The sequence below is a fragment of the Phascolarctos cinereus genome, unplaced genomic scaffold (assembly GCF_003287225.1).
Source record: "Phascolarctos cinereus isolate Bilbo 61053 unplaced genomic scaffold, phaCin_HiC Scaffold_1;HRSCAF=81, whole genome shotgun sequence".
Lineage (NCBI taxonomy): Eukaryota > Metazoa > Chordata > Mammalia > Diprotodontia > Phascolarctidae > Phascolarctos > Phascolarctos cinereus.
In genome coordinates this window covers 160,901,946-161,046,124 of record NW_027555514.1, presented here as the reverse complement: position 1 = coordinate 161,046,124, position 144,179 = coordinate 160,901,946, and the positions used below count along the sequence as shown (strand labels likewise).

Sequence of the window (144,179 nt, the reverse complement as noted above, 5' to 3'; positions counted from 1 at the left end):
CATAAGAGACTTATTAAGATTGAACTGTTTACATTCCTGCATGGAAAGATGATATTTGTAACTCATGAGACCTTTGTCAGTATTAGGGTAGTTGGAGGAAAAAAATTATATGTATGAATACAGATAGATAGATAGATAGATAGATAGATAGATAGATAGATAGATAGATAAAAGGCACAGGGTGAGTTGAAGACTGAAGATTAAGGAGTCATATCTGGAGAATAAAATTGCGGGATGAGGGAGGATTATACTCGGAGAAGAAGAAAGGGAGAGGTAGAATGGGGTAAATAATCTCACAAAGAAAAAAGAAAAGTCTCTTACAGTGGAGGGGAGGCAGGGGAAGGTGAGAGGGAATGAGTACGTCTTATTCTCATAGGATTTGGCTTAAGGAAGGAATAACATACACATTCAATTGGGCATGGAAGTTTGTCTTACCCTACAAGAAAATAGGGGGAGAAGGGGACAAGAGAGCAGGGGGATGATAGAGAGGAGGGCAGATTGGAAAAGGGTGTAATCAGAAGTAAATACTTCTGAGGAGGAACAGGGTCAAAAGAAAGAATAGAATAAATGGGAGGGCAGAATAGGATTAAGGGAAATAGAGTTAGTTTTTCACAACATGTCTACTATGGAAGTGTTTTGCATAACTGCACATGTACAACCTATATTGAGTTGCTTGCCTTTTCAATGAGGGTGGGTGGGAAGGGGAGAAGAGAGAAAATTTGAAACCTAAAGTTTTAAAAGCATACATTTAAAAAAAAAGTTTTCACCTGCTATCGGGAAATAAGAAATACAGGAAATGGGGTACAGAAGTCTATCCTGCCCTGCAGGAAAATAGAAGGGGAAGGGGATAAGAGAAGGGGAGAGAGATAGAAAAGAGGACAGACTAGGGGAAGGGATATTCAGAATGCATGCCATCTTGGAGTGGGGGGAGGGTGAGAGGGGTGAAAATTTGAAACTCAAAAACTTGTGGAAATGAATGTTGAAAACTACAAATAAATAAATTTATATTTAAAAAAAAAGAACTTTGGAATTGATTGTGTGACACGGGAGGCACTGGTGCAGGAACATTTAGTATGGCATGCCCTCATCAGAGAAGGTACTGTGCTCTACGAGCAAGTAGAGTTGAGGTAGCTCAAGAGAAACACAAGATACGCAAACTTAGAGAATCCACCCCAAAGGTTCACAAGGACTATTTGTGCCCAACCTGTGGTAGAACATTCTGAGCTCTTATTGGTCTGATTAGCCACAGTCTATACAAAAACTGGACTCTAGCATAGTGATGTCACTTTGGTCCGCTTTGAAAATGAAGGATAACAACAAGGTGTGTATCTCTCATTTTTAATTGTTTCTTATAAATAACATGTTTTTAGAATCTGATTTGTAATCCATTCTGCTGTCTGTTTCTGTTTTATGGGTAAATGTATCCCATTCACATTGAAAGTTATAATTATTAGTTGTATATCTCCCTCCATCTTATTTTTCCTCACTATTTATCCTTCTCACCCTGTTTACCCTATCCCTTCTCATGTGTCTAATTCAGTTCTAAGGACTACCTTGCCATCCTATTCCTTAATTGACCTGTCCCTGTAAGAGTCCCTCCCTTATCCTCTCTCCCCACCCTCCTAATTCTTAATCCACACAACTTTCCAAAAGGTTCTCCCTTACCCTGTCCCTTCACCCTTTTATTTCTTTATAAATTTAAAAGACTTATCTAGCCTTCTAGATGTTTATGTTCGCTCTTTAACCCAGTTTTAATGAGAATAAGGTTCCAGCGCTACCTGCCCTCCACCCCTGCTTGCTTGTTTTATATCAGTTCTCATTTGCATGAGATAATTATTCCTTGTTACCTCTCCCTACTCAGTTTTATTTTTTAGAATCCGTCATGCTCAGCTCAGCTCAAGCCTTTCTTTCAAATTACCCAAGTATCCACGACAGTCTTAAGAGTACTGATAACATTTTCACATATAAGAAGTAAACAGTTTGGTCTTATTGAGTCCCTTATAATTGTCTTTAATGTTTACCTTGTGTTTCTCCTGAATCTTATATGGCAAACTTTCCATTAAGTTCTGGTCTTTTTGTCACACGTAATTGAATGTCTTTCAATTCATTGAATATCCTTCTTGTTTTTGTTCAAGATTGTACTCAACTTTTTTTCCCCTAACTTTTTCTCAGTCTCTCTTATTTGATTTTTAAAGTCCTTTTAAAGTTCTTCCCAGAACTCTTTTTGGGCTTGTGACCATTTGCCATATCTCACTGAATTAGGAGTGGTGTTTATAACTTCACTATCTTCCTCTGAATATGAACTCAGATCTACTTTATCTCCATAGTAGCTGTCTATGGTTGGGTTTTTTCTCCTTTGCTTACTCATTTTTATTTTTGTTTTATCTTATTTTTAGAAACTTATTGTTGTAATTGGTTCTAGTCTCAGTGTGTGAGGAATGATGCCCTAGTACTCAGGTCCTTGCTTTTATTTTCTGAGCTCTGTCCAGGGCCCAACCTTGGGCACTCCTCTCTATCCTTAGTGTCCCCAGCCATGCTGTCAAGCAAAGGCTCTTGCAGATGCAAACTTCAGCTCTCTCATCTGCCCTAGACAGCAGGGACTCTGCTCTCCTACAAGTGCCCACAGCCAGCGATATCCCCCACCCTTCTGCTGCCTCACTCACTCGGCATGTACTCACTCCTCCTTGCTCACAGCCACAGCTGGGGACCTTGTCTGGTCAGCACACCTGTGCCTAGCCTCCAGTGACAGCAGAGAGTCCTTCAGTCTTCCCACACTTGGCTGTCTAACCCCCACATTGTACATGAGGTGAAAGTTCCTGAAGTGGAGGCTGCCTCTGAAGCCAGCTACCCCCAGGGCTTATTGTTTGCTGATTCTTTGGAGTCTACCTAGAGGCATTTGTACTTTACTAGAGCAGAACCTTTCCCCTTGGAGGTTCTCTCAAGTTGTCTTATTAGGACAACTACTTATTAGGATGACTACTTTTATTTATTTCTACTGCTTTACATTCACTTTGAGGCAATGTTCTGTCTTTTTTTGTGGGTGAAATTTGGAGAGCCTGGAATTTTCTAACCTATTCCACCATTTTCCCAGAATCCTCTCAGTACACTCCATTTTCAACCACACTTCTCTAGCAACATATTACAGAAATAATTCCTGAAAGCACTGATATAACACCCCTTGTGAGGTCTTTAAAGAGTGGATATTATTTCCATTTAATAGATAAGCAATCTGTTTTTTAATCCATTCAACCAAAGTAATAAGTGGTTCTATGACATTAGAGATGAAATTGAGAAAGAAGCCAGTTCACCTATCAGCCCAGTATAGTAGCTAATTGATCATACTGCTTACCAAAAACCAAACAAACAAAAAGCACCCCACGCCCCCATATAACCTGCAAGCACACACCATTGTTATCAAAGAGTAAATTTAGCCTGATTTATCCCAAGAAAACCCCCCAAATGGGGTCACAAAGAGTTGGACACAGCTGAAACAACAACAAATAATCTAATAGGCTTACATGCCTATTTCTGCCTTTAATTTGGGCAGAATTTTCAAAATTAAAAAGGAATTCATTGAAGGTGGCATGTGTGTTCATGTAACAAGAACCAACAATATGATTGGTCTTCTTCAATAATGAAGGACAAACAATAATCTGTGAGTAGTAGTAGCTGCCCCCACTGGTGACCCAACTAGCCAGTTCCAGGTGGGCAATGCTGCTCCTCCCTCCCTTCCTTCCTTCTTTCCTTTCTTCTTTCCTTCCTCCCTCCTTCCCTCCCTCTGTTCCTCCTTCCCTCCCTCCTCTTCCTCCACCCATACAGGGAATCATACCCTTACCTGTGGGTGCTCTGCCCAAACAAATATAAATTTTGATCGCTGAAACCTCACAAGATATCTTGAGGTTTACAGGCTAGATTATTTTTTTCTTCCCTACTTATTTATTCTATCTTTTTTTTTAAACTGGGACAGTTAACTCTTTTGTCCCACATAGTCTCATTTAGGATTTCTTGAAATATAGCACTCAAAACCCAGGCTTTGATAAAGGCCAATGGGATTCAAATGGACCTACTTGACCAGGGGTGGGAAAACTGTGGCCTTAAGGTCAAATGTAGCCCTCTAGGTCCTCAAGTGCAACCCTTTGATCGAATCCAACTTCACAGAATAAATCCCCTCAATAAAAGGATTTGTTCTGTGAAGTTTGGATTCAGCCAAAGACCCAGGATTTGTTCTGTGGGAAAAGAACACAAAAAGTGAAATGAGGGATACCATGGAAAAAGAGCTCACAAAGAAAATCTCATCTTGGTAGGCTGCCAGTCAAATGATTACAGTAGGCAAGAGCAGGATTACTGTATGTCTGAATAGTCAGTAAAACAAATGAGAAGCTTTTTAGGAAATAAACCCTTTCCTTGACAGCTGGCCAAATTAATTCTTCAAGGAAGCACTCTGGGGCTATCGAATTCTTAAAGTTTAAAGTTCCTGACCACAAAAAAAAAAAAGAAAAAATCTTTTGGAATTGGAACTTCCTACAATAATTACCTATATACTCTCCCAAGTAGGCATGTATTCAGGAAGCTTATATTAAAGAGAGGTTCAGAAATAGTTTTGGTGTACATAAAAATATAACCAAATGGGAAAAGAAACTTTCAGTTTGAAAGCTGGGAACTCCACATGAAACAGTGCTATCACACCCTTGGAGAAAGATAGGATACCACATGACACATCTGTAACAGCATTTTATCAACTGAATTCGGGGGGTGGGGTGGGGAGAATGACAGATCTAAGATTTCATTGATATAAGGAACTACCAACAAGGAAACTTCCTCTACCAGTGCTTTCTGGATCATGCTCTGTCAGTTTCCGTCTCAGGGAGTTGCCTGAGCACTGAGATGTTAAGGGACTTACTTGTCCAGGGTCATGGAAAGAAGAAAGGGAGGGAGGGAGGAAGAAAGGATGAAAGAAAGGTAACAAACATTTATGAAGTGCCTACTCTGTGCCAGGCACTGTGCTAAGTGCTTTACAAATATTATCTCATTTGATCCTCATAACAACCCTGGTGGTAGATGCTATTATAATCCCCATTTTACAGTTGAGGAAATTAAAGCAGACAGAGGTTAAGTTAGGGCCAGCAAGCATATAGCTCACCAAATAAAATAATCTTGCAGTCACATTTGTAAGGATCATTCAGTCAAGAAAACATTTATAAGTGCCTACCATATGTTAATCATACCTTTAACTTGAAAATAGAGGTTGACAGAATTACTTTCAGAACAAAATTCTACACCTCCCCCACAAATTTCCCAAGATGTGAATTAGAGCCAATAAGCACACAGCACACCAAATAAAATTATTCTTGCAGACTTTAAGGGTAGGTCAATCAATAAGTGCCTCCTATGTGCCAGGCATTGATTTAAGAGCTGTGGGTACAAAGAAAGGTAAAAGACAGTCCCTACTCTCAAGAAGCTCATAGTTGCATGGTTAGTACTATTCAGAAACAGTAATACTAGCTCATGCCCTTACTAGAACACATTTATTTATTAATATATTTTAGCATATAAACAAATATATTTATAACAAATATGCATTATAAAAATGAAAGTAGGGCAGCTAGGTGGCACAGTGAATACAGCATCAGCCCTGGATTCAGGAGGACCTGAGTTCAAATCCAGCCCCAGACACATAACACTTACTAGCTGTGTGACCCTGGGCAAGTCACTTAACCCCATTGCCTAGCCAAAAAAAAAAATGAAAGTACTATTTAAAAGAAGAAAGCATTGAAGTATACTTCTTTGACATCCATACTTTTGGAAACTTTGTTGTCTTTTGAAATAAGACTTTTAAAGCATATGTTTCCCCTTGGAAACAGAGGTCACTGCCTTAAATACAAACACCAAGCTGTTTGCATTTTACTTTAACTTCCAAACCATAAGGCACATGCCAAGTCAATATTTCTAGACTAAATTCTGCTATTCAAATGACTACAGAAGAACAGGACATGGATGTGCATTTCTGTTTTAGACACCCTCAACAAAATTTCAGAAAGGATTCTTTTTTAATAACAGAGGAGAGTCCCCTCATTTTGTGCAATATAGGAAGTGCTTGAACAGAACTCTCATACTTTTTGATACCACATTCAGATGTTAGAATGCAACATTGTTTTGTTCTAAAGTAATTGTCCTGCCCATTATGCCTAACATAATATGCCCATTACTAGCTGATCCTAAGCCAAGTGAGTTTTATTCTATCTTGAGGTACAAGGTATCTTTTTGTTGTAATAGGTACAAAACAATGGGGGAAATTGTCCAAATTCTAAAAAAAAAAACCTTCAATACAAATGTGGTTATCAAAGAGAAAGTATGGCTAATATCCTTATTTTCAATAGTCCTGAGTAATTCAGAACTTCCATTTTGGTTGCAAATGTTCTTTATTCAGCCATTGACATTTGTGTAATCTATGAACATGTCTTCAGTATTGACATAGATCTAAATTTCATTGACATGGCTATTCCTTCCACTAGTGCAGACTGCAATCTACATATTCCTTCTCCCTCCTGCGTAATTCTTATCCATGTTCTCATACAGATACTCCACAAAGGATCTACCCAAATGCACTAAAGGCTTCCCTCCAGGCTTGTTGCATTTCATAGATGCCACTGAAGCCCTTTAGCAATTCATTTTTTTCCCTCTCTTTTGTTTGACAGCTGGTATACCTCCTTTTCTAATTGCACACGTCCTTGGTTGTATCCCTCATTCCACTTTTTGCAAGTAGCTCATCATTAGGAATATGCTATAACCTACATAAGCCCATCAAAGACATGTCAAATCAACAAGTATTTGTTAAATGCGGACTATATCCCAGGAACAAATAATTAAGCATATGTACCTCATCAATGTTCTTTGAGTCACCCACAGATTTGACTCTTCAGAGATTACGGATGTTCCAGTAGTCAAAACTATTCAACATCACTGGGAAGATATTTGTGTAACAACTGTGGGGCTTTGTGGCAGGTAAAAACTTGGGATCATTGAAAGCAATTAGCGTTTCCCTAAAGCAATCTAACCACAGGGCCTTCTCATTGAAATAAATGATTGCTAAAAAAAAATTTTTTTTGAAAGATCAATCTAAAATCCACTTAGGAAAAACTAAATGAATGAAAAATGTCTCTGTCCATATTCTGACATGCAGCTGGATGGCTAGTACATTAAACCGGTACTCAGACACAAAAGTCAGACAGTGAATTGTTCCAAGGATTGAACAGGCCAATTCAACTTAACTATGACTGTTTGAACAATTGAGATTACTCTGTTTATCCTGGTTTACTAAATAACTGAGGGAAAGCTAAGGAAATGGTACAAATTATCTAGAATAACTGTAACCTCTGCTGAATTTATCATATAATTCCAATCCCTTTTTTTATATAAAAGCCTGTGTTTTTCCAGCAGAAACTCACAGGTTCCCTACAAAGGGTCAAATCAGATAGTGAGGGCATCAAGGAAACAGAAAGGATCATGTTTTAGGGACCAAGAGAAGCCCTTGCCAGTTCCAAAGATGTCCCTCTGCTTCCAAATTCAGAGGACTCTGAACTTTCTCAAACCCTGAAACAGAATTCTTTTACAGCAGAGCCATATCATTTATGGTAAGACAGACTTCCTTGGGTACTCCCACTTTATACTGTATAGAACTGAGAAATTCAGCATAGTGATTATCATCTCCCCCACCCCTGCAAAAACCCTCCTAAACCCCAGGAATTCACTTTGCATGCAACCATAGATCATTCAGTACTTGAGCTTTTCTAGGTATAGAAGAGAAATACTGCTCTAACACCCTGTGCTTCTTAAAGAATGTATGTTTATAAAGGTCACTAAGGTTCATAGGTTTTTCAAAAATGTTATGTATTTTTCTACTGCTTTCTTCTTGTTAGCATTTCCTCAAAAAGCTCTGTGTGTGTGTGTGTGTGTGTGTGTGTGTGTGTGTGTGTGTGTGGAAGGGGGGATGGCAGGGGAGTGAAAAGGAGAGAGGGAGAGAGAGAGAGAGAGAGAGAGAGAGAGAGAGAGAGAGAGAGAGAGAGAAAGAGAGAGAGAGAGAATAATAGCTATTCTGTTAAAGGAATCTGAGAACGTTGGGTTTAGGACAAAACTGTATGGTGTATTAAGTCTGTATATGGTGTGAAGGAGAGATACAGAGGGAGGGAAGAAGGACTTTTATGCAAATCCAGAAGCTTTGAATGAGTGTAGCTAAAGGTGAAACCTCAGTCCCACTTTGTTTAATTTGCTTGGAATGGGTTTTCGTTAGCTCGCTGGAATAGGTTAAAAGAGAATGATGCGGCACAAACCCACCAATGGTCCCAACATTCTGGAAAGCAATTATGGAATTATACAAGAAGAGTCACTGAACTGTTCATACCCTTTGGTCTAGATCAGGGGTTCTTAACCCCTGGTAGGTAAACTCGTTGGGTTGGCTTATTTGTCTTTAACTATTTTGATAGCTGTATTTAAATGTAATTGATTTCCTTCGTAATCATATGTATTATTTTATGCATTTAAAAATATTATTCTGGGAAGGGGTCCATAGACTTTGACAGAATGTCCATGGAGTCCGTTGACATAAAGAACCCCTGACCTAAAGATCTCATTTTTGAACACATACTCCAAGAGTTTCAAAGGCTAATTGCAAGGTCCATGGAGACACAGCCCAGGCCAAAAGGATTATTATCTATGGAACAGACAAAAGACAAAGTCCAAAACCAAGTGAGAATGACTTTAGTTACTAGGCAACAGGAATTTTTAAAGGTGTGGTATAATTGGGTGTGTCAGAAACCAGCAAAAGTGATAGTACAAGGAAGCAGAGAAAGGCAAGATCCAATCTGGATGAACAAAATGCTAGTTAATGCTATGTCTGAGTTGACAGCATAACCCTAAGTAGAACAGGTTGCTTGTACAGCAGCAACCCTGACAGTTCAATAATTTAAAGGTAGAGCTGAATGCGGAGATAGCCTTCTCTATCCTGGAAATGAACAAGTACCCAGAACCCTATCTCTTTGAGGATTTCTAGGAATGCCAGAGCATCAAAAATTAGAGGAATGTTTTAACCCTCAACAGGGGTCCACAAACCCCTGCTACATTATGTCTCCTGCCTTTTCAAGATTCTTATCTGATTCCTCCTTTTTTAAAAAAAGGGCTAAAAATTCAATATCTAGCGGTAGCTAGGTTACCATTATAAGGGGGTGTTGGAGAGGAAGCTGGTGAACAGGTGCAATATTCTTGTTTGGCTGTGGTAATCCCCATATGGAAGACGCTGGGGACCCTGTGATGACTTGTAACGGAAGAGACCTCCTCCCCGATTTGGAACATGCACAGATATTTTGTAACAGGTTTTGTTCCACATGGTTAAAAGGAGCCTGTTTTGACAGGCTGTGGAATCAGAGCTGGATTACATTCAAAAGGCTATCCAAGATGACCCCCTACTTTGATGATTTCCTGAAAGAAGTTTTTCATAACTGGAAAGGGTATGTACAAATACTGGATGCCAAAAGTGGAGGAAGAGATGAAGCAGCTGAGAAAAACAGCGTATAATAGGTTGTTGAATCCTCTAAAAGCAACAGGCAGTGTGATAGAGTGGGAAAAAAAATTAATTTGAGAGAAGGAACACAGTGGACTTTGTCCCAAATCTGCCATTAACTTACCACATAACCTCAGGTCATTTTTAACCTTCCTAGGCCTCAATTTCCATATCTGTGAAATAGACTAGAACAAAGGTCTCCCAAGTTTGTTGGTCACATATCCCTATCAGTAAAAAGTGTTTAAGCATACATCCCAAATACAATGTATATTTATTTATTTATTTATTTATTATTAAATTTATATACTTGCTACTATACTACTGTTTTATGTATGTAGCCCATATAAGCTCTGTGGATCACAAGCCCCAAACCCGTTCTTATATATGACTCTAGGGAGCCAAAGAAAGACTACACCTTCCCCTCAGGTTTCTAGGGGGTATGCCTGAGGAGTTGTGGGTGAGTATCCACTGCCCTCAGCTTGAGCCTCCATCAGTTTGATTTCCCTCAAGATTATCAGTTGAGTATAATTTTCATCAACCAGCCTTAAGTAGCTTTTAGAAAAGGGTATTTGCTAAGAAGATAAGAACAGTTAGTAAAAAAAAAATACCTCCCCCCAAATCTGTATCACACTCTCTCCCACAAGTACATAAAGAATCCAGGGGAAGGTGGCTGCAAATTTAGAGAGCATATGAGGTAAAGCTTTAACTTACAGTTCCTTATTGCTGAAGTCTTTTTATCCCATTCATTTAATTCACAAGAAATTCCCCTTGGTCATGGCATTATTTCTTTTCTGGGCTCCTTATGGAGTCATAAATCCATGTTCATTCTATCCTTAACTCGAAAAATATAAACTGCTATCAATTAAGCCAGGGATGCTTCTACAACATTGGTAGTAAGATAGGAAATCCAACATCTTCCAGTATCTTTGAAACTGACATGGTTTCCTCAAGCCTTTGGCTCGAGGCCAAGGGTGAAGTTGAGGTCTTTCCTCTCCTTGCCCGTACCACCCTCACCAAGGTGGTTCCTCTTAGGGGTTTTCTGGTCGTTTCTTTCTCCTAGCTCATCACTGGCTGGAACTCCCTAGTTTTGGTTAATTCTTTTTATAACTTTTAAATTTATTTTTTAAAATTTTTGTTTATTTTATTTTTAATTTGTGAAATAAAACAGGCATTTCTATAACATGGTACACTAATAAAAAGATTATTGCACATGAAACTGCAAATCTATTATGTATGTGTTATTCCTTTTAAATATATACATTGTTATGTAAATTTCTTTTTTTCCCTTTTTTTTCTTCCCTTCCCCAGAGATGGCTACCACTAGACACAAGTATATATGTATGTGTGTGTGTGTGTGTGTGTGTGTGTGTGTGAGTGAGTGGGTGGGTGGGTGTGGGAGGTCATATGTGTGTAAAATCATTCTACATATTTTCAGTTTCTACATAGCTCTATATAGAACTATATATATTCTATACAGAACTATATAGTTTCAGTTCATTGAATGCCTTTTTACAGGACTCAGAGGGTATGATTAAATCCTTCAGACAATAGAAACAGGCATCATTTCATTTCATTCAATGACTTTCAAAGACTTCATATTGTATCTAAAATCTATGATTGACATTGATTGAACATCTTATCATTTCTCTAAGTGATAAAGAGACTTTCTTTATTGGTTTATTCAATCATTCCATACCTACACACACATTAGAAAACAGGCAGAAAGAAAAAAAGAAAGAATAAACATAAAAAGCATTGAGCTGAGGACAAAATTAAAAATTTTTTAAATAATTTTGAAATGAATGATACAAAAAACCCTTTAATTAATTAATTAATTCATTGGCTTCATTCCCACTCCCCCTCCCCCAGGAAATCATGGTTTAACACTTTGAGATACAATGATTGAAAGGTCTAGTTTTAAGTTCAATTTATTATGATTTTTTTATTTAAATGACTATCATAGCTAGAAAAGATATCTCAAAAAGATGTGTAGGGAGAAGTGCATTGCTGGCTATAGTTACTAAATCATGCTTCTCATTTTTCCATCCTTTCCACCAATTACACAAAGGTTTGAGTCTTTAAAGTTAACTAGTAAATTTCCAACTTCCCTTGAGTTAATTCTTCTTGCAAACTAATCAGAAGGTATTACATTCATACATTTTTAACAGATTAATTAAAAACCTACTAACACCAATTTGGAAGATTTTTAAACAGGTAAGAAAAGCTTTTCTCCAAATTTCTAAGTGGTCATATATGAAAGTTATTACAGGTAACCACAATAAATACTTGGTTTTTACATGTCCTACTAATCATGATGACTTCACACTATCATTAGCTAATATCCCAATGCAAAACATACATTTAAGGTGAGGATCATCATTAACAATAGTGGATGAACCATTCTGGGCAACAATTTGGAACTATGCTATAAAACTGGGCATACCCTTTTATTCAGCAATACCACTACTAGGTCTATACCCCAAAGCGATCAAACAAAAAGAAAAAGGACCTATATTTATAGCAGCTCTTTTTGGGATGGTAAAAAACTGGAAACTGAGAAGGTACTTGTCAATTAAGGAATGACTGAGTAAGTTGTGGTACATGATTGTGATGGAATACTATCAAGCTGTAAGAAACGACAAAGAAGATAGTTTCAGAAATACTTGGAAAGACTTACATGAACTCATGCAAAGTGAAATGAGCAGAGCCAGGAGACCATTGTACACGGGAATAAAGGCATGGTAATGATAATCAGCTATGAAAGACATAGCTACTCTGATCAGTACAATGACCACAACAATGCCAAAGGATTCATGATGAAAAAATGTTATCCACGGCTAGAGAAAGAACTGATGAACTCTGAGTACAAACTGAAGCATATTTTTTCATCTTCATTTTTCTTGCTTTTCTTTTTTACAACATAGGTAATATAGAAATATGTTTGATATGACTTCATGTGTATTTCTTGTCTTCTCAGTAGGTTGAGGAGGGGTGAGAGAGAGGGAAAGAATCTGGAACTAAAAATAAAAATTTGATATAAATTTTTTAAAAGATGGAAGAAAACCAAAAAAAAAATCAATGATGGCTATAAAACTGTATTTCAAATTATCTTCCTGATAATTTTTTTTTAAATTTTGGTTAACTTCTTGTCATGTCTGATTAGATTATCCCTGCTTTTACTTCATATTGTGGCTGATAAAGAGTTTGCATTGAGTAGGAGAAATGTCCACTCTGCCATTTTCTTAATGTTCACTTGTTTCTTGCATTATTGATACCTTCCATCTGAGGTTTCTCTGCAGGAATCTTTGTAACTTTTTCATTTTGTGAATGTTAGTTTAGTTAAAACTAGATATTATGATCCATAACCACTTTACCAGACACATATAACCTGCAATATGTAGCAATATACTGAAAACAAATGAATAAGTGAAGACACCATTGACAGGCCCTCTTCATTGTGTAATTTCCACTCTTTCTTCAAGAGGAGGGCACCAGTGTCAAACCACATATTAAATGTTAGTAATTAACAATAATTAATTCCTAATGATTAACAATGAGTACTTTTCTTATTTTTAGATGAAAAATAAATGTTAATAAAAGTTCTAATATTTTCTTCCTTTATGCCAGTGGATGCTCTTGTCCACTTTAAATTGGGAACCCTACATCCAATTTTGGAGACCACTGGACTCAATGATTTCCAAGGTCCCTTCGAACTCTAAAATTAGGATTAAAAGATCACAAATCAAGAGTTGGAAGAGACTTCAAAAACCATCTAATCCAACTCCTTCATTTTACATCTGAGGAAAATGAAGCCTAATGAAGTTAAGTGAAATGTCCACATTTACATAGGTAGTGTTAGAGGTGACATTTGAACCTAGGTCCTCTGGCTCTAAAGTCAGTATTCTTTCTACACTATGGTTTTAACAAACTTTACTATTTACCTAAAACCTTACCCTTATGGTAAGGAAACAGGTATAATTTTTTTTTAAAAAACACAACTGAATAAAACAAGCACATGTGTACAGGAATATTACTCAGTACTGTAGTTGAAGAATCAAGTAGATACATGCATCGAAGTGCCACACAAAAGTAAGACAATTTTCTAAAGTGACTGCAGAGGCTCTTTTCTAGTTTTAGTAATAAAATGGGGCTTCCCCCCCTTTCCTTTCTTTCTTTTTTAAATTAAATTAAATTTAACTTTTTTGAGACTGGTCTTCTATCTTGTCTAGGCTAAAAATGTCAGCATCATTTACAGGCCTAATCCCATTGCTAATCATAACAGAAACTTTGAGCTGGATTCCTGACTTGAATCAGTTCATAGAGTCAGCTGAGTGGTCCTCCAAATCCTGAGGCTCACCAAATTGGTACCAGATTTAGTAAGAATATCTGTTCAGCTTTAGCTGAACCACAGCTCAGAACTCCTAAGTTCAAGCAATCCACCGTAAGGTACTGTATACTAAACTCTAGAGACACAAATATAAGCAAAAAGACAACCCCTGCCCTTAAGAAACTTACATTCTAATAGAGGAAAACAACACTAAAAAGTTAAAAAGAAGGCAGAGGAAGGAGCTACCTGGGTGGGAGCATGGTGGCTGGCTTGAGAATCATGGATAACTGACATGGAGACCTGTGCCAAAGTGGAGGTCCCAGGAAGAACTCATCAATGGGAAAGCGGTCTATAAGAGCAGAGTTAAGGAGGTAACTGAAGCATGGTAGTCAAGCCCACGGAATCAGGGCTGATTGGTCTCCAATGAAGGTTCAAGGAAGACCTCACTAGCCTCAGCCTCCCCAGTAGCAATAAGTATAGGCACATGCCACAAGCCAGAATGGAGTTCTCTGCCAGAATTAATACAAGATAAAAATGAAAAAAAAACCCTCTTATGTGAGATCAGCTTTTAAAGCTTTTGAAATTACCATAGTGGGAAATACTTAGTAAGAAATTCCGATTTCACAAATAGATCTTCCTCTTGGAGCCCTTACAGTCAACTCTTTAAAAAAAACCTGGCCACTATTTCAATAATTTTTTTTATGAATAGCCAATTATCTCAGCAAGAATTGGAAAGCTGGTTTTTCCCCTTTTTCCCCAAAGTAAGATCAGGTTAACTACTAGTGAATACCTTCACAATCCATGTATTCTAAACCATTTCTCTGATTTTCCAGTAGAATCAGACAGAGGAACAAATGAGGTCAGAAAAAAAAAATGAGTAATTGATTGCATTATACTTAAAGAAGCTTCAGATGGAGAACGAAACAGTGACTCTTAAAGACAGATGGGAGTTGTAAGTGGAAAAACACACAGCTAGCATCTAACTGTGATTCCATGAGGGTTCGATCATGTTTTTTGGCCATGTTCGCTCCTGTCAAGTCCTCTTCAGTTCTAGGTGTAGGGAGTGAAGTCCTGACCCTGGGAGTTTGAACCATGGGAACCTTGAAGCCCAGGATTCCAGGTCAGATGTTGCAGCTAGAGTTCCAGGACCCAAGTCTTGGTGGGGCACTCTGAACTTAGAACTTGATAAGACTGATGCTATATAGGAACTCAGTTAAGCTGTGAACCTAATTCCAGTCCCCTTCCCAGAGACTGCTGGGGTGAAAAAGGATATTATGCTCCCAAGGTGTTTGGGAGTGGGTGGAAGGGGCAGTGTGTATATTTGCTTTTGTTATACCTTTGAAGCAAATGTTCCTTTGTAAAAGCTAATCTGACTGCTAATTGGTTAAACAGAACTGGGATACTCAGACCTCTAAAACTGAGGGAACATAATTGTGAGGGCTAGAGCCAACCTCAGAGACAAGAGACCCACTGAAAGTCCCACAAGTATCAGAGAATCCTGGGGGAGGAGTTAAATGTACTTACCTGGACTTCAGGCAAAGGGGGGTAAAGCTTTTACACAAATTTGATAAGAAAACATTAAATACTCCACTAAAGTCCTTTTATGATGTCTCATTAGGGCCCTGGGTCCAGATGACAAGTCTGCCGAGTGTGTGTGTGTGTGTGTGAGTGTGTGTGTGTGTGTGTGTGTGTGTGTTTGTGTGTGTATGTGTTCAGATCTGGGATTTCATGAGTTCATAAAGTTCCTGGGTAAGGAAATTCCCTCTACCAGCATAGATCAGCAACTTCTCTGAAATTTCTAGTCTTAGAAAGTTGCCTGGGGCACTGAGATCAAATGATTTGCTTACATTCACCCAGACAGTAAGTATGAGAGGCAGAATGACCAGATCTTCCCACTCTATCTATGGTCCCAGATTGCCTCTTGTCTGGAAATCATAGAATCAAAATTAAAATTACAGGTAACCCAAAAAGTAGTTGAAAGACACAAAGTAGACATAAGCAGGCAATAGCATTTTACCAGCTAAAAACATGGATTCAAGAATTGACATAAAAGCCATCATCAAAGACATTTATGTCTGGAAAAGGAGATTATACACACATATACATATATATATATATAATATATGCATACATACACACACATATAGTAACATATAGTGATAATAAGAGACAAAAGATGGGTAGCTAATGTGCTACATTGGTATCTATTTAAAAAAATAATGACAACAGAAGGCCTTTTAGAACATTGCTTAGTTCCTCTAAGACAGTGCTTTCCATTTGATGGTTCATATATCCCCAAGGGGTTTGCAACGATGGTTCAAGGTATCCAAACTAAAAATTCTTTAGTGACATCTTAAGTTGTAAATAATTGCAAAATATCACGAATAGTATATGAAATTACCCTAGGGGTCCACAACACATTTTATTTATTGAAAGGAGTTCACAGAACAAAAAACATTAGGAACCATTGCTTTAAGGGGACTTATAAAAAGATATGAACAAAAGGTGGGTTTTAATCATTCATACCAATTAAATCACATATCCATCAAATTATCTAAGTAAGAAACAAATGAAATTGATTTAGAAACTGCCAAAAATAGATCAAGTTAGAATCATAGAATGATAGAGCTGGAAAGAACATTAGAAATCATCTCATCTTATCCTCTCATTTCACACACGAGAAAATTGAGAGAAAAAACTGAAGTGACTTGTTAAAAGTAATATTTAGTTAACGTCAGATCTAAGACTGGAACTCAGGTCTTCTGACTTTCATTTCAGGCCTCTTTCTATTACAACACATCATCCTTGTTGAAAGACTGAAACTTCCCTCATTTTGGAAAGATTTAAAAAAAATTTTTTTTAATGTTTAGGTAATTGGGGTTAAGTGACTTGCCTAGGATCACACAGCTAATACATGTCAAGTGTCTGAGGCCAGATTTGAACTCAGGTCCTCCTGACTCCAGGGCCAGTGCTCTATCCCCTTTGCCACCTAGCTGCTCCCATGTTGGAAAGAATTGAAGTGAGATAGAAGATAATCCCCATGAACCCCAACAGTACAAATAGATCAATTATTTATATAAAGTGAAGAAACCAAGACTATAATTAATTAGATACTAAGATGGTTTTCACTCAGATATAGAATGAAGATAATCCATTATTCTCAGACCATGAAGAAGAAACATGGGTTAGTTATATATTATTTTTCCTGATAACCAGGTATGGTTAAAAATTTAATTCTTGTGACTTCTGTCTCAAATTGAAATGAGGCTATAAGAACTCATGTTTATCCTAGCTCTGTTCTGACTTGCCAGGAAGAAGTTGTAGGAATCAAGTTAACTAATTCCTATAGAGTAATTAATAATGATGATTATTCCTATCATGTATAGATTTCATATTTACAGAAGACCAATCATGAGCTAGAACATGAATAATTGTTTTCTTCTCTGTGGGCTGGTCATTCACATCATATGTACATATGTAAACATGAGAAGAGAAAGGTAGATAAAATGTAGTTTAAGTTCATGTAGTTTAAGATTCCATCAAACACATCTTCATTGACTGCATTTTTTCACCAAATATGGAAAAGAGAACGTAGCTAATGATATTGAGTCTTGTAGACTTTGTGCACCAGGCTGGGACTTGCTAAAAGTCAGGCTATCTTGGGGAAATAGAGCTGGATCTGAATTATTCAGAAAGTTATACTTCGATCAAATTGACCTTCTGTTCAATTCTGGGCCTAATTCATCGGCCACCTTCAGCATCTGTTCCAATATACGTACTCTACTGAACAGGAAGAAAGATCAAGCCTCATAGATTCGCCCTGCCATTTCTGGAAATTTGTCATACTCCATGTTGTACTTATTTGGCTTAGCCAGATCTTCTTTGCTGATACCTAGTGTGAGGCTGAAGAAGAAAAACTAACCCAACGTACCTGATCAGAAACTTGTTCCCTCTCTATAAAAACCGTGACCTTTGCCTGACTCAATGAGCTATTCTGGTTTGAAGATTGTCATGGCGGTTAAGTTGGCCCACACGGGCCATTCCAGGGACTTGGCACTCAGTATTCCCATGTAAACTTCTGAGGATTCCAAGGACATGGTGACTCATCATTTGGGCTCACGGCCATATCCACATGGCAGCCTACTGCACGGAAATTCAATTGATTGACCTTGAGCCTGGCCCCTGGCTGCCTTTTCCATTTTTTGTGCTTATTCTTTCCTAATCTTAAGCTAACAAGTATCTCTCCTGAAATGGACATATCCAGAATTGGAGGTGACTTTGTGAATATGAAAGACCATCAGGTTGGAACCAGATGATAGCAAGAGAAGTCCCTACTGCTCTTATTATGACAGCTTTAGCATACTTGGAGAGACTGGCCACCAAACAAGGGGATTAGCCTGAGTCTGGATATTTTACCAGCAGACATGTAGCATACATTTTTTGGACAGAGCAGAGCCATGGTAAAATGTAAAATGCTTAATTAACTGTCCTGCAAAGTTGCTTTTCTGTTCTAATGAGGTTTGTCTCTTCCTCCCAGCAGATTTTAGCAGTAATTATAGTTTAATTTACTGAAACTGTGTGCATGTCAAATGTATGCTTATGAAAGTTCTGTGCTTAGTATTCCTTTGTGTATGGGAAATAAATAAATGTCCTATACACGATTCATATTGTACATGGAGTATATTTTTAACTCTCCTCATTTGCAGAAATCCTAGACATAAGGGGAAAGCCAAGACTTAAGCCTAAACCTAAGCTTTCAACAATTAGTCCCCAGGTCACCAGGATGGGGATTTAATGAGTCAAAGAATGTAAGGAAATGCAGCTTAACCCCTTTCATTAGTGCAGCTCCCTGCCAAGATGAGCCTAGAACAAACTACATTTGTGGGTTGAGAGTAGAGGGGGCCTCTTAATGGAAAAGTACAACATGAAGCATGACAAATTTCTAAAAATGGCAGGGTGAATACATGAGGCTTGATTTTTCTTCCTTTTCAGTACAATACATATATTGGGATAGAAGCTGAAGGTGGCCAATGAATTAGGCCCAGAATTGAACAGAAGGTCAATTTGATCAAAGTACAACTTTCCAAATCCAGCTCTATTTCCTCAAGATACCCTTTTAACAAGCTCCCCTTAGTGGAAAAGTGGCAGAGTACCCCAGAGAACTCTAGTCCCCCATGCCCTATGGGTTTTTTAGAATTAGAAGGCAAAATAGGTAGTGGGAGGAGTGATAAAGAATCGGGGTGAATGGAAGTGCAAAGTCTGAAGGAACTATCACTTCCACCACCTCCTACCATCATAGCCAAAAGACCCAGTCACATTGTTCACTCATTTCCCCTGCACTCCCAAGTTCCTGCCCTTAGGATGTTTTGTGTCTTGAGCTTTCCTTTGTGTAAGATGAAATGGGTCAAAATTAAGAAGCTCAATTAATTTTCATGCACTGTTCAGTTATTTCAGTTGTGTCTGACTCTTTGCGACCCCATCTGGGGTTTTCTTGGCAGAGATACTGGAGTGGTTTGCCATTTCCTTCTCCAGCTCATTTTACAGATGAGGAAACTGAGGCAAACACAGTTAAGTGACTTGCCCAGGGTCACACAGCTAGTAAGTGTCTGAGGCTAGATTTGAACTCAGGAAGATGAGTCATCCTGACTTCAGGCCTGGCACCCTACCCACTGCACCACCTAGCTGCCCTCTTCATGCAGTACTGGTCTATCCAATTCTTTTTGAAATCCCACTCTACCCCCAAGTCTCATAACTGATGTTAAGGAGTGGATAGGTCTGGAAAAAATGAAAACATCTTTCACTCCTCTCAACCCTTTAATCTTCACATCTGATCACTTCCCAAATCCCATCAATCTATCCATTCTATAATTGAGAACTCTCCCTCATCCAGCCCACTCCTTGCCACATCCAGCCCAGAGACATTGCACTAGGCAAAGTCTTCCTTCTCCCTCACCTGGGATATACAGTCATATCAATACTTCTGCCATTGTTTACAAGATTTTTGAAAGGAATTTTAGAGTAGGTATGTGAGCTACATAATGAAAATCAGTTACATTACCTTACACTTGGGTAACAGTGAATGATGAAGAAACTTTGTCGTCTGACTTGACACTAGTTTATCAGAAATGTTCCTTTAATACTTCAATTTTCATATTGTATTCATCCTATTCATCAGTAAAATACAATAGCACCTCATTAGAACACTGGTGTCAGGAGGACAAGGACATCTGGGAGCTTTCTGGGAGACAACAGAAGAGAAGCACTACATATCACTATGATCTGAACTGAAGGGTAACTAAATCTGTAGTCTGCTGAGTTGCTTTATAATAAGGTTTGATTTTTTTCTTTTCACCGTGAACTAAATAATCAACAAACATTTCAATATGCAAAGAACAAGAAAGGATTGCAAGAGAAAATGAACTTTTGTTTCACTTTTTGTTTTTAAAGAAACATACAACCCCATTAGGTTGTGAGCTCCTGGTAGGGAGTATCTTTTTACGTCTTCTTGTATCCCATGTGTTTAGCTTAGCACAATGCCTGGCACATAGGAGGTGCTAACTGATTGATATATGCTAACTGATTGATCTCTATATTAAATTTAACAATATGTAAGAAAATTGCTCTATTTGTTCCCTTCAGATGAGATAATATTTTTAAAGTGGTTAGCACAGTGCTTGGACCATATTAGATGCTTAATAAATGCTTATTCCTTTTCCTTCTCTCCTTCTCTTTTGTATGTCCTTTTTTTGTTCTATACATTTTAAAACTATTTTTGGAAGTCTTTTTTGCATATCTATCACTATCCACTAACTTGTCCACCAGCAAATACATAATAACAATAACAATAATAGTAGCTAACATTTATATAGTGCTTAAAGATTCAATCCTCAATAACAGCCCTAGGAGATAGGTCTATTATTATTTTCCAGAAGAGGAAATTGAGGTAAACAGATGTTAAGTGACTTGCCCATATTCCCACAGCTAATAAAGTTTCTGTGGCCAAATTTGAACTCAGGTCTTCCTGGCTTCAGGCCACTTGCCACTTTGCTGCCCCAAACAAAATAAATCAATACAATGGTGAAGCCTGAGAATGCATGTCTTATACTACCCTTCTAGTCTACCATTCCCCTGTCAAAAAGTGTGATGAATGTTTCATTATTACCAAGCACATGTCTTCCAACGTCATCTTCCTTCATGTTCTTTTTGTATTTATCACATAAATGGTTCTGCTTTTGCTTATTGAATTCTATGTCAGTTCACCTGCAAGCACACATCTTCCCATGCTTCTCTGAAAGCCATTCCTCGAGGACTAGCCACATCATTATTTAGTCCAACTCTCTGATTTTAAATGCAAAGGATCTTCATAATAAATAGAACCAAGAGGTATAGATCTAACAATACACTACCATACAATGAAGTTTTGTAATGGGTAGGAAGGAAAATGAAACAAGATAAAACTCTAGTGGGCTATGAGGTAGCAATACTAGATGGCATTTCCCACTTTTAAACAACTGTGTGTGGCAAAGTTTACTAAAGGGGATACTGGGAAAAGAACACATAATAAAGCCTACTAGTTTTCCTAGGCCAAGAGAGAGCTGGTGAACTCTTCCAATCTGCTTCAATGCAAGTGCCTTCCCTCTGAGATGATCTCTAGCTACATTTTGTCTGTACAAAGATATTTGCTTGTCTCTCCATTAGAGTGTGGGTTCCTTGATTGCAATAACTATTTTTGCCTTTTTTTTTTATCTCTGGCACTTAGCAGAGTGTTTGGCACATAGCAGGTACTTAAAATGACTTGGTTTATTTTCTGGCTTGGGATTCCAAGTGTTCTATTCCTCTTTGCCCTCACTTCCTCACCTCCTGCTCACTTCTTGAGCCTTTGCAATCTGGCTTCCATCCCCATAACTCAAGTGAAAAGGTTCTCCCCAAAGGCACCAGTGGTTTCATTAATGCCTGATTCTATATTGTTAGAAGCAACCCTAACACCAGCACTCTCTTAGTTCAGATTCAATGTCAGGACAAAGTGAAGTACTCACAAGTCACTGAATGATTAACAAAAAGAGGTTTACTTTGCCCTAATAAAATAGGAATATGCAATGAGGGTACAGTGACACTTAGTTTCTCTGGAGACAGCTCTTCCTAGTCTCCATATGGAAACGTGTCAACAGGGTAGGTAGCAGGATAGGATGGTAACTCTCTTGGTCTTCAGAAATCCACCAAGTCAGAGGAGCCCCAACTGCATGTAAGTGGGACTTTTTATGCCCTTACATAACCAGAGAGCTGAGGTCCCAGAACCTCTTTGTCTTCTTTTAGGGAAAATGAATACCTGTTGCAGAAGAGAAGGAGGAAAAATGGGCTTAACCCATGTTGTAGGGAAATGCTAATAGATTAGTCCTGTCATAAATAGCCTTTTACGGTCCTCATCTTTCTTGAATTCTTGGTAGCATTTGACAGTAAACAAACCCCTCTTTTAAAATACTTTCTTCTTTCTGGGTTTTTGTTATGCTGCTCTGTCATAATTCTGTTTCTACCTGATGGACCAATCCTTTGGGTTTCTTTGAAGGTTCATCACTATGACTCTCCCCTCATGCATAAGAATACCCCAGGGCTCTGTCCTGGGCCCTTACCTCTTCTCTCTAAAAATGCTTTCTCTTGGTGACCTCAACAGTTTCCACAGATTTAACTATAATTTCTATGCAGATAATTCTTGTATCTACATCTGCATCTACTCTCTTCTGAGTTTCAGACTCATGTCTCCAACTGTCTACTACACATCTCCACCTGGGTGTCACAAAGACATCTCAAACTCAACATGTCCCTCCCCCCCAAAAAAATCATTCTTTCTCCCTCTACAATTCATCTTCCACATGGTTGCCAAAATCAATCTATCAATTGATCAATCAATAACAATAAGCATCTACTATGTGCCAGGCACAAGTCAAACCATGTCACTCTCCTGCTAAAAATCTTTAGTGATTCATCATTTTAATAGATTATATTAATAAATAATCATTTTTATTTTAAGATAGCACTAAAACTAATCAAAAGTTGTTTAATTCTACATTAGTTTGGGAAAAAAATTCACCAGCAACTTGACACCTACATTTTTTCCACTCTGCCCCTCATAGAATAATGGATTTCGAGCTGGAAAGGACCTCAAAGGATCAAAGGACCTTAACATCTGATTTTTACAGATAAGGAAACTAAGGCCCTGACCCTGACTTGCTCAAGGTTATCGAAAGTAAGTTTAAAAACCTAGAATTAAAATTCAGTTCCTCTGATTCTAGATTTTGTGTCTATTAATTTCTGAAGTTTCTGTTTATCTCTCTTTAGTATTTACAATGTTATTTTATACTTCCTCTCACACAACTAATTGTTGAGCAACTAAAAAACATTTTACCAAAAAAAGAGATTCATTTGACCTTAATAAGATCTTAGAATATGTTTGCTCAAAAATCATATAGAGAGTTGGGGTAACCATCTGGGTTATTCAGGTTAAAATGCAGAGCCAACTCTACAACATAGGAGCCAAGATGGCAGAGTAGAGCATTCATCTGAGTTCTTTCACAATCCCCTCCAAACAACTCCAAACAACGCCTCAAATCAAATTTTGGGGCAGCAGAACCAATAAAAGATTGGATGAAATAATTTTCCAGTCAAGGCAACTTAGGAGGTCAGCAGGAATGGTCTCTCATCCAGGTGGTGGTGAAGCCCAGAGCCCAGCAAAGACTTTGCATCACAGACCTGGTAGTGGGGCCAGCAGTGGGCCTTGGAGGTGGTTGCATTGACAACAGCAGCAGTTTTCAGAGCTCTCAGCCCACAAATTGTGGGGGGGGGAGGCGGAGTGTCAGACAACTGGCAGGAAGGAGATTGCAGGGGACCCTTTGCTGGCACTGGGTTCAAGACCCTGTTGCATTGCCCATACACAATTCCAGGTGACAGTCCCAGGGACAAAGGACCCATAGCACTTGTAGCTGCAGGGGATCATGGGCCCTGGTCATGGTTCCATTGGGGAGAGGAATGCTTATGGTCGCTTATGTGGTAGTAGGGACCCTGATTTCAATTCCAACACAGAGGGAAGCACTAGCAATTGTGGCTGTAGGAGAGCAGGGGACCTGGTCACAGTCCCAGGGCTGGGAGCAGTGCTAGTGCAAGTGGCTATAGTGGAATAAGGTCCCTTCCCGGGTAAAGACGAGAGTACAGGCTAGGAGAGTAGTAAGCACACTTCTCCCTAGATCATACAACCTTGGAAGCACCAAAAACCTACAGACCCCTAGAACTAGCTCTGAAAACAGCAGCAAGAAAAGCTTGAAGCTAGTGACAGTGCCCCCTCCACCCCAGGAAGAGAGCCCAACTTTAACACAATGTTAAAAGTCAAGAAATAGGTTGGAAAATGAGCAAAAATCCCCCAAAAAACAACAACAAAAACCAAACCTAACCTGCATAACAAGTTACTATGGTGACAGGGGAAGATCAAGACACAAATTCAGAAGAAGACAACAATGTCAAAGCAGGTACAAGCAAAGCCTCAAAAAAATGTAAATTGGATATAAGCTGAACAAGAACTCATGGAAGAGCTCAAAAATGATTTAAAAAATCAAATAAGAGAGATAGAGGAAAAAGTGGAAGAAGAAATGAGAATAATGGAAGAAAATTACAAAAGAGAGTCAATAGCTTGGTAAAAGAGTCACCAAAATAATACTTAAAATAACACCTTAAAAAACAGAATTGGCCAAATAGTAAAAAGTGACATAAAAATCCACTGAAAAGAACTCCTTAAAAAGCAGAATTTAAATATAAGACTTAAGAAAGGCATATAAAGGTAAATATGAAAGAGAAATTATAAGGGATGCAATAAGGTTAAACTGTTTACATTCCTACATAAGAAGATGATACCCTTAACACCTAAGAACTTTATCAATATTAGGGCAGTTAGGAGTATACATAGACAGAGGGCACTAGTGTGAGTTGAATATGATGGGATGGTATCTAAAAAAATAAAATTAAGGGGTGAGGAGGAATGTACTTGGAGAAAGGCGAAGGGAGAGGTAGAATTGGGTAAATTATCTCATATAAAAAAGGCATAAATGAGCTTTTACAGTGGCGGGGAAGATGGAGGAGGTAAAGGAAAGTGCTTGAACTTACTCTCATCAAAACTGGCTCAAAGAGGGAATAACATACACACTTAGTTGGGTATAGAAATCTATCTTACCCTATAGGAAAGTAGGAAGGAAGGGGATAGAGAAGGGGGGAGGGGCTTATAGAAGAGAAGGAGGATTAGGAGAGGTGGTAGTAAAAGGAAAATACTTTTGAGGACACGCAGGGTACAAGGAGAGAGAGAGTAAGATAAATGAGGAAAAATAGGACGGAAGGAAATAGACAGTAATCATAACTTTGAAAAAAATTTATAAGTTTCTCTGAGAAAGGTCTCATTTTTCAAATACATAGAGAACTAAGTCAAATATATAAAAATAAAAGCCAGTCTGCAACTGGTAAATGGTCAAAGGATATGAACATTCGTTTTTCAGACAAAGAAATCAAAGCTATTTATAGTCATATGAAAAAATGCTCTGACTCACTATTGATTAGAGAAATGCAAATTAAAACAACTCTGAGGTATCATTCCACTCCTATCAGATTGGCTATTGGTTGGTGGAGTTGTGAACTGATTTGATCATTCTGGAGAGGAACCTGGATGTCCAAAGGGCTATAAAACCAAGAGCTATAAAATCCTTTGACCCAGCAATACCACTACTAGGTTTGTGTCCAAAGACACACACACACACACACACACACACACAAAAAAAACCCACAAAGGGAAAGAACTTATTTGTACAAAAATATTTATAGCAGCTCTTTTAGTGGTGCCAAAAAAAATAAAAATTTAGGGGATCACCATCAACTGGGGGAATAGCTGAATAAGCCATGGTATATGATTGTGGTGCAATACTATCGTAGTATAAGAGATGATGAACAGAATGTTCTCAGAAAAATCTGGAAAATTTTACATCAATTGATGCAAAATGAAATGAGCAGAACCAGAACATTGTACATAATAACAGCAAGATTATATGATGATAAACTGTGAATAACTTAGCTATTCTCAACAATACAATGTTGACAATTCCAAAGGACTTTTGATGAAAAATGCTATCTACCTCCAAAGAAAGAACAGATAGAGACTGAATGGAGAACAAGGAACATTTTAAAATTTTTTTTTTTATTTTTCTTGGGGTTTTTTTTAGTTTGTCTTTTCTTTCACAACGTGATTAATATGGAAATATGTTTTGCATGACTGCACATGTATAACCTATGAATCTGAAACTTAAATTTTTTCATTTTTATTTATTTATTTATTTATTTTGTGAGGCAGTTGGGGTTAAGGGACTTGCCTGGAGTCACATAGCTAGGAAGTATTATTTGTCTGAGGCTGGATTTGAACTCAAGTTCTCCTGACTCCAGGGCCAGTGCTCTATCCACTGCACCACCTAGCTGCCCCTGAAACTCAAATTTTTTAAAAAATGAATGTTAAAAATTGTTGTTGGTTTTTTTAATTTTATTTATTTATTTTCTTGGCTAGGCAATGGGGTTAAGTGACTTGCTCAGAGTCACACAGCTAGTAAGTGTTATGTGTCTGAGGCCGGATTTGAATTCAGGTCCTCCTGAATCCAGGGCCAGTGCTCTATCCACTGTGCCACCTAGCTGCCCCTAAAAATTGTTTTTACATGTAATTGGGAGAAAATAAAATATTAAGTAAAATTTTAAAAAATTAACAACTTTTAGCAAAGTTTCAGGATATAAAATAAACCCACATAGATCATCAGAATTTCTATATATTACCATCAAAGTCCAGCAGAAGGAGATATAAAGAGAAATTCCATTTAAAATAATTGCAGACAGTATAAAATACTTGGGAATCTACCTGCCAAGATAAACCCAGGAACTATATGAACACAATTACAAAATAGTTTTATACAAATATGGTCAGATCTAACAATGGGAAAAATATTAATTGCTCATGAGTAGACTAAGCCAATATAATAAAAAAAATGACAATTCTACCTAATTAATTTAATTATTCAGTGCTTGCCAATAGAGTTAACCAAAAAATTATTTTGTAGAGCTAGAAAAAATAACAACTAAACAGGTCAAGAATATCAAGGTGATCAATGAAAACAAAATGTGAAGGAAGACGGCCTAGCCATATTAGATCTCGAACTGGATTACAAAGTGGTAATCATCATGGGGCAACTGGGTTGTGCAGTGGATAGAGCACTGGCCCTGGATTCAGGAGGACCTGAGTTCAAATCTGGCCTCAGACACATAACACTTACTAGCTGTGTGACCCTGGGCAAGTCACTTAACTCCCATTGCCCAACCAAAAAAATAAAATTTAAATAAAATTTAAAAAACAAAGTGGTAATCATTAAAACAATCTAGTATTGGTTAAGAAGTAGAGTGGTGGTTCTGTGGAATAGATTAGGTACACAGTTTATAGTAGTAAATGACCATAGTAATCTAATGTTTGAGAAACCCAAAGATTCAAGATTTGAGGACAAGAACTCACTATCTGACAAAAATTGTTAGGAAAACTGAAAAGCAGTTTGGCAGAAACTAGGTACAGACAAACATCTCACATCATATACTCAGATAATGTCAAAATGGGCATATGATTTAGATATCAAGGGTGACATAAGCAAATTAGGGAAGCATGGAATATCTTGTCAGATCTATAGATAAGAGAAGAATTTCTGACAAAAGATAGAGAGCATTATGAGATATAAAATGGATAATTTTGATTATATTAAATTAAAAAGGGTTTGCATAAACAAAACCAATGTGGCCAAGATTAGAAAGAAAGTAGGGAACTTGGAAAAAAAATTTACAGTAAGTTTCTCTGATAAAGGCCTCATTTCTCAAATATATAGAGAATGAGTCAAATTTATAAGAATACAAGTAATTTCCCAATTGATAAATGGTTAAAGGGTATAAACAGGCAGTTTTCAGACAAAGAAATCAAAGCTAGCTATAGTCATATGAAATGCTCTAAATCATTATTGATTAGAGAAATGTAAATTAAAACAAGTCTGAGGTACCACCCCACTCCTATCAGATTGACTGATATGACAGCAAAGGCAAATAAAAAATATTGGAGGGGATGTGGAAAAACTGGATCACTAATGCGCTGTTGGTAGATTTGTAAACTGATTCAACTATTCTGGAGAGCAATTTGAAATGACATCCAAAGGACTATAAAATTGTAAAAGCCTTTTGACCACTACTAGGTCTATATCCAAAATAGATTTTTAAAAAAGAGAGAGAGAAAAGGACCTATATGTACAAAAATTTTTATAATAGTTTTTTTTTGTGGTAGCAAAGAATTGGAAGTTAAAGGGATGCCCATCAATTGGGGAATGGCTAAACAAGTTGTGGTACATCATTATGACGGAATACTATTGGGCTATAAGAAATGACAATCAGGATGCTGTCAGAAAAATCTGGGGAGACTTACATGAACTGATGCAAAGTGAAGTGAGCAGAACCAAGAGAATATTGTATGCAGTAACAGCAATATTACAGAAGGATCAACTGTGAATGACTTAGCTATTCTCAGCAATTCAATGATCTGAAGTACCTACAATGAAAAATTCTATCCACTTCCAGAGAAAGAAATGACGGCATCCAAAGGCAGATTGAAGCATGCGCTTTTTTAACTTTCTTTATTATTCTTGTTTTTTTTCAGTCTGTTTTCTTTTGCAGCATAGCTAAATATGGAAATATGTTTTGCTTGACTACACACGTATAATTTATATCAAATTGCTTGCCTTCTCAAGAAGGGGATAAAGGGAGGAGAGAATTTCTCAAAATTTAAAAAAATGAATCTTAAAATTTTTATTTATATGTGATTGAGAAAAAAAATTAAAATAAACAACATTAAAATACACTAAATCAGGCTCCAGCCAAGCTATGACAGTTGGGGTGGAGGAGGAGTCATCAACAGACATTTATTAAGCACCTATTATGTGCTAGGCACTGTGCTAAGCTGAGGACAGGAGAGGTAAAAAATGCTCCCTGCTCTCAAAGAGCTTACAGCCCAATGGTGAAGGCAAATTGCAAACAGCTATGTACAAACAAGATATGCGCAGGCTAAATTAGAGATAATCTTAGAGGAATGGCCCGAAGATTAAGGTGAATTGTAAAAGTCTTCTTGCAGAAGGTGGGACTTTAGCTGAGACTTGAAGGAAATCATAGAACCCATGAGACAGAGATGAAAAGAGAGAGAATACCAGGCATGGCATATATAGCTAGCTAATCAACATGCCTGGAGTCAGGAAGAGTTAGTTCAGCCAGCTGGTGTTAAAAAGATGGCAGAACTATGTAATCAGTTTATAACTAACCCACCCCATCACTAAATCAAAGGTAATGTCCCCATCACTTAGGCTTCGTATTTTGTGAATTTTTACCCCTTTAATGGCTTTCCCCTCCCTTATAAGCTTCCATTCATGTTTAATTTACCTGATAGCATCTGTAAAAAAAAAAAAATTGAGACTGGAAGTAGCAAAGTATAAAGCATGAATTTCTCATAGCCCTACGGTGATCCCTGCTAGAAGTCACTTTCACCTGAAATATCCAGATAATTGAAGCCAAAATGCAAAGGGATTGTTATTGTTGTTGTTTTTTTCATTGGAATGCTATATTTTCTTACAGTCTCAGAAATTACACTAGTTCTGCATTGCAGTAAAAAATGAAACTTATCATTAGGGTTTCCTGCTCCCAGCTGAGTCTCTGACTCTGTAGACTTTGGCACTATGACAACCTGTCTTCTCACTCCGGTACTTTCCTACGTGCCTGCAGCCTTCTATCCCTGGAATATTCCTTCCCTATTTCTTCTCCCTTTCTGCTGTTCTAGAGGCCTTCATTTTGGAGAAAGGCTTAGGGCCCTAGGCCCTGTGACCTTGCTTCATTCCCCTCCTGGCTGTACTTCTGACTCTTAGGACTTTAGCACTAGGTCCAAGCTCTCCCAACTACGTCCAGGCTCCAGTATTTTCCTCTACCTTCACCACCTTTTAAACTCCCTTTTGTTGTTCTTGTTTTTTTTTTCCTTATTAGAATGTATTTGCAGGGACTGTCCTTTTTTTCTCCATGCATTTGTACACCTACAGCTTAGCCTGATGCCGGCACATAAGAGCTTATTAAATTATTTTGCTTTGTTATCTTGCCTTTCCTGGGTCCTATCCTTCAGGAACTTTCTTTTTCCACCTTACCAATTTAAATATCAGGAGCTTGACAATGGCTTTATGGTTTGCCAGATTAAATTTAATTCACTGCAAACTAGGTAAGTAAATTGTCCAACTGCCAGACTAGCTACAACATCCAGAAGTTAATTAGAATTCGTGTATGATCTGCTTTCTCTTAATAAAATGTCAGGGATAGTGCCAGGACCTGTGATTTCATTGGTATAGAGCACTCTCAAGTGAGGAAACTCCCTCTGCCAAGGAAGAGCTGGGCCTTCTCAAGTCAACAAGCATTTGTTAAATGGCCTTTATGTGCCAGTGCTCTGCTAAGTGCTAGGCAAAAAAAAAATAGATTTAGAGTGTTTTCTAGAGTCTGGAGTATTGAGAGGTTAAATTCCTCACTAGCTCAGGATCACACACAGCCAGTACATGTCAGAGATCTTCCAGGCTTCAAGGATGGCTCGCTAGCCATTACACAGTAATTTATTTTTAAAAATCCCCATCTTACACATTTGGACATGGGCAATATGGGAATTTTTTGACTATGTATATTCGTTACTAGACTCTTGTTTTGCCGGGGTGAGGAAGAAACGGCGGGGAGGTGGGAAAAAAATAAATGCTTGATAAATGGGGGGGGGAATTAAAAACAAAAATACCAGACTATTACGAGCAAAATTCAGTGGAAAGGAGAAAGAAGAGGACTCTTTTAGGCTTCTTGTAGAGTGAGGTTTACACAATCATTATGAATGATGAGGTCAGAAAATCACGCAAGTAGGGCCCCAAAGCAGGAGTCCTGTATGTACGTGTGTAAGTGCGTGCATGTTTGCGTGAACAAGGTCAGTTTTGTAGGGGGATCCTCCTTGGGGAAAGGAGGTCTAGGAGGGTTTCTAGTTTTTAGGTTCCCTCTGGCTTTTGCCCTGCAGGAGCTAGCTCTTTTTGCGGCATACAGCGACTCCCGCCGGCTTTTCCGGCCAGGCGAGATCCGAGGAATTCCAGAACCAGCATCAGGAAACCCAGAATGATTCGGCAGTAGGGGGAAGGGAGGAGGGAAATGACGCAAGAGAAGGGGCGTGGCCATCCGCGCGGCGGTGCGGAGAGCCTGGAGACCCCGCCCTCTTTGCTTACCACAACTTCCGCGGTGCCTCCGCCCGGCGCAGCTGCTGGGGAGGCAATGGGAGCCAAGGACGAGGAGGAGGGAGGAAGAAGAGACCCGAGACGCGCATGTGGGAGGAGCCGGGGAAATTCCCCCGGCGGGGCGGGGCGGGGGCGGGGGCGGGCTCTGGCCGTCAGCTGAGCCGCTCGGGGCGGGGCCAGGGGCTTCACAACAAACGCTGCCCCGCCGGCTCACCGGGTCTTCCAGCGCTCCCTCGCCAGCTCGCGTGCCCGGTGGGCGGTGTTTCTGGTCGGCCCCCACTCCTGGCCTCCCGGGATGCAGCCGAGAAAGCCGTGACCCAGCCGATCTGCACGACTGACCGCGACCGCGCCGGTAAGCCGGGCGAGGGGAAGGGCCACCTGTCCACGCCCAAAAGGAGGACCCGGCTGGGGCTGTCGCCGTCCGGGCGCTGCGGATACGGAGGGCCCCGGAGGGGCGGGGGGAGGCAAGGAGTTGCAGAAAGAGCGCAGGTCCAAGGTCTAGGGTTCAAATTCCTGTCTGCCGCTTCCTACGGCGTAACCTTGGCCTCGTCATTTCACCTGCCGGGGGTCAGGGTCCTCCCGTGTACTGGAGGGGTGACCCTGGGTGACAGGTGCGTTTCAATGCCCCTTAATGTCAGGAAATCGAAAGTTCCTCTGGCCGAGGGGCGGGGCAGGTACCGGCTCCCCAAGGGAGGACCCTCCCGGAGCCGGAGGCTCCCGGCCCCTGCCTGCCACCCTCGAGGTTCCCGAAACGCCCGAGCCGGACTGTGCCTGGCCAGAGAGGGGCTCCTTCGCCCGCGCTCCGTGGTCGGGGATTGATTGGCCACTCGGTGCCGGGGACCAATCCCGGCGGGCCAGGCCGTGGAAAGGGACCAGGGCCCCGCCCGAGATCGTGCTGGTGGCCTCCTTGGCAGCCCCCCAGGGCTGTGCCCACGTTTTGGCCAGATCCAAGAAATGATGCTCCCCGTGGAAGCCCCCGGGGACAAAGACGTGGCTCTGGAAGAGGGAGCTCCTGTGAGCAAGGGACCCAGCGATGGGATCTGACTGCCTAAGGAAAGGAGTCTTAGGGGACTGTCACCGAGGGGCTCTAGGAGGGATGCAGTGGGAAGGGCATTCACTTCCCCTGCAGTCTAAAGAGCCGACTTTTCTACCAGTTGTCTGTAAAGCGGGGTTCATAAAACCTGCCTTACTAAAAATGCCATTAGGATCAGAGTAATAAGCTGTTGAAAGGTAAAGTGCTGCTTATTTTAGTGAATAAAAGGGCACCCTTCAGAGCCAGAGACCCTGGGGTTGAGAATGAGAAAATATAAAGCTTGAAAGCTGTGCCTGTCTGAAAATCACTGTCCAGTGTGGATTGTACTAGAAAGTTCTGACTGGGATGGTCAAGACCAGACTATTGTCATAAGCCTGAATAAACAAATGAACTTTAAAAAAAGTATGCAGCTCAGAAAACAATAGTGGCATTCATTTGTCCTGTGAAGATTCTTTGGTATTTTTCTGCTACTGCTTTTGGTAAAATCAAAATAAAAGCCAAAATAAAAGAATTTCCTTTTCAGCCATAAGTCTAAAGAATTTATCACCAACTAAATTAATCCAATTAAATACAAAAATGAACAACTCATGCACTTATTAATGTGGTAGGCACTGTGATATATGCTGAGAATACTAAGGACAAAAATTGAAACCAGCTTATATTCTATCCAGTGAGACAACATGCACGTGCATATTTTTATGTGTGTGTATACACACACACATATATATATAGATACATATGGAGAGAATGTACTTTGTGTGTGGGGGGGAGGGTAATACTTTTGCTAGACATAAAAAGCAATGCTCCTCTGGAACTCTTAGAGATTAAGGAAATACCTCATGTCACTTAGAGACTATACGTCCATCTTTCTATCAATCTATTTGTCCATTCATTTATCTCTCTGAATGTATATAGATTACATACATATATGTATGCATGTATACACATATACACACAAGATATCCCAAAAGTCTTAGTACATTAAGCTTTTATAGCTTAAAACCTGCACTAAGCTTTTGGAATACCTGATATGTGACATATTCTGCACATATATGCAAAATTAATATATGCAACTTAAATATAAGTTAATTTTTTTGGGGGGGAGAGTGCAGGGAGGAAAGATACTAGCAGTGAAACTAATGCCTTGCCATAGAACTTTAGTGAAACTAGAGAAAGGCCTTGTGTAGGAGATAGCACATGGTAAGATGGAAAGACAGTTTAATTTGGAGTCAGGGAACCCTAGTTGGAATCCTGGCTGTTATCATGTGATCTTGGGCAAATCTCTTAATCTCTTTGGACCTGAGTTTCCAAATCTATAAAATGAGAGAGTTAGATTAAATAGTCTCTAAGGTCCCATCTAGCTCTAAATATGTGATCATTGGGGGTGTGCCTATGCTGAGATTTGAAAGAAATTATTTTGAGGCGAAGGTGAAGAGTTAGTACATTCCAGGGATGGAGGTCAACCTGTACAAAGGTCTTAAAGTGGGAGATGGAAAGTCCTGGGTGAGGAAGAGCAAGAAAGCCAGTTTGGCTGGACCATAGAGTTTGTAAAAGGAAGTCATATATATAAGCCTGGAAAGGTAGGTTGGATCTGGAGAAACTTATATTTGGTCCTAGAGGTGACAGGGAGTCACTCAAGTTTCTTGAGCAGATAACATTTTTCCTTTCTGAGCAGAGGAGGGACATGGGTGTCCTAGGCTGGGTCTGACTCAAGCCAATCCCCTGATAGTTTAGGTTCAATAGTGGAACCAAATGAACACTTGCAGGTGATTCAGCAGTTAACACAAAATTGGTTGAGCATTGCTCCCATGTCTAAGTTGTGCTTTGTGGTCAGCCAAGCTTTAGAGACCTTCTGGAGCTCTTCCTGGCTGCTTTGTACTAAAGTGATCAGGAGTGATGTCATCTTGACCCAACCAGGCATCCAAGATGGTCTCAGTATATTTTAAGGAAAAATGAAATTCATGGAGGCAAGGGTTAGTGTGGAAGTTGATAAGTGGAGTGGAAAAAGGAAAAACTTGAGGTAGGGAGGAAAATGATGAGATTGTTTCATTTTTCCAGCCAGCATGTGATAAAGGCTAAACTGGTAGAGGCCACTCTAGATAAAAAGGGGATGGATATAAGAGATGTGGTGGTAGAATAGATGAGACTTGGCAACTGATTTATTGGATAAATTCAAGACAAGTTGCTAGGTGCTGTGGACAAAAAGAAAAACAAAACAGTTTGGTTTTGCCCTCAAGGAACTTACTTTTTAGTGGGAACAGCATCTCTGCAGATAACTTATTACCAAGTAATTTTTTTGAGAGCGAAGCAATAACAACTTGATTCCTTGAAAGATGTTTGTATGTCATGCCCCTATACCTCCCCCCATTAAGAGAGTATTTCTACCAATGGAATATTAGTTACCTCTTCTCTTCCCTCCCCCCTCAAAAAAAAAAACCCTTTCTGACTTGTGGCCTTAAGCACCCAATAGTTTCTTTGAAACTAATAAAGTAATAGTATGAATTTCTTCTTGCATCTTAGTGGAAATAAGAATATATATAAATATATGTATATATGACTTTTAAAAAAATTCTGGGAATGTTTACCATATAGTAGCCAGAAGAAAAACTGATAATGATAGTCCTGATTTCTCTTTAATAATAGCCCCTTAATTGGGGTCCCTGGCTCCAGCTTGCCCCATTCCAACCCATCTTCTATCCAAGTGATATTCCTAAAACCCAGGTGTGACTGGGTGGCTGCTCTGCTCAGAGATCTCCAGTGGTTCCCTACTGGCTCTAGAATAAAATACAAACTCCTGTTTTTTCCCAGTCAGGATCCAGTCTGCCTTTCCATACTTGTTCCATATTGCCTTGGGAGAACTGCATCCCAGTCAAACTGAGCTGCTTGCTTTTACGCATGATATTCCATCTCCTACCTCCACACCCTTGTTCCTTTATGCCTAGCATATTCTATCTCACCTCAATCTCTTAGAATCTCTGGCTACCTTCAGTTCTCAGCTTCAGGGCCATCTTTTGCATCAGGCCCGTTACCCCTTAGATGCTGTTCCTCCCATAAGTTTGTTTTTACTGTATTTTTTTTATCTAGTTATCTATCTCTTTCCCTCCTCCCCAATATGTAGGCCCCTTGAGCAGGACTGTTTCAGTATTGTCTTTGTATACTCTGTCTGGCAGAGTGCCTGACGGTAGTAGAAGATGCTTAATAAATTCTTTTAAGAATCTCAAAATAACTGACAAAATGCTAATTAAGCTTCTTCATGGGTTATCAAAGAGATAATCTGCCACTGTGGCTAGAAAACTTGCCTCAGAGCCAGGAAGATGTTAAAGTACTTGTTAAGGCACTTAACCTCTCAGTGCTCTGAACCAGTGTCAAACTCATAGTCTACAAAACTCCCAATTAAAATGTGATTGGGAAATGTTTTTAAAAAATACAATAGAACACAGATAACACTAATTTGTGGTTTTCTAAGTCAATATGTGGCCTCAGGGAGCTTATTTCTGGTAGAATTTGTCACCACTGGTCTAGACAACTCTCTAAGACTAAATGACAGAGAGGGAGCTGACTTCATTGGTAGAGGAAGTTTTCTATCCAGGAAATTCCTAGTCCAGTCCTTGTCCCTATCCTGATGCTTCAATATATTGTTTAGCCATTCATTATATGCATCCACTATAGAAAAAAATAACAGACCAGATCAAAATGGATTAGAGGATTGCCCTTAGAATCAGGAAGACCTGGGTTCAAGTCCTGCCTCAGGCAGGCTTGCTGTATGATCATAGAGAAATAACCTAAACTTTGAGGCAGCTTTGTAAAGCTGTTAAGTTACAGACAAGGATTTGCATCAGTGGAAGGAGTTTCCACATATTAGAGTTCTCTACTGAGATGAATTCACAGATTTATACCAAAATAATATTAAATAAAAAATAAGTGATCCCTCTCCTAAATGAAGACCACTGCTTGACCTCCTAACTTGCCTTGAGCTGTTTTTCTAAGAGTGGTGATGGATTCAGTTAAATTTAACAAACATTTAAGTGCCTGTGTTCTTTAACATTGTCCCCCTACCAAGGTCCTGCAGTTTGTAAGATGGTTGATTAGGCCTAAAGATGCTTTTTGGTTATGGATTTAGCTTTTTTACAATTTTTTATTATAATCACTTAGTTTTTAAACATAATATTATCTATGTTTTACTACATTTTTATTTTGTTAAATATTTCCCAGTTACATTTTAATCTGGTTCCACAGGCACTGGGGGAGTGTTGTGGCCTCATGCAGCTTCAGGGGTTTGACACTTATGTTTTAAAGGAGGAAAATAGGAATACTATGTAGAAGCAAAAAGTTGGATTTCATCTCAGTATGAAGATCTTGCTGACAGGTAGAACTGTCCAGCAGTGGAGCCAGTATCTGCTTCAAGAGGTGGTGAGCTCATAATCACTAGAGGTATTTAAACACAGTCTAGATGACAATTTCTCAGGATACTGTAGAAGGTAGTTTTGGATTAGGTAGGAATTTGGACTCTGTACTTTAAAAACTTTATATGTTTTGTTTGAATATCTCTAGGAATTATTCCTACCAGGTAGCTCTAATTAACTCTGCATTAGTGAAATTTTACAAAATTATGTACTTAAATAAATTAACTTTTAAATGCTGTTTTGCTGAAGACTGTTAAATTAAAGTTGAATTAGTATCAAAATTAGACCACTATCCTGTTATAGTGAAGAAAGTGTTGTGTGAACTTGAAGGCAAGATACCTGGGTTCATTTTTAGGCACTGACGTATAAATGACCTCTGTCTGTGACCTCTGGGAAGTCACTTCTCTCTGTGCCGCAGCTTCCTGATTTATAAAATAGGGATAATATTTCACTACCTACTTCAAAAAGTTGTAAAGAAAACAACTTTATAAACCTTGAAACAGTATGTAAATATGAACTGTCGCTATTAGAGCTATAGATGAATTGGTACTCTTGTGTCTGTAAGGATTTATTTTTCTATCATCAGTTGCCCAAATGAAAGCAGTCCTTTAGCACTTGCCAAGTATTCATATTTTAAGTTCTCTATTAGCTAGTATTCTACTAACGAATACTACCATATTGCTATAGATTGGTAGTAGATACGTATTATGATGAACTTTAAATATTGCAAAAACCTAAAAGTCTTTGTTTAGTCAATATAGTGTTGGTGCTAAGTATTCAAATTCTTTGAAAATTAGCTTGTAAATCACTGTCCCTTCTTTGTCTTTAAGATGAGGGAATTGGTCTAGATCTAGGGCTCTTAAGCTGTGGTGCTTGAGCTTGTTTAAATATTTTAATAGCTGTATTTTCTAAATGGTTTTCTTTGTAATCTGTTGTATTTTAGCTTATGCATTTTAAAAACATTCTTCTGAGAAGGGTCCATAAGCTCTATCAGAGGCCTAAGGGGCCCAGGACACCAAAAAGATTGAGTCTCTGCACTAGGTGGTGATTTCTAAGGTCCTTTTCAGCTCTAAATCCTACTAACTGTGAATTAACACTCCATTAACCAGAATATTTGATTATGTAAAACCTCATTCCTTGAGTTTCATTAAGAAGGTTACTGTGTTCCTTTAGGGAAATAAAGCAAAGGGCAAGGTCTCTATAGTGGATCACAGTAGAGGAGACACTGAACTTGGAGTCAGGAATACCCCAGTTTAGCGTCTGTCTCCTTGATAGCTCTGTAACCCTAGGAAAATCCCTTGACCTCTGTGGTCCTGTTTCCTCATTGGAACATAATAATAGCGCTTGCCTCCGAAGGTTTTTCCAAGTGTCTAATGAGATAATATATATGAAACAGTTAGCAAATATTAAAGTACCATAAACGTTACTTATCTTAGGAATGCCTGTCATAGAATTTTAGTGCCAAAATGAACTTCTGTCTAGTTCAACCCCTTCATTTTACAGATGAAGCAGGTAAGGCCCCAGATTACTTTAGATGGTCATAGGAAATTAGCCAGTGGTAGAGCTAAGACCCAAAATTGGTTCCCCAGTTTTCTAACTTACCAACCAGTGTACTTTTCACTAGGCCATGTTGTGTCCCTAAATAAAACTACTATACCTTATTTTGGACTCTAGACTAAACTGGAAGAGCCTGGAATAGATGAAAGCACAGACTTTTAAAAAGAATTTAAGCTTTAACCTAGTTGTACCCAGGAGGACTGTGTACAGATTGAGCAGAATCATGAGTGAGGGGAAGGTTTTTTTCCTAAATATTCTTCCCTTTTTCCTGGGGTAGTAGTGGGGAACTGGAAGCTCATGAAGGGAGGGGAGAATTGATTTTCTGTATGCAGAGTTTTAGTCAGTAAGACAGCCTCCAAAGAAGAAGTCTGAGAAAACACTGTCTCTTTACTGGCTCCTCCAGTCTTAGAACCAGACTTTCATGTGTTTTTATGCCATTATCCCAGCACCTTTCCTACTTTTATTCTTTAGAAGTTGTTTGCTTAACTTTCATGAATATTAAAACCCTCTGCAGAGTCACTGTTCTGAATATCTTGAATCTGTTCAGCCCTTTGACACTGAAAGGGGGAGGACATGGAAGTAGTTATCATGAAGCTGAAAAAGTGGACGGGTGCCCTCTCAGAAAGGGGTGGGTGGCATGGGGCAGGAGTGCTAGGTCCACATTTAAATGTCCACAGTAATCCAGCAGATTTACACATCCACATATTACCAAATGCTAAAGTTCTTGATCATTTTCCACTTAGCTGTTTGCTTGCTTTATTAATAGTCACTCAACCTTGGTCCCCAAAGTAAACTAAAATAATCTGTTTCTTAAAGAGAGAGAAACCTGAAGACTAAGCAAATGGTTCATAAAAAGGCAGGGAATGTTTCTGGGAGGAAGTTGCATCTGAGTTGGGTCTCAGTAGAAAAAAACTTTAATGAAAAGAGATATGTTTATTATTTCTAGCCTAAGATACAGAAACTGAGTTATAGATGGTTTAAATTATTTGCTCCACAATTTACTATTAAGACTTGTAAGGAGGTGGAGCCAAGATGGTGGAGTGAAAGTAGTGACTTACTTGAGCTCTCCCCCAAATACCTATAAAAAAATGGCTGTAAACAAATTCTAAAGCAGCAGAACCCATAAAAAGACAGAATGAAACAAATTTCTAGTCCAAGGCAACCTGGATGGTTGGTCAGAAAGGTATATCTCAGCAGGCTGGGAGAGGAACCCAGTTCGGCATGGGCACACAGGCCACAGTGAACCTGGAGCAGGCCTCAGACGACTGAATTGCAGGCAGCTGTGGTGGTTTCCAGACCTCTCAACCCACGAACACCAAAAACAACTTAGAAGGTCAGTGGGAAAAGTCTGTTTCTGTGGTAAGAGAGAAGCTAGGTCTTAGCCCCAGTTCCTGGGCATGTCCCAGGGTGGCAGCTACCTCCTGAGCTTCAGGCCCACAGACTGAGGGAGAATTGGGTGGCTGATCAGAGGGGGATTGTAGGGATCTCTTTGCCAGTGCTGAGGCAAGAATCTCTTGCTTTGCCCCATGGTTAAATCTGGGTCACAGTTCTGAGCGGCGGTCCTGGGCGAGGAAGAGTGCTGGTGGAGCTTGAATACCACCTTGGAAGAACTGAAAATTTACAGGTCCCTAGAAGTAGCTCTGAAAACAGCTGTCCAAACCCCCAAAGCTTGGGACAGTACATTCTCCACATTGGAAGCAGACCTCTACCTTAATAAAGAGTTTATAGCTCAAGTAATTGGCTGGGATCATGCACAAACCTCATAAGGAGTGTCAGACCATAGAATCTTTTTTTTGGTAACTAAGAAGATCAAAACATACAACCAGAAGAAGACAACAAAGTCGAAGCTCCTACATCCAAAGCCTCAAAAAAAAATATGAATCAGTCCCAGGCCTTGGAAAAGCTCAAAAAGGATTTTGAGAAGCAAGTAAGAGAAGTAGAGGAGAAACTGGGAAGAGAAATGAGAGTGATGCAAGAAAATCATGAAAAATAAGTCAACAGTTTGCTAAAGGACACCCAAAAAAATACTGAAGAAAATAACACCTTAAAAAATAGCCTAACCCAAATGGCAAAAGAGGTCCAAAAAGCCAATGAGGAGAAGAATGCCCTAAAAAGAAAAACTGGCCAAATGGAAAAAAGAAGTCCAAAAGACTACTGAAGAAAATACTTCCTTAAAAATTAGAATAGAGCAATTGGAAGCTAGTGACTTTATGAGAAATCAAGACACTGTAAAACAAATCCAAAAGAATAAAAAATTAGAAAACAATGTGAAATATCTCATTGGAAAAACAACTGACCCAGAAAATAGATCCAGGAGAGAGAATTTAAAAATTACTGGACTTTTGAAAGCCATGATCAAAAAAAGAACCTAGACATCATCTTTCAAGAAATTATCAAGGAAAACTGCCCTGATATTTTAGAACCAGAGGGCAAAATAGAAATTGAAAGAATCCACAGATCTCCTCCTGAAAGAGATCCCCAAAGGAAAACTCCTAGGAATATTGTAGCCAAATTCCAGAGTTCCCAGGTCAAGGAGAAAATATTACAGCCAGAAAGAAACAATTCAAGTATTTGGAAACACAATCAGGATAACACAAGATTTAGCAGCTTCTACATTAAGGGACCGGAGGGCATGGAATATAATATTCTGGAGGGCAAAGAAGATAGGATTACAACCAAGAATCACCTACCCAGCAAAACTGAGTATAATCCTTTAGGGGGAAAAAATGGTCATTCAGTGAAATAGAGGACTTTCAAGCATTCTTGATGAAAAGACCAGAGCTGAATAGAAAATTTGACTTTCAAATACAAGATTCAAGTGGAACATGAAGAGGTAAACAGGAAAGAGAAATCATAAGAGACTTATTAAGGTTGAACTATTTACATTCCAGCATGGAAAGATGATATTTATAACTTATGAGACCTTTATCAGTATTAGGGTAGTTGGAGGGAAAAAATTATATGTATGTATGTATGTATGTATGTATGTATGTATATAGATATATAGATAAAGGGCACAGGGTGAGTTGAAGATGAAGGGGTCATATCTGGAGAATAAAATTAAGGGGTGAGAGAGGATTATACTGGGAGAAGGAGAAAGGGAGAGGTAGAACAGGGTAAATTATGTCACAAAAAAACAGAAAAGAAAAGGCTCTTACAGTGGAGGGGAAACAGGGGAAGGTGAGAGGGAATGAATGAATCTTATTCTCATAGGATTTGGCTTAAGGAGGGAATAACACACACTCAATGGGTATGGAAATCTGGTCTTACCCTACAGGAAAATATGGGGAGAAGGAGACAAGAGAGCAGGGGAATGATAGAGAGGAGGGCAGATTGGGAAAGGGGTAATCAGAAGCAAACACTTCTGAGGAGGGACAGGGTCAAAAGAAAGAATAAAATAAGTGGGGGGCAAAATAGGATAAAGGGAAATATACTTAGTTTTTCAGATTACTACTATGGAAGTGTTTTACATAGCTGCACATGTATAACCTATATTGAGTTGCTTGCACTTTCAATGAGGGTGGGTGGGGAGGGAGGAAGAGAGAAAATTTGGAACCCAAAGTTTTAAAAACACGTTTTAAAAAAAATGTTTTGACATGCAACTGGGAAATAAGAAATACAGGAAATGGGGTACAGAAATCTGTCCTGCCCTATAGGAAAATAGAAGGGAAGGGGATAAGAGAAGCGGGGGAGAGATAGAAGGGAGGGCAGACTAGGGGAAGGGATATTCAGAATGCATGCCATCTTGGGGTGGGGGGAGGGGGAAGATGGGGTGAAAATTTGGAACTCAATATCTTGTGGAAGTAACTGTTGAAAACTAAAACTTTCAAGTTAGTGAAATTCCATTCAGACTTCTGTATCTTGTCCTTGAGAATTTTTTTCATCTTTTAAATCTGTTTTTCTGTCCTATTTTGTAACTTGTTGAAGGCTTAGGCATGCAATGTTATCTTTAGAGAAGGAAAACAGAATGTAAACCAAAGAAGCTAAAACGTCCCAAGAAGGTGTAAGATGGGGGCATATTAATTTAGAGATCTGGATGGTAAAATTTGGTTTGGTAATGTTTGCTAAGATCCGGATATGAGCATTTAAAATTGTATGATGCATACATCATACAATTGTTGGAGACTGTACTGATTCACTAATTATGGTTGCTCATATTTGTTACCTCTTGCTTCCTAATGCTGTTTCTACCCTAGTGGTTCCTGTTTCTTTTCCCTGCCCCACTGTACAAAGTATGGAACTTCATTTAACTTGTTAAAAGGAAGATTTAAAAGACCATTAGCATATAAACATGGCTTTCTCCCTGATCTCAGAAGAAGTGAAAATACCTTGAAAAAAGGAGAGTTTTAAAAGAAAAATTAACTACTGGCTAAAGCATTTTATGTTAGGGAAAAAATATTGAGTTTTTTCCGTATTTTTGGGGCGTTTTAGAATTTATCCCTTGAGTATGGGAAGAAGAATCTTTATTTTTTTTAACATGATTATCTTATAGGAGCTGCTACAATGTCCCGCCAACCAATGAGTGACACAGCTGAAAATGGGGATTGTTCTAAGGAAAGCACAGGAAATGGACCTCAGAATTTGGCTCATCCAGACCTGGAAACATTCACTCCAGAGGAGATGCTGAAACAGATGAAGGAGCTCCTTATTGAGAACCACCAGTTAAAAGGTGAAAGATAACTGGCCTCTAAATTTATCTTTATTTCTCATGTTTCCCTGTGCCTTTGTGAACTATAATCTCATTGTAAAGGCCTAGGAACTGTATTTTCTTATAGTCCATTTTTTTCTGTTTCCCTGGGGAGAATTGTCTGTAGAATTTGGCTTTTGACAAGGCTGGACCCCTCTCTGTTGTTTAGCATTTGCACATAGTATAGCACATTTGAAAAAAAATTTAAAGCAAAAGACATTCTAAATAAATGCTGTCTTTTTAAGGGAAAAAAAAAAGCTCTGTATTATCTCTATTCCAGAAGGGTCCAGGGATGCAGTCTAGGACTCCTGAACCAATTCTTAATCTCCTGTAGAATATCTTGTATTCATAGTGGGGTTCCATCATTTAGTGTTCTTGAAGCTCTGAAGACTGAAATAGACCTGTTCCACCCTTTTCACCATGTCATTAAGCTCTTTTCTCGCTTTCCTTTGAGCCTAAGTTGAGCTTTTCTATCCAAGTAACAGAGTTATCTATGGAGAAATTTAATTGGGTGACTTTATCCTTCAAATTACTGTTTGGTCCACTTCTCTGGTCAACTGATACCCTCATTATATACAGAGGCCATGAAGCAAAATAACCAAACTATGAAGGGACGGTTTGAAGAGCTTTCAGCCTGGACAGAAAAACAAAAGGAAGAACGTCAGTGTTTTGAGTTGAAGTTCAAAGAAGTCAAGGAGAACTTGTTATCTTTGAGTAATGAAAATGAAAATTTGAGGGCAGAAATTGAAAACCTTAAAGGAAAAAAGGAAAAGTCTTTTGAGGTAAGCAAATTGTATTCATATTTTTTTTAAAAAATTCACTGTAATAGAATATGATCTGTACTCTAATGGACTAAAATCTTTGTTCATTCTGGTTGTGCTGGAGTTAACTTTTGTATTGTTTATGCAGAAGAGTTTTCCTGAGGAAATGATGACATAAATGAGATAATGGGGAGCATATTTAACCTCTTTTAGGGAATGTTGCTTCTATACAAGTATTATTTACAAATGACAAGCCAGGCCTCCAGGCCTCTGGTCCTTGTAGCCTCCCCAGGAGGCCGGTCCATGGCTTGAAGTCGGGAGTTCTGAGCTGTAGTAAGGCTAAAGGAGATCACAAAGGGCATTCTCACAGAGTTTCACATGCCTGAGGAGGGTTGAAGAAGTCCAGGTCAGAAATGGAGCTGTTCAGAGCTTCCTGCAGATCAGCAGTTGAGGTCAGGCCTGTGGGTGGCCATTATATATCCAGACTAGGAGAGCTAGGGAAGACCCAGTCTCTCACAAATGAACAAAAAAAACCCCCAAAACATTTTTCTATTCCATCACTCCCACTCTTCGGCAATAGAAGCATGTCCTTAAAAGTCACATGACAGCATTTTTAAAAATTAGGGTTTTTTGTTTATTTTTATTGCCCTTTCTACATAATCCAAAACTTGAAGGTTGTTTTCTTAGTTTTCAAAAAATAGTTTGAAAACTTTTTAAAAATGCCATTGAATATCCATTAGTTAACCTCAATAAGCTAACCTTACTAAAGCACAAATAGCCCAAAGAACCTGAAGGAAAAAATGTATTACCCATGCTTGTAGCCATGTATAGATTAAGTACTGGACGCAGCACCTCCTCAGGGTTATAAGACAGTACCTCACTATGACGCCATTAAGTTGGGGCTGAAAATGGATTTCTCTCCTGAAGTCCTCGCCCTTTATTTCAAAGAACCATGAATGGGATTTTATTGACTTAAGTGTATGATCCTATGATTATTCTCCTTTCTGAGGTTTGTCCAAAATCTAGAATAGAAATTCTGTAAACATTAAAAAGAAAATGGATAACTATATTTTAGTATAACTGGTTTCCTTGGTAATCCTATATGTTTAATTTTATGCATTTTAAAGCATGATTCTGAGGAGTCCATAGAATTCATCACGCTGCCAAAGGAGTCCATGACACAAAACATAGATTTTTCTCCCAATAAAGATTAAAGTACTAGGTTGGGGTAAAGCACCAGTTAAGTGGGTGAAGTGAGTTCATATTTATATTTATGCTTTTACCATGAACTTGATCAACTACTAATTTTTGGACAGATGGAGAAGAAGCAGCAAATGACTGAATGAGAGAGACTTAAGAAAAGGGAATGTTGAGAGAGCAGTAGAAGGGATGGAAGCTTGAGTGTTATATGTGTTGACAATCATCACAGGATCATACACTCAGTGCTGGAAGGGACTTCAGAAACCACTGAGGTCCAATGGTCTCTAGGATGGAGGTGGGGATGGGGGGTGGGGGATGAGAGGTTGAGGAGGGAGGAAGGAAAAAATAGCAAGTTGTGCCTAGTAGATTTGCAGTTTCATGTACGGTCATCTTTTTATCGTACAATGTTATGGAAATGATTGTTTTATTCCATGATTAAATAAAGTAAAATAAAAATTAAAAAAAGAAGTCACTAAGGCCAACACCTCACTTTATAGAGGAGGTAAAGAGGACCCATAGAAGTTACCTGACATGCTCAGAGATCACACAGACATTTTGTTGAAAAGCTGATGGTTAAATGGCCTGCCCACAGACTAAGGAAAAGTCCAGGTGTAGTATCTTCCAGAAGCAGACCTGTCAGTGACTCAGCAGAGATCACGTTTGCTGCATCTGATAATTCAACCCTTATGTTTCAAAGGATATTAACTTTCTACTCTGGAATTTGTCACTAGTTAAATTTGTGGAAGGTCAAGATAAAATGGTAATTTTCACTTGGAAAATATGAATAATACAATAGTATATCACTTTAGAAGAATAAAATAAATTTTATCTCTCTCCTCCTTTAGCCTTAAGGGAGCTGACAGTTGGCTTTAGCGTGCTGTGAGCCAATCACATTGTAGTTTGAGAGGAAAGATTCCAGAAACAGTCTGTTTGGGCAGTTGCCCACAAGTTTCAAGAGAGTTGAGGGATATTGAGATCAGAAGCTAGGGCCTGGATGGCTTCTTCCAAAACTGGAAGCAGACTGAAATGAGCTGCAAGGAGGACCCAGTAGTGAGGTGGTAGTTTCGGGAGCCCAACATTCTCTGGAGAGTAACTGCTAGTATCACCCTTGTTTCTACTTTGTCATCTTTTTCTTCCTCCAAACTTTGCTTTCTAGCTCCATTTTCTCCATGCTTTGGCCTAAATTTCCCTTTCACAAAGTAGTTCCCTTAAAGTATTAATAACTTAGGCTTATCCTCTCCACCTGCCCTTTGCTTCAACCTTTTTTCCTCAATTAAAGCTTTTGGGCGTAGCTTGAGCTTTTGATTGCCCTGTGAAGTTTCACTGAATAACATTAAAATTATCAGAAAGCATTAACATCCATAATTGAATATTCCCTGGCCTAGGTTAGGCAGTGTACAAAAGGGATTATATAGAATTGTTCCTCCCTTATATAGCCTTTTAAGGTTTTCAAAGGATTTGTCTTTAAGAACTCAAAATTCCAAGATGAAAACACATGAATGAGACATAAAATATGCAAAAGAAATATTATATCAATACGTGATGTGTCAAGACAACTACAAAGTTTTGAAATACCCAGACATTCCTTGGTGCAGTATCTTGGCATGCAAAGGTCTACTTTGGTTAAGTTTAGATATTTTTTTTTACTGGCTGTCAAATAATCTTGTGTTTTACCATTTTGCCTTGCATTTACCTAACAGGGATATCACTAATTGATTTTGAAGGTGGGGAGGGAACTGACATAGTAAACTATGGCACTTTCTGATTGTATGGTCTTCTCAATGTGATGAATTAGTGCTTGCAGAATGATAGCTTCTGCCTTTATTTTCTGGAACTAGATTTATAAATTTTTGGAAGGCAAGGATTATATCATTTTTCATCTTTGTATCACCAATGACACAATGCCTTGCATATAGTAAGTACTTAATAGACATTTGTTTTGGAATTAAAATTTGAATTAAAATTCAAGAACATTCCATAGGTCCAATTTCCAGCACAACTTCTCTCCAGTTATTTCCAGGGTCATAGATTTAAAGCTGAAAGGGACTTTGGGGTCATTAAGCTCAACACACTCACTTTACAAATAAAAAAACTGAAGCTCAGAGAGATTAAATGAATTGCCCTGGTTACAAAGCTAATAAGTGGCAGAGCCAGGATTTGAACCTAGCTTCTCCTGACTCTAGATACAGCATTCTTTCTTTTCTGCCACTCTAGACTGTCAACCTTTTCTTTCTGAGCATAAAATAGTTTCCATCTTCCTGTATTTCAAAACAATATTTATATGACTATCATATAGTAATTTTTTAAATTGCCAAATGAAAGTCAACATTTCTAGTCAAGAGAGGGATGGCCTGGGAAATGAATTTAATACTTGGAATGCGTCAAATTTAGTGGCTTATTTTTTGTTGTATTTGCTAATCTGCTTAGTATATAACTTGCCATTTTCAGGGCATTACTGGTGACTCCAGGATTCCCAGGACCGTGACAGACCAAGAAATGGAACAACTAAAGACACAAGTTATTCGTCTTCAAGCTGAGAAGGCGGATTTACTCGGCATTGTATCAGAATTACAGCTCAAGCTGAACACAGGCTCCTCTGAAGACTCATTTGTTGAAATTAGAATGGCTGTAAGTTATAAAATACTGCCAGTAAAAGACGGAAGAACCATCTTTTGTCGCTTTTTCTTTCTGATGCAGGAAAGATAAATGATGCCTCTTTCTGGTGGCATGAGAAATTTAAGTACAGCCTACTTGATGTGGGGAATTCATTTCCCTTTTTAAAAACTACTCTAAAATACTTGAGATGAGATACTGGTTGATTTTCAAAACAAGAAATGTTGGTTTGTTTTTAAATTATGAGCAAACAAACATTCTATAACTGAATTAAAAGGAATACATTAAATTAAGAACTATTGTGATTTGGTCATTAGTCTGGGCCAGGAGAATGGCATCAGATGTTTAATAGATGATCTTTATCTAGTTCTGTCAAACTAGGATTTACATGGTGTCAGAAAATTAAATATACTAACAGATATTACATGTCTGACACTTTTTTTCCTTGAAATTTTCCTGGGGAACATGTATCACTATAGTATCTAAATAATCAGCAAACTTGTTAGGCAGCAAAAAATGAAGATAAACTCTGTGGGAGCCTCTGCTCTATGCATCTATGGCTAGATGAGATTGGATGGTGGGTTTGAAAGATCCTCAGGAGGATGGATTCATTATCATCTTTCCTGTTTTCTAGGACAGTGTTTCCAGTTTTCTAAGACAGTGCTAATTTCTTTTGAAGGAAAGAGAGAAAACATTTGTCTTGCTAAAAAGCTAAAGAATGTGGGTATATGTGTAAAAAAAAGAAAGAAAGAAAAACAACCTGTGTTTCAAAGAACCAGTAATTTTGGTGGCAACCAAAAATGACAGTATAGTGCCTGGCAAATTGGTGCTTAATAATACTTGTTGATTTTTTTTTTATGATCAGCTTAAAAGAGTCTCTAAGGTATGACTTTAGTATAGTAAACTAAACAGGCAGCAAATAAAGCACAGTAAGTACTATTTGAAAATGACTTTCATTAATCAATACATCTAAACCACCCTAATTCAGATGATTTGTAACCATAAAATTAAAGAGATTTTATAACTCTCAATTTGAAAACTGAGTTAAATTTTGTACCTATTCCCTTTCTGCAAGTTACTGAAGGTTGCTAAAAGCTAATGGATTTTTCTAAAGAGCTTTGTTTGCTGCAAATAAATTGATAAATTCATAAAAACCACCCGCTACATCAGAAGTTCTCAAATGAAATTCCCTCTTTTGAAGCTCTCTATTACTAAGACACTCTTATTCACAGGTGAATAATAATCATATTGTAATTGTCATTCAAAGCTAGGATAAAAAACATTTTTCTTGCTTCAGTGAATTGTAAATATTGCTTAATCTGAAAGACCTCACACAATAAAAATAATTTATAGCCATTTTAATCTTTTTTGGAAGATTTTTTCCTTTGGACATATTGTAATGTAAATATATTTTGTGTCAGTGTCGAGTCTTAGTCTTCCCTGTGCCCTAAAGATCATGTAGCCCATACTATGTATTTAACAAGAACTGTCTTGGAAAAGACATACTACTCTGTTAACCTTACAGGGTGAAAAATCTGTTTCTTCCCCTTTGGTTACAGTAACTTTCATCCATCTCTTTTCCAAAAATGTAAAAGACACTAGGGAGGTGGGAGGACATGGCACTAGCATGTGTGCCATATTTGCTTGAAGGGAAAGAGGGACTTACTAGAGAAGGAGGCAAGAGTTTCTCTTTTACAAGGCCAAATTAATATCTTTACCTTCTGAGTAACTCTGCAAAAAGGACCCTAATTCATTGTAATATTGAATAAAAAGGGGGAAGTTAACTTCCATTCACTTTGAATGAATCAAATTTTTAAATACTAAGAATTTTTCATAGGTTCCTTGAATTGAGTGTCTTTAAAATTCTTGCCTTATCTGTTCAGTTGCCTTCATTTGATTGTAAAGATAAAGCATATGTCTTTGATGTCTATTAATTATTAAGACTACCTTTTTTTTTTTAATTTCACAGGAAGGAGATGAGACTGGAGCTCTAAAAGAAATCAAGAATGGTCCTGGGTTGATAACACCTGACCTCATTGACAAGTAGGTAGAATAAAGACTAGTTACTTTAAAATATATCAAAAAAGCATTATAGTGAGAAACCTTTTAATTATCTTGACTTCATCCTCTGGTGGGCAGAAATGGAACTTTTCGTGCATTCATACTAGTAACTCTTGGAGAATTTTCTGTTTAAATGTGATTTACTGTAACTATAAAAATGAATAAAAAAACATAATGGTATTTAGTATTGCCTTAAAGACCATCTAATGTATGTAAAAGAGAGAGGACCAGTTATTTTATGTTCCCCAGACAAGAGGAGAAAGGATAAAAAGGTGAAACAGCTCGCTTTCAATCAAGTCTTTGGTAGAAATTGGAGTAGAATCCATGTCTCCTAATATCTACATCAATGAATTCAATATCTGAAAAGATTGCATCTTGAACATTTGCCTCTTGCCCTCCTTTGTTTATTCTGCTCACACAGTAGGATGACTAAGGACTTTATAATCTTGCACATGAATGAGTTGTATTACTTTTAATGTATATTGGGTGAGGAGAGTGGTCTGTATAACCTGAGAAGCATCTTGGTTAGTGAAAAGAATGATGGATCTGGAGGTGGGAGACCTTGCATTTGAATCCTGCTGATAACATTTAACAGCTGTATGACCATGGGGAAGTCACTTTACCTAAGTTTTCTTGTCTGTAAAACAGAGGGAATGGTATTTAACATCATAGGATTATCCTGACAGAAGTATTTTTTAAACGTTGAAGTGCCACATAAACATGAGTTTATTATCTGTCCCAACTAAAGATTAGATGGGTGATGTGGGGACATGTTGGACAGCAAGGTGGTACAACACCTAGAGTGCTGGGCGTGGAGTCAGGAAGACTCATCATCCCGAGTGCATATCTGGCCTCAGACACTTACTAGCTGGGCGACTTTGGGTAAGTCACTTAACCCTGTTTGCCTCAGTTTCCTCATCTGTAAAATGAGCTGGCAAAGGAAATGGCAAACCACTCCAGTATCCTTGCCAAGAAAACCTCCAAATTGGGTCACAAAGCATCAGACACAACTAAAAATGACTGAAGTAGGAACACAGAAATATGAGAGAGCCAGGGTGGGGGTCAGGAGAGGGGCTTAATTAAAAGAGGAAATATAGAATGGAAACTCTGTTTTTCTCAAAATGTTTGAGTAGTGATATAGTGAACTAGTAGACCTCTTACTGTCAACCCTAAGTTAAACTACTCTCAATAATTCTTAGTGTTTACATCTTTCTACTAAATAAAGGGTGTCAGAAAAGTTTGGTATTTTATTTTAGTGTGTACATTGAATTATCTTAATATTTTAATGTAACTTGACAAATGCATAGCTTCAAAATGTGGTATTTTTACATTTTTAATATTCACGAAATATTTTATTTCTTGTATTATGCACCCATATAAGGGGAGATACAGTTCAAAAAGCTAGGTGCTAGTGATACAAAGACAAACAAAAGTGACCTAGGAACTTACATTCTACTGAGAGGAAAGTACACACATAGATAAGTAAATACAAGATTAGTACAAGGTAAATACAAAATAATTTTGGTGCAGGGTCTATTAATATCTGGGGAGAGGCCTCTTGAAAGTAGTACTTGAGCTGAACCTTGAAGGAGCTGTGTGCCACAGATCTAGGAGTTCCAAAACATAGAATTGAGAAGGAAGACCATTAAAGGCATGGAGGCAAAAGATAGTCTTCTGTGTACTGAAAACAGCAAGTTGACCCATTTGGTAGGAATGCAGAAGTAGTTTGTATTTTATTCTAGAGGGAATGGAGTGATTGATAGTGCACTTAATAAATGCTTCTTGATAACTATATTTTACCAAAGTATTCTGGATTAGATTAAAAAGGGCAGACTAGGAAATATAGTACTTTTGGATTTGGCTTAGGATGAATGGCTAAACTCGAAGAATAGTCACTAATTCCTTGTCTTTTTGAAAGATGTTCTCTACTGAAGTGCTACAGGGGTCTGTCATTGGCTCTGTGCTATATAATAGTTTGTTTTTTGGAATGAATTATAAAAATCTGCAAATGACATAAGGCTGCAACGCATAGGAATAGCTAACACTTGGATTACAATATCAGCATTTTAAAAAGATCCTGATAAGCCAGAACATTGTCTTAGAAGAAAATATTCAAGAGAGATAAATAAATGTAAACTGTTACATTTGTGAAGTTGATTTTTTTGAACACAGTATAAAATGAGAAAAGTAATACTAGATAGACAGTACTTTAATTTGAAGGTTAGAGTTAGTGTAGTACAAGCTTCATATTAGTCAACAGTGATGGCAGCCAAAAAAGTGAAGGAAATCTTAGGCTGTATTAAGAAAACAGTGTCCAGGACTAGGCAGGTAATAATTCCACTGTAGTCGGTCTTGTTCATATCACTTCTGGAGTATTGTGTCCATTTAGTTCTGAGTGACACATTTAATAGGATAGAGGGCAACCAGAGTAATGAAGTGGCTTGCAATCATGTCATATGAGGGTAGATTGAAAAAACTGGTGATATTTAACTTGAAGAATAGAAGACTTAGTAGGAGATATGACTTTCTTAAAATACTTGAAGGGTGGATTGTGGGAAGTGTGGACAAAGGACTTTTCTAGCACAGAAAAGAGGAGGAAAGAAGGCAATTTTTGATTTAAATTTTTGAGTAAATTTTCCTTCCTAGCTACATTTATTCTAAGGCACTTTATTCAACTTTTCAGTGACTACAAATTCCTTTGCTCTATTTATTGTCTTCTTAGGAACTTAATTGTTATCATTATCATTAAAACTGACAAGAAGAAAACATTTTACTCAGACTAAAATCAAACATTGTAATTAGAAAATTTTTTTAATTCCAGTGCTTTCCCTCTGTTAATTATTCCGTTTATCCTGTATATAGCTTGTGTTTTTATATATTTGTTTGCATCTTATCTCCCCTGTTAGAATGTAAGCTCCTTGAGGACCGGGACTGTCTCCTGACTCTTTCTATCCTCAGCATTTACCACAGTGTGTAACACATAGTGGGCACTTAATAAATGCTGATTGATTGACAGGCAATTATCCACATCCCATTTTGCTATTCTGTTAATTCACTATTGCCTAACAAAGATCCAGATTTAGCTTCTTACTGTCTTTATCTACTATAAAGGATCCATCCCTGGGGCCTTACTGTTCTTAGACAGCTTACTATAGGATTCCAGTTCCTTCTCTGGATATATTTTGCTTTTGATATGCCCTCACCTTTTCGAGGGATTTAACTTGTTACAGCTTCCTAAATCTTCACCTGTCTCTTGAAACCTAACCTGATATGTTAAGCCTACAGAACCTTTCTGGGTCCTGACTTGAGTTTATTAGCCAATTATATAATTACCAGAACTCACCCTTAGTTTAACCAGAAAGCCTTCTCTTTGCACAACAGATTCGAGAGAACAAAAATAGTGAAGACATAGTTCCAGCCCTCAAGAAACTTCATGTAGTAGGGGAGATAAGACACGTAACAAAAACTAGACTACAAAATGGAACTTTAAGTGCATAAGAGAAGTGCTGGTGAAGTGCTGTGAAAAAAGGGAAACACCTCCTTTGGCTGAGTGATCCCAGCTTGGCTGTTATAAGAGCATTGTTTTGTATTCACTTTGCTATTTCATTTAAAAACAGCAGAAGAGATTGGTATGTGATTAAAACTATCAATGAGTATGAGCTGATGAATGCTCAGTAGGATAGTCTGTTTAAAACAGACCATGTTTAAATGAAATAAGTCTATTTTAAACTATAACACTTTTACTTCCTGATCCAAATGTTTTAACTTTTTGTTCTTTAATTGTACTAAAAAGCAACACTTTTTCTCTGCATAGGAACAAATCAGTGGATGGGGCAAAGAATCTTTTGGAATCTGAGGAATTAACTGTTAGTCAGCTTCTACTATGCCTCAGGGAAGGAAATCAGAAGGTGGAAAGACTTGAAACTGCACTCCGGGCAGCTAAAGACAGGTATAAAACACATATACATTATATTTAGAACACTTTCAGGACCTCTTAATTTTTACAAAAGAATTTTTTTAAATATGAAGTACAAAAGTCTGTTTTCCTGTAGTAAGAATTGTTTTCTTTGCCTGATAGCATCATTGTGAGATTCCAAAGTTATACGAATGTGTGATTGTGATATGAAATAATTTTACTTTTCGATAGTTATATCTGTTAGCATATGACTTAATTGCATGAAAGTGAGACTAATACTATCACTTAAATATAATTTTAAAATTCAGTTTACCCAAAATTACTTCAAATGGAAGAAGTTTAATTTAGCTATTTCAACTTTAATCTGCTAATGACAGTCAGGGTTGGGGTGTTTCAGGGCTTTTTGATATTTTCCCTGTAGCCTTCCTATTAATCATTTTAAGATATAATAGGGACACTGATGACTAGCTACTAAAGGCTATCAATGTCCCATGCTTGAATAGCATGACACTTTTTGCGTGGCCCTCATAGGACAGAAGTAGGAACTTGTTAGAAGCTGTGGAGAGGAAGATTTATTCTCCATATAATAAAATACTTTCTAACATTTAGAGCTAAATGGAAGTATAATGGTCTTCAAGCAAAGGCTGGATGATACATTTGTTGGGGGAGTTAGAGAAGGATTTCTGCTATACGTACATGTTGGACAGGAGGGCCTCTGAGGTCCTCTCTGATTTGGGCCCCTATCACAAGACTCTAAAATGCACTTCCTTAAGAGCTCTACTTGGTATCTTCATATTGTATGATTGGTTATATCATCTCTAACTAGTGGTGAAACCAATGACATATTAGCAAAGCTGGAGAAAAAATGAGAAAAATGCACCTCCTTCCTTTACTTGGAGAGGCAGGAAGTTGTGGGAATGGAACATTGCCTATGCAGTCAGTATGCCAATTAGTTTCATTTAACTGGTTTGTTTGTTTTTTTTCTTTGTTGGGAAAGGCTCACTGAAAGATAGGGCAAGGAAGGAAAGTTATATCTTAAAATGATTGATTTAGAAACAAAAGAGCATCAGCAAATCTCTTTAAAATAAAATAAAAATGTTTAAAGTCAGAAAAGAAGCAAATTAATAATGATTTTTTTTTTTACATTTCTATTACTAAGGCTAATAATTATTGTTTGGTGGTGGTATTTGTTTTTCAAGAGATTGAAAGGTAGTTTGGCCTATGGATAGAGAGGCAGACTTGGGATCAGAAAGATCTGGGTTTACTGATAACTTGGCAGCTTTGTAACCACCTGCAAGTCATGTAACCTCTCTGACCCTCAGACAGCTGTACTTAAGGCTCAAAGTTATGCAGTGGTCAGAGGGAGTTCTCATACTGGCAAAACTGCCAATCCTTGATAGGGGATGTTTCTAGTGTTTCTTGGCTCCTTAGGTTTTTATTGGCCATGAGTAATCAAAGTGTATTTTAATTAAGTAGATCCATAACACATAAATTTACTAATTGTATTCTTTTAGCATGATCGGTATACAGAAGCTCTCTTACACAGATGTTATCTTCAAATGAAGTATTACCCTGTGTTGTAGCATGAAAAAAGTGGGGTTCAGTCCTTCAGATTATAGCCAGTAATCTAGAGCTACCCTTTAGGGTGGATAACTTACTGTCTCACCAAGGGCACCATGAGAAAGAGTCACCAAATCATCCTTGAATTCCACTTCCACAAAGTCTGTCTTTTTCTTGTCCCCAATTCAGCTCTGCATTTAAGAGTCAGAGTGGTTTTTAAAGATTTTTGTGGGCATTTTTCTGTCCTTTTCTCTACTCCCCTACTGCATCACAGCCACAGACAAATTGGGACTGAGAAGCTCCCAAACTCTAAGTATAGAGAGTGATTTTGATTGAGACTGGCTCTGGATTTAATATTAAATATATAATATTTATTATATACTTAGATAATTATAATATATTGTTGTGAGGATTAAATGAGAGAATATTTGTAAAGTACTTACTTAGCACAGTGCCTGTGACATAGTAGGGATTATATAAATGCTTATTCCCTTCCCCCCTTCCTGTTATACATTACATACCTAATATTAACACTAAGTAATAGCATTTATCTCTTCTTATATAGAATATATTTTATACTTCTTGACTATCACTATTTTTTTCTTTTTTCTTTTGGTGGAGTTTATCTAGAGCAAGGGTTCTTAATATTTTTTGTATACTAGACTCCTTTGGAGTCTGCTGAAGCTTACGAACTGCTTCTCCAGATAATATTTTTAAAGGCATAAAATAAAATACACAGGATTAAATTTATACTGAAATACAATTAGCAAAATATTTTTAGCTTCCCAGACTCCAGGTTAAGAACCCCTGAGCTAGAGAACCATGAAGGGTACGTTGTCCTCAGTCCTCTGTATGTGAAAATACCCCCTTGGTTTGTTGCTTCAAGTTTGATGTTCAAGTCAGAACATTATGTTACCTTGTGATAACTATTTCATCAAATTAAATGAACATTTGTTATCTCTGTAATACAACTGTTATATTTGTCTAAAATGTAATCACACACAGTCAGTTTGTTGAAATGGTATAAAAGCATTTTCAATAACATTAAGTTTCTGTTCTAAGAAAGAAGTGAGCCAGCTTTCATTCAGTATCTTATCAACTAAAAAAGCCTTAGTACAAAGTTAGAAGTAACAGTACTGTTTTTTATGCTTCTTAGGAAACATTAAGAATGAATGGGTCAAACAACAAATCATAAAAACAATCAATAACTTCATTAATTATTAGCAGTCCTTAGGGGAAGCTTTATATTTCTAAATGCTTACATGAATAAAATAGAGAAAAAAGAGATCAATGAATTAGGAATGCAACTAAAAAAGCTAGAAAAAGAACAAATTTAAAATCCCCAATTAAATACCAAAGGAGAGATTAATAAAATTGAAATTAAGAAAACTGTTGAACTAATAAATAAAACTAAGAGCTGGTTTTGTGAAAAAAACAATAAAATAGATAAACCTTTGGTTAATTTGATTAAAAAAAAGAAGAAAACAAAATTACCAGCATCAAAAATGAAAAGGGTGAATTCACCATCAACGAAGAGGAAATCAAAACAATAATTAGGAGCTATTTTGCCCAACTGTATGCTAATAAATTTGACAATCTTAGTAAAATGGATGAATATTTACAAAAACATAAATTGCCCAGATTAATGGAAGAGGAAATAAAATGCTTAACTCCATTTCAGAAAAAGAAATTGAACAAGCCATCAATGAACTCCCTAAGAAAAATTCTCCAGGGCCAGAGGGATTTACAAGTGAATTCTATCAAACATTTAAAGAACAACTAATTCCAATACTATATAAAATATTTGGGAAAATAGGTGAAGAAGGAGCCCTACCAAATTCTTTTTATGATACAAATGTGGTACTGATACCTAAACCAAGAAGAGCCAAAACAGACAAAGAAAATTATAGACCAATCTCTCCCAAATGAATATAGATGCAAAATTCTTAAATAAGATATTAGCAAAGAGATTACAAAACTTACCTCAAGGATAATATGCTATGACGAGGTAGGATTTATACCAAGGATGCAGGGCTGGTTCAGTATTTGGGAAACTATCAGCATAATTGACCCTGTCAACAACAAAATTAACAGAAATCTTATGATTACCTCAATAGATGCAGAAAAAGCTTCTGACAAAAGATAGCACCCATTCCCATTAAAAACACTAGAGAGCATAGGAATAAATGGAGTCTTCCTTAAAATGATAGATAGCATCTATCAAAAACCATCAGCAAGCATTATATGTAATGGGGATAAGCTAGAAGCATTTCCAATAAGCTCAGGAGTAAAACAAGGATGTCCATTATCACCACTGTTATTCAATATTGTGCTAGAAATGTTAGCAGTAGCAATCAGAGAAGAAACAGAAATTGAAGGAATTAGAATAGGCAAAGAAGAAACAAAGCTATCACTCTTTGTAGATGATATACTTAGGGAGTCCTAGAGAATCAAGTAAAGAATTACTTGAAATAATAAACAAGTTTAGCAAAATTGCAGGCTGTAAAATAAACCCACATAAATCATCAGCATTTCTATATATTACTAACAAAGCCCAACAGCAAGAGCTAGAAAGAGAAATTCCTTTTAAAATTACTGTAGACATTATAAAATATTTGAGAGTCTACCTGCCAAACAAAACCAGGAACTATATGAACACAATTACAAAAACACTTCACACAAATAAAGTCAGATATAAATAATTGGAAAAATATCAGTTGTTCATGGGTAGCCCAAGCTAATATAATAAAAATGATAATTCTACCTAAATTAATTTACTTATTCAGCCTCATGCCAATCAAACTACAAAAAATTATTTTGTAGAGCTAGAAAAACCATAACAAAATTCATCTGGAAGAACAAAAAGTCCAGAATATCAAAGGAACTAATGAAAAGAAATGCAAGGGAAAGTGGCCTAGCTGTACCAGATCTTAAATTGTATTATAAAGCACCTAGCATTTATTAAATGCTTTCTATGTACCAAGCACTGTGCTAAACACTGGGGATACATACAGAGGTAAAAACCATTCTTTGCCCTCAAAAAGCTTACATTTTTCTGGGGGAGACATGTAAATAAATAGGTACACATCAGACATGTAGAGAGTAGTTAGAAGATAACCTTAGGAGGGGAAGGCCACAACAGCTACAGGGACCAGGAAAGACCTCCTGCAAAAGGTGTTATTTAAGCTAAATCCTAGGGGGATTTAGGGATTCTAAGAAGTAGTATTAAGAAGGGAAAGTAAGTATTTTTAACTTCCAGGGCAAAGGCACAGAGACCAGTCTCATGTTGGAGGTACAGCAAGAAGGACAGGATGGCTAGATTGTAGAGTGTATAGAGGGGAACGAATTATAGGAAGACTGAAAATGTAGGAAGTGACCTGGTTTTGTCATTTGAAATTCCAAACAGTTTTACATTGGATCATGAATATAGGAAAAGTAGGAAGGGATGTGATTACAAAGAACTTTAAATGTCAAATAAAGGACTTTATATTTGATCCAGGGAGCCAATGGAATTTATGGAAGAGGAAAATGACATGGTCAAACTTATGCTTTAGGAAAATCCCTTTAGCAGCTGTGTGGAGGAAGGATTGGAATATGAAGAAATTTGTGTTAGGGAGACCAATTAGAAGACAATTCTAATAGTCCAAGTAAAAAGCAATGAGGTTCTGTCCCAGGGCTTGGCAAATTAATCTCCTCCAGGAAGGAAGAGCCTTACTGAGTGTGAGGAAGAGCCACATTTCAGGAAAGGCCAGATGTACATACAGAGAGATTAAAATAAATCCCTGAATATTACAGTTACTTGAGGACAGACAAGGCATATATTCTAGATTAGTTTAGGACAATCCTTGTTTTTTGTATTAGTTCTTTTTGGGGGGGGGTGATGAGGGTTAAGTGACTTGCCCAGGGTCACACAGCTAATAAGTGTCAAGTGTCTGGTCTGAGACTGAATTTGAACTCAGGTCCTCCTGCCTCCATGGCTGGTGCTCTATCCACTGCGCCACCTAGCTGCCCCCTGTATTAGTTCTTAAGCTTATTATATCTTAAATCTGTCAGCCAACTTTGTCCTAAAAGAGCAAGTCCATAGTTAGTCTTTAAACATGGTATAACCATATTCCAGTTAGCACTTTTGCAATTGTCATTTGTCTTTAGACCTCAATGAAAGTAACACTGAAATTTCTCAGACTTGCAGATTTAGAAAAGAAGGCAAGAGATCATTCTGAGAATGGCACCCAGACTGAGGAGGGCCCTGAAGAAGAAAAAGAAAAGGAACAAAGCATAGAGACTGTGGGTAACAGAATTCAAAGACTGTTTCTCTAACATATTTTATAGATTTGCTATAAGATGAATACTGCATTATGTTACTGATTTCATTCCTAGGATATATCATCTGCTTTGGGATCACAGACATTCTATTTTCTCTAAATATTTATCATCACTCTCAAGTTTTCTTTTCTTGATTTGAATTTCATTCTGTGTAAAATTCATTGAGCCAGATCTTCATTCTTGTAAATGTAGGAAATCTTGGCCCAGGTATTACAGCTGTCGGGCCTATGCTGAGAGATTCCCTGAATCTCTTAAGGGACTAGGAAAATTACAAAGGCAGGTCTTGTGAAAATGGGAGTTTTTCTTGAGAATTTAATATTTTAATTAATTAATATTTAATATTTTAACCTAATATTTGGATCAGTTGGGAGCCAGACACAAGTGAAATATCAGAAAATAGAGATAGTCCAGAAAATTTCTGGAGACTTTCTCCTTCTTGATTGCTACAAGGTAGAAGATTTAGGTAAGGTGGATATGTTTTATAAAGGTTTCCAAGTCAACCTAAAAGAGCCTACAAGCCAAAACAAGGAAGTTTTTGTAGCCACAGAAGTTTCTGTGGGATACAATAAAATACAACATTTAAATAAAAACCTCATTTCTGCTTAACCATCTAACCATGAAAAAGGAAGCCGAAACCCAAAGGCTTACCAGGAAGTCACAGAAGCTTCCACTTCTGCTAATTCAGTAATTAGCTCATTGTAAAAAATGATTGACTCCTCTTAGACTTCATAAAAGACATTATTTCCCTGTATGGAGAAGAGTCTTAACATTAATAGAGTCACAAAATAAGATCCAGATAAATAAGGGCTGGTTAAACAGAGTTATATTTCTGGAAATTTAAGGCTGAACCACAATCATGGTTAAAGTTGTGATGTAGTCATTTATTCTGATGGTAGAGGATGTGAAGGAAGGAGAGCTATTTCCAAAAACTACCTTTAATAAGTTATTTTAAAAGTACATGAACAAGTATTTATGAGGTATTGACATTGAAAACAGTTCCATGACTATTAATATCTTTATTTTCAAATTTACAAAAAACTGGTAGCAGAATAATTAAACAAATGAATTTTGTTTTATTTTGTTTTTTTGAGAAAAGCAAATCTGTAGTAATCACTTTTGTGTGTTTGAATTTTCTGTTGGACAGGTTGGAAGTGAAGTGGAAACACTGAACCTCCAGGTAACAGCTTTATTTAAAGAGCTTCAAGAAGCTCACACTAAACTCAGTGAAGCTGAGCTAATGAAGAAGAGGCTTCAAGAAAAGTAAGAATAAAGGATAAAGCTAATCTGCATTTGGAAAATAAAAAGAAACATGTAGAGTTAATACAGACCTATTCTTAGTTTTAAAGTCAGAAAAACCTCATGTCATAATGGTTTCAGGCATATATGTGAAAAGCTGTTATAATTTTTGATAACCTTTTATTTTTTGTGTGTGTGTATGTGTGTGTGTGTGTGTGTGTGTGTGTGTGTGTGTGTGTGTGTGTGTGTAAAAAATTCCTCTATGTGAGGTATTTTACAAAGTAAGGTAAACTTTCCAAGAAGATTATGTTAGCAATAACATTCAACTAAAGGAGAAGAGAAGAGGAAGAAGTTGTAGCTTTTTAATTGGAAAAATCTTTTCATTATGGATCAGTTATCAAGGCTAATGAGTGGTAGTGAGAAATTTAAAATGCCTTTATTTCTTTTTAAGTGCATCTTCTTGTTCTTTTGCATAGTGTTAAAGCTAGTGTTGAAGCTGATTATACTTTGTATGTTCTTCTTGGATTAGAGAAGTTTTCACATGTTTCAACAGCATTTTGTTTTCTAAACAATTAAATAAATCTCTATACATTACATATATGACATACTTTACATTTCCTATATAAGCTTAGAGTTTTAAATGTGTTAAAGTCACATGTCAAAAGTTTGAATGATATTTTATATATGGCGACAAGTTGGGTTCCATTCTGACCTGGGTGGCTTAGAAGTGAAAGAACTGTCTCCATTCCAGTTAAATCTCTGCTCTGCCCTTTTCAGGTGTCATGCCCTTGAAAGGAGAAATTCTGCAACCCCATCAGAGTTGGATGAAAAGCAAGAATTAGTATATATCAACAAAAAGTTAGAGTTACAAGTGGAGAGTATGCAGTCAGAAATAAAAATGGAACAAGCCAAAACTGATGATGAAAAGTGAGTCTGTCATAAATGAAAGCACTGACAAAAATGGAATGATAATAGAGTGGAATTTGGGGAATGATCAATGTGTACAAATTCCTCTTTTAACTACTGTACATGAGTAACAGGGAACTCTTCTGATGGGGTAGCATCGTTCATTAGGAAAGAAGCATTGGGATAGAGTGGAGGAAGAATTGAGTCCTACATCTTAATTTGCTGGGTGGAGCTATTTTTCCTGATACTTAGGAAGTTGAGGGAGAAAGGAGGCGAGAAATACTAACATGCATTTATATCACAGGGGAGGCATTTTGCCTATTTAGGGGAGAAGGAGGAGAGAATGTAATAAAATCACTGATTTTTTTCCAGTCTTCCAATTAATTCTTTTATTTGTTGAAATAGGTCCAAATTTGCCATTTTACAGACTACACACAAAAAGCTTCTTCTTGAACATAGTAATGCACTGAAAACAATTGAAGAACTAAAAAGAAAAGAGGTATTTAAAGAAAAAAAGTTTAATTACACAGAGAGTAGAAAGGAATATAATTTTCTGTGTTGATTGTGCATGTCAAATAGCTCAGTTGTTATAACCTCAGCAAAGACATGTAAGTTTTGCATCAAAAGTTATTTTAAGTTTATAATTTTTAGTGACTTAGTATTGTTTTTTGTCATCTGTTTCATATGTATGTAATATGCTATTGTATACAAAAATGATACTTCTGACCTACTCTTGATGATATTTTAATGTTTCTGACATTGGTGATAGATTTGTGTGATCCATCCACATAGGCCTTTTGTGATCAATATTATGCACAGTGAGAGAGTTGGCTGGAATTAGAAGTATTTTTATCTATACAGAAACTGACCTACACTTGATTGCCCAAATTGATATGGTACTTTAACCAAGCAAATGCCTGTCAGAGTGGTTTAGATTATGACAACTTTAATTTCAGAAGGGTTTTTTGTTATCATTCTCACCAAATTATAATTTTAGTGATTCTCATTAGCCCAGTAGAGTTATAGTTTATTTTTTGAAATGCCCTTTCACTTGTGCTTGTCACCTTTTAACTTAATGTATTCCTTTCCTTTTCTATAGATTACACAAAGAAATTACATTTTAAAATAATATGAATCAGTTACATCCTCAGTCAACTTAAAGGGATTTAGCTGTTGTGATTTGGTTTTGTTTATCGTTTTTAGCCTGAGATTAAGTATTAAATCCCACCAGGAAGCCAACGGTCCTAAATTGGTATTCACTGATATTTCTAAGAAACTGTGAAAAAAAATTGGCAGCTTTTGTTATTAAGAGACAGAATAAATGGAAACCAATAATTTATCCATATATATTTTGTTTGTTATTTGACTAAAAGGTATTTTATGGTTTCAATATTTTCTCTTCAATGAATCTTTTATAACAGGCAGAAAAAGTTGACAGGTCAGTGATGAAGGAATTAAATGAAAAGCTTGATTTAGCAGAGAGAGCCCTGGCTTCCAAACAATTGCAAATGGATGAGATGAAGCAGACTATTGCTAAGCAGGAAGAAGACCTGGAGACCATGGCTGTCCTCCGGGCTCAGGTACAAATAATACTTTACACTTGGTAAATTAAGCATCACCTAAACTAATGTTGATTTCATTGTGAAGTAAAACCATAATAACATTAGCAGTAATTAGTAACATATAGTACTTTCGTATGTCTGTCATCAATGTACTTTAAAATCAAATATCCATATTGTCAGTCTTTAAAACTTAACTGGAATGATTTCTCTCCATACATTACTGAGGAGAGGTGAAGATCATGTATTTCCGTGGTGACAAACTATTCCTCTCTGGCCTTTTACTGTTCCCTTAGCACATACGGTATTGAAAAGAGTCCTTAACTTTTCAGTGTGTTAGAATATGCACTATTCTGTTTATGATTCCTTTCCTCAATAATAAAAAAAATCTAATATCTAAAAAAAAAGCATATCCAATCAGGGGTATACTGTTATACAATTAACCTGGGAATCCCCAGGAGAACAAATATATTATCAGAATTAGGCCTTTTTGCAATCTGTTGGGATAGGTGATCATTTACTGCTGAAACTAAAGGTCTTCATTAGATCTCTTTGATCCCATTAGCAAGAACATGCTATAGAAAGGGAATTGTAACCAGAAATTTTTTAAAGATGTGTTTTTTAGCATGGTTTAAACTCCCAGGTCTGGCTTCAGCTTTGGAAATCATAACATCATGGTGAACTAAAATTCTGTGGCAGGCAACATTTGCCTAAAAGACTATCAGTTATAAGTGATAGGTGGCAAATTGCAAAGTCTCTGTAAGGGCATTCTTCACATTATTGACTACATTTTACTGCCCTCATACGTTTAGGCCATTAGAACCTTCTGCTTTATTATTTTAGAAATTTTCTTTTAATATTAATTAAGTTACATTCTGTAATATAGCTTCATAGTTAGCTACAGATCATGATTTATTATCCTTTTCCATGTGAAAAGGATAAGAAAAAAGTAAAGGCCACTTGATATCTGATTATTGGTAAAATGCAAGGTGATTAGTATAGATATACTGCTTAAGTATTGAAAATCTAAGTGAAATCTTATATCATTCAATTTTTATATTTTATATTTCATGTCTTTTCATACAATCTAGAATTTTAAGAGCTTCATCTTATTGTCATTCTTTTAGACACATCAGCCTTGTTTCATATATTTTCTTTTTTTCTCCTCTTTTTGAATATTTTATTTATTTTAGTTGGCCAAAATCTGCCTTCTCATTCCTCTCTCCCTCCCTCCCTCTTTCCCAAATGAGAACACAAGAAAAACGTAATCCATTACAAACATGTAATAGTCAATCAAAACAAGTTTCTACACTGGCCATATCCAAAAAAAATTTGTCTCATTCTGTATTGAGTCCTTCTCTTCTGTGTCATGTTGTGGATAGTGTATTTCATCATTAGTCTTCTGGAATTGTGATTGATCATGATGCTGATTAAAAATAATCACAAAAGTATTCTATCACATACCATAATTTATTCAGCCATTCCCCAATTTATAAACATCCCCTCAGATTCCCATTCTTTGCCACCTCAAAGAGCTATAAATAGTTTTGTGCATCCTTAGGTTTTTTTTGCTTAGAATTAATCCTTCCCTTAAATACTGTCCCTCAAATTCTCCTTCCTTATCTTTTCCCTTTTCCCTCATATTTCCTTGTTGACTGAAAGGTATTTCTGTACCCACTTTGTGTGTTCTTACTTCTTTTGACCAGTTCAGATGAAAGTGAGGTTCAAATATCAACCAGTTCCTTCTACTTTATCTCTTTATTTGTGTTGATGTCTACTTGTGTAGCTTAATTATATGAGATAATTTTCCCTAACCTTCTTTCCCTTCCCCCTCCCTCCAGTGTATTCTTCTTCCCTCTTTCCATTTTTTTCTTAAGATCATCAAGATGTAACAGAACCATTCTCTAAATCCTTTGTTATTGTTCATTCTTGATTACCTTTTTTGTGCTTCTCTTTACTCCTGCATTTGCACTTCAAAGTTTCTATGCAATTCTGGTCTTTTAATCAGGAATGTTTGGAAGACCTCTGTTTCATTAATGGTCCATTTCCCCCTCTACAGTGTTATACTCAGTTTTGCATTCTTGGTAGGAAGCCCATATTCTTTGCCTTCTGTAATATATCCAAGTTCTTCGCTGCTTTGAGTGGGGAAAGTTGTCAGTGTCTTAAACTCCAAAGAGGTCAAGTAGAATGAGAGCTGAGAAGAAACTATAAGATCTAACATTTCACATCACTTTGTTTAAGTCATGGGATCAGAACCTGGATTTTAAGAGGTTGAGAAGTGAATGAAAAGTGAGGAAGTAGAAGCTCTTTCTAGGAGTTTGATAGTGAAAGAGCAAAGAGATATAGGCTAATATCTTGAAAAGAGATGGCATAATCGACAGAAGGACTCACAGGGCTTGTGGAGATCTGGGGTTAGAGATATCAGAGAAGTAGCCAGAAAAAAGCAGAAATTAAAGTTATGTATGGGGTTGGGTAGAGAGAAAAACACAAATGAGATAATGGAAGCAAGGACACAAATACTGGTTTTATACTAGACAAAAGATCCATCTCTTCATCATAGACAAGCATAGCGGGGGGTGAGGGGGAGGATGAAGGGGAGCAAGGTATAGTAAGTGATTTCAAAGTATAAAGTAAGAAGACAGAGGAAGCTCATGGTAGGTGGCTTCATTTCTTCAGCAAAATAAATAAAATCCCTTGCTGTGATAGGACAGGAGAGGAATGGTGTAAAAGGCCTGAGAAGAAAGGTTTTGAAAGAACTGCTCCAAGTAGTATGATAAAGAATTTCTTATAAACTGCCTGTTCTCATCCTCTGATCATTTACCTTGTGGGGAGGGGCTGTCATATATTTGAAACAGTTTCTTATATAAATTGGATAGAGAAACTTGCTACAAAGATTTTTTTTTCCAGTTAACTCCTTCCCTTCTAATTTTAACTATATTGGTTTGTGCAAAAACTTTTCAATTTTATATAATCAAAATTGTTCATTTTATCTTTTCTGATCATCTTTCTTCTTTATCATAGACTCTTTCTCTATCCATAGGTGCAAAAGATATTTTCTTCCTTGATTCTCTAATTTGTTTGTGAGGTAACCTTTTTAGATCATTTATCCATTTGAGGTTTATTATATGTGGTATTAGGTCTTTGTCTAAACCTAATTTCTGCCATAGTGCTTTCCAGTTTCTCAGCAGTTTTTGTCAAATAATGAGTCTTTACCCTGGTAGTCTGAGTTTTGGGTTTATCAAACACTGTGCTTCTATTCCATGGACGATCCTTTATTTTTTAAAATCAGTTTTATAAAAAAAAGTTTTATAGTATAGAGATCTGGTACTGTGAGGCTTACTCCTGTCTTACTTTTTTCATTATTTCCCTTGAAATGCTTTACTTGTTAGTCCTCCTGATACATTTTGTTATCTTTTTCTAGCTCTATAAAGTAATCATTTGGCAATTTGATTGGTATGGTAGTGAATAAGTAAATTTAAGTACTTGTGTCATTTTTACTGTATTGGCATGGTCTAACTAAAGTGTAGTTTATATTTTTCCAATTATTTAGGTCTGTATTTCTGTAAAGAGTATTTTGTACTTGTATTTATATATTTCTTGTATGTTCATTGGTGGGTAGGCTCCTAAATATTTTTTTACATTGTTATTATTTTGAATAAAATTTCTTTCTATCTTTTCCTGCTAAGTTTTGCTGGCATTTTATAGAAAGGCTGATGATTTGTTAGGATTTTATTTAATATACTGCTGTTTTGTTAAAGTGATAATTTTTTTCTCCTTGTTTCTGTTTATTTCCCTGATTTTTTTTCTTATTGCCTCTATTTCAAGCATTCCTAGCATTATATTAAATAATACTGGTGATAATGGACATCTTTGCTTTACTCCTGATGATATTGGGAAAGCCTCTAGTCTATCCCTCTTATATATAATACTAGATTTTGCTTATGATACTATTTACCATGTTAAGAAAATGCCCATTTGTTTATATGTATTCTAGTGTATTTTGTCAGAAGCTGTTTCTCTATTTGATATAATGATGTGATTTAATTTTTTATTAATATAGATTCTTAATATAGAATAATAATATAATATGTTTATAGTTTTTCTAATACTGAACCAAGCCTGCATTTCTGGTATAAATCCTATCAGGTATTAATGTATAATCTTTTTGATGTATTACTGTAGCCTCTTTGCTAATATGGTCTTTAATTTTCTTTCTCTGATTTGTCTCTCCCTGGCTTTGGAATCAAGACCAAATATGTGTCATAGAAGGAACTTAGTAATAATCTTCTTCCTATATTGGCTAATGGTTTTTGTAATATTATAAATAATTATTTTGATATTTGATAGAATTCACTGTAAATCCATATATTTTTTCTTTAGAGTTCATTTATTGCTTATTCAGTTTCTTTTTCTAGGACTGGATTTTTAAAAAACCTTTATTTCTGGTTCTCTTAATCTGGATATTGCTTATCATTATAATTATTCACCCATTTCATTTAAGTTATCACTACTGTTAGCATATAAATAGATAATAGTTTCTTTTTTAAATGTTTATTTTTAGCATTCTTTTCTTTTTAAATTTTGAGTTCCAAATTTTCTCCCTCTCACCTATTCTCCACTCACTGAGAAGGCAAGCAAAATGATTATTAGTCATACATGTGAAGTCATACAAAACATATTTCTGTATTAGCCATATTGCAAAAAAAAAAAGCAACAAAAAAATAAAGAAAGCTAAAAAGTTATACTTCAGTTTAAACTCAGAGTTTATCAGTTCTCTCTCTGGAGTTGGACAGCAATTTGCCATCACGAGTCCTATGGAATTGTCTTGGATCATTATGTCGATAAAAGTAGCCATATCTTTCACGGCTGATCATCATTACACCATTGCTGTTACTGTGCACAATGATCTCCTGGTTCTTCTCACTTCCTGTTGAATCGGTTCATATAGCTCTTCCCATGTTTTTCCTGAAACCACACCACTTGTCATTTTTTACAGTACAATAGTACCCCCTCACAATCATTATGTTGCAACTCGTTCAGCCATTCCCCAATTCCTGAGCAATCCCTCAATTTCCAATTTTTTATTACCACAAAAAAAGAGCCAATATAAATATTTTTGTATACATAGGTCCTTTTCCTTTGATCTCTTTGGGTTACATTAGTGGTATTGCTGGGTCAAAGGGTATGCACAGTTTCATAGCAATTTGGGCATAGAGATAGCTCTTGCTTTACATAAATTCGTATTACACAAATATAACTCCCCAGGGCTGGTGGCAGGACCTTGTGCCAGGCCTGGCAGTGACTTGCTGCAGCCCTCTGTGCACTGCAGCAGCTCTGTGGATGTCTCTTTCTGTTTGAAGTGTGTCTCTTGTAAAAACATATTTTTGGATTCTGTTTCTAATCTATTCTGCTAGCTACTTCTGTTTTATAGGTGAGCTTATCCCAGTCATATTCATGGTTATGATTCCTAACTGGGTATTTCTCTCGATTCCATTTACTTCTGTTGAACCTTCTCTCTTTTTATCCTGTCCCTCCACAGAAGTCTGTTTTGCTTCTGCCACTGCTTCCCTTAATCCACCCTTCCTTTTATCACCCTCCCCATATATCTTATCTTCTTCTCCTCCTACTTCCCTGCTGAGTCACATAGAATTCTGTACCCAACTGAGTGTGTATATGTATGTGTGTTATACATATACATATATATATATATATATATATATATATATATATATGTATATATATTTTCCCTTTTTGAACCAATTCCAGTGAGAGGAGGATTCAAGTATTGCCCACCCCACACCCATGTCCTCTTCCATGTAAAAGCTCTTTCTTGCATGCCCTTTTTATGTAAGAAAAATCTCCCCATTTTACCTTCCCTTCTCCCATTCTCACTCTTTCTCATTTTTTTGGGGGGGGGAATTATCCCAACATAATCAAGTCACACTCATGCCCTCTATGTAAATCCCTAATAAAAATATAATAATAAACTCAGAATATTTATTATTTCTTATACTATTTATTATTAAAATTGATTTGTAACATAATAAAATGTTGTGATAAAGTTCTTAGGAGTCATCATCAAGTGTCATCTTCTCATATAGAAATGTAAACAGTTTAAACATATTGTCTCTTATGATTTCTCCTTGATGTTACCTTTTTATGCTTCTTTTGAGTCTTGTGTTTGCATGTCAGATTTTCTATTCAGGTCTGGTCTTTTCACCAGGAATGTCTGAAAGTCATTTGTTTCATTAACTATCCATTTTTCCCCCTGAAAGTTTATACTCAGTTTTGCTGAGTAGGTTATTCTTGGTTGTAATCCTTGCTCCTTTGGCTTCTCGAATATCATATTCCAAGCCCTCTGCTCCTTTAATGTCGAAGCTGCTAAATCTTGTGTGATCTTAACTGTGGCTCCATGATATTTGAATTGCTTCTTTTTTTTGGCTGCTTGCAATATTTTTTCCTTGACCTTGAGTTCCAGAACTCTGGAACTTGGCTATAATAGTCCTGGAATTTTCATTTTGGGATCTCTTTCAAGGAATGATTGGTGGAGTCTTTCCATTTCTAGTTTGCCCTGAGAACCTAAGATATCAGGGCAGTTTTCCTTGATGATCTCTTGAAATATGATATCTAGGCTCTTTTTTTGACCATGGCTTTCAGGTAGTCCAATAATTCTTAAATGATCTCTCCTTGATCTTTTTTCCAGGCCAGTTGTTTTTCCAATGAGATAGTTCACATTTTTTCATTTTTTGACTTTGTTTTATTGCTTCTTGATGTTTCATGAAGTCATTTGCTTTGACTTGCCCAATTATAATTTTTAAGGAATTATTTTCTTCAATGAGCTTTTGTACCTCTTTCTTGTATTTGGCCATGGGGCAGGTAAGTGGCACAGTGGCCAGGAAGATATGAATTCAAATTTAGCCTCAGATGCTAGCTACAAGACCCTAGGCAAGTTACCTTATTCTATTTGCCTTAGTCTTCTCATCTGTAAAATGAGCTAGAGAAGGAAATGGCAACCACTGTAGTATCTTGGCCAAGAAAATCCCAAATGGGGTCACAAAGAGTCAGACATGACTGGGAAACAACAATTCTATTTGGCCAATTCTGCTTTTTAGAAAAGGAGTTCTTTATTCTAGTCAATTTTTGTGCCTCTTTTACCATTAGGCCAATTTTGTTTTTCAAGGTGTTATTTTCTTCAGTATTTTTTTGTGTCTCTTTTACTAAGACATTAATTCTCTTCATAATTTTCTTCCATCACTCTCATTTCTTTCCTCAATTTTTTCTCTACTACTCTTATTGCTGTCTCTGACTCTTCCAGGAATTCTTGTTGGGTTTGGGTCCAATTAGCATTTTTCTTTGAGGCTTTGCTTGTAGCTCTTCTCACATTATTATCTTCTTCTGAGTTTGTGTCTTGGTCTTCTCTGCCACCTTCTTAGCTTTTTATGGTCAAGTCCTTCTATTTATTTATTTATATTTATTTTTTGCTGTTTGCTCATTTTTCCAGCCTATTTCTTGACTTTGAACTTTATGTTAAGGTTGGGCTCTGCTTACCCAAGGGTAGGGAGGCCTTGTCCCAAGCTTCAGGCTTTTTCTGCTGCTATTTTCAGAGCCAGTTCTGGGAGTTTGAAAATTTTCAGTACTTCCAAAGTGTTGTGTTCTAGGTAGAGGTGTGGTCACTGCTCTCCCAGTCTCTGTTCTAGTCTTTATCCAGGAAAGGGTATCCACAAGTATGAGTCTTGACTCATACATGACTCTTGGCCCTAGAACTGTAACCAAGTCATCAAGCCTCCCACAGTTACAAGTGCTAGTCTCTTCTCTGCCTTTAAACTGAGACCAGGCCTCTGCTGCCTTGATTGACCACGAGTGCTTCTCTCTACCTTGGAACTGTGACCCAGAACTGCTTATGGGCAATAAAGTTGCCAGTCAGTACCAGCTGTACCCAATGCTTGCAAAAGGTTGCCTGTAATCGCTTTCTCACCAGTTTTCCAACCCCCTTACCATCTGTGGGCTGAGACCTCCTGAAGCTGCTGCTGCTGCCACTGCCTCTAAGGCCTTCCACTAGTGCTGCTACAGTGTACATGCACTTGACAGGCCTCTACCCTGGTGTCACAGACTTCTCCTGTCAAACTCCTGAGTTGTCTTAGAATAGAAAAACATCTCACTCCAACCTTTTGTTGGCTCTGCTGCCCCAAAACTTGATTTAGGGTATTGTTTTAAAGTGGTTTTGGAGGGAAACATTGGGTGAGTTCAGCTGGGTTGCTGTTTGTACTCCACCATCTTGGCCTAGATCTGACAATATTGTTTCTAATAATTTCCTTTATTTTTCATTTGTTGTGAATAATTTTTTAAATATTTGATGCTGGTGATTTGATTTTCCTTCTTTTAAAAAAATCAGACCAGATAATAGTTTGGTTTTTTTTTGTTTTGTTCTTTGTTTTTTTGTTTTTGTGAGGCAGTCGGGGTTAAGTAACTTACCCAGGGGCACACAGCTAATGAGCATCATGTGTCTGAAGCCAAATTTGAACTCAAGTCTTCCTGATTCAGGGCTGCTGCTCTATCCACTACGCCCCCTAATAGTTTTTAAAATTGTTTTATCTTAAACAGCTTCTAGTTTTAAATTGTCATTGCATCTTTTTTTAACTTCCAGTTTTGTTCATCTCTTCTTTGGTTTTCAGAATTTCTATTTTGGTAGTTATGTTTTTTTCTTAATTTGTTGATTTTCTAGGTTGTTTCTTTTTTTTAGTGGCACACCCAGTTCACTGGGTTGTTCTTTTTTTTTTTAATAAAAATTATATAACATATATTTCTAAACAATTTTTAATTGGCTTAGCCTATGGAAAAGGAGGGGGAGAAATCCTTGTTTGCTTGGCATTGTAAAGGGAAAGCTAAGTGGACTGCCCAAGGTCACCTTGGTGTAGTATTCATCAGAGGTAGAATTTGAATTTCCTCTGACTCTAGAATCAGTGACCCTTTCCAGTGTGCCATTTTCTTCTGTGTTGTTTTCTAGAAGTTCAGTGTCACAGAACAAAGTAATTAGGTTTGGTGGCAAAGAGGGCCCCAAATCCATTTCTTTTTTTTTTTAAATTAATTTATTTTGATTCATCAACAATCACTTCCATATGCTTTTGAGTTTAAAATTTTTCTTCCCCTTCCTCCCCACCACCCTCCCCAAGATGGCGCACAATCTGATATAGGCTCTACATATACATTCCTATTAAACATATTTTTACATTAGTGATGTTGTAAGTAAGAATTAGAACCAATAGGAGGAACCACCATAAAGAGGAAAAGAAACTCAACAGAAGAAAAAAAATAGCAAATAGTATGTTTCGATCTTCATTCAAACTCCATAGTTCTTTCTTTGGATGTGGATAGCACAAAATCCATTTCTAGAGAGGGACTAGGGTAGCCACTCTTGACAGCTGTGTGATAGTGACACAATGCACACTTCTCTACCCCTTCCATACATTCATTAGCCATCATTCTATATATTTGTTTTCAGAAAAACTAACTTGCTAAGTTAATAAAGGTTTAGTATCAGAAGGTCACTGGGGGTTATTGGTGAACTTTGGCCACAGAAGGGATTGTGAGTTGTATTGGTAGAAAGAGGATGATAGCAGGGGTAGAAGAGTTAAAGCATTTCAGTTCAGTAGTGAAATTAATAATTGATACTTTTATCCCAGTGCTTTGTGCTAATATAGCTGAAAAGAGCTCATAATGGGCAGTGGTTATTATACTGATCTTTCTCAGTTATCCTGCAGATGGCAGCAAGAGCTATATGTTAGTGTTTGCAGTGCACAGAAAGGCATAGTGGGTTGAATTCAAATTTTTTTTTCTTTGTAACCAGATGGAGGTTTATTGTTCTGACTTCCATGCTGAGAGAGCAGCAAGAGAGAAGATTCATGAAGAAAAGGAACAGCTGGCATTGCAGCTGGCATTTTTGTTGAAAGAAAACAATGTTTTTGAAGATGGGAGCAGGTAAGATAAAGTGAAAGGCAGACTTGAAATAGATGGCAATACAGACTTGGAGCTTGATTCTGTATTCAGCAGAACCATCTTTGTTCCCCTATAAGAAGAAACTGCTTATAAATTTTAAAAAGTCCAAGGGTGGTTTTTTTGTTTGTGTGTTCAAGTTCTGGAGAGACAGAATAGCATAATCGTATTAGTCTAGACTTGGAGTGCCTAGGCCTGGGTTTGATTCCTTCCTCAAGCACTTACTTTGTGATGATGGATAAGCCCTTTAACCTTCCTAGCCTCAGTTTCTGTAACATGGGGCTGATACTACTTTACAGGTGGTGCAGTGGATAGAGTGCCAGGCCTGGAGTCAGAAAGATTCTTCTTCCTGAGTTCAAATGTGGCCTCAGACACTTACTAACTGTGTGACCCTGGGCAAGTAATTTAACCCTGTTTGCCTCAGTTTCTTAATCTATAAAATGAGTTGGAGAAGGAAATGGCAAACCACTCCAGTATCTTTGCCAAGAAAACCCCAAATGGGGTCTCAAAAGAGTTGGACAAGACTGAAAAATTACTGAACAACAATAACAAATACTTTTACTACTCACCTCACAGGGTTATTGTGAAGAAGGTGCTTTATGAACATGGAAGTCCTAGGTAAATGGGAGACATCAGTTATTTCACTTTTGGGCTATGGCACTGGTTTATTTGGTTTCACTGTAGTTCCCCTTTTTTCTGGTTTTGTTGTTTTTAAAGATTGGGTCTTTCTCTACCTCTCCAACGCTGACAGTGCTTGAACTTCTCCCACGTTTGGTGCCACTCTGATTGGCACTGGAACTTTGACCTGCTTTGTTCTGTGGAGCAAGTTTGCTCCACCATCAACACTGCACTGACCCCCTGTTCCCAGAGTTCCCCAAGTCAATGGTGAACTTAGTGCAGGCACCCAGCCAGTTTAACCCAGTGTAGCTCAGAACTCCTGGGCTCCAGAAGCTCCAGCCTCCCCACCAGCAGGGATTGCAAGTGTATTACACAACTCCTGGCTCTCTTTATTTTTAAAAAAGAACAGAAACTGAATTAGATGAATGGATATATGACTCGTTTACCTTATATGTTAATATAGTAGCTTTCAACTGCTGACCCCTACATTTCAGATCATCTCATTGTATCTGTGAAATTTGAAATGATTCCATTAAATGCAAAGAAGATTATGCTATGTCTTGTGCCTGGGGTTTTGGTTGTTTTGGGGCCATCCCCAATACCTACAGCTGTTAAGGAAAGCTTTCATTATACTGGGGAGAAGCAGCATGTACACAGATAAGCAAACAGAAAATAGATACAAGGTAATTTGGGGGAGATATATGGGAACAATAACACCTGAGGGAATTAGCAAAGTCCTTTCTGAAACAGCACTTGAGCTGAGCCTTGGGATTCCAAGAATTACAGGTGAGGAGGGAGAAAATTCTAAGAATTATGTGGCAAAACAGTTTCAGTCCAGTTTCTCTAGATATAAACTCAGTACTTCTTCTACTGTACTATGGCATACTCACTACTTATAATCTGCTGTTTATTCTCCTGGCCAAATGCTAATTTACAATAGCTGAATTATGCCCATTTCACTGGCGCTTCTCTTACCAGCCCAGTGCAAACAGGTTTGATTAGTACTGGGATGTTGAGACTTAGTGTGCTAAAAGAAGTATTAGAGGGGCTACAGTAGAGAAATTATTTTGATAAGACTCCAATCTCTTTTGAACCAGCTGCTGGATTCCATGCACTGTTGGCCATTCCTACCACTCAGGCTTTTAGAAACGCAGCTCCCTTGGTGATGCTTTTATTATGTGGATATATAATTTACTCATTGAGAAATTTTGCCTCTCTGTGGTGCCTTCTTTCAGAGATATAAAACACATCATTGTGGATTTGGGGGTCATATTTTGTAATGTAAATGGATTAAAACTTGCACAAAATTAAAATAGAGATGTTAAATAAAAATTTTAATTCTGTATATGAATTAAAAAAACACTTCAACTATTTAGTTATGAAAGAAAACTCATTACCAAATGTCTGATTTTATACTTCAAGTTAATTTATTGAGGCAATGTCATGTTTAAGTAATGTTATTTAATACTTCTATAAGTATATAATTTTTTTTTCTCTGCCTTTGGCTTCATTTTGGAGGTGAGAAGGGATCTTGAGGGTGGGATGGACAAAACACAGGTGTGATTTCATCAGTGTAGAGAATGCCCATTTGACAACTACTTCTAATGATGTAGACTGGCAGCTTGTCTGTTACTTACAGTCTCAGAAAATTGCTTGGAGCACTTTAGAGAGACTTGGTAAGGCTCACACAGCCAGTAGAGTGGCTAGCATTCACATAGTGCTTTAATGTTATCTCATTTGATAACATTAAAATTTATATTACTTTCATCGTTCAAAATGATAGAAAATTAGTGTGTGCTAATCTTTATTCTTAGCAGACAGTCTTTGATGGAACTGCAAAGCCGTCATGGGGCCAGATCAACAAATGAACAAGACCAGCAACCCTACCTTGTTCAGAGAGGTAAATTATTAAGCCCATTACTTTGCTTACGTAACACACAGCATAATAGCCTCTGGAGCCTTAGAAAGACAAAACCTTATCTAATCAAATTTTTATACTCCTGGAAACTTTCAGAATGCTTCCTTATATGTTTTTGAAAATATGAGTTACTATCATAGGCTTGAGAATTTGGTGTTTTGGGGGTTTTTTTTAACTTTTTTTTTTAGCTAATTCTAAAAATAAGCAAACCTCACTTAAGTCCTACTGCTGGGCACGGGAAGTGGTGTAGGCTTCTTAAAGAATGTCAGCAGGTCCTGGCAGGTGCTTTCAAATTAGAGTATGGTCTTGTCTAGGAATTGTATTTGTTAACCCAGCTAAGATAAACCACATCTCTTATTCTGTCCCACCTTCAATATTTAAAATTTGGTAAAATGAAGTCAAAATGAATTCAAAGGCATCTCAGAGAGAATCATCACTAGAAGGTTGTCTACCAGATAATGAACAGTGTTTTCATTTTTATCTTTTAAATCATAGCAACTCATGAAGATGATCCCCTAATGCACAGAGGGGTTGCAGTCTCAGTCAGTAGAAGGAATACCCCAATTAATTAAATTACAGATAATTCGAAGTATCAACTCCAGAAATCATTAAGTTTCTGAGTCTGGGGTTAGATTTAGGGGAGAGAAAGGTATCATCCCTGTTTTGTAGATTCTGTTAAACATTTGCTGAAAGTCTATCATGTGTAATGCCTTGGGGAAGTACAAAGACAAGTCTCCCTTGCTCTTATAGAACATGCATTTTACTGAGATAAGTAGAAGAGAAATGAAATCCAGAAGATAACCAAATGATAGCTGAAAGGCAATTTTAATGATGATTGTTAAGAATCCAGAAATCCCATTTTTAAATTGCATATCAGCTTTTAAACTTTTTTTTTTGGGCAATGCTGGATCAGTTTCAAGTCATCACTTAATAACTCAAACATTTCAAGCACTATGCCAAAAAAGAATAAATAGTGCCTCTTATTTTGTTGACAAATTTTCATTCAGCAAAGATTTAATGAATACCTCCTATTAGAATACAGAAACTTCTTGGGGCAGATCTAGGACAAATCCTACTAGTATGCTTCATACCCTATTGCCTCCACCAAGTGTTTTTACTTACATAAAATAAGATTAAAATTAATTTCAAAGGCAGCTTTAAAGGGGAAAATTAATCACAAAAATACAGTCTGACGTATATTCATAGAAGGTGGTAAGGGAATGGGTGTGTGTGAGTTCGTGTATGTGAGTTCATGTATGCACACCTGTGATTGTCTAAAGTTATTAGCCCTTTTTTAAAACATTATAAGATTAATAACACAAAGATAAATATATAAAACAAGAAATAAAACCATTATGTTATCTAATAATAATTTTAACAAAAGAGTCAAACATGTAGTTGAAAGAATTCTTGTTCAAGTACAAGTTGGATTAAATGATCTCTGTGGTCCCTTGTAACTCTAAAGGTCTATGAAAATGACAAAGGATGCAGTTGCTGTGTGTCCCCTTCCAAGTCCATCCAAAGTGATATTCCTTTTGACTGTGCTTCCTTTTGTGGGTGTGGGAGCAGGAAGGAATGGTAAAGTCTGGCACTTCAGATGTGTGGGTTTTTCAAGTGTGGAAACTCCTTCCCCAGAGAAAGAGGTCTTTATCTGATAGTAGTGGGGTGTGCCTGGGAAACTGAGAGATTAAATGAACTTGCTCATGGCCTCACAGCTAACATGTGCTCAGCATGTGAACCCAAGCCTCCCTATCACTAAAGCCAGCCCTCTGACACATGTAAAATATAAAATGTCCACATCAATGTAGTCAGTTTGTATGCTGTTCCAATACTACTGATCTCACTTTGCATCATTCATGGCTTTCTACATTTCCTGGTATTCATTTCTTTTAGAGTGCCATATTTTTCCACTGTAATGTCATAATTTACTTAGCAATCTTCTAATCATTACACGTTTAAGTTATATCCATTTTCTAGCCAGAACTCAAGTTCCAATAGAAATAGAGAAGCAGAATATTATGCTGCTTTGTAAAATAGTGAGTTCCTTGTCACCAGAAGTGTTTGAGTAGAGGCTAGGTGGCTCTTACGAAGGTTATGGGAGATACTTCATGTACTAGATTGGAGGCTGGGCTACATGGTCTCTAGTGTCCCCATCAACTTTTAGAGTTTATGATTTTTCCTTTAATTTGTGTGTCTGTTGTAATAACTGCAGCTATAAATCAACGAACTGGTAAAAACCTTTTTTAAAACCACATTATTGTCAAACCCACTAAAAATTGTTATTAGTAGAAGTTTAGTTACATATGCTGGTGACTACTTAATTCTAAACTTAAGCTTATCAAAATGAGTATGTTAAAAAAAAAACAAAAACCTCTACTTACAACAAATGACTCATAGGATGGATGAGTTTTTTATGCTTTGTTCCCAGGAGCTGATGACAGAAGCTGGCGGCAGCAACAACAGCAAAGGAGTATTCCAATCCATTCATGTCCCAAGTGTGGAGAAATTCTGCCAGACATAGATACATTGCAGATTCATGTTATGGACTGTATTATATAAATGTTGATGTCAAAACAAAACAAAAAAAAACACCCTTTCTGGTAAATGTTGACTTCATCCTCCAAGAGCTGTACCTTTGTGCGTTTTTCCTCAAATATTTTGGCCCATTACATTTGTTTTAGAAGAAAGAAAGACTTCTGCGTGTTAAGAGTCACTGATTGTCCATAAAGGACTCCATTTAAATGAGCTTCATTTTTTGTGTTCAGTTTGTGCCAGCTTTGCACCTTAATATCTGGATAAATTAATGTTAACAGAAGATAAACTTCACTGATAAATTTAAGGCACTGTAAGTGGGCAGAAAAGATGATATAGGTTTAATCAAGAAACAGACTTTCCTTTTCAAAGTATTCTAACATTATACAGTTCTTTTTATTCCTCACCCATTTAAAATGAATCCTGTTGGATTTTTTTTTTTTGCATTGTAGTTTATTTACTGTAGCTAGTGTAAGCATACTAGATTTTTTTTTTGTATGCTTTTTATCTGGGCACCATGCGCTTTAACTTGACATAAGGAAAATGAAAAATTGTGGGCATATGTGAAGTAGGTAAGTGTTAGGTTTATTTGATTTTATGAAATAGTTTACAGTGTAAAGAAGTTAACTGGTTTTTTTTTCATTATTAAGCACAAGTAGGTTTGTACAGTAGATGCTTATTCACTTGTTGACAAGAGAACAGATGTTTATTCATTTTCTTAAATGATCAAGTTACATCTTAAGAGTCATAAAAACAAAATGATTGCAAAATAAAACTGCTTATAAATATTTTAGGTTTTTTCTTATATGTATATTGACTAATTTCTTAACATGCATTTTTCTGTATTAAATTATATACATATAACTAGCTATATGTATTTGTTTGCTTAATTCTCTGGACATGACAAAATCTCACTCCTGGAAGCCAGTTCTCATGCTTAGATTGCCAGTAGCTACATCCTGGCATGTAGGTTTAGCTATCCTTTAGTAAGCTTAGTTCCAACTAGCCAGCAAATTTTGAACCAGCCATGAAAATAAGCCCAAGCCTACAACCCCACAGACTAAAAAAAAATTAAGACAGCAAAATCAACATCTTCTATCTCTCTATATTATCTTTGGGTGATAGAAATACTGTTTACTTTAGTACAAGTTGGCCATGTCTGTTCTATGACTGTGGTCACATTGAGGAGCAGGTGAGAGAGTAGGCCCAGATTCAGGAGATGGCGTGTCTTGCTTAAGGAACATCAAGAGGCCACTCTCTCTGTGCTGTAAAGTGTAAGAAAGTGGAAAGGTAGGAAAGTGCCAGGTTGTGAAGGGTTTTATATCCTGGACAGAAGAATTTGTATTTGATCTTAGGTAATAGGGAGCCACTGAAACTTTTGAAGAGAGGAGTGACATGCTCAGACTTTTCCTCTAAGAATGCCACTTTGGCAACTGTGTGGAACATGGATAGAAGGAAGATATCTGAGACAGGGCGACCAATTAAGAGGCTATTGTAATAGTCCAGATGGAAGATGATAAAGACTTGAACTAAGATGGTACCTGTGTAAGTGAAGAAATGGGGACAGATACAAGGGATGATATAGAGGTTGAATCAATAAGACTTAGGAACTGATGTGGTAAGGAAAAGTGAGGAGTCAAGAATTACTACAAGGTTGTATGTTTGAGTAAAGAAAGAAGGGGACCCAGGACAGAACCTTCAGGTATTCCCAAATATAGAGCCTTATGCTGAAGGAGAAGGATCCAACACAATAGATCAATCGGGTAGGAAGAGAAAGAAAAAAGCAATTTGAAGAAAACCTAAGGAGGAGAGTTTGTTCAGTAGTACTGGATGGTACAGAGAGGTCAAGCAGGATGAGGACAGAGACAAAGGCATCAGATTTGGCAATTAATAGAACATAGCTAACATTGGAGAGGGCAAGACAGAAGCCATATTGTAAGGGGTTTATAAATAAATGGAAAGTGACACTGATAGGCAGCTTTGGCTAGAAGTGTGGCTGTGAAGGGGAAAAGAAATATAGTTTGTTAGGATGGTACAATTAAATGACAATTGTTGTTGTTGTTCAAGGATGAAGATCTGGAGATGTTTTTAGGCATCAGGCAAGGTAAGATGCCTGTGAATAAGGAGAGGCTGAAAATTTTGAGAGAAGAAATGTTCCCAGAAAAAGCAGGAGGGAATAAGGGCACAAGGAGTGGTTGGTGAACAGACAACTTCCTCAGAGACCACAACAAAAGAGAGAGGGAGATGCTGAGGTACTTTGGAATGTAGAGTTGGAGAGATGAGGGAACTCACAATGGAAGGCTCCAATTTTCTCAGTTAAATATTTGGCAAAGCCCTTGGCTTAGGCAGAGGGAATGATTTAGATGGCTTCAGGAAAAAAGAGAAGATTTGGAGTAGATGCAGAAAGGAACAGAATAGAATCAATCAGGGATTAGCAAAGGACTGGTGTATAGCTGTGACGGCCCAGATAAGAATGGGTAACAACTCTAGTGAACTATGGGAAAACTCTAGTGAACTCAGCACAGTTTGTGACTTCCTCCATTTGCTTTCAGTAGGATGCATGTAGGGGAGAAGGCAGAGTAATCCAGGGATAGGATTTGGAAATGAGCATGATAGGACAAAGGAGTAGATTTAAGGGTAGATAACAGTGTAAAAGTTCAACTGGTTACCCCTAGGATCTTGAAGGAAGGAAAGAGGCCAGAGCCAGGGTGAGGGCCGAGAAAGCAACTAGAGGATGAAGTGAGAACAATAACAACAAAAAAAAATAAGCATGTCATAGAGGTACGGCACAGGCACAGAAGATGTAGAATTCTTTTTCAGGTAAGGAACTAAACGCTCTCTTTAAGAACCTTCCAACTTTGTGATTCTGTGATTTCCCCCTGTAGCTGGGGGAATTGGTTCATAGCTGTAAGAATATGTGGTGTGCATTGTCAATGTATTTATAATTGACTATTGGCTTCTGGCCACCTTCCCCGGTGCTGCTATTCAGCTCAACTAAAGACATGTACCAAAAGCGCATCTTAATGCTCTGTGTCCAACACTTTGCACTCACAGATCTTTTTTTTTCTTCCTTACTCTTATATTAAAGGGCTAGTTTCTGTTGATAGCTATTCCGATTATTTTTCATTTTCTGTCTGAGGCATCCGAACCTAGACCTAAGGCCTGAATGTTGTCTACTAAGAATTTCTCCTTATCTATATAAATCAAGGCCACCTAGAATGCCTTACTTGCAGCAAATAGGATATTAGGTGGACCCTCTTTCCAGACTGTTTTGACTCAAGGCTCTAGCTATAATCGTCTTAGCTTAGATGCTTTCCTACCCTCTGCCTCATAGAATCCTGTACTTCCTTTAAGACTCAGCTCAATTACCAACTACATGAAGCCATTTCTAATCCTCTCCCTAGCTACTAATGCTGTCCTTCCACAAACTACCTCCTGTTTATTTGTATTTTTCTGTCTATAAGTTTTCTCTCCCCTGATAGCATATAAGTCCCCTTGAGAGCAAACTATTCCATTTTTGTCTATGTATTTCCAGCATAGCGCATGGTACGCAGTTGGCATTTAATAAAATATCTCTTGTCCAACCAATCAAGATTGGGAAGCGTTGAAGGCTCGCCCTTGTAAGCCACGTTCAACTTAGGTACATTGACCTGGTCTCCAGAAAAGGGAGGGGTTGTATTACCTGAACCATTGCAGCCTGAAAACTACTCTATGGCCATGCTGACTGTCCCCAAAGCTATCTAGCCTATTCTTATCCATCCCCATTTGCCACTAAACCTCTTGTCATCAGTCTCCCTTTGGTAGTGATAACTCATTCCAAGATAGTCTTCTTCTAGAGTGGCATACCCTTGCATCAACGCTGAGCTATAGGTCCAGTAACTCACCAAGGTTTTAGAATTACTCAGGATTTAAGCAGACAAATTTTCAATCAAGCATGACCAGAGGAGATGCCTTTGCCATACCCTTGGACTTCTTTTCCTTGCACTGATGGGCCTCTGCTACTATATACAAGCATGTGACCAGAATCCCAGCATAGAAAGCATCTCATGGGATCCCCAAAAAGCTTCTATCCAGCTAGTCTATGCCCAGATTCAGGCCTTTTGTGTCCGTGTCCTAATGATTCCTCCTATATTCCTAATCCCAGGCCCAATGACATCATTAGGCTTATCAAGAATGCCACAACAGAAGCACAACCTATGGTGAACTAGGTACTGTCTCCATTTAGGCAAGCAGTCTCTGGCTAACCTTGAGCTACATAGGCTCAGAGATATCCGCCACTCCAGGGATGTCTCTTTAGTCTTGTTTGTCCTAAGTATGCCCCTTGCTTTTGTCTTCTAGGCACTTGTTCTGCTATAGAGTCATATCAGTTAAGGCCACTATATCCAAAACTACTGAATGTCCTACTATATTGTCCTTTAAATTCTCATTAAGCGCTTTAGATATACTTCTATTAGCCCTGCCTCTTGCCAGCCCAAGATTGCTCTCAGGTAACAGAAATCTCTTACATAGCCTATCAAAGACCATTGTCCCTATTGGAATTCCAGCAGGGTACCACAGTAGTCACATCCTGTTTGAAAGGGGAATATCCCCATAAATAAAGAGGAACCTCACCTTAAACAGCTGATATATTAAAGTTGCTGCCCACTTCAAGGTGCACTCCCCCAATCAGACAGCATTAACTTACTGTGAGCCAGTCAGTATTCTAAGTGCTGAGAATATAAAGAAAGGCAAAAACATGGCCCCCTACTCTCAAGAAAATCACATTCTACTGAGGGAGACAAGAAGCAAACAGTTACAAGAAATTTCAGGGTTAAGGCACTAGCACCAGACGTGGCCTCCTGAAGAAGGTAGAATTTGAGCTGAGTCTTAAAAGCTCCTTAAGGAAGACAGGAAGTGGCAGTAAGGGGAGCATTACAAATGTGGGAGACAGCTCCTGAAAAAGCACCAAGTTAGGAGATAGAGCACTAGGTTCAAGGAATAGCAAGGCCAATGTTGCTGGATCATAAAGGTCTGCTGAAGGGGTCCATAGCTAGGTCTCAAAAGACTACCTAAAAAGACCTGTGTCTTCTCCTTTTGCCCCTGCGTCAGTGGGTGGGGAAATAAGAGAAGCAGTAGCAGTGTTTCCCTGGGAAACACTGGTACACATGCTATGGTCACCTATAGTGGATACTCTTCTTATGCCATAAGCTGAGCAACCAGGTCCTGTTGTTCCTGCAACAGCTCACCAAGCTAGTATGTAACTTTGATCAAACGCTCAAGAGGTGGGTGCAAAGTTGGAGCTATAGTCTTCATAGAAGACTGAGATTACTGTTACGCTCCCATGACCTTTTCAATCAGTTGGTGTTCATTCCACTGCACCACACCGCCTCAGTGAACTGACAAGTATAAATAAAATGTTATGGGAATTCAGAGGCAGGACAAATCATCACATCATAGATTCGGAGCTGAAAGTAATATTAGAAGTCATCTCGTCTAACCTACTCAGTTTACAAATCCAAAAACTGAGGTCCAAATCAATTCTGGGTAGAGAATTGGGGAAGATTTCACAAAGGAGATGACATTTGAGCTAGGTCTTGATGGAAGGATCTATATAGGATTTATATAGGCATATATTTAGAAAGCAAGAAAAGACATTCCATGGATGAACAAAGATACAGAGGTGAGAAAACCTTGGAAAAGTATTCCAGAAACGTCACAGAACCAGCCTTGCTTGAGTGGTCAGGGTAAATGAGTGTGATTAAAAAGCTGAAAAGGGAGGATCAGGGGCTTTAAAGGCCATATCAAACTCCCCAATTTTATAGATGAGAAAATTAGGCCAAAAGAGATTAAGGGACTTGCCCAGTGTCACAAAAGGTAAAAAGCAACAAAGATAGAATTCAAATCCATGTCCTCTTGACTCTAGATTCAATGTTCTTTCAGAATCTAGTGCCCTTATAGGAGTAAGATTAGACTGGTGGCCAGAAACTGGAAGCTTTTGAAAGCACCATCAACTGGTAAGGTGGAGGACAGTGTTTGCTCTCCTCTCTCTTCTTTCTCTTCATTGATTTTTCTTGATACCACCTAGACCACGTACACACACACATCCCTATCCCATTATCTAACCCACATCTGAGGGTATGAAAAGGAGTTTCTGGAAATGGTTGGGCAGATGTTTCAGGGAGGCAGATAGGCTTGGTCTATTTCTTTTCCATTTTTTAAATATAGCCAATAAATTCAGTGTATGTGTTCTATGAATATTTGTTGTTCAATCATTTTTCAGTTGTGTCTGACTCTTCATGTCCCCATTTGAAGTTTTTTCGGGTGAAGATACTGGAGTGGTTTGTTATTTCTTTCTCATTTTATAGATGAGGAAACTGGGGTTAAGTGATTTGCCCAGGGTCACATAGCTAATAAGTGTCTGAGGCCCCACTTGAACTCAGGTTCTCCTAACTCCAAGGTCAGTGCTTTATGCACTGCGCCACCTAGCTCTCCTGTTCTATGAATATAGGGAGTTAAAATTGAGAGGAAATCCGGAGCAAGGTACTAAGGGTGAGGGGCTGAATCATGAATTTATACAGACTATCCTCAAAAGTTTTAACCTACTAAAGCTTAGACTAGGACTTTTGGAACACACTATATATTTTACTTTTTGAGTCATATTTAAAAATTTTTCCCTTAAACTGAGAATCTAGTCAGCATTGCCCTGAGAAGCCAGGCCAGGCGGGGAATATGAGAGGGGGAATGCTCTGAGCATTTGCAGGCTGAACTCCCTCTGGTGGTCAATGGCATACTGCAATTGTTTTAGGAAGGCTGGCGCTAGAAAAAGCAGTGCCTGTACTTAACTGGGGATTCAAGTCTAGCACCTGAAGGCAGACAAACAGATTCTGCACTCCCTCTTTCAATGATATTGCGCACTGTTTTTCTGTAGACTTAAGGAACACAGGAACTAGTGTGGAATGTCCCTCATGTCGCATGGAGCCTGTAGCTGTAGCATATGCAGGTTTCAGTGGTTTCCCTGCCCTTAGCCCTAATTTAGTAATGAGAATTCCTTTTCTGGTTTGTCTGAAGCAAACCATAGTCAGTTACTGATAGGCAATGGAACTAATGGAGATATTTGAACAGAAGTGTAATAAGATTAGATATATATACATGAGGAAGATTAGTGTGGCAGTAATATAAATGATGACTTGGAGGAGGGAAGAGGGTTGAGTCAGGAAGACTGGTAGAAGGCTACTGGAATAGTTCTAATAATGGTGGTGGCAATGGAAACAAAAGAAATGAATGTTGCATAGGTAGAATTAATAGGATTTGGTAACTGATTTCATGTGAAAAGTAAGGGAGAGAGAATAGCAAGAAATAAAAAACAATATTTCAAATATATATTTCTCCCAAGGTTCTGTCCTTCTTTTCTCTATCTGTACTTTCTCCCTTGATAGTCTCATCTTCTCCCATGGTTTTATCATCTCTGTATAGCTGTCTTGCAAATCTATCCACAGGCGGTCTGGCACAGTGGATCGAATGTGCACTGGCTTTGGAGTTAGAAGACGTAGGTTCAAATCATGTCTGCCACATTAGTCAGTCAATAAGCATTTATTATCAAGCTTCCAAAAGATTGCTTTATAGAAATAGAAAAAATGACATTCATCTAGAGAAACAAAAGATCTAGAATCTCAAGGAAATAATGAAAAAATTGGGAAGGAAGAGTACCAGAACTCGAACTATACGACAAAGTAGTAATTGTTAAAAACAATTTAGTCTCGGTAAAGGAAGTCAATCAATGGAGCAGATTAGTTAAAAAGCATACATAAGCAAATGAACCTAGTACCTAGTGCTTGATAAACCCCAAAACTGCAGCTACTAGATAAAGACTATTTGACAAAATGTTGGGAAAACTGAAAGGCAATCTGGCAGAAATTAGATTTTGACCAGCATCTCACACTATATAGCAAATGTAGGTATATACCATATACCTCAGCTCCAAATGGATATATTGCTTATGTATAAAAAGTCACATGATAAATGAATAAGAGGAAGGGAAGAAATTTTAGTTCTATCCCTAAGGGAAGAGTTCCTAAAAGAGGATCACAGAAGCTAAAAAGGGCAATTTTGATCATAGTTGAAAAGTTTTGTACCAACAAAACCAATGCAGCTAAAATTAAAAGGGAAAGAATTAACTGGGAGAAAAATCTTTGTAGAAAATTCGCCTGATAATGGTTTCATTTCCAAGATATAAAAGGAATTGATTCAAATTTATAGGAATGAAAGTCATTCTCTAACAAAATCAATTGGATCTGAGTAGGTAGTTCCAAGCTATCAACAGCCAAATTTTTTTTAAAATGCTCCAAATCACTGATAATTACAGAAATACAAATTAAAGCAACTCTGAGGTTCTACTTCATAGTCATCATAAAGATGACAAAAAGGGAAAATGACGAATTTTGGAGGGGCTATAGGAAAAACAGGCACATTAATGTACTGCGGTGGATCTGGGAATAGCCAAGCCATTCTGGAAAGTAGTTTAATGACCTGCCCCATTAAATTGTAACCCTCTGATTCAATGACCTCTTCTAGACCTATACCTCAAAAAGATCAGAGAAAAGAAAAAGACATTTAACTATAAAATATTTATAGCATCTCCTTCTTTTGTAGTGGCAAAAAAAACCCCTGGAAACTTTTTTGAATTGGAGAATGGCTGATCAATACAATGACCAACCATAATTCCAGAGGACCAATGATGAAACATGTTTCTCACCTCTTGATAAAGAGATGATAGATTCGAGATATAGAATGAGACATACATATGTAGACATGGACAATCTGGGGATTTGTTCTTCCTTGATGAAGCACATTTGTTACAAGGAGTTTTATTTGTGATTGAGGTACAACACAGAGAAAATACTTCTTAAATGAAAAATTTAAAAAAACAAGAACAAGCATTTATTAAGCACTTAATATATGCCAGTCACTATGTAAGTGCTGGGGACACAGTGGAAAAACAAAAATTTCCCCTGCCCTCAAGGAATTTCTACTGGAGAAATAACATATAAATTTTTTAAAATACCATATTTCACCTCATAATCATCACCACCACAATTGTTGCACCCTGTTTTTTTAGTCCAAAAATTGGTTCATAACCTTTCATTGCATAATCATCTCATGGTATAATTCTGTTCATTACACCACTTAAAAAAGGTAAACAGAGCAGCAATATATTCACCAGTGGCATGTGGATAAGCATTTATCTCTCATGCATTGCAAGGCACAAGCCTAGAATTCTCAGCACACATGCATTGTCAGTATATTTCTGAAAACCGATATGCATGGTTTGTTTAGAGTGCTGCAGTACTAATGGCATTGTCACTCAACCCAGTGAAAAGCATTGTGAAGGAGACAGGCCAGCAAAGCTGCCATGAGTAAGTCATGTGATATAGTAAGACTTACATCTTCCCTTGCTAGCTAAACTGTACAGTTTGTCTGCCAGTGACACATTAACATGTAAAGGATTTCTTTCTGATTATGGTAAATATAAAAACTATTCTACAGGCTTCAAGCTGAAAGTTCCATTCAAAAACACCTAAATAGATGCAAAGAAACCATATGGTAGGGTTATAACATGGTACTGGAGTTCAGTGGTAGGACAGAAAAGCAAGCAACTCAAGAATAGAAGACAGTGTAGAACTGAACTAGTTCTACAGGGGAGTAGTGGGAAACACAGGTAATATCTTGGGATAGTACTGAGAGATGGAGGGACTGGAGGTCATATGATGGGGATAAAGTTTAGGAGAAATGAGGCATAAGGAGAAATAAGAGGTTAAAGATGATGATCAGATAAAGCAAATTCATAGTTCTTGAACATGGAATCAGAATCTCTGTGGGTGATTATGGCCAGATTGGGGGTATAAACATCTCTATGTGAAGCTGAAGTGGAAAGGAAGAGGAGTAGATTATAGGAAGTAAATTGAAGAACTGGTAAGTTAGGGCATTTGAGGCAACGTCTACATGAATGTTGATCAGAGGAGAAAATATTCCAAGCATTTAAGAGAGCCTATACAAATATATGGGGGTGGGAGATGGAATGCTCTGTGAGGAAGGCAATATAATCCATTGGGCTGAAGCATGGAGTCCATGAAGGTATTATGTAATAAGACTGGAAAAGTAGGTTGGGAGACTGCAGAATTGGAAAACTAGGTGAAGTATCACTAACAGAACTAGATGTTACTAACAGAATCAGAAAAAGGAACAGGACACATTCAATTTGAGACAGTAGTTAGACATACACTTGAGAGATCTCCTATAGCTACAGAGGTTGGTCATAAGGTCTGGAGCTTAGAAGAGAGATCTAAACTGGAGACATATATGTGGTATTTCTACAGTTACGTTCACAGACCTGGTATTTGAAAAGCAGTATGATGTAGTCACTAGGACACTGGGCATTGGACATGGGAGTCAGAAAAACCTGGATTCAAATTCTGTCTTCCATATATGCTCCCCTTGTGACCTTGGACAAATCACTTAATCAATCTATTTCCTCATCTGTAAAATAAGGGGGTTGGAGACTTGGTGATAACAAACTTGGCTCTCAATAGAGCACTGGGCTTAGCAGTCAAATTCTGACTCACTATCTGTGTGCCTCTGGACAGATAGTGAAACCGACTGCCTCAATTTCCTCACCTATAAAATGGGGATAATAATAGCACCTACCACTCAGGGATCAAATGAGATATTTACAAAGCACTTAGCAAATCTTAAAATGCTACATAAATGCTAGCTATCATTATTGTTATAACCATCTTTGGAAATTCTGGGGAAGTGATTTACAACTGCCAAGGAAGAAAGTTATAGAGATGACAAGAGTGACAAGGACAGGCCCTTCAGAGAAGTGGTAGGAGGAGTAGGGGGCAGAGGAAGTTGCAAAAAAAGAAGACACAGGGGTCAGAGGATCTAATCCAGGGTCAGCGTCTACCTAGTTGTTACCTGGGGCATGTCATTGCCCTCTCTGGACTCGAGTGTCCTCTAATCTTTCTAAACCTTTTTTTTCTGGTGTGCTGGCCTCCACCCTTTCTGCAAGTCTGGTGAAGCCCCTCTCTGGGCCCATTCCCAGTCATGTTTTGTTGTTGTTTTTTTCTTCTTTTTAGGCAATTGGGGTTAAGTGACTTGCCCAGGGTCACACAGCTAGTAAGTGTCAAGTGTTTGGTCTGAGGCTGAATTTGAACTCAGGTCCTCCTGACTTCAGGGCCGGTGCTCTACCCACTGCGCCACCTAGCAGCCCCACCAGTCAAGTTTTTAAATACACAAAATAAAATACGTAGGATTACAAAGGAAACCAACTATAGCTAAAGTCATTAAATAAAAAAAAAATTCAGGGACCCCCGGGCCAAGCACCCCTGACCTAGCTCCGGTCTCCCCAGGCGCCTCGGCCTCTAGACCCCACGACCACACTAGTAGCTTTCAAATGCAACTGCCAGCCGAAAGACAAACCTGCAGCCCCATAGTCCAGAAGGAGAAACTGAGGCAAAACACTAGCCTAGGGTGACGCATCTATTGGGTCGGAGAGTGGGAGGGGAGGGAGCGGGTGGGGCGGGAAGAATCCAAGAAGCGCTAACCAGCTTCCGCTCGCCCCGAGGAATAAAGACCACATGCCACGGACAGAGACCGAAAAGGAAACCCTGCTCTTCCGTCACACGGAGGCGAAGGTAGGGACCCGCCCGGAAGTCCCGCCCTTCACCAGGAGACAGTCCTATCGCAGCTCTCCCTACCGGGCGTGGGGGCGGGGAAAAGGATGGCCTACATCTCCTTCCGTTAACGTCAACACGCACAACGACACCTCAGCCAATCAGTTCAACCCACAGAGCGACCGCAAGCCCGCCAAGTGCCTTGGCGTCAAATCAGGGGCGGGGCCAAATTAAAGTTTTGGCGGGGAACCGAGCTAGCTCGTTAGTTGAGAGGTTGGCTGCGCGGAGCGGATCTCGGTGAGTGCAGGGGAAGGGGTCAGGGGCCCGGGGCGGAGCTGAAGAGGCTCCCACGCCCGGAGGGATCGGCTGGTTTGAGGGGTTCAGGAGGACGTCCAGCCTTGGCGGGCAGCGGCCTGGGGTTCCAGGGTGGGAGGCGTTAGGGAGCAGGGGTGTCCTCGTTAACGTCTCCAAGGCGTCATTATCTGGTAGGAGCAGGAATCAGGGATTTAAAACTCCTCAGTTTTACAGATGAGGAAACTGAGTCCCTGGGAGATGGTTTTAGGTCACACAGCAAGTCAGTGGCAGAGAATGGATTTGAACCTGTGACCTTTGACTACAAATCCATGCACTGCAGTTTCTGAGTCTGATACTGTATCTAAATCCCGATAAGGCTAAAGCATCAGTTTATGAAGCTAACCTTTTCTGCTGAATGAATGAACTGGAATGTCAGCCAGCTTGTAACTAGATATGTTTCAGCACAGTAGTGAATAAAATGAGGTCATGTTCTTGTACAGGTAGTCTGGTCAGCTGCTTTTCCTTTTAAAAAGAAACTTTTCACGTATACCAAACTCCTCCTGATCTGATATAATTTGACTGTAAAATGCCAAGGGACCGAGTGATAGAAAATTGCACATGTTGAGTCATATACCTTTAGGGGTAGGAGTAGATATAACAAACTAAGATATTAGAATTAATAAAATAAACAAAAGTAGCTACTTGCCAGGGAAGACCATCTGGATCATGGTTAAAATAAAATCTCAAAGTCAGAGGAAAGTACATGTAATAATGGGGTTATCTGTACCAATCCTGACTTTTCCTAAGCTTTTCCTCAAATACCTTTCCTCTCACTTTCTTCTTAACTCTATATCTGGCTTCCAAGCTCATCATTCAACTTAAACTAACTCTTCCAAGTTACTAATGATATTTTTATTGCCAAACGAAATAGGTTTTTCTCAGTCCTCATCCTTCTTAACCTCTTTGAATTCACAAACACTGTAGATCACCCTGTTCTCCTTGATACTTTGTCTAGGTTTTCATGACAACTACTCTCTCTGGGTTTCCCTTGAGTACTCTTCAGTCTCTTTTGCTGGATCTTCATCCACATCACTCCCATTAACAGTAGTTGTTCCACAAGGCTATACTCTGGACCCCCTTTTCTTCTCCCTCTGTACTATTTCATTTGATGATCTCACTAGCTCTGTTTGATTGATTCAGTTATCATCTCTATGCTGATCATTCTCAGATCTACTTATCCAGCCCCAACCTCTCTCCTGACCTCCAATCTTGTATCTTTCCAAGTTTCTAGTGAACATCTCAAATTGGATTTCCTATAGACATCTTAAACCCAACTTATCCAAAATGAAACTTGTTATCTTCTTACTCCACTACCACCCTTTCCCTTCTTCTTAATTTTCTTATTACTGTTGAGGATACCACCATCTCTCCAGTCATCCAGGCTTGCAACCTATTTGTCATCCTGGAGTCCTCACTCTCACCTCTTCATCACTGATACCCATTCTGTTGCCAAAGCTTGTCAATTTTACCTTCATAACAACTCTCATATCTCCCCCCCCCCCACTTTGACACTGCCACCAACCCAGTGCGAGCCCCCATCTCCTCACACCTACATTGTTGAAATAGCTTACTGGTTGGTCTCCTTACCTTAAGTCTATTCCCCACTCCAATCCATCTACTCAAATGTCAGATTGACCTTCCTTTAAAGCACAAGCCTCGTCATGTCACCCTCCACCCCTGCCTCTCTACTCAGTAAATTCCAATGGATCCTATTGTCTCTAGGATGGGGAAGAAAATTCACTATTTGGCCTTTAAAGCCCTTGAGAACCTCTCTCTCTCTCTGTCTCTCTCTCGTTCTCTCTCTGTCTCTGTCTCTGTCTCTCTCTCTCTCTCTCTCTCTCTCTCTCTCACACACACACACACACACACACCCACCAACTTTCCAGGACTTTATTTTCTTTCCGAGTATCCTGGAATCCAGTGTCACTGGGCTTCCTTTATGTTCTTCACATATAACACTTCAAGCATTCTCATTGGCTGAAAATGGAATCTTCCTTCATCTCTAGCTCCAGGCTTCCCTGCCTTCCTTCAAGATTCAGCTGAAGTCTCACCTTCTGCAGGAAGCCTTTCCCAGGGTTCCTTAATCTTAATGCCTTTCTACTAAGATTAATCTCCAATTTGTTCTGTTTATATTTTGTTTGTACATAGTTGTTTGCATGTTTTCTCTTCCATTAGTCTGAGCTCCTTGAGAGCTGGGACTGGTTTTTGCCTTTCTTTGTGTCCACAGCATTTAGCACAGTGCCTGGAATGTAATAGGTGCTTAATAAATGCTTGTTTATTAACTGACTTTGTTCATTAATGTACAATGTCAAAGTCCAGAAATACTTAGAGAGTATTGAATTGAGATTGTAAAATGCTGAGAGTAATGCACGTGCCCCATAAACCTATTCTGTTTCAGTATTGTGACCAAAATGAGTTAATGGTGCTGTAGAGGCTGATAAGCTATTAAGGGCCAATGTATTTTAATATAGATTATAAGGGCCCATTAAGTGATCCTGAGCTATTTAACATTTACAAAAATTCTCTTTGCTTGAATCCCAATATTAATAAAACATAGTACTTACCCTCAAGGAGTAGAGAGGAATGGAGGAGGAGGAGGAGGGAGGTACTAAGGTTATACAAATAAGCATAATACTTGGAAGGGTTATGATTGTGGCAAAAGAGATCCAGACAAAATGTACTAGGAAGATTTGAAGAGAGCAGAATACTCAGCTGCACCTAAGCTAAGCCTAAAGAAAGAAACGAATTCTAAAAGTAAGGGATGAGAAGAGAGTGCTTTTATGTGCCTATTTGCCAAGCACTGTGCTAAATGTTATGGATACAAAAAAAAAAAGCAAAAACCAGTCCCTATTCTTTAGGAATTTACAACATACAAACAACTATGTGCAAACAAGTTAAATGCAGGATAAATTGGAAATAATTCACAGAGGGAAGATTTTAGATTGTAAGAATAGTGGACGGGGTAGGGTTGTAAAAGGCATTGGATTCCTGAGGATTTTACATTTTGTCCTGGAGGTAATAGGGAACCACTAGAGTTGATTAAGTATGGTCAAACTTGTATTTTAGGAAGATCAGTTTTATTGCTGAGTGGAGGACGGACGGGTGTGAGACCCACCAGTAGGCTATTGTAATAATCCTGGTGTGAAGTGATAAGGGCCTGTACTGAGGGGGTGTCCTATCAGATAAGAGGAGACTTAAAAAAGAGATGTTATGAAGTTAGAATCACTAGAATTTGGCCACAGATTTGGATATAGGTGGGGAGATGAGAGAGGGTGAGGATTCTAGGATGACAAGTAGGTTGCAAGCCTGGGTGACGGGGAGGAAGAAGGTTCCCTCAGTAGTAATGGGGAGGTCAGAAAGAGGAAGAGCCTGGCTGTGGGGGAAGAAATAAGTCCCGTTTTGAACAGGATTAAGTTTAAGATGTCTACAGCACATCCAGTTTGATATACCTACTTGGCACTTGGAGATACAGGACTGGAGGTCTGGAGAAAGGTTAGGGCTGGACAAATAGATCTGAGAATGATCAGCATAGAGATGATAATTAAATCAGTGGGAGCTAGTCAGATCATCAAATGAAATAATATAGAGGTAGATAGGGGTTCAGGATAGAGCGTTGTGGGACACCCACAGTTAATGGGAGTGACATGGATGAAGATCCAGCAGAAGAGACCAAGAATTAGTCAGATAGATAGGAGGAAAACCAGGAGAGAATAGTGTCAATAGTGTCCCACAAACCTAGAGAGGAGAGAAGATCTGAGAAGAGGGTGATCTTGGGGTCAAAGCTTACCTAGGTCAAGAAGGGTGAGAAGAAAACTGAGAAAAGCCATTGGATTTGGCAATAAAAAGATCATTAGTAACTTGGAAGAGAATGGTTGCAGTTGATTGATGAGGTTGGAAGACCTATTATATAGAATTACGAGAGTAAGAGGAAAGGAAAATTGTGAATTGCTTTCTCAAGTTCAGCTACCCATAGAAAGCCAGAGAGATTTGGGAAGATAATTATTGGGGAGGATGGGATGACTTATGCAAACATAGTAGTGGAGGTAGTTTTTCTTTGGGGAGAAAAACTCATATGACTGAAACATATAGTACATAAAGAGAAATAATGTGAAATCTTCTCATCTTTAGAGCTCCCTCCCTCCCTGTGACCTAGACATCTTAATTGGTGACTCAGCATGTGTGAACCTAACTAGCCCTCCATATCTATTTGGCCCCAGGTTCCTGACCATAGTTACCCTTTATGTACCATCTTGTCCTTTGCTTCCTCATCTATACATACATTTTAAGTCAGATTACCACTGAATCTGGAAAGGGCATGTCAGTGTACTGCCCAATGGATCAAGTCACTATCCTAGTGTTTTCCCAGAGCAAAGTTCCCTTACCAGGCTACCACTCACCTCTGTGGGTTGTCTTCTATTAGCATGTTATCTCTTTGAGGACAATAACTGTTATCTATTAACTGTGCAATAAATGATTTTTTTATTCACCTATTCTGGGTAGGCCAGAAAAATTGCTTAGAGTCAAGTACTCTGTTTAGTTTTTGAAAGAATGAATGAATGAATGTCCTTACTCTGGAAGGACAAAGCTCTAAAAGCTTGCAAAACAATCCTTGAGCTTTGAGGAGTTTACTTATACTCATATGCTGGTAGTCTAAACATTTTGGGGAACTTGGAAGGGGCAAGAGAGAAACATATATGATTTGGGAGTGGCTTTGTGACCTCGGTCATTCTCATCCAGATAATGCTTCACCTTTCTGAGACTAGGATCCCAGCAATAGAATAGCAGTTCCTGCTACCATCAAACCTATCTAATACTTATGTTTTTGTCACAGGATTTCTCTTGTGGTCGTATTTGATTCCTCCTTTGAGGTTCCATATCAGCTGTGCTTTTGACATGGATGGTAAGTCCAACCAATGTTCTCTTGTTTCACTCTTTTACAAGAAAAACTATCTCCTAGTTTGTAAAATCTGTTGAGTTTCTGTTGCTAATTGCTAGATATTGAAATACCATCTTAGTAATCTTTTCAATAAAGATATAACTTTAATAGTCTGAACATCACCTTTTAAAAACCAGGTGTATATTCTCCATCTAACTGTATAAGTTTGTCTTCTCATAGGTGTATTCGATGTTGGATTAGTGTGACATTTTTATTCTAGTTCTGACTTATATCACTATATTCCTTTTCTTGATTACTTTGAAGAGGATAGATGTGAAGTAATGAAACAAATGTTTAAACAAATTTTTGAACACCTTGTGTTAAATGAATAATGAAGTGATTAATTAGGAAGACTTGGCAACAAAAAATGCTAACAAATTTTTTCTGCAATTAGAATTGATCTTATAGTCTGAATGCTGGCAAAACTGTCACTCAAATCCCCAAATGCACATCAATCAAAAAGCATTTCTTAGGCACCTACTGTGTATTAGGAGCAGCTAGGTGTTACAGTGGCTAGAGTACCAGGCCTGAAGTCAGGAAGACTCATCTTCCTGAGTTCAAATCTGGCCTCCGACACTTACTAGCTGTGTGACCCCAGGAAAGTCTCTTAACTTCATTTCTCCCACTGTAAAATGAGGGTCATAATAGCGCCTACCTCCCAGGGTTGTTACATGGATTAAATGAGGTAATATTTGTAAAGCAGTCAGCGCAGTGCCTGGCACATAACAGGTGCTACATAAGTGCTTAGTCCCTTCCCACATGCAGCTTATATTCTGTCATATTATAAAGAAATTGTATTTTTATTATATTTTATATGTTTAATAAATTCTGGGGTTTTTTTTTCATTGCTATTTAGTTTTCATGGCAGTCTTTTGCAGGGTACTGAATATAGTGATCTCAGTTAAATGCTTTCATCCTCTTAGTTTGTAGCTAAAGTAGTAACAGGGGGATGAGTAATAATAACAGCCAGCCTCAACAGAGCGCGCACTATGTGCTATTCACTATGCTAAGTGCTTTATAAATATAATCTCATTTTGTCCTCACAGCATCCTTGAGTGGCAGGTGCTAAGGGGCAGATAATGTCCCAATGTGGGTAAAATTGTAAAGGTCATCATTTCAAAAAAATTCTCAAGACTGACATTAACATTGTGATTGCTTTGCCAGTCTCTTCTGAAGAACCATTTTCCTCAAATTTGCCCCTTGTTTGCTTCTCTTCTTTTCTAGAAGACGCGTGTGACCTGGCTCTACTTACTGAGCTGCTGGAGGAAAACGAATCCGCTTTAGAATGTAACTCAGGGCAGAGTGGCTTCTTGACAGAGAAAGCCAGAGAACCCGATGAATTTGATGACCTCTTTGATGCCGATAGTGACAGTGCATCTTACAAAGAAGAGATTGATGAGCTTGTGGAGGAGGAATATGAAGACCAAAAAGAAAATGTGGCCACTCTCTTTGGAGATGTCAATGACCTGACAGATGAGGAGAATGAAGAAGCCCAGGATGCAGCCCAATCACTACAATTAAGTCCTGTCCCTCCCCCAGCTCCCAGTCAAGAGAAAATTCAACAGGAGTTGCAAGGTGCTCAGAACTAATTCTTAGCATTTACTGTTATGCAACAAATTAATTATTAAGTTAAAGACAAATTTAAATGAAGGCCATTAAGTTTGGCATTTTTCATCAAACTCTAACCTCTTACATAGTTGTGGTTGAGTTTAAAAAGCAATCATTTGGACTAAAACAATAATAACAGTATTAATAATAATAATAATTAACAACAGTATTAATAATAATAACAGTACACAGAGACATACTAATACTCATTGTCAGCAAAAATGTCCTAGAATGAATTGAATGTTCATAGCACTTTTCATTCTTTAGCATTTATTTTTCCCCCAATACCCACCACTCTTCTCAATTTCCCTATTTCTGTCGAAGGCATCACCATTTCTCTTGTCACACAGATCCACAATCTTGGAGCCATGCTCAGCTTTTCATATCACCTCACCCCCTGTATGCAATAAATTGCTAAGTTTTGTTGATTCTATCTACAATATCTTTCTCATCTTCTGCTTGTCTACCCTCTTTTCTACTCCAACAGCTACCACCCTAGTTTAGGCCCTCAGCCACTTCTCCATTGGATTTAGTAAAATAATTGTAATCAGTTTCCTGCTTCTAGTCATTCCCCTCTCCAATCCATCTTCCATATAGCTGCCAAAGTGACTCTCCTAAAGTACAGCTCATGTTTCTGTCCTCCTCAGTACACTTCACTGGCTCCCTTTTGCCTTGTTAGAGTCAAAGAGCTCATCTGTTTAGATTTCAAAATTCTGTACAGCCTGGTTCCATCCTATACTTCCAATCTTATAAAACATTATTCTTCTTACTAAACTCTACAGTTCAGCCAAATCATCCTCTTTACTGGCACTCATGCATGCCACTTGATCTCCTTGCACTCATTTTTAACATAGGCTGCCCCTCCATATCTGGAATGCACCTGTCCTCAGCCCTATCCCTTAGAACCTGTTATTTCCTTCAAAATTCAACTCAAGCAGCATCCACATGAAGCTTCTTCTGTTCATCCCAGCTGCTTGTTCTCAGCACCCTCTCCTCCAGAAAACAGACCTTGTACTTGTTTTGTACAGGCTTAGGTCATCTCCTCTGGGATAACATGAGTCTTGATGTCAGGGACTGTTGCATTTTTTCCTTTGGTCACCTAGTGATTGGCAGTTAGTAGAGTGGGGTACTTAATAAATGCTTGCTGTTTGAATCATAATTTAATATAGTGTGAGAAACATCGGGGCTCACCAGTAGAGCAGCGGCTCTAAGTCCATATCAGCTTTTGTGTAAGGATCAGTTTTGAGAAAGAACACTGAAGAGTATGTCCATCCAATTTTGGAAATTTCTTTGATCATACATTTGTGCTTATATCATCATCTTGGTTTGCTGTTTCTATACTACAGGAGTTGGCATTTACTATATTATATATAAGGCATCAAGTTTTTGAAATGAATATTTCATCAGTATTTAAATTCTTTGATACTTGCAAAAGATGCTAATAGTGCTGTTAACTACAGATACTTATCTGTAATTGTTTTTTAGCACAAATTCCCATCTGTGTCTAGCCCCAGGTATGAGGTTTTTGATTTTTTTTTTTCCAAAAAAGAAAAATCTGGCCCACTACAGCAGAGCTGTTAAACACAGGGCCACTGTGGAACCAGATTAAAATTTAATTGGGGAATATTTAACAAAACAAATAAAAATGCAATAGAATATATGTAGTTTTTTTAATGTAAATATTTTATTTGCAATTACATGTAAAGATAATTTTGAACATTCATTTTTTTATTAAGATTTTGAGTTACAAATTTTTCTTCCTCCCTCCTAACCCGCTCCTCAAGATGTCAAGCAATCTGATATAGGTTATGAAAATAGGTAATGTTAATATATGGTTTTTTAAGTCAGTACATGTGGCCTGCAGGGATCCTTTTATGTGGTTTAGTGACCTCCAGTTTCTATCTGAGTTTGACACCACTCCCCTACAGGGCTTTGAATGGCCAGTATTCACTGTGATTTCTAGGCATCTAATTCTATGTTGAAATTCTTAGAATTTAGTAGAATTATTCAGTGAAATTTTTCTACTAGTATATCTTCATGTTTTATCTTGTCTTCCAGCCTGATTCTGAAACAAGTGTATTTTCTGTCCTAGATGAATTAAAGAAATTACAAGAGCAGATGAAGACATTACAGGAACGGCTAAAAATGACTACAATTGGGAAGTCTACAAGCCCAGAGCCTTCACAAAAATCCTCTGGTAATAAGACTGATGCTTTCTTAGGTCTGTGAATATCCGTATCCGTAGACACATGGCAGAACAGACTTTGATGACTTTTCTAATGCTTTATTATTTCCCTCTATTTTTCATCAACTAGGTAAGCTTTCACTCCTCCCCCTTAAGGAGAGGAAAGTTCAGAAGATTCAGGAGTCATCTTTTTTTTCTGCCCAGCTTGACATCCCTACTGTACCAAAACCCAAGCAAGTAGCCCAGAAGTCAAAGGTTTTACCTGCAGGTATCGTGCTCCAGGCCACATGGATTTCTTTTCCCCTGACCTCTGATTGCTTTATTCTTTCTAACACAAACTTTGGTACTTATCTATATCCTTTCTTTATCATTCTCCCCTTATTTTATGTAAATAGGCTTCCTGGTTCTTCAAGTGATACAGTAGGGTCTCTGAATAGAGGGACCATGGGTTATGTTAATTTTCATCTTCCACAGCTTTAGGCAGGAATGAGGTGTTAAGTTAAATAATGGTCTAGAAGCCAACTCTTCTGAATAAGCTGTGTATTAGGTTTGGGGTTTAGTACATTTGTGAATATTTTAATGAAATTTATAAAACTAAAGCACAAATTATTACAGTAGTCAAGAGTTTTGAATGAAGTAAGATAGTCCAAGTTGATCTTGTAGCAGCTTCAGGTGGAAAGAGCAGTAGACCCAAGGTTCAAGTTCTGACTTCTTTATTTGCCAGCTGACTCACCTTGACACTTCTCTGAGCCTCAGTAAGATTGACTGGAGAGAGTGCTGGGCTTAGTGATATCACCTGGGTTCGAATCTTGCCTACCATACTTACTAGCAGTATGACCATGGGCAAGTTACTTAGCATTTCTAAGATTTAGTTTCCTTACCTGTAAAATAAAGGATCATGACATTTGTGCTGCCTACCTCAGAATTATTGAGAAGGTGGCACACTTTAAACCTTAAAGCCCTAGATAAATGTGAATTATTGCTGCTATAAAATTGCTCTTTACAGAAGAACATTCATTGGCATACTGATCAAAACCCATTAAGGAATACAGAATCAGCTGAAATTTCTACTTAATTCAAGCAACATTTAATACAACTAAGTCCCATAACTACGTAATTTGGCCAGCCCTTTTAATAGAATTTGACTTGTGGATTCTAACGAATCTCCAATTAGTTATTTCTAAAGAAGAATTGTATCTCCTCCATGGTACTTTATCCAATGCTTTGTCCTCGATAGCATCTTAGTAAATGTAATCTCAATAAGATTCTAGAGATGAGAGTGGGAATGACCTTGTAGATCTCTTCTGTTTTGAGACTTGTTGATTAATTAATTGGACACAATTTGATCTTTTCTATTTTGAATAGAATTTATCGGTGTGATTTTAAAAATCATATTTTTTATTGTTAAATTCTTTAGAGCACAAGAGTCCTCTTTCAGGATCATTACCAAATTCATATTCCCAGCCCCTCAGATCTACTCCTGGAAACAAGCCTAGTGGAAGGACTGGAACCTCGAATTTAGGGACATCTGGAACTTCACATGGAACTGCTCAGACTGTTTCAGTGGAAAAATTTACTGGACTCCGGTTAAGGTTAGTAATTCTGTAATGGTCCCTCTTATTCTCAGTTCATATTGATACCACTAGATGTCTCCTCCTGCTTTATAGGACATGCTGGCTCTTAGTTCAAAATAGTGTATTTTTTAAAACAGATTTTCACAGAAACTTTTAAGGTGATCAAAGTTGAAAATAAATATAATTGTAGCTCTAGGTTTAACTTAATTCTATCTAGAATTATAGCAAAAAGAGAATGTTTCTTAACTAAGTTATAGTCAAAAGATTGTCCACAAAGCTACCTAAATGATTTTCCTTCAGCACAAATTTAACCATATCACTCCTCTACTCATTGAACTCCAGTGGCTCTGTATTACCTCTAGGATAAGATAAAAATGCTTTTGTTTGGCTTTTAAAGCCATTCACAGATTAGTTCATAACTTTGTGTTATGGACACTTTTTCAGAATAATGCTATTTATTGTTTTTTTAATTAATAATTGAAGGAAATGCTGAATTCCAGTTAAAGATTAGTGGAAATAAAGGAGTAAATTTCTTCCCCATCCAAGTTCATGGACCTTCTGAAATCTATCCATGGACCCCAGGATAAGAACCCCTGAATTAAACATTTTTTATTCCCCTTCCTTCACTCTCCAGTCTAGCCAAACTGGCCTCCTGACTGTCCTTTCAATACACGCCATCCCATCCATGTGCCTTTTCACTAGCCATTTATTCTCCATGTCTGGGACATTCTCCTTTACATCCCTCGAGTCTACACACAGCCTTTCCTGATTGCTCCAGCTGCTAATGTCCTTCCTACTTAAACTACCTTGTATTCTGTATATATTTATACATTCATATGTTTTCCCCCGGGAGAGCATAAGCTCCTTGACAGCAGGGACTATTTGTTTTTGTCTTTTTTTCCTCAGTGCTTAGACTAGTAGGTGCTTAATGAATGCTTATCAATTGATTCTTAGGTAACAGTGGTAGAGATTATAGCTATATGTATAAAATGGTCCAAGTAAGCAAATATGAAATTTATAACACTATCTATCTTATTATAATTGCTATGGTTTTGTTTTTTAGAGTTTAATACATGTGTTTCATAGATATAACTATTGAATTCTCATGTTGCTTTGAGATCATTAGTATTATTTCTCCATTCTATGAGGAGAAACCCAACCCCTTCAGTGTTTCATTATTTCTTCTACTGAAGGCCCAAGCAACTGGATGATTCACACTCTTGAGATTAAAGTATTTTCAGTTCTGTAGAAACAACCTATCTCCATCTCCAAAATATCTAGCTCTTTCTTCTCTGAATGCCAACCAATCTTTGGGAATGTTAGCCAGCATCTGAGTTTACTGAGCACAGCAGGGAAAGAAAATAATTCCAAATATGGATCACTGGGGTTTGAATATTAAACTAACTGTAGTATCTAAATGGTTGCTGATTCAGGAGACTGAAATTATTTAGTTGTGTAATATGGACAGGCCTTATTGAAGTGTTAAGTCATAAAAATGAAGAAAAGAAAATAATCTGCCCAAGAAAAGAAGATACTCTGCCCACTGACAGATTTGTTTTGCCTTTAACTCACTTCAAACTTAGCTTTGGGTCCATTTTATTCAAAGCACCCTGGATTTTATGCAGAGGGAAGTGACGAGGATTATGAGGAATCTGAAGACCCTGTAAGGAGCATCTGAAGGAATGGGGATGTTTGGACTGAAGAGTAAAAAACTTAAAGAAGCCATGAGAGCTGTGTTGTCTTCAAGTATTTGTCAGGCTGTCATGTTTCTTTTGTCCTTCTTACCTCCTCCCCTTCACTGAAGATGTTCATGTAGGGATTAGATGGTGTGGCTGTTGGGGGTGCTATAGGGAGCATCTGTTTTTGTGCATATGTTGGAGTAGATAACATCTGAGGTTCCTCCCAGTTTTGTGATCCTCCGAAAGAAAGTATTGGATTATCATTCAATCAACAAATGTTTATTTAGTATGTATTTAATGTGAAGGCACCATGTTACACCCTAGAGCTATAAAGATGGGGATATAAAGAGAAAAAATGAAACAGTCTCAACTCTGAAGGACATATTATGGCCAAAGATGGGATGGAAACTGATTTTTCTATAACAATTTCCCAGCTTGCTAATTTAAGTACCATTGATAGTTCTTTTGAAGGATATGTATATCTTATTTTTACGTACTAGTAGGAAAAAAAACTGAACAAAGGCTTCCTGTCATGAAAAATAAGACTCATGATATTCACTGACACTGTTGAAATTTAAATATAGTGTTCAATGACAGGCACTGATAACTGTAACAAAAGCAGATGTTGTTTCAAACTAATAAGTGATTAGGATTGATGTATGATTTAACAATCACAATTGTATTTCCTTGCTTCCTACAATAGCCTCAGTTCTATAACCATTCACATTAAAAAAAAAACTTTTGTTTTTGCTTTAATTGATTATCTTTTTTTATTACCTTTATTTCCAAATATATCCCTTCCTCCCCCCGTCTCCAGTGAGCTACCTCTTATACACAAACAATTTTTTAAAAATATAAAGAAAGGAATGATGGAGGGAGGGGAAAGAAGGAAGAGGGAGGGAGCAGTTCAGCAAAACTAACCAGCAAACCCAATTACCCTACTTTACCATGTAATTCTTAGCAGTTACTAACATCTGGCTCCTCCACTCTAGATTTTGAGCCTCTTCCTCCAAAGTATGAACAATGTTAATTTTTTCCTCCCTGGCATCACTCTAATGCCAAGGTTCTTAAACCTGGGATCCATGGACCTTCTTTTTTCCTACTGTTTTGATAACTCCAATATATTTGATCTTCTTTGTAACCTTATGTATTTTATACATTTAAAAACATTGTTGTGAGGCCACCAAAGGGGTCCATGACACAAAAAATGTTAAGAGTCCGTACTCCAGCGTATATACCTCAAGGATATGTGGTTTCATTCGTGTCATTACTACTTCTTTGTCAACTGATCCAACCCGCATATGCCTTGGTGGATGGCCTTTATGAGTTGCTGTGACTAGGAAAAAGCATCCTCCCGCTGCTAAGCTTTTCAGAAATGAGATAGACCTTTGATGACCTACTACTCATTGCCTGGCTTGTTTTGAAGCCTTCCCAGCTCAGTTGGACCTGCCTAAGTTTGTGCTTTGCAGGCGTAAATTTAGGAACACTACACTACTTCTGTACCAGCATTTGAGGAGTATTTTTGCAAAAGACCATTTGGGATGGTGCCACATATTTGATTTATACTCAATAAGGGCTAAATGAATCAGATTATTTGTTATCATTTGCAACACAGGCGGCCTCGAGTGTCCTCCACAGAAATGGACAGAAAGATGACTGGCCGGAAACTGATCAGACTGTCTCAGCTCAAGAGCAAGTTGGCGAGTGAGAAATTGGAAGAAATAGACTGGGTGACATTTGGGGTCATAATGAAGAAAGTCACGCCTCAGAGTTCAAACAATGTAAGTCATTTTCTGTTAGCTTGTTAGTGCCATCCCCAGGCACTGATACTGAGAGCTTGACTCAGAGTCAAGCTGAGATCCTGAGAGCTGGTGGCCTTCGCTGCAATTTTAGGTAGGTATGAGTAAATCTTGAGCAGTGTCACACACTGACTAGGCAATGTCTCTGAAGAAGTACAAGAATAGATGCCTGCAGATCCAACCTACAGGATTCTGTGATAACTAATAAGCATTTAATTCCCTTGGATCAATTGAGATAATATTTGTAAAGCACTTAGGATGGTTCCTGGAAATAAATGCTTATTCCCTTCCTTTTTCCGAGGTTATTTTATAGGGTCATAGATTTAGAGCAAAGAGAGACTGGGTCCATTTTACTGAGAAGAAAACCAAGGCTCAAACAGGATAAACAGACAGCCTAATTGCACACAGGTCATCCAGACTCACTTCTTTACTTATCCTTGGTATTTTATAGCACAGTCAGTTCCTTAACTATGTGGATGGAAAAGGCCAGTGATGCCATTAACAGTAATGTTAACACTGTGAAGTTCTTAATAGCTTTGGAAAAATGAAATCCTTTTAAAAAGTAATTAAAAATTATTCTGCCTTAAAAATACACCACTACATAGGAAAAATATATTGTATTCAGGAAGATATCATGAACTTTATCAATCTCAATTAATGATGTGATGTAGAGAAAGATGTTGCAATAGAGAAATCACTGATCTCAGCAATGGAGACTTGAGCTCTGGTCCTAACTTTGCTGCAAACTGTGGCCATGAGCAGAAGTCTTGCTTCTCTTTGGACTTCTGTTCCCCTCCTTAGCTACAAAAGGAAGGGACTCAGCCAGGTAATCTCTTAGGCCTTTTCCAGTTCTACTATTAGGCAATTTTAATGTTTGTTCTTTTCATCAACTGTGATTTTTATTCATTTTATTTCCATGTAATATTTAGTCTTATCTGAGCTATATGTTTATATATGAAAGCATTGGTTTTAAGGCAAAAGAATGCTACCCTCACCTTGACTCTCTTGGCTCCTCTGTGCTTTATTTTTTCTACCTGTAAAGCCAGGCTTTAACAGGGACAGGTTGTGAGGGCTATGGAAATAGATGTGAAGTATGCTGTGAGCCCTTCTGAGGCAATTGTACAAATCCACAGAATAATAAACAGCAACATTATAAGGGTCACAGTTCATTGTGACTAGGTCGCTATCACCAAGTTTATTCTGGGGCTGTGGCCATCAGCAATGGTCTTATTCCTAAGAATAATCTGATTTACAATTCAGGTTCTTTGAGAAGAAATAGCCTATGAAAGTACCTCAGGAGCAAAGTAAATACTGAACATGATCTTTGAAACATTTTAAATTATGGCTTTTTGGGTGCTTAACAAATACTTTGACATTTTAAAGCCAGACTAAGCTAGTTTTCATTTAATTGCTTTCCAAACCCAGAAGAATGATGCTTTTACTCTTTGATAGTATTGCAATGACCCCTTCATTTATTTAATGGATATTACTAATCTGTGATAAATGTAATATTTATTGTATAAACCAATCTAATAACATCTTTCTGTTTTAAGGTAAGTAATAAAATGATTCTGCAGACTGCTTTTCTTTTTAGTAGTACTTATATCTCGCTGGAGACACAGTGCTAACCTAATAATGAAAATACAAACCTGGAATTAGAAACCTGGGGTTCTTTGCCACTAGCTTGCTGGGTATAACTAATCAAATTCCTACATCATTTTCTGTACTTTTAAAATAGGAAAAGTAATATCAAACCCTTGGGCAATAAATTCTAGTCATTGTATTGACAGTGTATTTCGCATACAATAAGATTTGTTTCCTGATTTTGAAAATTTCAGTTGACAGATGAGTTCAGCACGGTCTAGTCATGTCATGCAGATCATGTATAAGTTTGTGGCTTGAAAATTAAAGAACAGAAGATGGCAGAGTAGAAGGAAGCAATGCAGCATGCCTCCCATCCTCCACCCCTATACTCCCCCAAGCAGACCTAGAAAATGTACCAGACCAAATCCTGATGTGAAAAATCCAAGAAAAAGTCACAGTTCAGCACAGGGAGGTGGAATGATAGGCTTTTGGACTCTGGGAATCAGGTTTGGCCAGGAGGGGCTACACAAAGCATTCCTGGAAAGGGACTATACATCAGGATAGAAAGAGTTCCCAGATCCATACAAGGGCACCCCTAAACCCATTCCAGAGCACTGTGATAGGGAAAGGTGCCAACTGACAGCTTTAGATCCAGGATGGACTGAAAAGAGGTAAAGAGAGGTATAGCCCTAGGATATGTACCAAGAAAAGAGGAAGTTCAGAGGTAAGCAGCTGTGGCATGAGTCAGATCCAAGGAGCAGAGTAAGGTCTGCATTGCAGCTTCTAGACCAGCTTGCAGAGGAATAACCAGGGCAGGAATCCCAGATCACAAGGGAACCTGTAGCTCTATCACTGAACCAGCAGAGCTTCCCTGTGGGCTAATAATTATGGAGTCCAGTAGCATTTTACTTTTGTTCATACTCAAACTCAGGTGAACTTGCAGAGCTATGGTAGGGAGAGGGACAGCATAATGATGAGACTTTGTCCTAGACTGGACTACTTTGGAAATCCTGAAAGTTTTCCCCTCATTTGAGCTGTCATTGAGGTCTTGAAATAACACAATACTCAATACATCCAAGGAAGTGACAATAGAACCAGACCTTCCTTCCAGAAGTGTGCAGAGCCCCACCCTAACATTTAGGCTTAGGCTGGAAGAATGAGCAAACAAGAAAAGAATCTCATCCTAGAAAGCTATTGTAGCGACAAGGAAGCTCGAGACACAAATGCAGAAGAAGAAAATTATTCCAAAACATCTATCAGCAAAGCTTCAAAACAAAGTACAGCTTGGGCACAAACTCAGTTAGAAGTCCTAGAAGAGAAAAAGAGTTAAAAAGGAGAGTTAAGGATTGATTTCTATAAATTAAATAAGAGAACACTTAAGGAAAAAATTGGAAAAGATGTAAGAACTATAGAAGGAAAACTGGAAAGAGAATTAGAAGTGGTGCAAGAGGTACAACACCTTGAAAATCAGAATTAGGATGGACCAGTGGAAACCAATAACTCCATGACACATCAAGAAACAATAAAACAAAGTCGAAATGTTGGGAGTGGAGTTGGAGGGAGACAAAAATAAAAGGCATTTTGTAGCAAAAACAACTGACCTAGAAAAAAGTTCAAGGACAAAATCATCAGACTACCTGAACACTGACCAAACCAAGAGTCTAGGCATCATATTTTAAGAAATCTTAAAAGAAAACTACCCAGCTATCCTAAAACCAGGAAGCAAAGTAGAAATAGAAAGAATCCACCAGTCACTTCCTGAAAGAAACTTCAAAATGGAAATTCCCGAGAACATTATAGCTAAATTCCAGAGCTTCTGGATCAAAGAAAAAATACTGCAAGCGACCAGAAAGTATTCAAGTACTGAGAAGCCATAGATAGGATCACACACAATTTAAGAGACACTACTCTAAAGGAGCAGTGAGCTTAGAATATGATATTCCAGAAGGCAAAAGATATGGGCTTACAGCCAAGACTAACTTAAGCTAAGAAAACCAAATAGAATGCTACAGGCGGGGAAATAGACCTTTAATGAAAGAGAGGACTTCTGAGCATTCCTGATGAAAAGATCCGAGTTCTGTAGAAACTTTGAAGTTTAAATACAGAATCTAGGAGAAATAGAAGAAGTAAACACAAGCAATTGCAAAGGTCTAGCCAAAGATAAACTGCTTACATTCTAATATAGAGAAGTGATAAATTTGTCCCCTCCGAAACTTATCTTCATCAAGAGTCTTAGAGGGTGTCTAGTTAGACAAGATCTGGGAGTCCTTTGTCCTGATGATCTTAAAAGAAGAATGGAAAGAAAGGGGAAGTGAGATCCAGTAAAGAAAAGGAAGGTTAGGGAAAATTATCTCTCATAATCAGAATGTGCAAGCAGACATCTTTACAGACAAGTTGGGACACTTGTCTGTACTTTCACCTGAATTGGTCAGAGATGGAAAGAGTATACACATAACATAAACACAGGAACTCTTATCAACATAATGATCAACCACAATTCCAGAGGATTAATAATGAAACTTGCTAGTCAACCCTGATAGAGAGGTGAAGGGCTTAGTGCAGAATAAGACATATGCATATACATATATATGTATGTATGTATGTAAAAAAATGTTCTTAACGGGGCAGAAGGAGCAGGATAGGATGGAGAGAAATATAGTTAGTCCTTTCCCAATATGACTAGTATGGAAGTGTTTTGCGTGACTGCACATGTAGGTTATCTACACTGAATTTCTTGCTTCTCCATGAGAGTGGGAGGGGAGGGAGGAAGGGAGAGAATTTGGAACTCAGAGTTTTTAAAATGAATGTTAATTGTTTTTACATGTAACTGGGAAATAAAATACACAGGCAATGGGCTATAGAAATTTACTTAACCTACGGGAAAATAGAATGGGAAGGGGATAAGAGAAGAGTGGGAGGTGATAGGACAGAGGGCAGATTGGGGGAAGGAGTAATCAGAATGCACACCATCTTAGGGTGAGGGGAGAGGAGAGATTGGGAGAAAATTTGGAACTCAAAATCTTGTGAAAGTGAATGTTGAAAACTAAAAATAAATAAATTTTAAAAATGTTCTAGGAGATGACCAACATGGAAATTTGTTTTGCTTGCCTATACAATAACATGTTTGTAAAATGGGTTTTATTTTTCTTTTCATTCACAATGGAGACAGTAGAGGGAGTGAAGGCAGTTTTTTGCTGGATAAAAAAAAAATGAAATAAAATTTTCTAGATAAAGAGAATTAAAGAACAACAATTTTTTTTTCCAGGGAAAAACCTTTAGTATCTGGAAACTGAATGATCTGCGTGACCTAAACCAAAATGTCTCATTGTTTTTGTTTGGAGAAGTCCACAAAGAACACTGGAAGACTGAGCAAGGCACTGTCATAGGACTGCTTAATGCCAATCCCATGAAGCCAAAGGAAGGTTCAGATGAAGTAAGGATTTCTATGGTTTCTTTGTCTAAAGATATATTCAAGTTAGCCAAATTTTGTCAATAGCATTTGCTTTGGATTAGCACTAAATAGTATAATAACTTCTCCTTTATTTAGCTCTTCAAATCAGTCCAAGAGTCATTGAATTTATTCATTGACACAGTGTTCCTTTTGTTTATACTTAGTGATTCTTTACCTGTATGGTGGCATTTGATTTTGTAGGCCCTTAACATTACAATTTTGGAGGAGCATTTAAAAAGCTCAGGGTTGACTTTAGATGTTTTTGTGCTTTTTCAAAGCACCAAATTAATATAAAAATTGTTACCACCTTCTGTATGGACTGTATATGCATTTTTCAGCATTCTCAACAACTTTTGAGAATTCATTTTCTTCATTAAAGCTCAATTAGATAGTGCACAGCTTATTGTAGAATTTTGATAATATTAAAAATATTTAACTTGATTCACCCATATGTTGAAGGTTGTGAACATTTTAACTCTCAGATTACATGGGACCTAAGTACTATAAATGTAGAAGCTACTAAAACAATCTAGATAGACCTTTCTTTACAACATGTTAGAATTGATCTTATACAGAACAGAATTGAACTTCTAACCCAAAGGGGGAGACTTCTCCCACATACACATTCCATTTAGTATCAGTAATTAACTTAAATTATCAAATGGAGGTTTGGTATCTCAAAGCTGTGAATATGGTTGGGGTCATAATCCTATAAGCCCAAAGTCTAGGCACAATATGAATAGTAAATGCACCAGCTGCTTCACCCTGACCCAGTGCTGTACAAAACATAACTATTGAGAATGAAAACAGGTTCATTCTTCATTGTTTTGCTCCTTTACTTTTGAAAGTTAATAATTGGCAATCATTAACCATTTTTTACTACTCCCTATATATCATTTCACTGTGTAGTCATGATGTAGCCTCAATATGATAAGATTCATTTACTAAATTAGGAAACCATTTTATATCCTATGAACCCCTGACTGTAAACTGTTTGCAAATTTGAGAAGCTTCTTAAAACAGTTATTCTTTCTTTCCCCAGTCTTGCTGACTAAAACGTTTGACTTTTGTAGTACCTGTTTTTACTTCCTAATTGGGCTTCTCATCTCTACAGGTATGTTTGTCTATTGATCATGCCCAGAAGATCTTAATTATGGGTGAAGCTCTTGACCTGGGAACCTGCAAAGCAAAGAAAAAGAATGGAGAGTCATGTACACAGATTGTCAATCTGGTTAGTTTATTGTTTAACAGTGTTAAGATGGGTTGCTAATAGGGGGAAGCTGCCTCAGAGATAATGGTTTGTATCTGTTTTAGAATTGTCTTTCTTATAAACAGGAAGGGTCCAAATGAGAGAACTGAGTTTTGTCTGTCTGGTTTTTAGGTGCTGTTGTAAAAAGTGATGATTTTACCTCATTACAGAATTTTTTTTATTGCCAGATATTTAAGGAATATCCTTATACATAAAATTCACTAGATTCAACCATCCAATAGTAACAGGGAACAGGAATAGCAGGAAAGTTGCTAATAGCTTGAAAAGCCAAATTTTAGGCAGTAGTTTTAGTCTGGCCCTTCCCATTGGATAGTCCTAGAGCGTAAGGAACTTAAATTACTGGTTTCAGGTTTTTCTACCCTCTTTATTTATTTTTTTTCCTTTTTTTTTAAAGTTGTTTCTTTTTTTAATTTAAATTTTTATTTTTTCCATATGCTTTTGAGTTGAAAATTTTTCTCCCTTTTCCTCCCCCCCACCCTCCTCAAGACGGCACACAATCTGATATAGGCTTTACATTTACATACCCATTAAACATATTTTCACATTAGTGAAAATTAAAACCAATACGAGGAACCATCAGAAAGAGGAAACAAAACTCAACAGAAGGTAAAAATAAGTGATAGCGCTTCGACTTCCATAGTTCTTTCTTTGAATGTGAACAGCATTTTCCATCCCGAGGCCTCTGGAATGTCTTAGATCCTCATAATGCTGAGAAGGTTCAGTTTAACATCTTAGTCATTGCATAACGTGGCTGTTATGTGTACAAAGTCCTCTTGGTTCTGCTCACTTCACTCAGCATCAGACCATATAAGTCTTCCCAGGTTTTTCTGAAGTCAGCCTGTTCATCATTTCTTACAGAACAATAGTATTCCATTACATTCATATACCACAACTTGCTCAGCCATTCCCCAATTGATGGGCATCCTCTCAATTTCCAATTCTTTGCCACCACAAAAAGAGCTGCTATGAATATTTTTGTACATGTGGGTCCTTTTCCCATTTGTTTGATCTCTTTGGGATATAGCCCTAGAAGTGCTATTGCTGGATCAAAGGGTATGCACATTTTTGTAGCCCTTTGGGCATAGTTCCAAATTGTTCTCCAAAATGGTTGGATCATTTCACAACTCCACCAACAATGTATTAGCGTTCCAATTTTCCCACATCCTCTCCAACATTTATCATTTTCCTGTTTTGTCATGTTGGCCAATCTGATAGGTGTGATATGGTACCTCAGAGTTGTTTTGATTTGCATTTCTCTAATCAATAACGATTTAGAGCATTTTTTCATATGACTATAGATGGCTTTAATTTCTTCATCTGAGAACTGTCTGTTCATATCCTTTGACCATTTATCAATTGGGGAATGGCTTGTGTTCTTATAAATTTGTCTTAATTCTCTATATATTTTAGAAATGAGGCCTTTATCAGAAAGACTGGTTGTAAAAATTCTTTCCCAATTTTCTACCTTCCTTCTAATCTTAGTTGCATTGGCTTTGTTTGTGCAAAAACTTTTCAATTTAATGTAATCAAAATGATCCATTTTGCTTTTCATAATGTTCTCTATCTCCTGTTTGGTCATGAATTCTTCTGTTCTCCATAGATCTGATAGGTAAACTATTCCTTGTTCTCCCAGTTTACTTATGGTATCAGCCTTTATATCTAAGTCCTGAATCCATTTTGACTTTATTTTGGTATATGGTGTGAGATTTGGGTCTACCTCTTTATTTTCTTAACCCATTCTTTGATTGATGTATAGCAAGATGGCTAAAAGGTAGATAGTTGGATGAAGGACATCAAGAACCTGATATATTTCCCCAAAAATTTTAGTTCTAAAATTCACTAGACTGTGCAGGGGTGGGGAACCTGCAGCATCTAGGCCATACGTGGCCCTCTAGGTCCTCAAGTGCAGCCCTTTGACTGAGTCCAAGTGGCCTAGATGCTGCAGATTCCCTACCCCTGTGCGATTGTGACTTCAGTATTCATCCAAGAGGATAATACTTTCTTCCTCTTTGGTTCTCATACCAGTGGATACTTTTATCTAAAAGCTGGCATGAATGACCATTAGAAAAACTTAACTGACCAATGATTTCTCTAGATTGTGTGGGAAACTTTTCTTTCTTTCTGTGAACTACTTTGAAAGGAATGTAGAGGACACTTGTCATTGAGCTGATGGTGTATGGAGCCAGAATTGTCTTTGGAATTGTGGTGTGTGGATTGATTGAAATAACTGAAGAACAAAGGTTCAAGCTTCTGAGGGTATAGATTTATTAAGGAATGTGTACCAATTGTGTAACAAATCGGGACCAGGCCTTCCTCAGCTTAGAACTGGAGCCCAAATACAGGAGGACACAGATTTTTATTTATTAAATACAACCAAATAGGGCCAATTAATTAAAATAAAACAATTAACAGAGTACAAGTCAGCATACAAAATAGGTAATTTGACTTGTAATTAGAGGAAAGGTTAGGGGCTTCTAAGTTCAGAAGGGGAGAGTGAACAGGTGCAATTTCCTACAATCAGAAAAAGAGGTATCTTACTCCCTGCCAAGTTTCTGTATTCATCACAGTAACAAAGAAACAGTTAACTGATTGACCAACATGAGGCCAGTTTTCAGATAAAACACATGGATTGCTTGAGATGTGTGCTTGTGAGAAAACTCCTTTCATCATTCTTCAGATCTATCTGGGTTTCTGCTGACTTCCGTCCAGCTTTGTCTCTGGTTAGCTGCATAACCTAGGTAGATGGTCCAGCTTCCTAACCATGCAGGGCTAGGTTCAAACAATGCAATAAAGTTTTCTCACAAGACAAATTGGACTAGACCCAGAATTGAATAGAACTGAGCTAGTTCCAGAATTGAGTCACAGGATGGAGTCCATGTGGTTCACTCAGTTCCTCAGAATAACGAAGTGTCTATGTCCTTGGACAGCAATGAGAGACTTTGGAGAAAGCACCAGACATGAAGCCAGGGCCTGGATTCTAGCCCTGACCCTACCACTTATTAGCTACATAAGAGGACCTCTGGCCAGTCATTTGACCTCTGAGCCTCTGCTGCTTCTCCTGTTATAAGGATCGTAAGCCCTGCCTACAGCATAGTAGTGTTCTGAAAATAGGGGTAAGGATTAGACCTGTTGTTTCACTGGTATAGGTAATTCTCAAGTGGAGGAAATCCCTCTCCCAATGAAGGTCAGCACCCTTTAGTGGTGCTAAGAGGTTAAGTGATTTGCCCAGGATCACACGACCCACATATGTCAGAGAGGAATCTTGAACCCAGGCTTTCCTGGCTTCTCTGTATTACCCCAGAGTGCTTCTCTGTTCTGAACAGTGAAAGGAGACAGTGTTGGTGAAAGTGCTTTGTGAACTATAAAACCATATATGAAATTAAAGTGGTATTATTATTTATTTGTTATCTCACTGCCCTGTAGACTACGGGAGTGCAGGCCCTTATATATATTTATTTCTTCTTGCAGAATGACTGTGAGTACTGTCAATATCATATACAGTCTCAGTATAAGAAACTCAGTGCCAAGCGAGCAGATTTGCAGTCTTCCTTCTCTGGAGGCAAAGTGCCAAAGAAATTTGCCCGCAAAGGCTCCAGCCTGAAAGAAAGACTGTGTCGGGATGGCTTTTACTATGGAGGAGTCTCTTCTGAGTCATATGCAGCCTCAGTGTAAGATGCCCCAGGTTCTCTGTTGTTATTGTGTTAGATTGCCCTTGATAATGAGTGTATACTTTGTTTTGTAATAAGAATATGATATTGCGTGTTTTGGTTCTACTTGGGACCATTTTGTTGAGTTCTCAGGTAGAGGAGAAAAATCATCAAGCCTACAACTTGGCAGGACCTTGGAGCCCATCTAATTCAAACCTGTACCTGGCCTATCTGCTTTACAGCACTCCCAGTCTAGTACTTTACTGGAGGACCTCAGATACAACGTACCCAGTACCGTGCTACGCACTGGGGATATGAAGAGAAAAATAAAGCAGCCCTGACTATCAGGGATTTTACACATTGGTGGTGGGATGCAACTTGTATATAGATAAATAAGCATAATGTGTATACACACAGTGATTTCAGGAGAGAGACTGAGTACTAATGATTGGGCCTGTCAGGGCAGGCCTCATGTAGGCAGTGGTGCCTGGGCTTTGGGAAGCTACAAGGTAGATGGGTGAAGGGGAGCAGAGCAACTTGGACCCTTTGTGCATAGCTGTAGAAGGAGATAGAAGATAAATTGTCCTGCAGAGGGAACAGCCAGCAGACCAGTATTGCTGGAACAAAGAGCATGTGAAGGAGAGTAAAATTAAATTGTACTCAAGGTAGGCAGAAGCTTCATCATAGAGCACTTTAAATGCCAAGCCCAAGGACTTTGTATTTTGTCCTAGACTCAAGATGGAGCAAGTCCCTGGAAATTCTGAATAGGGGCACAATATGGTCCCTTCTTTGTTTAGAGATGTCATTTTGGCAATTATGTGGAGAATGGATTAGAAAGATGAGACACATTTTTCTCTTTATAATAAGATTAAGGAATTAGCAATGGTATGAAAAAAAATGCCATCAGAATGTTTTTAAAATGCATGTAACAGAAGGAAGCACAGACAAGTAGGACAGTTTTGAAAAGTAATATTGACTTTGTTATAGATATTTTTAAAAAAAACAAATAAAAACTCAAAGTTTTATGTTTTTCTCTGCATATGGAAATGCCCACTTTTTTGGTGTTAAGAAGCAGGCAGCAAGTGAAATGGGAATCTATTACAGTAGCCTAGGTGAGAGTCAATTAAGGCTATAGAGACAATAACCCTTAGCCTAGCTTCTTTACCTTTTGAAGAGCTATTCTCAATAGTTTTGTTTTCTTTCTAGGCTAAGGATCATTGTTTCCACAGTTTCTGAGTACTCTTGTTGGTGGCGGGCTCCTCTACCTGTCTGGGTATAGTAGAAAGAAGGGTCAGTATGGTGGCTGAGAATCTAGATTCAAATTCCAGCTTTGTCACTGACCTTCCTTGAGCGAATAACTTAGCCTTAGCCTCTTTTGCCTCAGTTTTCTCATCTATAAAATGTAGAGGTTGGTTAGAGGATTTGAGGACCAGCTATAAATCTATGATCTTGTGATCCCTTATGATCTTCCTTCCTCTCTAGACTACAGGTAGACCCCTAACTAGAAATTAGGGTACCTGAGGCAAATTTAGTTGGTGGCAGAGGGGTGTAGTAATATACCACACCTTTGTCAGACTGGTCAGTCATGCCAAAAGAGAGGTACAGAATCTAGCCCCAGTCTAAGAATGAGTTAAAGTCTCAAGGAGCCAAGAAAGAAGTGGTAGATAGGATATAGTGGTAGGAAAAGTTTGGGGGATGGGGTACAGAAGTCTATCCTGCCCTACAGGAAAATAGAAGGGGAAGGGAATAAGAGAAGCAGGGGGAGAGATAGAAGAGAGGATAGACTACGGGAAGGGGTATTCAGAATGCATGCCATCTTGGGGTGGGGGGAGGGGTGAAAATTTGGAACTCAAAATCTTGTGGAAGTAAGTATTGAAAACTAAAAATAAATAAATTTATATTAAAGAAAAGTTTGGGGGAGGGGGTACCATATAGTACATAGTCCAGCAAAGGACCACAAGGAAATAAGGACAGTGGGCCAGAGTCCATTGAATTGTTTGCATGTTGTCTCCTCCATTAGAATGTAAGCTACTTGAAGACAGGGTCTATGTTTTTGCCTTTCTCGGTATCCCTAGTGCTTAGCACAGTGCCTGGCACAGAAGAAGTATTTAATAAATGATTGTTGGGGGTGATGGTAATTTAGTAACATTTGGAGCTCACTGTTAGAATCAATTGATGAGCCACTATGCCAGGTTGCATTACTTTGTTGCCCAAGTAAATTAACTCACAATGAGTTAAAGTAGAAAGCCTTTGGTTTTTTAAATAAATGCAGTACACCTTGGAGAATGTGAATGTAAAGACGTTGAGTCTGCGAGATGTCTATTACTGTACATTGAGGTGATTGGCATTTTTTACTAGGAGCAACGCAACCTTTATTCTTTATTTCCAAATGACTGAGCTTTGCTAGCTTGCAGTAGTTTTTTTAACTCTCACAATCAAATCTTCAGATGTTATTTTTCAGATCGTATCTAGAGCTTGAAGGGTCCCCAAAGGCCATCTAGTACAACTGCCTCATTTTACGGAAGAGTAAACTGGACCTCTAGTGAAGCTAAATGACTTACTAATGTTAAAGGTTTTTGGGGTTTTTTTGGTTTTTTTTAAGCAATGAGTGTTAAGCGAATTGACCAGGGTCACACAGTAGTAAGGTCTGAGGCCAGATTTGAACGCAGGCCAATGTTTCAGTCTTAAAGGAGTTCACTTTCCTGGGACTTTGTAGGACAGCTTTGTGCAGTGGGCAAACACCCACTGTTTTGGAGCTAGGGTTTGGATCTTGCCCCTCCTACCTTACCGTTGTGACTTTGTACGAGTACCTTAACCTCTCTGGGATTTAAGTTCATGGTTTATGAAAGAAGGGAGCTGGACTAGATGTCTCCTAATGCTCCTCCTTCCAGCTCTCTACTTGTAATCCTTTGATTTCCACATCCTATATCCCATCGACCCTAAGGTTTCTACGTCAGCTCTAATGAAGGTAAGAGACAGATGTCCTAAGTGAATAGGTAGAAAATAGGGGAAGGATTTTAGTACTTTTTAACCAAATGATTCGGAGGATCCTTGACCACACTCACTGACTTCCTTTTGGGTTTCTCTTGTCATTTCAGTGCCTCCACCACTGCTCCTAAGAAGACTATTCAGACTACTCTGACCAACTTGGTTTTAAGAGGCACAGATGCAATTGTCCAAGAAACACGACAGAAATTAGGTACTTTCCCCCACCCCTTTGTAAAATGACATTCTTTTCTAGTCTGAATCTGTTCAATATTTGTAGTGAGTAGTAGTAGTAGTAGTAGTTACCAAGTCCTCTTTCAAGTTGTAGGAGGCCACATACTGTCTATACAAACAGTGTGATCTAATCTCATGTTAAAAATTACTAAACCTCTTTGGATCTCTCTCCATCTTTACAGTAGTATCCATGATATTGGGCACATGGTAATTCCCATATATTATCTTATATATAATCAGTTATCTCTATATAGGCACTCATTGCCTCACTGGCAAACAGTCAGCAATACCTGGCATAGGAGGAGCTTAGTAAATATAAAACAACACATACTAGTGAATGAATGGGCTTGTGCAGAAAATAACTTCTTTTCTATCCAATCCTAAATGAAGGTAGCCTGCCCACCTGCTCGGATGGTGTGGACTTGAATGTCTTTCTCTCAGTGTTCCTCCTTCTTTATTCAGGCCTGAATTACGTATACCAAGTTAAAAGGAAAGGTAATGAACCCAGAGTTTCAAATTGTCTTCAGGTTTTGAACTTTATCAGGAATTTTTTTTTTTTGGTATCCTACAGGACTCCCACAGAAGACTCAGTCATGTTCTGAGGAATTTAAACAATTAATGGATTTGCCTACAGTTGGAGCAAGAAACCTAAAAAAACATTTGGCCAAATCCAAATCACCAGGTGCCTGCATCAACAAGTATTATTAAATTTATTAAATATAAGGGGCAGCTAGGTGGTGCAGTGGATAGAGCTCTGGCCATGGAGTCAGGAGGACCTGAGTTCAAATCTGGCCTCAGACACTTGACACTTACTAGTAGTGTGACCCTGAGCAAGTCACTTAACCCCAATGCCTAGCCATTACTAAATATCTACTATGTGCGAGGCATTGTGCTAGATGCTGGAGGTTTAAGTATAGCAAGTAAGACAATGCATACTCACAATGAACTTACAGTCTGATAGGGAAGGCGATAAGCATATGTAAAAATGTATACCAAATAAATATAAAGTTAATAAATACAAATACATACAAAGTAATTAAGTATAAGGTAATTCAGGGAGGAGAGCACTAGCAGCCTAAGTTGCATCTTAAAGGGAGAGAGACTCTTAGTTTTTGTTGGTTTTTTTTTCTTTTGATTAGGCAATGGAGTTAAGTGACTTGTTCAGGGTAACGCAGCTAGTAAGTGTTATGTATCTGAGGCTGGATTTGAACTCAGGTTCTCCTGACTCCAGGGCCAGTGCTCTATCCACTGTACCATCTAGCTGCCATCAAGATGGACTCTTAGACAGATGTAAGAAGGGAATATATTCCAAACATGGAGATGAAAAATGCGAAGGCACCGAGATGTAAGATGGAGTGTCGAGTGAGAAGAATGGAGAGGTCGGTTTTCCAGGGTCTCAGTGTAAGAGGAAGAGTCATTAATATCCACAGAAACTAGAAAAATAGGATAGGGCCAGGTTGTGAAGGGCTTCGGAAGCAGAGAAGCCCTGCCCCCTCTCTTCTAGGAAACCCCCAGAGCCAGTTGCATAGTGGAGTCACGTGGTCAGATTTGCACTTAAGGAAAATTACTTTGGCCATAGTGTGTGGGCCATGCTACAGTGGTGGCTCCTTGAGGCAATGAGACCAATTAGGAAGCTGCTACGATATTCTAGGTGAAAAATTATGAGGGCTTAAGGTGGCAGCTATGAGAGGAGAGAAGGGATCAGACACAAGAGACACTATGAAGGAAGAAATAGCAAGATTTGGCAAATTATTGGCTATGTAGTGTGGGAGAAAGATTGAGGAAGCCAGAATAATAATACTGAGATTATAAACCTGAGACACTGGAAGGATGGCAGTGCCTTCAATGGAAATGGGGAAATCTGGAAGAGAAGTGGTTCGGGAGGAAAGATAATGACTTCAGTTTCAGACATATTGAGTCCAATATAGGTGGTGCTATATAACACTATGTATAATAGCTATGTGACCATGGGCAAGTCAGTTAACTTCTATTTGCTTCAGTTTCCTTACTTGTGGAATGGTAATAATAATAGTACCTACCCCACAGGGTTGTTGTAAGGATCAAATGAGGTAGTATTTATAGAATACTTTGCACAGTGCATGGCATATAGTATGAATATATAAATATAAATGCTAGTTATCATAATTATTGTTGTCATTATTATTAACATATCTCAAGGACATCCCATTTGAAATGTTCAGTAGACAATTGATGATTCAGGACTGAAGCCCAGGAGTGAGATGGGGCTAGATATAGATCTGGTAGAAATGTAAGTGGAGAGAGGGGTCAGAGGGGAGAGATGTTTTGAAGTTACATCAGCTTTTATCCATTGGTATGTTCTAACGTGGACCCTTGGGATGAACCTTAATTGAGGATTTATGTTTTAGGACCTCTGGGAAACCCTTGTCCTCCCATCCAATCCATCCCTGCATCAGCTTTGCTGAAACAACAGAAACAACATATGTTAGAAATAAGGAAAAAGAGAACCGAAGAAATACAGAAGCGGTAATAACAACAGTTATTCTTCCACATTCAATTAATGTAACTCATTAATTCTTAGGCCGGCTAAGTGATGTTTAGCTGTCTGAGATCTGACTGTAGATTTATTGCTTTTTAGCCTTTTAAGTTATTAAAGTCTAAATGACCATTTCTATGCCCTGAAGTGAAATAACATAGGATACATTAGTTGTTAATCCAACAAAATAACTTCATTTTGTAGGTGAAAAAAACAGAGGGAAGACATCACAGTTGAAGTTATTATTAGTTCTTTTCTCCTGAAGACCTTCTAATTTCTTCGTATATGTTCTCTCTTCCTGCTAAACAGAGGGAGGAGGGAGTTATAATACAGAGAAGGTTATGGGATTTGCCCAGCATGCCCAGAGTAGGGCTGGAACTGAAAGCCATATCTCTTGACTGCCAAGTCTAACCCATAGACCACTAATCCATATACATGAGAATCCCTGCAGGCCATATCTTGACTTCTAAAATGTAATGTTATCTATGTTGTATTGTATTTTTATTTATTTTGTTAAGTATCTCCCAATTACATTTTATTTTGGTTCCAGCCACACTAGGGAATGGTGGGGGACACAGATATTTGATGCCTCGGTTCTAGATAACTCTAACTGTTGCTGTTCTAGCATTGAATCTATGATACTGTGATCTTTTAAAATAAAAAATTCAAATTGTGTGAACTATGTGCAGCTTAATTCCATGAAAAAGTAAATGCCTTAATTGGATTAAGATTTTAAACACAGTAAGAGTAAAAGGTGAAGGTAGTGGTGACTACTGTGTGCTTATTTGAATTATTAGTCATTTCACAGAGGAAAATACTTTGACATCAGCTTATTTTTCACTTGGGTGTTGGTATTAGTCCAATTCTTCCCACTCTTCATTATTAGGATACATTCTGTTTTTACATAGCCTTGCATGTGTTTATTTTGTTCTTGCATGTTTCTTTAAAGATTCCTTGAAAGTACAGCTGGAGTCAAAAGACCAGCTTCACATTCCTCTTCAGAGAAGTCCCCTTTGCAGTCTTCAAGGCCAGGGGCAGAATTTCCCAAGGTGAAAAGAACCCTCAGTCCGCAGACCCCAAAGCTTGGACGAGGATTCTCAGAAGGAGATGATATTCTCTTCTTTGATGACTCCCCCCAACCAGGACCAAAGCTAAGTGCTTTTGCAGAAACTAAGAAGGTAACTGCTTGTATGTCAAGTGTGAGTGTGTACCGTAATACTGCACCATGGCTCTGAATCAATATGTATCGATGGTGATTAGAAATGAAGAAATGTGAAAAAAGAGTTGACATTTCTCTAGCATCTTATGGTCACGGAATGTATTCCCCTCCATTATCTCATTTGATCCTTCCAATGAGTGACCCTGTGAGAGCTAATGCCAATACTGTTATCCCTATTTACAAATCTGAAAACTGAGACTTTGGGATTAGATGGCTTGCCTGCTAAGAATCTTAAATTGAAGCAAGGGTTTGTTGTATTTGAAGGTGTATAACTTAATTTGATTAACATTCTAAGAGACTTAAATTTCATCCTGTATTGTGATCAAATGCTATATGAATCCAGCGGCAAAGTCAGTTTTTTGTAATCAGGTTGAAGGATTAATGACATGCGAAGAGTTAATAGGCCCCAGAGTCACAGGGCTGCAGAACTAGAGGGACCCTGGAGACCACCTAGTCTGATGCCTGTTTTTCAAAACTTGTTGATACGTTTTATTTTGACACAAAAAACAATCCCAACAAACTTAAGCAGCACTCCCCCTACACACACACACACACACACATGCACAACACGCGTGCGCACGCACACTCTCGCTATATTTCCTGAAAAGATTGTTAACAGAAAGGAAGCATATATATTTTAACTTTCATAATATGGAAAAATGAAAGCAAGTGAAGGTAGGTGATGGAAGATAACTAAAAAGAATTGCATAGTCCTATAAAAATAGTCCCAGAGCAACTAAAGCTCAGAAATGAACTGAGGTTGGTGAGGAAAGCTAAGGATGACAAAAAGGGAAGGATTTTTTCGTTGTTGTTATATTGGAGGAAAGATCAAACAGCAGGAGTCTTATATGACTGCATTTCATGATGGATGGTATAATAATAGATGGTGTTTTGAAGGCAGAACATTTCAATCCTTTTTTTTTTCCCCTGTCGAGGAGTATTGGTCTCTGGACAGGAGGGAACAGAACTGACTGGTAGGTAGTTAAATGCTAAGATAATTAAGGAAGTAAAAAAGAGAACAGCTGCTTTACTCAAGTCAGCTGGCCCAAATGAACTTTGAAAGGCAGCCCAGAGCCCGGTACAGTTGATTTGAATGGGGGTTTTGTTCTCCTTCCTGTTTTTAAGACAATATTTTGTCCCTGAGATTTTTTTTTGCTTAATCTGCATGAAGGCAGCCCTATTCTCACAGGCTCCCTTTCCCTCAACTTCAACCCTTGCCCCTCCCATTTATCAACTCTTTCCCTGATTTTGGAATTTTACTTAATTTATTGATCTGGTTTTCTTCCGTTAGTTCTCTAATTCTTGCCCTTTTACTTTTTTTTAATCTTTTCCTTTTCCTTTAAGTGCTGAATTCCAAATCTGTTCTTCTTTCCTCCCCACCAGGTTCTTTTATGTTTTTCTCTAGTTTTCTGTCTTTTTCTTTAAAGAAAAGATTTTCTTTACCTTAGTTTCTTCAGTAATCCTTTTCTGTCCATTCTAAATTTTTATTATTTTATTCATAGTCTTGATACCTATTTATTCCTTTAATCTCTGTGTGTTTGTCATGGAATTAAAGCTGCTGAAGTACCAAGCTTGAATTCTTCTTTTAACCAATTTCTGTGTTAATGCTATTGTAGATCTTGCTCCCGCTCCCCTTTTTCTGTTGTGCCTCGATGTCTAAAAAACACAAAAGAGCAATTATGCATCAGAGGTGGAATAATTACAACTGCCTCCACAAAACGTGAAACATCCATTCCTGCAGGAAGTCGTGAGAATAGAAGCATTGCCCTACGGTAGAAATTTCCCAGCGTCCCAAACTGTTGAGTCTAACTCTACCCTCTGCCTTCCCCATGATAGTTTTCATTTGAATATAATCTCTCTGAGTCCATGCCCTGGCAGGTCTCTGAATGCACTATGTCTCTTGTAACTCTGATTTCCCTTCTTCTAAGGAACGCTGTGCTGTTGTCCATGGAGGAACAACGCTCACAGAAGTCGTGAGTGGTCTCCTTGTGCACCCAATCCCTGCAGATCAGACCCCTCGTAACATCTTCATCTCTCATTACAGGATATATCTCTCCCCACCATGGGAGTATTCTTCAGAGGAACTCTATCCGCTGCTAAATCAAAATCTCCTCCTTTGTTTCATCTTATTTCAGTCCTTCCTTTTGACATGTCGCCTGTCCTCCTACAGTACCTCTTCTTGCTGAGAGACTACACAAGTTATTTTCCTTTTAGTGCTTATCTGGGACTTGATTAGGGGATGTCAACAATCCTCTACCTCCCCACTGCCTTTTATGTACCTTCCCACTCTTCAGTTATTCTCACAAAATACATTGATTTATCTGTTGGGCAGGCTGTCAGACTTAATTTGTGATGTTCCTCCCCTGTCAATTCTCCTTTCCTTAAGTTCTGCTTCAATCTTTATCTCCTTGTTTACTTTGAGAAAGAAGTATCTGGTCCCTTCGTTGTTGTGATTTTTTTAACCCATAGATGTCTCTTTTTCCTCTTGAACAGTCTCCAGAAATGCCATGATTTATTGTGTTATCTGTTCTTTCTTAGGTGTTGCACTTATTTACTTTTTTTGTAGTTCTCTTGTTTGAGGTGTTTGCAAGTCAAATCTGTCCACGTCTCTGTTTGTTTCTTTTTGTAAGTGTTTCCAGCCCTGAAATCTGTCCGTGTCTCTGTTTCCAGCACTGATCTTTTTCATGGGTGATTTGGCTTAGATTTGCAAGCTGTGTCTTTTTTGGGTTTCCTCTTGAGCTCTTTTGCTTTTCCAAATACATTAATCTATTCCATTTGCTGTCTTCCGGCTTGTGCGTTAGAATTTGTTCTTTCCTTTCTATCTGAAGGTCTTTCTCTTGGCCACTGGCTGAATTTGTTGTCATTAGAATTATTACATGTAACCTCCCTGTGTCTTGGAGTTTGAAGCATGAAGTCTTTTTCTGGAGGTGATCTACGCATTCTTTTAGTTGGTGCTCTGTGTTGTGTGCTCAGAAGTTTTGGGCCGTTTACATGTATTCCTTGTTTTATGATATTAAGCCTTTCTGACTTTTCATGTTCTTCTGCAGGTCTTTGATCCTTAAATTGTCTCTATGTGTCACATCTTCAAGATCGTTATGTTTCGTTTGTATAGAAATAACATGTTCTTTTACCATTACTGCTTTGTATTCCTCTTCTTCCAGATTATCCTGAACTTAAGTATATTTATATTCCCAATAAGTTCTTGCTTTTGCTTCTTAGAGAAATTTCCCACCATGGATTCAAGTTTTTCTATTCTACTTGTTATTTATTCTGTGCCGGTCGTAACTTCTGCATTTATTTTCATTTAAGTCCTTTCAAGGTTCTGATTTGTCTTTTGAACCATCCTGAAACTTCTTGCCATGGTTCCTTGTTCTCTTGGAAATCCAGCGTTCAGTGTTTTGTCAGCTATTGGTTCAGTAGGTTTTCTCTTGAAATAGTTGTTTAGAGATATAATTTTTAAGATGTCTTATTATTCATCTTGCCTTCTGATGTTAATATCCTTCATGTTGATTAAGTCCCTTTTTCCTTATTTTCCTTGTTTCTCACTTTCTGATTCCTTCCCTTTTGATGGTGTGTTTCAGACTTCTCCCATTTGGGCAATTCACATTTCGCCAGTCTTGGTTTCTACTTCAGGTAACTTCTGGATGGACAGGACTGGCTTCAGTTGCCGGTTCCCTTTCCTAAGCCTACCTGGCACCCTGACCCAGTTCCTTGCATTCTTTAGTTCTCTCACTGGGCTGAGTCACTACCTATAGCTTTTTTCAGACTTGAGAGAACAAGGAGCAGGGGTTATGGCAGAGTTTCTGCTTCCTTGGAGTTCCCTAACCTAGGAACCAACCCAGACAGAGTGTGATTTCCTCCCCTTAACACCCCGCTCCCGACAGAGAATGATTTCCTCCCCCGCCACCCCTCTCTATATGTGCTGACAGAGTCTTCACCGGCAGACCAGCATCCACAGAGTGGATCCCCAGAGCACAAGCTGGAGAGTTAAGTAGGGTACACTACCAAAAGGGGGGTGCTAGGTAAATGCTAGATATTAATATTCTCCACTGTTAATTCATAAGGCTGTTGCCTTTCAGGGCTTCTTGCTTTTAGTCCTATGGAGATAGCTGTAATTACTCTACTTCTGTTTGTTTTGGGTTTTTTTGGTCAGGCAGTTGGGGTTAAGTGACTTGCCCAGAGTCACACAGCTAGTGAGTGTTATGTGTCTGAGGCCAGATTTGAACACAGGTCCTCCTGACTCCAGGGCCGGTGGTCTATCCACTGCGCCACCTAGCTGCCCCAATTACTCTACTTCTAGTAAGAATTCCCCTATGGGAGTTTTTTTGAGAGTTGTTGGGGAATGGAAAAACTGTGTCATCCTCTGTCACATCAGTCACCATGACCTGAACCAGTATGGTGGAAAGAGTAATGGATTCAGAAATAGAGGCATTGGATTCAAATCTTGCCTCTGCCTCTTACTCCCCTTACCTTGAACAGATCCAGTGGGAGCTTCTTGATGTGTAAAGTGAGATTGGACTGAATAGCCTGTCAGGTGCCTATGAGCTCAAAATCTGCGAGCCCATAAATTGCATTTTAGAGCATTGAAAGAGCTGAGGGATATGAACTACCATCAGGTATCTTTGAAAGAGGATTAAAAAAAAAAACAAAACAGGAAATAACCAAGATTGGTGAAGGGAAATAGCTATTATTTCAAAAAAGGAAACAGAATGGAGTCTGCAAACTGTAAGCCAGTGAGCTTGATTTTAATTCCTGGCAAAATTCTAGAACATATCATTAAGGGATAGTTAATGAACACTTGGGGAAAAAAATTACAAAAAGCCAGCATACCTTCATCAAGAATAAGTCATACGTGGTGCAGCTAGGTGGCGCAGTGGATAGAGCACTGGCCCTGGATTCAGGAGGACCTGAGTTCAAATCTGACTTCAGACACATGACATTTACTAGCTGTGTGACCCTAGGCAAGTCGCTTTACCCCATTGCCTATCCAAAAAAAAAAAAAGAGTGGGTCTCCTATCAGACTGTCACCTATCTTTCACCAGAGTAATGAACTGGTAGATCATAGGTTTACCTAGCTTTTTAATAGAGCATTTATTTGATAAAGTCTCCCGTGGTATTCTTGTGGAAAAGACTGAAAGATATGGGCATAGAATAGAATAATTGGGTGGATTAGGAGCTGGTTGAATAGCTACATCTCAAGAGAAGTCATTAATGTTTTGATATTTTCTTAGGGTTCTGGTGAAAAATTTCCAGCTATGTATCTCTGGCTTTGTGATATTTAACATTTTTATCAGTGACTTAGTTAAAGGCATATATAGCACACTCACATTTGCAGATGATAAATAAACCTTGGAAGAATTGCAAATATGTTGGATTATAAAGTTAGAATCCAAGAATATCTTGCTTGGCAGGGATGGAATAATGGTCCAAAGTTACTAAGATGAAAGTTAATAGGAACAGATGTAAAGTCTCATAACTGTTCAAATTACCTTCATAAGCATGAAGTGAAGGGTGAATCTGAACAGTTCACTTTTATAGATCCAAGGGTCCAGTGGGTCATAAGCTCAATAGAAGCTGATAGTGTGATATGGCCCCCAAAAATGTAATCGTGGGCTGAACTAATAGGTAGATAACATCCAACTCCACTAGGAAGAATGAAGAGCTTCAGAATATGCCAAGTGAGGGTTGGGAGAAAGAATTGAGGATCTTTATTATGGAGAAGTAAAGACTTAAGGAATACATGTTAACAGAAATGCTCCTGTATGGATGAGGGATCAGAGAACTGACCTGAAAGTCTTGAGTGGAAGAAAAAACATGCCAGCAATTGGAGCTCCCTAAAGTTGGATGGGCTACCTCTTTGGACAAAGGCTAGATAATGGGGAGTCTTGTTCAAATACATTTTGTACTAGGCAGCCTTTAAGGTCACTTCTAACTCTGAGAGTCAGTTTCCTGACTCCCAGGCCATTACACAACACTGCCACCGTGGGTTGTGGTCCTTCTGGCCACGATATAGATGTTGGCACTGCCTCCATTGCGATATCAATGGCAAGGATGCATCCAGGGCTTTGGGGGGTTACTTTACAAATTGAGGCCAGTGTTGAGAAGCGAGATGCCATTTTGTATCTGGTATGCTTCACGTGTACCCATGTGTGCATTCATGCATACACTAACATACCAAATATTTCTCATGGTTTCTTTTTTAATGGTGTTTTGGCATGGTTGCTAAGCCCCATACCCAGATCTGACGTTCTGCCTGAGGTGACCCAAATAAGAACCAATGCATATCTCATTTAATCTCTAACCCAGCAGGTTATCCAAAGCAGGACAACCCAACAAACTGGGGCATGACTTTGGAATTTGAGGTCCGTGGCTTAATGTCTTAAACAGAAATTTGGATGAGGCACAATTTATTGCATACTTATTGTTACTGTATCCAACTTCTCCCTTCTATCTCCTACATAGCTACAAAAGTGATTTTCCTAAAGCACATGCCTGTCCTCTAGCTCAAAAAAGAAACTCTTGTTTACCATTGAACCCCTTCACAGGCTGGCTCTAACCTGTCTGTTCAGTCTGATTACATATTCTTTCTCTTCACGCATTCTGTTTTCCAGCTATATTGCCCTACTTTATGTTCCCCATACCAATGTCATCTCTATGCTTTTGATTTTTCTTTTAATAAATTTTTATTGCTATCTTTTATTTTTGCACCACTTGCATTTGCCAATAGATCACTCTCCATGCCTTTGCCCAAGGCTCCCCTGGCCCCATCTCAGAATGTTCTCTCTCTTCACCTCTGCTTTTTGAAACCTCTAATTCTCTTCAAGGCTTAGCTCAAATATAACTTCCTACAAGAGGCCTTTCCTTATTTCCAAAATTGTTAGTGTTTTCTCATCCCACCCCCATGAATTTATTTTGTAGTATCTATTTGTCTCTCTCAGTACAGGAAACCGGGCAGTAGAATGGAAGCTCTTTGAGGGCAGGGACTGTTTTCTTTTGTCTTTGTATCCCCCAGTGCTTAGGGAAGTGCTTTATACATAGCAGTTGCTTGATATGTACTTGTTGACTTGAGTTGAATTATGAGTTGAATGTAGGTCTTGTTGCAGAGCCCACATATGGCTGTAACATTTTCAGTGTCATTGAGTGAAAATCACGCCAGATCAGGATCTTTGACTCAGCCTCAGTTCCTTTAAATGTAAAATGAAGGCATTGCAAATAGGTGTTCTCTTAAGGTCCCTTCTGGTTCTGATATTTTATAATTCTAAGTAACCAATGCATTTCAATATAGACAAGCTAGAATGTTGGGCCAAATCTAAGATTACAATTAATAGGGATAAATGTGAAGTTGCGTACTTCAATTTTAAAAAATCAGTTTCACAAGTAGAATATGGGGGGGAGACTTGAAAAAACAGTACATCACCTGAAAGATACGGGGGCTTTAACAGACTGCAAGTTCAGTATCAGTCAGCAGCATGACATGGCAGCCAGGAAAGCCAGTGCCATCTGAGGTGACAGAAAGAGAGGCATAGTGTCTGAGACTAAGGGAGATAGATGTTCTCTTGTCTTGGTCAGACCATAACTAGAATACTGTAAACAAAGTAGGTTGTTCCTTCCTGAAGGTCTAAAAGAAAAGGCTGGATACTTGTCAGCATATTATAGGATGGATTCTTGTCCAGTTACAAGTTGGGCCAGATGGGATCTTTTCCACCTCTGAAATTTGGGATTCATTAGATGCTCTGCATCCTAACCTATGGATAATCTGAAGCCAGGGAAAGCTGGATGGAGGTGGAGAAGTGGGTGTTGACTAGCTTTCCTATCAGTCTCACCTGTTGAGTATTGTTGTCTCTGATAACGGCAAAACAGTTCTGTTTACTTAGGGAAACCTCCATTCATAGTACAGATTGTTATCAAATCAGAAAAACAAGTAGGCCTGAGTGAATTGTGGAGGGGAATCATTTTTCCTGATTTAATTCTTAAATGAAATGAGTAGAAAAGGGCAAGAATTACGAAGGAGTAATAAAACCCTATACTAACAAAACCTTCATTCATAAATTTTTTTTTTTCTGTGCTGCGCTTTGCTTTTAGGAGAAAGGTACAAATCACAAGAAAACAAACTCAAATTAGGAGCATTACTTATATTTAGCAAAACTAATATAAGTAAATAATAATTCCAGTATTTAGATAAGAGAGTCAGTACACATTCAGCCCAATGTTCTCTACCTCTCAGAGAAAGAGTTCTTAACCTGGGATCTGTGAACTGTTTTTTTGGTTTGGTTTTTTTTTTTTTTGACAACTGTATTTCAATATAGTTGATTTCCTTTGTAATCCTGTGTATTTCATTTTATGCATTTAAAAACAATCTGTAGCCTTCATTAGACAACCAAAAAGGGTCCATAGCAGAAAGAAGATTAAGAATCCTTATTCTAAGGCTATGTCTGTGGTTTCTTGTAGCATTCAGAATAATGACCCTGTGACACTACAAGATAGGTCTGCTTTCATCAAGGAAGCATTCTTTTAGCTTCAAATGTACTTAGAAATGTGGGAAAATGAATACTAGAATGATGTTTAAATAAAGTGTGAAACAAAAGTGTCTCTCTGTATAACAGATTCAGTTGACCAAGGAATTATTGTTTTCTGCTCCCAAAAGTCACCAACATTTTCTCCTTCCTAAAATGACCATACAGTGGCGAGGCATGATCTGTTTACTGGTATTTTGTTTGTTTGTTTGTTTTGGTTTTTATGCCCTCTCTCCTTTTTCTAGTTAACAGCTATTGCCAAATTGAGAGCCAAAGGCCAGGTCCTTACAAAAGCAGATCCAAACTGTATTAAACGGAAGCAGTGTGACCTTCAGAGCGTAACAGAGCGTGTAGAGAAAAGCACCTCATCACCGCCAGGTAGAGTAAATAGAAATCGCATAGAGGGTAAAGAAAAGTGGGCCAAAGAAAATGAATGCTTTTCAGAAGTAGGATGGTTCTGGAAATTTTCCTTAGTGGATCGATCAACAGCCACCCCTGCTCTCTTGTTTACTATGGTTGTGTAATAGAACTAGTCCAAAGTTCTTCCTGTTTTGATGTTTTAAGCATCAATCTCTCTTTTTTTTTTTTTGGTGAGGCAATTGGGGTTAAGTGACTCGCCCAGGGTCACACAGCTAGTAAGTGTTATGTGTCTGAGACCAGATTTGAACTCAGGTCTTCTTGACTTCAAGGCCAGTGCTCTATCCATTGTGCCACCTAGCTGCCCCAAAGTTCTTCCTAAAATACATTAACCTTTTTTTCTGTAAGAAGACCTGAATTGAATTTCTGCTATCATTGTGCTGATGCATTTTATGCCTAAATTTACACAAACTAATAATGATACACATTATATATTTTAAATATTAATCCAGTGGCCCCTCAGAGAGATAGATGCACCCTGTGACTCTATTTTTCTGCCAGAATTCTAAACTGAGCTGGGTTGTTTATTGTGAACCTTGTACAAAGGAACATCAACCCTTTACTACCATAAATCAGCATTCAGAACAATTTCCTGGGGCAAGAGGGATTTCACGAGGTCATAGAATTAGAGCAGGAAAAGACGTCAGAGGCCATATAGTCTGACTCCCTTATTTTACACTGGAAACAAAGACCCAGAGAAGTTCACCAGGTGACTTGCCCAAACTCACAGGCATAAGTGACAGTAAGGAAAGGGGTAAGATTTGAACTCAGGTCCCTCTGACTCTCGAGTCAGTGTGCTCTTTCCACGGGACCACAGCTTCTTCCTGTTCTTTACAAATAACATTCTATTTCCCATCTTGGTACCTTCACTCACACTGTTTTCCTTGCCTGAACTACACTGCTTTCTCACCGCCACCTGTCAGAATCCCTAGATTTCTTCCAAGCTCAGCTCTATGGCTATCTTCTATATTAGATCTTTCTTCATTCCCCCTAGCTCCTCATGCCTCCCCCCAAAAGTTATCTTGTGTTTATTTTATAGATTTTTTTTTATCTCCTGAATAATATGTAAGGTCCTGGAAGGTAGGGTTTCTATTATTTTTGTCTTTGTATCTCTAGTGTCTGGCACCTGGTTGGCTTTTAATAAATGCTTATTGATGGTTTTTAAAATTATAACTGGTAATTTATATTACTTTAATGTTTCAGAAGCTTAAGGCCAATGGTCTTATTAACTTATTCACTTACTAATTTTCCTTTCTATAACCCTTAAAGATTTATAAAGCACTTTCTTCACCCTGACAGCCTTGTGAGGTAGGGAGTAAAAATAATTATTATAGATGGAAAAATGAAATCTTGGGGACACGAAGTGGCATGTCCACGGTCAAGCAATTTTGGGAAGGTAAAGTCAGGATCAGAACCCAGGTTCTGATTGTTACAGTCCTATTTCCCCTACCCGCTGTTTTCCAAGTCAGGTTTGACCTTAATAATAGAATGGTTTTAGTGTAATTACATAATTATTTATGTAGCATACTACGGCTTACTGCCCTGGGAGGCAAAGAGTGTAGGTATCATCGTCCCCATTTTACAAGTGAGGAGATTGATGCTCAAAGCCATTAGTGATTTACCCAGGGAATGAATAGGCAGTGGGAGGAGATTTCAGAGAAGTAAGGTATGGCAGGCTGATTAAGAAACAGGCCACGAGGAAACCGACCCTGAAATAGCACAGCAAAACCAGACACTGTAAAGTGATGTTTTTCTCTCTGCTGTAGCTGAAGATGACCTAGAACCTGTGCAAAAGAAGCGTCGAGAACAGCTGGCCTACCTAGAGTCTGAGGAGTTCCAGAAAATTCTCAAAGCTAGATCCAAGCACACTGAGGTGCTGAAGGAGGTAACAGCCTGGCACCAAATGTGACCATTTTGACTCACCCCAGATTAAAGGGCCAGAGCCTCAGGACTATGCACACCTTTACTTGCCTTCGGCAAACAGGAACTTGTGGGATATTGGCTTTTAAGAAACTTACCACCCTGCTACTCGATACCACCTAGTACCTAGTGTGGAATTTAATTGGCTACTATATAAGGAAATGATTTACCAAGGCAACCCATTAAACAGAACAATGACCATCAGTCCAGCGCAACCCCTTTCTTCAATGACAATGGCAAGCTAGTGAAGAGAGGGGGCTGAGAAAAACAGCTTTTAGACTTCATTTAGCACTTACTCAACTACTGTCATTCATGTAAGATTTTTTTTAACAATCGAGAAATTACTGATCTTATATACTGGGTGACAGGATACAAAAAGATGTTGACAGGCTAGATCACTGGGCTGAATCTAATAAAATGAAATGGGAATTTTGTTATGCTATAAGATCAGCAAGATCTTACCATACAGTGGTATGATTTAGCAGCCAAAAGGGTTAATGGAATCTTGGGGTGCATTAAGAGAGGTATAGCTTCAAGAAATAAGGAGGATTTGGCCCTACAGTCATCCTCTGCCCTGGTCAGAGATAGGCAGTGTGTGGAGCATAGGAGGGCAACCAGTTTGGTGAAAGACCTCAAGTTCATCATAAGAGGATCAGTTGAAGAAACTGGGAATATTTAGTCTGGAGAAAGAAGACTTGGAAGGTATTAACAGCTATTTTCTCCTCCTGAGGCAGTATGCTGTCCATGGGGGCCCACACACTCTCAGAGGTAGTGGTCCCTTTGAGCACCAAATCCCTACAGATGAGATCCATTGTACGGTTCCCCTCTCTCCTTATAGATTATCCTCATGGGAGTGTTCTTCAGTGGGACACACACCCCCTTCCACCAGTGAATTGACCTTCTGGCCTTTTTTTCCTGAGGCTTTGATCTCTCCACTTGCCACCTCACTCCTCCTGTATCCTCTCTTCCTGAGACACTTTATTGTTTAGTATGGACTGGATTAGGATGTATCACCCATTCCTCTATGCTTCCTCCCATTCTGAAATTTATTCCCCCCCCAAAAAAATGAATCATTTGGATGCAAGATGTTGTGAGATTTAGGCCATGTTGTTTCAGCTTTGGGGACATTTTTCAAAGGGATTGTCTAGTGTCAACTTGATATTCAGAATGTTTTCATAGCACTTGTATACATCCTCAGTTGTTATTACTTTTGTCAGATCCTTAACCCCCTTTCAATTCTGCTTTTCCAGGCGGAAGCAGACCTACAGGAACACTATTTTGAACCTCTGGTGAAAAAAGAACAAATGGAAGAAAAAATGAAAAGTATTAGGGAAATGAAATGCCGAGTGGTAACGTGCAAAACGGTAAGTGAAGGAAGAAAGTTTCCTGGGGGCTCAATCTGGTGACTGCATAAGATGCTGGATAGCCCCTAAAGTGTGGAGTCTCAACAGAATTCTTTTGGGTGTGTCTGGTTTCATTGGTCTTGAAAGCAAAACACTCATGGAAGGCTAAGAATTCTCTTTTGCAGCCACCCTGAGTGAGCTTTTTTTTCCTTTTGTATAATTTACAGCAAAGGTAAAATTTTTTCTTTCCTTATTCCCGCACAATTTTGGAAGAAATAAAACTCATCATTTCATTTCACCTTAGATGAACTCCTCTGCTGTTACACAATGGTGGAGCATTCCAGGACAATTTGGCATTCGGCACCCGCACCCAACACTTTCTAATACCTTTTATTCTAACTGTATTGCTCTAGTGGTTGTACTCTTTTGTGGTTAATATTGAGTAACTTGATAAGTGTTCAAAGGATAAGAGCAAATTTTCAAAAGAATTGTAAACTATTGATAACTACATGAAAATATGCTTCCAATCACTAAAGTAAGAAAAGTGCAAATTTAAATGACTGAGGTTTTACCTTAACATTGACACAAATGACAAAAAATTGAAACAGTCATTGTTCCAGGGGATGGTGGGAAGACAGGCCCATGGATGCATTATTAGTAGAACTGTGAAGTAATTCAGATATTCTGCATAACACAAGAAATTACTGAAACTACCCACACCCTTTGACTCCATCATTACTGGGTGTGTACCCTAAGTCAGTCAGAGAGAGATGAAAGTCCAACCTATTCATATCAAAGCAGCATTATTTGTGATAGCAAAGAAATGGAAACATAGTACGTGCCCATTTATTGGAGAATGGCTGAAAAAAAACCCGATCTATTAATGTAACGAAATAATAGGTAATAAGATGTGGCAAATAGAAGGTGTTTGGAGACATAGGAAAGTTTATGTGAATTGATGCAGTTCAAAATGAGCAAACCAAGAGAACAGTGGACACATTGTTTATATCAATGTAAATGAAAAGATCGTTAAAAGGAAATCCCACTAACTGAAAAACCATTGATGATCCTGGAGAACAGATAATGGATCATAACTACTCCAACAGGGCAGAGGTAGAAGTCTAGTAAAAAAAGAATATAGAAGTTTAGCAGCTTACTTTAGTAGCATGGTGATATTCTATTTCCAGTTCTCCTTCTGTGATAGGTGAATGCTATGGACTACCCTTTTATCTCTCTTGAATTTAGAAAACCCATGTGAGGATGTCAGGGTCACACAGCTGGGCAGTGTCTGAGGCCACATTTGAATTCAGATCTTACTGCTCATCTGCTACACCACCTAGCTGCCTTTAGTTTCTGTAATAGCCATCACTAAGTCTTGCATACTTAACATTTGTTTGTCTTCATGAAATAGAAGGAATTGGGCCAGGCATGACAAAAAGAAGATCTCCCAGGGATTAGTTGTAATTGAGGAAGTTTCAGGATAGTTGCAACCATTAGGAATAAATGTAAAGTCCCGTATTTGGGTTCAAAAAAACACTCTGGGGATTTTAGTGGACCAGTAGTCAGAGGCCACCTCATCCAGCTTGGGCCTGAACAAAAGTCTGCTCTTCAAGAAATCATTGTCTTCTGAGATAGAGCAAATTGTTAAGTTGTAACTTATGTAGAGAGAGGCCTGAATCTGCTTCTCTGTAGCCAAAATCTGGGACCAAGCACAACAAATTTCGGAATTCTTTTGCATGATAGTTGTGAGGATAAAATACATTAACATACGTAAAACGATTTACAAACCTTAAAGCACTCTCTAGATAGAGATAGATATGATACGTAGCTTTATCTGCTGCTACTATACTAGATGCACTATGTATATATATAAAAAACTACATATGTTATTTTATATTTTATTTATATGTACTTTACTATATCTACTGAGAGGTATGTAGCTATTGTTATACTGTGTGTGTGTATGTGTAGCTGTTATTGTTGGTTTAAAGCCCTTGGTTTAACAATGCCATGTTGATTTTGTGTAGTGCAACTATACCCATTTCAAGCTCTTGGAGACCTGTGCCAGTGAGAACCATGACTACCACTGGCATGATGGTGTGAAGCGGTTTTTCAAGTGTCCCTGTGGAAATAGAACCATATCTCTTTACAGGCTACCTCAGAAGCACTGCAGGTATGCGATTTCCCTGGGTCCTTACTTTTACATCTTATCAGCATTATGACTCTAATTCCATTTTGTTCCACAATGTTACATAGATATAGTCAGAGCCATTGTGTGAGGAATAGCTTTTCAGTCTCTATTTGCTTATCTTATGGTGGGGCTTTTTTTGGGGGGGTGGCAGTAGAGGGGTGCCAGTTATAGAACTGGAGCTTCTGCTAATGCTTGGTCTGCAACTAGAGTTGGAAGGGTCAGCAGTGATACAGAGAAAACTTGGTGGTGTAAAGAATGTTTTAGACCTCTTTTTCCTGAAAGTGCAAATTTTTGAATTAGTTTTTAAGATAAAGGTCCTGTATTGCTAGCTGATCTTCACTCCCTCAAAATGATTTCTGACAACTGTGGCAAGGAAGCTTTTTTGTTTTTTTTTAATGTAAAACTATAATATCTGCTAATAATAATTTCTCTATACTGAGAAAAAGCAGTGCCTAAAGCGCTCAAATGCAAGAGGACCTGGACACGTTTGCTCCCAGGGGGCACTATCATTTTCAGAGGAGAATGGAAGATGTGGCCTTCGGATCATAGATTTAGAGCTGGAAGTGGATCTCAGAACACATAGAGTCCAAATCTACTTATTTTACAGATGTACACATTGAGGCCCAGGGAGTTTAATGGACTGGCTCCAGATCATGATGATGATGGGTGTGGGGGGAGGGATTTAAACCCAAGTTCCCTGATCCCAGAGATGGTGCAGCTCTCCACTACTGCCTTTGGACTTGTTTGCTTGTGGACTTCTGACCCTGAGGCTGATAGAGGAGAGGCTGGGTCTCAAAGAAGCGGATGCTGGCAGTAGCATCCATTTTTTTCCCCCTGTAAAGAGCTTATTATCCTGCCTGTTTCAAAGATTAGAAATAGAGAATAACTCTAGAGCTCAGAAGGAAATTGGAATCTGGCTTTTCCTGGCCTGTGTGACTAATAGTTTTTTGTCAAGTCAACAAGTATTTATTAAGTGCTTATTGTATTCCAAGCACTGTGCTCAGTGCTAGGGATGCAAAGAAAAGCCAAAGAGTCCTGCCCTCCAGGAGCCCACCTTCTGATGAGGGAGACAATGTGTACAAACGAGGTATAGGCAGGATTAATGAGAATCTCAAGGAAGGGACTAGCATTAAGGACACTCAGCTCTTTGGTGCTCAAGTGTTGCCTTGTAAGATACGAGCAATAAGGTCTGGTAAAGAAATCAGCATTTCATTATGTTCTGCCTACTTCCCCATCCTTCATCTATGGCCGTATCATGACCTCTCTGCTGGAGAGAATTCGTGGAACAGCTGCTCAGGAATCTGCCTGGTGCTGATTGTTTTATGTTACAGAGCAGAGGGGTATGCTTGGTCCTCAGCCCCTACAAACAGTTTTTTGAGCTGAAAGAAAATAGAGAAAAAGGTATCTCATTATCTAGATCATGGGTGGGGAACCTTCGGCCGTAAGGCCACATGTGGACTTTTAGGTCCTTAAGTGCAGCCTAATTTGGATTCAGCCAAAAGGCCTAGGGCCTAGAAAACTACATGTGGCCTTAAGGCTACAGATTCCCCAACCCTGATCTAGACCTAAAAGGCAGGTTTATCCTTTCCCTTTTCTTTCCCTTTTCTCTTATTAAAGTCATCATCTTGCCCAGGTACACAGTCTATGTCGTATGATCCTGAAACTGAACTTCAGCCCAGTATCAATCCACCAAAAAAATCAAGTACTTACTTATTAGGGCCTGGCAAGAACTAATTATGATTTGGGAATCTGCTTGTAGAGTATGTGACTCCTAAAAAGTTGAAGACCGTTCTACAGATCATTAGAAAGCTCCTTTTATTTGAATTTGTAGAGTGACCTTCAACTTGGATTTCGTAATAATTGGCTCTAAGGGCAGACACGTTAGAATTGATAAGCCCTTCCTTTGGAAAGATGTCAGCAGAATTTATTATCAAGTAAACGGTTAGTGAATATCTAGGGGGAAAGGGGGTGTTCACAAAATACTATCATGGCTTCATGCAGAAAGGTCTTGCCAGACTGACCTTTTTTCTTTCCATTTTTGACAAGATTACTAAATTGGTAGATCAGAACAATGCTGTATGTATGGTTTTCCCTAGATTTTGGCCAAGTGTTATAGAGAAATGGTGGGATATGGACTGGATTTGTGGTGTCAAGCCCAAATTGAACTGGGGGCCACTAAACTCTATGTAAGGGTCCCTGCAGGCCACATATTGACTTAGAAATTCACTTATTGACATTATCTACGTTCTACTCTGTTTTGTTAAATCTGATTCTGGCTGTACTCACAGTAGTTGGTGTAAGCTGTAAGGTATGGGCCAAATGTTTGGCACCTCTGGACTAAATGATAATGCAGTGAGGTGGATTTGGAACTGGCTGAATGGCTAAATGTAGAGTGGTCATTAATGATTCTATGTCAGCTTGGAAGGAAGTTCCCAGTAGAGTGCCCCAGGGTTCTGTACTTGGCTCTGTGCCAGATTAAGGTACAGGTGGCATAGTCATCCAATTTGCTGGTGTCACAAAGCTGGCAGGGTTAGCTAACATACTGGATAATAGAGTCAGGATACAGGAAGATTCAGACAACTAGAATATAGTAAGAGGAAGTCATACACTTCATTTCAGTAGATTAATTTCATAAATACAAGATGGGGAAGATGTGGTTAAAAAGCAAGCTGTCTGAAAAAGATGGAGTATTTTGGTGAGCTTCAAGATTAATTAATATTAATGTGATAACAGCCAATAAAGCTACTTCGATCTTGGATTTAGGAGAGGGATAAGAAAGTGACAGTCCTGTTGTTCTCTCTCTAGTCACAGCCACATCTGAAGCAGTACATTCAGTTCTGGGCACTGCACTGTAGGAAGGGCATTGGTAAGCAGAACAGTGTCTGAAAGAAGTCAATTTATGATGAAGGGCCTCAAGTCCATGTTACGTAAGGACTAGCTGAAGGAATTGTGGGTGGTTAGCCAGAAACAGAAAAGATTTAATGGAACATGATCACTGTCTTCACGAAGTATTTGAAGAGTTGTCTTGTGAAGACCCCACAGAAGAGGACTAGGAACAGTGATAGAAGTGAAGGGAACACTTCCTAACATTCAGAGCTTTCTGAATGTGGCATGGTCTGCCATGATGGTGGTAGGTACCCCTTCCCTTGAGGTCTTCAAGCAAGGGTCAGCTGATCATTTGTCGGGTGTGTTGCAGTGTGAATTCCTTTTTAGGTGTGGGCTGGCCTCTCCATCTACCCACATCCCTTCCAAACCCCTAAATCCTACATTTGTTAACATTTTATGATTGTAGCCATGTATCATACTTAATAATTCAGACTTCTCTTTTATTTCAGTAATTGTGGCCTCTTCAAATGGGAAAGGGATGGAATGCTAAAAGTAAGTAACATGCAAGTCTCTGTCAAGCTCAATTACTTCACCTTGTGTTAGTAATCAATACAAGAAATGCTGGTCAGTCTCTGATTAAGAACTTTTTTCATTTTTCCAGGAGAAGACTGGGCCAAAAATTGGTGGAGAGACCCTGTTACCAAGAGGAGAAGAACATTCCAGATTTTTGAATAGCCTTAAATAGCCCTGTCTTCAGTAGTTAACATACCACTTACCTCTCTTCTTGTGTCTCCAGAAAAACAACCTATTGGTTCAGTATTGACCATAAATGGATACTTCTACAAAAGCAGGTTAAGCCAAAAAGAAACACCTGCTTGGTTGCTTTCACTGGATTGGTCTGAGTGCTGATATTGACATTTAAAATAAGAGATGAAGACAGAGGAATTTCCTGTTTTTTTCCTAGGGACTGACACTTAAATAAGTGGGTTCAGAGAAGGCACGCTTCCCAACCTGCACATGCAGTTAAAGCCAAGCTATCTGTCTTCTCTCATACAGGATAAGATGTTACATATCAGGATAAGAAGGCCTGCTTAGTACTCATTGAACACCCAGTGGTGAACTAAACAGATCCATACCTCTCTCTGGCCCAGACAGGTTTTTTCTTACATTCAAAGTGGAAGACAGGTGGTTGGTTTCTCTTCCTCTCATCTCTGTTTTGATTTGTGACCTTGATCTAGTCTTTGAACTTCTTTATTTCTCATTCTCTGCACAATAGTCCTGAGAATACCAGCCTCTTCCCTCTCCGTGACTCTCAGTGAATGAATGGTTGAAAAAACCTTTTAAATGCTTACTGTGTGCAAAAAAAACACTGAAGTGGTTTTGATTCAGTGAACAGTACACTTTATATGGCTTATAGGACCTTGCTACAGAAAGAGATTGTTTTGTTTTTTTCTTCAAAAGGAAAAAGGTCAATGAAATTTAAGAACCTCAGTACAAATTCTGAGGAATTGTTCAATATGACTACTGAAAGCATATAACTCATTGCCTGTAGAAACCTGTTATTCAGGATTAAAACAAGAGGGAGCAACTGTACATCTAGGGATGGGGGCCTTGAGCTCTAAGATTCTGGAAAACAAATTCAGGTCCTTCCTTCACATCTACCAAACCTCTAATTTGTATAGTAGTAAGTGGGTGCTTTGTTTCTCTCGAAGTTACATACCTCAACAACTGCACTTTCTGGAGTCTCACATCTTCAAGAAGGTGTTTTTATTGTCTACTAATGAAGAAGACTAATCATTTATCTCAGCTCACTGAGCCAGAAAACACTTGGCAAACACCAAAGTATTTGTAATGGCTCATTTCAAGTGAATGTGCTATTCTAGTTACTGGATTACAGCATCTGAGTCCTTGAAAGCATTTTGTAAGCTCTTCCTTCACAACCTGAACACAAATAGCCTTTTTGGAAGATCCACCTGGCCTTTAGGAACACTCTGTTGCTGCACAGCAGACCTGTTTTTCACTTGAACAAAATGAGGGACCAAACGGACTGGAGAGAGCTCCGTATTGTTACCTGGGGGGTAGAAAGACTCATAGTGCTGGCCTTTGATCTTAGTGGCTAATTGATGGCCTTAGCTATTGATCGAGGCTGGTGGAATTGATTTTGGGATCCACTGTTTACGCTGTATGAATATTCATACAGTAGTAATAAGAAGCTTACTTCTCACTACAAGAGCAAACCACACAACTGCTTTAACCTTGTTCTCTGCAAAGTGTATTAAATGTTTCCTTCACTACTATAATAAACGTGTCCTTTTCTTAACGTTGGTCATTGGTAACTTGGATTTCCACAGTATTTAGATCATCAGGTCAGATATTCTTCTTGGCTTTATTAAACCTTCCAAATGCACTGTTAAAGTAGAATCATAGAATTATAGATTTAGGGCTGTAAGGGATCTTTGAGGTCATCTAGTCTAAACAATTTCAATTTGTAGTTGAGGGAAACGGGTCCAGAGAAGCTAGTGTGACTTGGCCCTCAAAGAAGTAACCATTGGAACTGGGTTTCAAGCTTGGATCCCCCGATTCTCTGTAATCAAAAAAGGAGAACTGGATGGTAAAGAATGAGATAGATTTGTATGTTGTGCTCCTTGTGTCAGTCATCCTTTGGGTGGCCTGGAGGCTATGTTTTAAGTAATATTTAAACCTTTAATAAGTATTTCTGGAATTAATCACATTCCACATTTAGGTTGGGAAGTAATGTGCACTGAAACAAGGTCAGAAACCTTGTTTTCTAGCCTGGGCTCTTCCTTTGTCTGTAAGCCTCAGAAAAGTCATTTCCTAGGGCTTTATTTTCCCACCTGCTAAATGAGAGGAAGTCCTTTACAGTTCTGATAGTCTATGACTCTAAGAATGAGGGAGACATGGATTGGTGTCAGCTCATGTGAAAAAAAACAAACTGCCGTCTTTAGGCAGCCACAAACAAAACAAGGTAACAGTGTGACATGACTGTATTGACAGTAGCACAGTGTCCAGCTTAAGCACCACCTTATGCCATGGATGCTGGGTCCCCCACATCTGGAGGCCACATCATGAGGTTGGAGCAACAGCAGAGCCCCAGTCAGCAGAAGAAAAGACTGCAGAGATCACTAGGACTGTCCTGAGGTCTGCACAGCTGTTGTGTAGGAAGGGAATTTTGCTTATTTTGTGTCCCCAAAGGGCAGAACTAGAGACAATAAATGAAAATTTCAGGTGGCAGATTCAATTTGATTCTGTGAAATGAGCTTTTTTTTTTATCCCCAAAAGAAGGAGCTCCCCATTCCTGCAACAGTTAAAGTAGGTTCTGGAAAGCCAAACTGATAACCTCGAAGATTCTATGATCCTAACTTCATGTTCCCTTAAGACTCAACTTGAGATCCTCAAAAGAGCAATATTTATAGAATCAAGCTTTACTTAATGGCCTTCCATGAGTGTAAAGGGGTAGTAATTATGAGCTAAGTAAAAGATAACTATCCCAAAGCAAGATTGGCCTCTGTCACCTGGTGGGATTATCTGAGAGGCTGGAGGAAAGCTCTTCTGCCTAAAAACACCGGCATCAACTGATGCTTAGGATTTTAACCTGCCATTTTAATCTTTGTCATGCTTCTTCCTTGTCTTATCTATTAAAATAATTCCTGAGAAGAGTCATTATGCTTAAAGTCATTCACACTACAGCTTTGTGACTTCTGCCAGTTGGAGAATATAATGTACTTGGGCAAGAGGGAGATAGTCATTGAGAGAAAAATGGTGCAGAAACATGAGACCATGAGTCCTGAAGGCACGCTTTTCTTCATGATTTTACCAAAGGACTTCCTTGTCTAAAAGTACAAATCCCCCTCTTACTAATTTCTGGCTTAAATGTAACAATTCCCAGATCCTTGATAGTGTTTGCTTGAGTGTGGCTTACCCTGCCAAGGATATTACTGGAATTTAATACAGTATTTAAAAACTTACGCGGTATAATGGAGCCTTTGTAAAGAATTTGGGGTGGGGAGGGACGTAGTAGAATTCACGATTGAGCCTAGTAAACATTTCCAGCTGGGATTATTTATCCAGAGCTAGACTGCCAAGTCTGGCCACTGGAAAGGAAAACTTCCTTTGGCCAACTTCTCACCAAAGCAACTCTTGGTTTTTTTTAAATCTGTATGGCCCTCTGCCACTTAATGGAAATGTGTGCGTAGGAAAGCATATATAAAAGGTAATCCTTGTTGGTTTCTCTGTTAGCATGATGTGGAAAGAACACCGGATTTGGAGTCAGGCGACTTGGGTTTGCCTTGTTTCTTCCTGACTGTGTAACCTTAGACAAGTCACTTCCTTAGCTTCTTGGATAGATAAGAGTAAAACTAGATGTGGACCTGGGCAACTTGACAAAATTGAAAGCCTTATTTTGCATGTTGACTCCCCTATTAGAATATGAGCTCCTTGTGGCCAAGGATTGGGTTTTTTTTTGCCTTTCTCTGTCTCCTCAGCACTTAGCCCAGTACCTGACATATCGTAAACACTTCATAAATGCTTATAGCTTGCTTGCTTGCTTTGAAACTTTACCCATGTCTGGTTGCTTATTGACCCATTCATAACTCTGTGAGGATGATTGATCAATTGTGAGGGGAGGGAGGAAGAGAAGGAGCAGACAGCTGTGGGAAATGGAAAGATACCTGAACAGAAATAGAGATGGAGGAGCAAATTTAGTTCCCTGGTGATGACAATGTTGGACTGAGAGATGAGAGATGGTCTGCCAGCAGAGTAGAGCAGCAAGAAGTGGACCCAGCCTTCTCAACAGAAGAGAATGAATTCCTAAACCCAAACTTCTTGGAAAGGAGTCTGCATCTTGCTACTCCAGTGCCATTTGGCAGCTGCTTTTTCTGTGACCACGTGGTTCCACTCCCGTGGGCAAGCATCTAGGGCCTAGAGGTACTTCCACTTCCCCACAGGTATCGTTCTTGAGGTGGGTAAACAGACTACCCCAAGGATCCAAGCTCTTCATGATTCAGGTAGGATCCAAGAAGGTCGCCATTGTAGGACCAAAGAGCCGCCTGAGACCTTCTTCTCTTGGTCTGAGGGAAATAATTTACTCAATACTTGGAATGAGCCCTTAGATAGAACTGACCTTTAGGTGCTATCTAGCATTTCTTGACTAAACTAAGCTTCTTGAGGATTGGGGCCTTATCTATTTTTTTTAAATCTCACTTCAGTTCCTGTTATAATGCCCTGTATACAGTAGGTACCTATTACACACACACATTTGTTGTTGTGATTTGATCTAGCTCAGGGGTGGGGAACCTGCAGCCTCGAGGCCACATGTGGCCCTCTAGGTCCTTAAGTGCAGCCCTTTGCTGAAACCAAACTGTGAAGTGCTGTACTTGAGGACCTAGAGGGCTACGTGTGGCCTCAAGGCCGCAGGTTTCCATCTCCACTTCAGTTTGAGGTATGAGTCCAGAGAATCAGAATTTTAAAGTTGCAGAGGACCTCAGAGATGTTCTAGTTCGACCACTACAGGATTGCTGAATACAAAAATAGGCAAGACAAGTAGCTATCCTATCCTCCTTTGGTAGGACCAGTAGCAGAAAACATTTTTTTTTAGTCTTTCCATGTCAGAGAAAATGCATCAACCATGATTATCTTGGTGTGGGGCCAGGGATTATGAACTCCACTGGAGGAAGAGTATGTTGGCCTGAGCCAGCAAGCACCTCTGCCAGATTGCCAAGATGCTCTTCAACACAATTTCAAATGGTCAGGAGGAGGGAGGGAGATAACAACATAAAACATGTGCATGGCCTCCTTTCCCATTGCAGTTGGCCCAATAATCCAGAGAAGAGACTGTTCTATGACCTCTCCGTACCTGTCTCTCTTTACAGCATTCTAGTGAGAAAGGAAAAAAAATAAGACCACAGACCTCTCAGTCTAGACTGGGTCAGTGGCATTGACCATCATGACTTAATGCTTCTTTTGGTGGGATTTGCATTTTAAAACCATAAAACCGTTTGCTTGTACATAAATAATCATTTCAGTTTCATCAGGTAAATAAAAACATTAATGAAATGTGAAGGCATCAGCAAAGTTCTGACTTCCATTTTTTTTCTATTGCCATCACATTTTAATTTAAGAGTTTAAAAAAGAGCACTA

General features: G+C 38.3%; 2 protein-coding genes and 1 long non-coding RNA gene across 6 annotated transcripts; 2 read left to right on the top strand and 1 right to left on the bottom strand.

Moving 5' to 3' along the window:
- The first annotated feature begins 31,404 nt into the window (after positions 1-31,404).
- On the top strand, positions 31,405-78,910 carry OPTN (optineurin). Of its 4 annotated transcripts, none has more exons than XM_020999728.2 (14): positions 31,405-31,601; positions 42,735-42,911; positions 43,509-43,711; positions 47,339-47,518; positions 49,473-49,546; positions 53,379-53,513; positions 59,222-59,324; positions 60,508-60,623; positions 61,377-61,526; positions 61,911-62,004; positions 62,927-63,085; positions 72,909-73,039; positions 75,487-75,572; positions 78,019-78,910. In XM_020999728.2, exons 2-14 carry the CDS (start codon positions 42,746-42,748, stop codon positions 78,147-78,149), a joined length of 1,728 nt encoding a protein of 575 aa, XP_020855387.2. In that variant the 5' UTR covers positions 31,405-31,601; positions 42,735-42,745; the 3' UTR covers positions 78,150-78,910. The 4 variants fall into 4 exon arrangements, with proteins under 4 accessions (XP_020855387.2, XP_020855388.2, XP_020855389.2 ...); XM_020999729.2 differs by having other exon boundaries at positions 31,518-31,601; positions 75,490-75,572; XM_078154762.1 differs by lacking the exon at positions 31,405-31,601 and adding an exon at positions 39,476-39,575.
- On the bottom strand, positions 54,667-78,058 carry LOC110217352 (uncharacterized). The gene is made up of 4 exons (XR_002327032.2): positions 77,972-78,058; positions 73,624-73,668; positions 57,024-57,112; positions 54,667-55,231 (listed from the first exon to the last, which is right to left on the bottom strand). It is a non-coding gene; the product is annotated as an uncharacterized LOC110217352 (long non-coding RNA).
- Positions 78,911-90,003: 11,093 nt separating the features above from the next.
- MCM10 (minichromosome maintenance 10 replication initiation factor) lies at positions 90,004-140,343 on the top strand. The gene is made up of 20 exons (XM_020999791.2): positions 90,004-90,070; positions 94,959-95,027; positions 96,288-96,638; positions 98,764-98,868; positions 98,987-99,124; positions 100,274-100,448; positions 103,725-103,890; positions 108,758-108,925; positions 110,058-110,174; positions 113,682-113,881; positions 116,959-117,059; positions 117,651-117,761; positions 119,467-119,584; positions 120,544-120,772; positions 129,572-129,704; positions 131,510-131,628; positions 132,914-133,027; positions 135,034-135,179; positions 138,533-138,575; positions 138,685-140,343. Exons 2-20 carry the CDS (start codon positions 95,021-95,023, stop codon positions 138,766-138,768), a joined length of 2,625 nt encoding a protein of 874 aa, XP_020855450.1. The 5' UTR covers positions 90,004-90,070; positions 94,959-95,020; the 3' UTR covers positions 138,769-140,343.
- The last annotated feature ends 3,836 nt before the right edge of the window (positions 140,344-144,179 follow it).

Excerpts from the sequence above, each read along its gene's own strand:
- MCM10 (XM_020999791.2), top strand. Across the intron at positions 108,926-110,057 it reads CAAAGGAAGGTTCAGATGAA|GTATGTTTGTCTATTGATCA; the intron begins GTAAGGATTTCT and ends TCATCTCTACAG. Across the intron at positions 110,175-113,681 it reads GTACACAGATTGTCAATCTG|AATGACTGTGAGTACTGTCA; the intron begins GTTAGTTTATTG and ends TTCTTCTTGCAG.
- OPTN (XM_020999728.2), top strand. The coding sequence starts at position 42,746 with ATGTCCCGCCAACCAATGAGTGACACAGCTGAAAATGGGGATTGTTCT. Across the intron at positions 60,624-61,376 it reads AAGAAGAGGCTTCAAGAAAA|GTGTCATGCCCTTGAAAGGA; the intron begins GTAAGAATAAAG and ends TGCCCTTTTCAG. Across the intron at positions 75,573-78,018 it reads ACCCTACCTTGTTCAGAGAG|GAGCTGATGACAGAAGCTGG; the intron begins GTAAATTATTAA and ends CTTTGTTCCCAG.